Source organism: Cavia porcellus, unplaced genomic scaffold (genome assembly GCF_034190915.1).
Source record: "Cavia porcellus strain 051 isolate PalLab524CR breed Dunkin Hartley unplaced genomic scaffold, mCavPor4.1 scaffold_15, whole genome shotgun sequence".
NCBI classification, from domain to species: Eukaryota; Metazoa; Chordata; class Mammalia; order Rodentia; family Caviidae; genus Cavia; species Cavia porcellus.
This window is the reverse complement of record NW_026947498.1, coordinates 48,358,791-48,502,969: the sequence shown is the minus strand read 5'-3', so window position 1 is coordinate 48,502,969 and position 144,179 is coordinate 48,358,791. Positions and strand designations below refer to the sequence as shown.

Genomic DNA, 144,179 nt, shown 5'->3' with positions numbered 1-144,179 from the left:
GGAAGCATGGTCCATCACTTGTGGAGAGCTGCTGACTTGGAATCCTTGACACTTCTGAGGTGAAGAGAAGACCTGTCCTTCATGGAAGTCCTGACACTGCTCTCTGGGGGAGCTCTGAGGTACCACAGAGTTCATCCAGCTAACTTGGACTGTGTTCAGGGAAACTGAGCTACTTTCATTCTTAATGTTTATAATGTTCTGGAGCAGATCACCACTGCTGTCTGGTTTAGTTTCATTGTGATGAACATCTTCCATGCTCTCTCCAGGTGTCGGTGTTTGAGGTGGGGTCTGAAAAGAAATAAAATACAATTTGAATATTGACTTCCTTCTAAGATTATTCTAAGGACTATGGATGTGTAGCTCAGTGGTAGAGCACATGCTCTACTGGTTCAATCTCTAGCACCAAAATATAAATAAAATTTTAAAATACTAAGATTATTCCAGGAATGATATCTGAAGGGTATTCAGAAGGAAATAGTGAGATACTCACCAAAAACTGGGTATGTAATGGGGCTGGCCTTTTGCAAGTTGATCCATCAGACTGAAAATCGAGGCCTTTTCTTTTCCTACTGTATGATACTGTGTTCTTCAGTTCTGCATGCAAGAAAGGGATATGAAATCTAAGATCATTTTACTGTACAAATTGTATCAATAACACTAAATTATTTTACTCTAAAATGCCAATAAAATTTTGAATAGAAGTGACTCTTACCTGTGAACTGCTCAGTGTTCACACTTTGGGTCTAAAAGAAAAAAAATTTCCATTTAGTGTACATAAAATGCTTTTCTACTTAAAATACATCGATATTTATTCCACTACCCTTTATAGCACACTGTAAATCTCTGATTTAGTTATTCTACCAATATCTGTTTTCCATTTCACTTAGTACCTTTCAACACCTCCATTTTTATTTTCACCTCAGTTCAACTAGGTCAAGATGAAATTAGTAAGACCCATTTGCTCTATCCCTTTCAAGTTAAAATATTCCATTTTAATTGAGCCCTAATTATTTCCTTGCCCCTAAACTGTTTTCTCTCACTCATTCATTGTATTTTCTGCACACCTTCCAGATTCCTGGCACTGGGCTAAGTGACCAGAACACACAGAGAGCAAAACAAATACAGTCTCTCTCAGGCACATTGTCTTCTATGAAGAACTGCAAGAAACTTATTGGACCTGACAGACTTATCTCCCCCAAACCCAACTCAAAAACAAAACTAAATAAAAGTACCACCTTAAAATCATCCACAGCTTGGCCAGAAGCCTTCTGTTTGTGACTTCGGATGTGCAGCAAGAGTTCCTTCACCGAATTCTTCACTCGAACACCTTGAAAGGGTCCTCTCTGTTGCCTGCCAACCCCCATATAGGGCTCAACTGTTTAAGAGAAGACAAAACATATGCCAATCACATCTCTCCACAACACAATGCTTCCTAACTCCCAAAGCTGCCAAATGTTTACAGTCCCTAAGCAACAGACTGCACAGCCTTTACCACTTACTCTAGTTAACCGGCTGTGATAATACTCAGCTCTATTCAATCGCCTGAGAGCCTTTCCCACCAGGCACCCTCAGGAATTAAAGCTCATTCTGGTCAGATTCCCCAGGCCAACAGATAAACCCAAACTAACTGCCTAAGTCTTTCATACCTATCCACCCCGTAACACAGGATCAAAGATTTTGTCAATCAGAATCTTATACATTTATAAATTACTCATTTATAATTATTCTTGACTCTGAAAAAAGGGAGAAGGAAAAATGTGATTCATTTTACGCTAATTTAAAGTTCATTAATCCCACTCATCTAAGAAAACACAAAACAGCGTCCTCCAAAGATCTCAATGTACCAAAGCATAACAGATAACAGTATCTTACACATATTCTCAGTATTTTACTCAATTTTACTGTGCTACTTAAAGTCACTAATTTTAAACATATTCCTACATATATACAAAGGATTTCCCCTCATTCACTGTTTCTAGAATTGCTTCTAAAAGCCCTGTAAGTAAAAAAGGAAGTATGTCTGTTTCACATTTAAAGTTAACACACTTCTCAATTCAGTACACAAGTACACTCTACTGTTGTGACTATGACTATGTCACAATCCCTTGGGATGTGTTGAACGCCGAGATTCAAAAATGTCAAGCAATGAGTAATTTTGCCACTGTACCAAAAGCGGAAAAAATTAAACATGAGACAAGAAACAGTGCATAATTTGAACATCTGCATTACGAACTCATGAGATAAACAGCTCTGTGATGAGGGGAGAGAAATGATTTGTAGCTCTTAGCTTTAAGTTTAGGGATGTCTAGAATTATCTGAATTTTGAGGCTCAAACACGGTAGTGCTCTGGAATGACAGCAGTTGAAAATAAATTCACAGCGAAAAACAAAAATGCAGTTTCAGAAAACCCCTCATACGTATGTATAGTAAACTAAGATCTACCAAAATTTCTGCCAGATAAAGTCCAAAGACCCTAAAGGATCTCACAAAAACTCTTCAATTCACATACACACACTTTCGAGATTCACTATATTCCTAACACAATGTACTGTTAAGATCACTTTTTAGATGATTTTAAAATTTATAAATTTATTTAAAATAACTTTTAAAATGAAAGACAACCAAAACCCAAGTGGTTAGCACTGGGGAACATCGGAAGAGATCATCTGTAAGAACTATGCCAAGGAGACTGCCAACACTTGAGATTAGGCCTTACGTCTACCCAGAGCGGCATCCGGTTTTCGCCGTAATTATGCAACTCGGTTCATTAAAAAATTTACCAACTCGCGACTGAAAAAAGAAACCATTATACCTTTCTTTCCCAGATACAGTTCAGCCGTGCTAACACAATAAAATCGAGACTGCAAATTTATCTGGGCATAATTGAGAAACTCTCCACCATCCCACACTGCAAGCATAACAACAGGTTGTTTCTCCGACCAGCTTCTCTTTTGTACCCTTAAAGAGCAGTTTTTTTCTGTAAAGTTCTTTTACTTAAGATCTTCATGAATACTTTACAATAAATTAATCCTGGAGTTAAACACAACTCTTAAAGCTTTATCCTTTCCGCCACAGCTTTTCACTAAAAGAGCCACAAGAAGAAAATTCCGCCTACATTGAGCCCAGGACTCATCACAGTGCTTTATTCTCCCGCTTTAGTCAGAAAGGCAGAGCAAGCGATCGCCACCGAAGGCCGCGGTTCCCCGCCCAGGTGCGAGGCCCGCGGCCCCAGCGGACCTCCCGCGCCCGCACAGCGCCAGGCCCAGGGCCGCCTGCCCTCCCCCGGCCGGCGCGGGGCTCCCGCCAGGCCCTGCCCACCCTGCGCAGACCCAGTGGGCCTGGGCTACCTGGGGGACGCTCGGCACGGGCGCCGCCTCTGGGCCGGGACTCCACGGCCCCGCAGGAGGACGCGGAAGAGGCGGAAGAGAAGTCGGAGGAGTCGGAGCCGGGCGAGCCGGGCGCCGAGGGCCCCGAGGACGCGCAGCCGGAGTCGCAGGCGCCCGGGGCGGCGGCGACGGGCGGCGAGGCGCCGTAAAAGTAGGCGAGGTTGAGCGGGCTGGTCATGAGGCCACCGTCCCCAGTCCCGTCCAGCAGCCCCTCTCCGCCGCGGCCGTCGTCCAGCAGCCGGTCCACGATCATGCTCCTGGGCGCGGCGCTCGGGCCCGACGCTGCGTCGCCGGCTCGCGGCGCGGCTGCGTCCTTTGCGGCTGTGGCGGGCGCCGACCTGCGGGACTTGCGGGACCTGCGAGGCCTGCAGGACGTGACGTGACGCGGCGCGGCTCGGGCTCGGGCGCGACCCGGGGACGCCCGACTATTTAACCCGAGGCCGCGCCCCAAACCGCCCCCACGTCCCGCCGAGCCATTGGCGGGGCCCGGGCCGCCTCTCGGCCACTCCCCCGGATGCGCCCGTTTCCCGTAAAATGTCCAGGATGAAGCAATGCACCCTCCGCCCTCGCCCCGCCCGCTCGTCTCCGCCCGCCCGCCCGCCCGGCCGGTTGTTTTCCAGCCCTTCACCTGGAAACCCCGGCCGGCCGAGAGCGCCTCGCTTCCCGCCCAGGCCCTGCCGAGAGACGCAGGCCTGGCCGGGCCGGGTCGGGCCGCTCTTGCCGCGAGGACCCCGGCCGGCCTAGGCCCCGGGAAGTCGCCGTGGGAACGGGTCGGGTCGGCCTCGTCCTGCCCTGCCCGCCTGGCCCGGCCTTGCCCAGACGGTGGGAGGCCGGGGGACGCTCGGCCTGGGGCCTGGCGAGCTCCCCTTGCCTGACTCTAGTGTCCATCCGGAGCCTCGGAGCAGCTCCCCCCACAGAGGAAAAGCTGAGCATTTGCCAGCGTGTTTTTAGGAAAGGGGCCAAATTCAGAGATGGTGAAGCATCGAATTATCATCTGAGTCACAACCAATATTCTCTGTTTGATAGCTCCAGGAAAAAAAATTAAAAAACAGTGCCCACATTTTTGAACCCTTCAATAGTAGAATAAAGCCATCTTAGCAAAATGAGAAACATCCCCATATATATGTAAAATTTTGAAATTCTGTATAACTTTACATTGTGGTAACACATGACTGTTGGCATTTCGTGTTGAATACTTTTTTCCAATGACTTTATGCAACTAGTCAAGTCCAACTAGAAAAAAAAAATCTACTTTTAGGTCAAAAACATAAATGATTAAGTCTGTCCTTTCAAATACATTATAACTGGTAGGAATGATAATGTAAGCACACACTATATTGAGAAGCCAATGATGATTAATTATTACGAGGAATACAAGTTCAGGGAGTGGCTGACAGAGGTCTCACATGCCTGGTACAGAAGAGAGGTCAAGAGGAAAGTCTTGCTAAAGGAGGTGCTCTTTGAGACAGGCTTTGGAGTCTCCAGCTTTATTGGCAGAGGGCACATATGAGCAAAAAAGGTAAGAGATGATGACATTAATTGTAAAGGGTAACTTGGTGCCTCTAGGGTGCTAGAGCACTGGAATTTTACTTCATAAACATTCAGAGACCATGAGAGAATTTGAAGCGCAAGGTTAATCTGGAAGCAGTTTAGAGAAAGTAGGAATGAGGGGCCTGGAAACTGTAAGAACCACTGCAGTAGACCAGGAGAAAACTGACCTGACCTGAGTGGCAAAGGGAAAAGTGAGTGAAGGAAAGCAGCACTGGGCAGCCCTGCTAGAGCAGGGCCACAGTCGGGCCTGGCTGGCAAGTGGAAAGGGTCCGAAGCCCAGGCGCTGCGGTGAACAGAGCGCCAGCTTCAGAGCAAAAGGAGAATGTCTGAATCCCAGAAAGCAGAGGACACCATGGCCTTGGAGTTAGTAACAGGTATATGGATCAGGGATAAATTAGTTCCAAAGTAAGTATTTCCTGGATTCTCATAAATGTATCACCCTGAAACGTCTTGCTGCTTCTCTCTCTGCCCAATTTAGTAACATAAATAGGAAACAACAAACAAGGCTCCATTAATTGCAATTCTTCAGAAACCAAAATTACTTTACGGTGCTCCAAATGAGATGTCAGTATAATGCTTACTTTCCTGTGTCAGCTTGACGAGACTGCAGGATCCTCAGGGTGCGAGCAGAACATGGTTTTGTGATGTGCAGGTGAGGTTGTTTGTGGAAGAGATTAGCATCTGAGCCTAGACTGAGTAAAACAGATCTCATCAATGAAGGAGACATTAGTGCCTTCAGGGCTGGAAGGAAAGAAACAGGCAGAGATGCTCCTTTGGAGCTAAGTTACTGGTCTCCAACCATCAGACATCAGCTTTCATACTCCAACTAGGCTTGTGCCATCCGCTTCCCTGATTTTCAGGTTTGAACTAAAATTATAACCCTGGCTATTCTGGTTCTCCAGTCTGCACACTGCCGATGACAGGACTTCCTGGCCATCATAATTGTGGGAGCCAATCCTTCATAAAGCACATACAGAGGAACAGGTATTTGTTAACACTTCTATTTAAATATACTTCGCTCAATTTAAATGCTGAAATGTAAAATCTTGGTCTGTTAGGTTGAATGACATGATACTGCCATTGTTTTAATCAAATACAATCTACAATCACTGTGGGAAGCCATCAGATTATGAGGACACTATAGAGACAACTCAGCAGAGGTCAATGGCCAGCACCAGCCTGCCAGTCTTGTGAATGAGCTACTTTGAGAGCACATCCACCAGTCCCCTATCCAGTCTTCAAATGATTCAGCCCTGGCCAACATCTGGGCTGTTGCCTCATAAGAGACCTTGAGTCACAACACTCAAAGCCACTTCCAGGTTCCAAAAATCAACAGTTTGTGTAAAGTCACCAAAGGTGAAGAGAGACTAAAATTATCTGACACTAGATCTTTCACTTTAAAAGAGAAGATTAGAGATCATCATGGTGGCTGGTGCATATAATCCCAGCTACTGAAGACTGAGGCAGAAAGAATGTAAATTTGGGGCTAGCCTAGGCAACTTACCAAGACTATCTCAAAATTATTTAAGTTATTGTTTTTAAAAATAGCTTGGAGAAGAATGTAGCTCAAAGCAAGGCCCTGAGATCAATCCCAGCACTATAGGCAGATATAAAAGGGGAGACTGGAAGACTTGTTTCCTTCGGGCTCAAATGCACTCTTTATATCTCAAAACACAGGAAAAGACAAATGACATATCACAGGGTTCAGCAGTTCAAAGAAAGGAGAAATCTATTCTGAAATGCCTAGAAGAAAGTGTTGAAAAGAAAAAAATATATGGCAATGCTATCTTCCTCTTATCTTTCCTTAGCATTATAGATGTTAATAATTTACTTTATTGTGCTTTATACAATAGAACATTTGGAATAGTTTTATGATCCCAGTTAAGCTGTAACACCATTTTGAAACCAGTAATTCAGAGTTCTAAAAAAGATGGAATTTTTAAAATATAACTAATGAATTCTTGAAAACTGAAAAATTATAACACCTTTCATTTTGAAATGAAAATGACAGTATTTTACAAGGTGAATTATTCTACTACATTGGCTGAAGATGTGAACACCATATATGAGAATCCAATAAAGCCTCATAGCTTATTTTACTGAAAATCTTCTAGATGGAAAGTCAGCAAAAGAAATCTCAGCACTACCATTTTTCACCCAGGCAGAGTGGCTCACCCAGAAACACAGATTCACCCAGGCAGAGTGGCTCACCCAGAAACACAGATTCACCCAGGCAGAGTGGCTCACATTTGTAACCCCAGCACTCTGGGAGGCTGAAGTGAAAGGATCCTAAGAGGTTAGGGTGGCAATTCGCCAGCTTACTGAGACCTTCGCGAGACCCTGCCCGAAAATAAAGAATAAAAAAAGGGCTGGGAATGTAGCTCAGTGTGACAGCCCTGGGTTCAATCCTCAGTTTCACAAAAATAAATAAAATTAATTAAAGAATTCACTGTAAACGGATCCTGTCTGCAGAATTACACTTTTGCCTAAATCTACAGACTGTACAAACTCCGTTGACGTATTTCCCTGGTATCAGCACCAGCTAATTATCAAATATCTTGGTTATTAATGCTTAACGCAAACATAAGTGGTGTTGAAAGATTCAGAGTATACCCTAACTTAGTAAAATCTCATCATTTATCCTAGAATGATGCGTTGGCATTTGTGAAGAAAGAAACAAAAGCAATGGTCAGTCAAACTGCTAGCATCTTAAAATAAATCAAAGCAGGTAACAAGGAGCCAGGGATATAGCTCAGTGGCACAGTGCCCGCCTGGCATGTGTGAGGTTCTGAGTTTAATTCCCGGTACAAAAAAAAAGAGGGGGCAACAAAAGGCAGTAACAATCACTGTACTATTCAATACTACCCACTTGCAGACGTTTAAAAGTTAAAATAAAAGCCAGTGTTAATTAAGGAAGTCTTAGATGAGCCAGTAATATTTATTTCTTTTATCAAACCTTGACCCTTGATCTTTTTAATATTCTATTTAACAAAATGGGAAACACATGCAGAAGTCTGTCCTGTGTCCTCAGATATGATTGTCTTAAGGAAAAGCACTTATCTAATAGATTGGAAATATGAATTAGCCATTTGTTCTAAGCAAACACTACACTGTAAGCCCAACTAATCACTGATTGTCATCCAACACCAATTTTATTGGAGTGATAAGATGGATACTCAGACTTTGGCATTTGTTAAAAGTTTTTAATGAATAAAGTAAGCCTGTTGGGTCAAGGGATATAACTATTAAAATTCATTGTTGGAGCTGAATGAAAGCAGGAAAGTTGCTGAGTCCAAGGCCATATAAGTTCAAGGCTAGCCTGAACTATACACTGAGACCCTATTCTCCAAAAAGTAATTCATTCTCAATAACAAAAAGTTTTCAAATTAAAGAAAATTAAATTTTGGGAGACTTCTGTCAGATACTCAGAGCTTGATAGTTTCCCAGTACTTAAAGATCTCATTTTGTCTCATCACATAGGTACTGCATCGTTTAACATCATCACAAAAAGAGTGAATACAGTGCAGTAAGATATTATGAAACACTGACCATATTCATATAACTTCTATTCCATACAATAACTGTCCCTGTTTTACATGTTGTTAAGATCTTACTGTGCTTAATTATAAATGGAATGCTATTATAGGTAGGTGTGCATAGGAAAAACATAGTACATATAGGATTCTGTACCACCTTGTAGCTTCAGGGATCTACCTGGAAGGCATCCCCCATGGATGAGGGAGATTACTACAGTAATGTAAAGAAAAGTATCTAAATTATCTGAAAAGACTATTAAACTATTTCTTCCTTTTCCAACTACTTATCTGAATAAAGTAAGGTTATTTTCAGATACTTTACCAAAATAACATATTGCAACCAGTAAAATGTAGAAGGCAGATATGACTATCTTCTCTAAAGCCAGATGTTAAGAGAATTGCAAAAATACAAAATAATGCCATTTTTCTTACTAAATGGTTTGTTTTCTGGTTTTAGTTTTTTAAATAATAGTAAAAATTTAAATGGTTTTTAATGACAGAATTGAGGGAATGATGTTTTGTTCACCTCAATAGTTTCAGACTGGACTAATAATCTCTGGACACTTGATTCTGGAAGCTTTCTCTACCTTTTAAACCCAGGTAACACATGTCTATAAAACTAGATGAAGGATAAGAATATAATTTCATTCTTATATAGTAAGGTTATGAATACCTTACATGCCACATTTTTAAGGTAAATTTTAATTCTAGAACATTTTTATACAAGTAATCTATCTAAAAGTTTTCATTCAGAGTTTAAAACTTGAGATGTTTTGTTTTGTTTTTACATTCATCTACAAGGACTTATTTTAAATATCTATAGATAAGAAGAATAGAATGTACCAAATAAAAAGACTAATCATAAAATTGTCCAAGAGCTAAAAAAGAGAAATTAGCCTAGAACGTGTACAAAGCAAACATCATCATCAATAAAATAATAAAAACCTACAGATCCACAATATAACACATATTTTGGTCTACCGATAATATAAGTAACAATATCTACCACACTAATCAAAGTCTACCATATGCTGAATACTACATTAGGATATATACATTTCTAAAATAAGTAACCAATGGAAGAATGGTTAAAGACTGAAGTTATGAAATGTTGTCAACTATACTCAATACTAGAAAATAAAACAAATATTCATAATCATGAAAGGGGAAACCATGGCTGAAGGGATAATTTAATACAGAAATTAATTAATGAAATCTGAACTCATTACTAAATGACTATGCAAATTTAACTCAAACTTAGTGACAGTTCTTCACTTAAACAATCACCTCACCTCTCTGAAAACTGCTTCTGCTTATATATTCAGCATATCTTAGGCCAGGACGCTACTATATAACTTGTGGATCAAATCCAGCTTATTGCAAAACCAGTTGCCCAAGAACGGCTTCTACCTTTTCAAAGGGTTACATAAGGGCCCACATAATGTCCTCCAGCCTGTCTCTTGTCCCACTAAACCGAAATATTTACTATTTGGTCCACTACAGAAAATATTTGCCAGTCCTTGCATCAAGCAAGTCTTTAGGGGAAATTTAATATCATAACTTTGAAATCTGCAAACCCAATTCTGGCAATTACAAGCTATGTGAACTTGGGCAAGTCCCTTAATGTCTAAGCCTCAGTTTACTACCCAATAAATTGAGATACATAAAATCAAACTGCTAGGGTTACATACAATAATGTACAATGTGTACTTGCACTTGACACATTCTAGAAACATAATAAATATTAATTACTTTCTCCCATGAATTATTGCAACTGCTGAGTAACTCTTCCCTCTATTTGCGTGTATACAGCTGGGAGAAGCTGGAGATAACAGATCATTAGGCTGGGCAAAGGGTCAGATGTTGTCTCCCTAGCATTTTTCTCCAGAGCACTTTCACATTTGTACAATCAAACTAATCAGGAAAGTGTTTGATATATTTGAAAATATCATAATTGTTGAAATTATGTCAGGAAAATAATGAAAATTTTCTAAAGATGCACTAAACTGGCTATGAGGCTCAGTAAATAGGTTCTCCTGGCAACATCCTCCAATTTCCTCTATTTCTAATAACGTATTCAAAATTTCATGTCTTAATCTTATGCTGGATTTTACCACCATGCCCTGTTGCCTTACAATGTGCTCTCTTTTTGTCAGCCTATATCATCCTACACAGTATAAATCTTTGATCTTCCCAGGACACCTAACAAGAATACACCCATGACAGAAGTGCCCTGTGGCTACTATGACTCAAAATGATCTGTGACTCTTAATAAAAACCTCCCCAGTGATTCTGATGGGGCTTTAAAGAGAAATCCCCACCATTTGGAGAACCTGTTTAAGTTACTTTACCCAATAAACCACTCAGATGACTGAAAGAGAAGTTAGATATCATATGAACCTTTGCAAGTTTAAGGTAAACACAGATTTGCCTTTCATTATGACTCCTTAGAAAGTAGACTTCGTTTAAATGCCTACCCTACCTAAGGTTACGTCACACTATCTCATAACCAGCAGCCTCCTGAGGACAAGTACAGGGCAAGGTAATGAACAAACTTCCCGTGTTTGGATGGCTGACTGATACCCATTCAGGTTAGCAAAGTGCCTCCACTTTTCAAGAATCGTATCTACTTTCTGACACAGAAATGCTGAGCACAGGAAAGACTAGTGATCTTGATTGAGGGGAGGCAAAAGTTAAGAGAAACCACAAAAAGAAATAAAAGTAATTTTTAGGTAGCCATTTCAAGATTCTCTAGTCATGTGTCCACGTGTTCATTTATTAAGACTTTATTTGCCAAGCACAGTGGTATACAACTATACTCCCAGCTATTTAAAAGGCTGAGACAGGTGAGTCACATGATCAAGGCCACCGTGGGCAATTTAGCAGTATCCCCACTTCAAAATAAAAAGTAGCAGGCATGATGGCACAGGCCTGTAATCCCAGCACTTGGGAGGCTGAGGTGAGAGGACTGCGGAGAGTTCAAGGCCAGCCTGGGTTTTAAAGTGAGTGCAAGGCCTGCTGAACTGCATGGCAAGACTTTGTCTCAAAATAATAATAAGAAGAAGAAGAAACTGGAGATGTAACTCAGTGATAGGGGATCCCTGGGTTCCATCCTCAGTACTGCCAAGAAAAAGTATTTGTTAAAAAGATTTTTAAAGATTTTTAAACATCAATATCCATCAATCTAATTATAGTATCAATTTACAAATTCTACTGATCACAAAAAATTCACCTATTCACAGATTCATCCAATAATCGTTCACTGGACACCTACAATGCTCTGGACAGAAAGGCAGTTATTGCCCCTCTGGAACTTACATTTTATGGCAAGGACAGAAAGGAATCAAATAACCATCAAATACAATGCCAAGTATTGATAACAAGCTATAAAGAGAAAGAAAGCAAAATAAAGGGAGAAAGCCAGAGTTGTTATTTTAGATAAATCCTAGAAAGCCTACCCTACCACCTTCCAAACCTAAGTGACAATAACACAGTTTGACACCTGAAAATTCTTGTCCCCTACTCCTTAGGAATTCTAAGCAGTGTTACCTACTGCCAGGCTTAACTGTAATCTGGCTGAAGATTCCACATTCCCATCTCTACCTCCAGCCTTTACTGTAAGTTCCGATGCCATGTTGGCCAAAGTGTAACTGCCAGCTCTAAATCCAGACTTTCCATATTCCTTCTGTGCCCCTGAAACCCCATCAAACCTTACCTTCACTATTCAGAAATCTCTAAGGGACTTAATGATTTGGCTCTCTGTCCCTTCATTCCACTACAGAAAAGTCCTAAAAGTTCCTTCTCCACAGTGGTTTTATCCACCCTTCAGCATTCACTGTCATTATTAGTGCACTGAAGAGTAGTACAGTTAGAAAAAACATTTTTCCTGTCCCACCACCACTGGATCCTATGACTTCCCATATCACAACCAAATCCCCATGCCTGGTTTTTACACCATCTAAAATCCAGCCATGTCACACCTATTGGTTACAGACTAAATACCACCCCAAATCCTATGTTCAGCCATAACTCCCAATACTTCAGAATGTGACTACTGTTGGAAACAAGATCTTTAAGAGATAAGTTAAAACGAGGCTTAAAGTGAGCCCTAATCCAGTCTGGTTGGTGTCAAAGCAGGAGGGTACCAGAGATGCATATAAAGAAAAGGCCATAGGTGGGCTGAGGACGTAGTTCACTGGTGGAGCACTTGCCTAACATGTGAGGTTCAGCCCTCGTACCAGAAAAAAAAAAAGATCACATGCAGACTCAGCAGAAAGGTGGACATGTACAAGCCAAGGAGCAAGGCCTCATGAAAAATTAAACGTGTTAGCACCTTGATTTTGGGATTCCAGTCTCCCAAACTGTAAGAAAATAAGTTGCCGTTTAAATAAGTCGTTGTGCCATGGCTGCCCTAGCAACTAACACACACGTACACCATCTATTATCCCTCAACATGAAGTTCTTATAATTTTTGAAAACCACACATTAATTTTTAATGCATTTATTTTTATGGTACTAGGGATTAAACTCAGGGTTTTGGCACTGATTTTTTTCTTTTTTTATTGTGAGCTAAATTGCTCAGAGTAGGCTGCAATCCTCTCAGCTGCAATCCTAGGCTGCAATCCACCTCAGCTTCCCAAATTGCTGGGACAACCAGCATGTTCCATCATGCCCTACTGAAAACAGTACATCAATCCTTGCACAAATTTTTATCTAAGCCATTGGTCTTATCTATAATATTCTTCATCCCTTGCTTAAAAACAACTCTTCTGTGTTCTTTGCTTTTGTTCTGAGGTGCTGGGATGGAATCCGAGGGCCTTGCATAAGCTAAGCAAGTCCTCTAGCTACAACCCCAGCCATTCTATTGAGACAAAGTTTTATTCCATTGCCCAGGCTGGCCTTCAACTTGCATCTTCCTGCTTCAGCCTCCTGAGTAGGTGGGATTATAGGTGTGTATCACCAGCCCCAGCTACATATAGGGTTTTGCAGTCAAACAACCTTGGGTTCATATCCCAGCTCTCTCTTAATAATCATCTAGCTTTAATTTCTCTAAGATTATATTCTCATTCTTCAAAGGGGTGTTTTAATTGCATTATAGGTTAGGTTAGGGACCTATAACGGAAGATATAGTGAACATGATAAACCTAGCACAAATCCTGACATATATACAGTATACACTCAATGACTGTACCTATAATTACTATCCAATCTTCAAAGCTATGTTTAACACTTCACATTGAGGCCATCAACAGAACAGAACATAGGAGACCATGGAGTCAGGTTTGGAACCCTACCCCACAGGGCCTTGACATAACCTTAGAACACTGGAGAAAAGATATGATAAGCTAGGGAAGCCATTCAGAGTTTTTTAATAAGATCGAAACATGACAAGAGGGCCGGGGATACAGCACAGTAGCACAAAATCCTGAGTTCAATTCCCAGTACTCCCCCGCAAAAAAACAATCTCAATAAGAAGCACCAGTGTATATGCACATGATCAAGACATATACTCTGTAATAGTTGAGGTAAGAGGTCATGAACAACTGAAATATAGCTGTACCCACAGGAATAAAAGCACGGGATCATTTAGAGAAATAGTTTCAACATATATTTAAAGCAATGGTGACAAATCTATGGCACACGTGCCGCAGTGAGCTTTGTATCACTGTTTTGTTTTTGTGGTGCCAGGGATCAACTCACAACCTTGTGCTTGCCAGGCAGGCACTTATGCTACTGAGCTAAATCCCTGGCAGCTTTGTATCATTGAAACCTCTAAAAGGTTAACCATCACTGATCTATAGGATGAGCCACAGCCTGAAAACAGAAAGAGAGGGGAAAGCCAGATGTAACTCCAAGGCCTTGACAGTGACAGCGTGGTAGCACCATAAACAGGAAAAAGGAAGGTATGAGAAAGACTGACAAAGGCATAAGACTGACTTTAACTTTTACGTCTGATCCTCTGTTCTGTTCATTCTCCCACATTTCACCTTTTACCTGTAATCTGACTGAAGTAATCTCTGAGCCCTTCTCATCTAAAAAAACTTCAAGATAGGATTTAAAAATCAATTCCCACTGAGGCATAAATGGAAAGTTTTCCATGTTTACAGAAGCGCAATTTGTAATAGCTAAATCTTGGAAACAACCAAAATGTCCATAAACTGCAGAATGGATGAAAGATGTGGTATATTTATTCAATGGAATATTGCTCAGCTATTAAAAAGGATGGTCCAGAGGCTTTTATATAGGTAAATGGAAGCAACTTGAGACTATCCTCATAAGTGAAATGAATCAGACTCGCATTTGTAAATGTCATATTGTCTCTCTAGTATAAAAAATAAACTGAAAGAGTAATAAGATACAAAATGTATAATAGAAACTGTGATAATGAAAGGGAAAGAAGGTGCTCTAAAGAATATAACTATATGTGTGTTTAAGTGTGCAAGATAGACAAACATACTACAAAGTTTTTGTTAGTTCATCAAACAGAACAGTTTGCCCTGATGATGTTTGATTGTCCACCTCTTATGTTTTGATTTTGTGACTTGAGCAACTACTTCTAAGATAACAATATGTAATTTACAAACTAGTCACTTCTTACCACTTTTTTAATTCTATATTATTTCTACCCTTTTGTGTCTTGCTTTTTTTCTCTAAAAAATAATAATAAGTGGAACTTTTCATAAGGGTAAGGATTTTAAACAGAAGCTCTCAAAAAAATGAATTATTGTATCATGAAATCTGGAGAACTGACAGATAAAACAAGATGGGGTGAAGAGAACATATCCTTTATCATGATTATCATCATACATTCACCTCCTGCCTGTTACAACTGCTAGCTGCAATTTGTCACAGTGTCCTGGATTTTTAATGGCATTAAGAATCATACACTTATTCACTGCTCTCTCAAACTTTACACAAACTGAGTTTTTAAAAACAGTCATTGTACAGTCTCTGTGGAAAAGAGGATAGCAGTTCCTCAAAATATCAGACATAGAATTATTCTGTAATCCAGTAATTTTTTTTTTTTGGTCTTTTTCCTTTTTATCGGTACCGGGGATCGAACTCACAACTGCCTGCTTGCAAAGCAGGCACTTATGCCGCTGAGCTAAATCCCCAGCACCTGTAATTCAGTAATTTGACTTGTGGTTTTGTACCCTGAAAGCAAAATCTCAAACAGATCCTTGTACATATACATTCATAGCATTTTCATGACAGCCAAAATGTTGAAACAATTCAGGTATCCATCAATAAATGGATAAAATTAGGTAGATGTGAATATATACACACACAAACAGTGGAATATTATTTAGTCTTAAATAGAAAGGAAATGCTGAACTACGCTTACAATATTAATAAACCCTGAAAGTATTACACTACTGAAATAAACCAGTCACAAAAGGACAAATACATAATTCAACTTTTATGAAGAAGCTAGAGTCATAAAGTCATAAGACAAAAGTAAAATGACAGTCTCAGAGACTAGGGGAAAGATGAACAGGGAGTTAATACATAATAAATACAGTTTGAGAAGATAAAAAATTCTGGAGATGAAAAGTCCTAAGAGGGCTGGGGATTTAGCTCAGCAGCATAAGTACCTGACACTGTGGTCATAAATTCAATCCCTGGTACCAAATAATAATAGTAGCTTGAAAGGAACTAAGGACAGATTATCCAAACTGGAGGACAGTTTTGTAATGTCGGATTATGAAAGGAAAAACTTTTTTAAAATAACAAGGAAACCAGCAGTAACAATATAAACGCTAGAAGATGACAAGAAGATCTACAACTTGAGAATAAAGAATGTGAATGAAGAAGCAGGGGTACAAACAAAGGAACTACAAAGCTTAGTCATAGAAATAATTAAGGAAAACTTCCCAAACATAGGAAAAGAAAATGATATACTGATGTATGAGGCACACAGAACTCCAGCCACCTACAACCAAAATAGAGCTACACCCAGACATATAATAATCAAGATCCCAGAAATTCAGTGTAAGAACAGAACATTAATAGCTGTTAGAGACAAGAAACAGATAATCCAAAGAGGAAGGCCGATCAGAATAATGGCAGACTTCTCAATGCAAACCATCAAGTCAAGAAGAGCCTGGAGCGAAATATTCCAAGCTCTGAAAGAAAATAACCTCAAACCCAGATTGATATAACCGCTAAACTGTCTCTAGAAATTAATGGAGAAACAAGATGCTTCCAAGACAGAGGAACTTGGGAAATTCGCAACCACCAATCCAACTCTACAGAGAATATTGCAGGGCATTCTAGAGAGAGAGAAAATTACGAGGATTCCAGGAACAGTGGCAAAGAGGATGGAGCAGAAAACAGAATGAAGAAGACAAGCAGACAACTGATGGCAAAAAAAGAGCATAACAGAAATGAGGCAGAGAAGGTTGGTTATAAGCTCTAATATAGATGGCCTTGATACACTAAATTTAAAAAAATAAAATAAAATAAAAACCATACACAGAGTAGATCAAGAGGCAGGGTCCACCGAGATGTTATTTATAAGAAATATAATTAACATGAAAAAGAGTACATGGACTGAAAATCAAATATGAGAAAACAATGCTCTATGTGACAGAGAACCAGAGAGTAATAGGGGCAACTAGACCAGTATTTGTGGATAGGTTGGAAAGACAGGCTTTAATAGGTAAAGGAATACAATTAGAGATCAAGTCCAGGAAAGAGAAGGTTTGGAACCACTTAGGTAAATAGCAGGTTGTCTTCTATCCCTCCCCCAATTTAAAACCAAGGGTCTTGGTGAGACCCAAAAATGCAGTGTACCCTAGGGAAGGGAAAGGGGAGGGAGAGTCATAAAAAAGATGGCAGAAGACACCGTTAATAGTGTATCAGGGTTTAAAACCCACATTACTCGCACCACTCTGCTTAGACAGATTTTATTCTTTTTTTTATTTATTTAGATTTTATTCTGTCCCAGTTTGTCTACTTGCATTAGATTTGAGGGCACAGACAACTATCCCCAAAACATCATGATGTAGCACAGTAATCATCTTTAATTTCCTATTATCTTAATCTGGAGCCCTATATGACTTATACTGTTTTATCATGACTGATCTTAGTTAAATTGGGTTTGTTTGATTGCTGTTTGGTATCGACATTTTATTCAAAACTGGTATGATTGGTAGTATCAAGTCTGAGAGTATAGGCAACTACACTGAAGATGACAAGAGTCTACGATATACATTCTGGTTTGATAACTGCCTGCTTTTGAAGTTTCATACTATATACAAAGTTGTGTTTTTATTAATACTGTTACATACTGATATATTCAATTATACTATGTCTGATGATATAGCCAATTCTATTGAAGGTAACAAGAGACAACACAGGAACTATGGTAGAACTCCTTGAACAATGGTCTTATATGTCTTCTTCATTTCATGTGCTTATAGGAATATGTTTTGTTTTGCCTTGCTTTGTTTCATTTCTCCCTCTAACATAGGATAGAAATACATCTTAAGACTCATGCATGTGTAGAATCTATAAATAGTTTATGAGAACTGATCTTATGACACATGATGAAATGAACAGATACTTTGAAGAAAAAGAGACACTAAAGTAGCCAGTGCTGATCCTGGACTGTCATAATGTGACACCCAGTAATTATTTTTTGTTCAGAGTGATATTAGCCTGCTTCGGTTTGTTCAATCTCAACATAATTGAAGATATGGATGACTGCATGTATGTTTAAGTGTATAGAATTGATAACCATATTTCTAAGTTTCTGTTGGATATTTGAACAGAACTGGTTGCAGTCTCACTGTTTGAATCCCCACTTTATATGTTCCACTTTAGTATCTTGAATAACTGTTTTTAAGAGGACAATCTGTAATCATCAACTTGTGATTTCTTACTATTTTTTTCTTTGAAAGTTTGTATTATTTCTACCCGTTTTCCGTTTTGTTTAGTCTTTCTTTAAATAAAATTTAAAAAAAAAAAAAAAAGATCCCAGAGTGTCATGATGTAACATCCAGCAATACTATTATTCTTTGTTTAGAATGACTTTAGCTTGCTTTAGTTTTTCTAATCCCAACATAAATGAAGATATGGATAACTGCATGTATGTTTAAGTATATAGGATTGATAACCACATTCTTAGTTTTTGTTGAATAGTTGAACAGAACTGTTTCCAGTCTCACTGTTTGAATTCCCACTTTTGTATCTTGAACAACTATTTGTAAAAGGACTGTATGTAAACGTTAACTAGTGATTTCTTACTGTTCATTTTTTCCCTGAACGTATGTATTACCCATTTTCTCTTTTGTTTAGTCTTTCTTTAAATAAAATTAAAAAATAATAATAGTAATAATAATAAAAAGAAAAGTCACAATAGTTGTACAATAATAAGAGTTATACTAAAAAAACAAGAACTTAAAAATAGTTAAGATGGTAACTTTTACATTATGTATATTTTATTATAATTTCTAAAATATTTAAAATACTTTGGGATATACTAGAACTACAGAAATAAGAAATGGGGAGGGAAGACAGCATTAATGAAGGGCCTTGTGCACGCTATACAAGTGTGCTCTTCCATTACACTACACGGCCAGCCTTTTTCTTTTTAGACAAGGGTTTGCTAAATTGTGTGGGTTGGCCTTGAACTTGTGGTCCCCAGCTTCAGCCTCCAAATCACTGAGATTACAGGTGCACAATGCCATGCCTGGATATCCTTTTCTTCCCTCACTCCTCCATAAATCCTTTGATGAAAGCTTAATACCGCAGATATGCTGTATATCTGTTTATGGCCCTTTGCAAAGCCATAACCCGCTGTACAATCGGATACTCCAACCCCTAGAACCAATAGCTGTCCCTTGGTGGGTGACACCATCACTCTTTTTGAGAATCCATGATTTACAGTATTAGCCATTCTACAAAATGAGTTTCATTCAAATAACAAATCTGAAACAATCAGAGGACTAGGGTGCATGTATATGTTCTGAAGTCTTCAGTGCTCCCTGCAGCAGCACATACACTAATGTCTTATACAAGTATTGACATTTCTGAATACTGCTATACATTTAACAAAAATTGGGAATCATCATTATTTTGTCCAGTATCTGGTGGTGATATTATATATATATATATATATATATAAAATCTAGATGTGTAACAGAATTTTAATAAGTTTAATTCAGATATTTGGCATTGGGTAGAGATAGAGTAGCATCACCATCATTGTTTTATATAACTATCACAGAATTTATTTTCACATGTAGCAAAATGATGTACATAGGTTTTATAGAAAACCTACATAATTTTTCTCTTAACAGATATGTAAAGTGCCTTTCACTTTGCTACTCAGTCTGAACCTCTGGGCCAGTAACATTAGAATTCTATGAGCTGGTTAAAAAAGCCAGAAGCACAAGCTCCACATTGAACCTGCTGAAACAGAATCTGTCATTCAACAAGATCCCTAGACAACTCTTACACACAGAGAAAAACGGCCTCAAAGAACAAATATAAAAATTCTTCCCTAACTCATCAAACCCTTTTATTGTTAACCATCCAAGTAGATTTACTCATTAACCCACTATAGTGATAATACAGAGACTATCAAAATGCAAACTAGACAGAGATCATGTAAGATTTCTAAACACACACCAGACATGCAAAATGTGCAAATTTCTATCCTGGGGGTTATCTCTGAAAGAAATTTAGAAATTAACTCACTCTGTAACAGCCAGGATAGTAGGGCACAGGTGGACGGATGTGCCAGATGCCTGAGGCACCCTCTTCAGAGGCAGTAGCAGAGGCCCTTCACCAAAAGTATGACAATAACACTCTTCCATCAATAGAAGGAAAAGATCTGAAAGGAGCAACAAAATGGGTAACAAGATGCTCCCTTTCCTTTAAATTCCCAGCTACTGTTTCAAAAAATGGCTTAATCACTGAAAAGGCTCAGCAGGGTTTGGTGGCACATCCCAAACTCAGGAGGCTGAGGCAGAAGGATCGATGCAAGTTTGAGGCCAGCCTGGGCTACATTAGCAAGTATGAGGTCAGCCTGAACTACAAAGGTAAACCCTATCTCAAAACAAAGTAAACTGATGCCTCCAAAATAGCACTCTGAAATCCAGTGCATTTTCCTGTGGTCTTCTTAAGTTTATAGTAGCAATCAACTAAAACTGTATCAGTTATTTATAAACAGGGAGCAGGGCCAGGTCAAGAGTGAGCAGGGGAAGGGTCCCGGGGAATTCAGAGCCCTAGGCATAAGCTGACATCTCCTACTTGTACTCTGCTAATATCCTAGTGGCCTGGTGGCAAATCCAATTCACCACCTGGAGGACCTGAGCCAATTACTCAATTCTCCTGAGCCCAGTTTCCTCATCTATAAAAGCTAATTATATGTACCTCAAATGCTATCATAGAGCTAAATGAGCTCTGGCTGGTCAGCTCCTAAAAACAGTGTTATTTATTATAATTCCCAGTCCACCAATTGCTCCAGGAGCAGTCAAATATTTTTAAGCCACTAAGTGTTTAAGCAAAGTGTTTTATCTCAAAGATGGTTCCAAATCAAAGGAACAGGAAGTGCTTTAATCAGAAACTAAACATGCTAGTTCTACTGAGACTCTCCACCAAAACTGAGATGACATGATGCTGAATGCGTAACAGATTACATCACCTGACTGTCAGTCAGCAGAGAGCTGAATTCCCCCTTAGTTGCTTTCATGTGCTCTCCTCATGAAAAATGGAAAGTTTACAAATTGGTTTTTAAAATGCTAAAGCATCAAAAAACTTTATTCACAAGAAATCATAGGAACATCCCTATGAATAAAATTCATACTAGTTTTTAGGCAACTTCAAAAATGACTAATTTAAGAAATATAAGAATCTTAGCATTCTTAGAAAACACCCTACTCCATATTCTGAGGTCACACAAGGCCGAGGTAACATTCAGATCCCAGTTGGTTAGGAATATCTGCCCCTCTCACCCTTCAGAGTTCAGTATTAAGCCAAGAAAGTCAAAAGGTGAAGTTCAGCCTGGGCCTTCGTGATCTTCCAGTTAACCTAAGGGGGAGAAAATTCAAGAGGCCACCAGATGAGTGTCAGCAAAGAACCAAAAGGAAATGTTCTTAGGAGCAATTCATGGTTGGGCTCTGAGCAGTTAGAAAAATCTTTATTTAGGTCTCAGAAGAGATACAGGAGTCTGTAGGAGGAGTCTAAGGACTTCATAGCTTCTGGAAGGATTTCTTTTGCTTTTTGAGGGCAAGATCTATTTCAGAACAAAGCACACAGACTAGGTGCTACCTCCTTTTCCTCAGTAAGGAAGTCCACTGAGCATCTAAGTTAAGGCCATGACCTTCCCAATGAGAAAGGTGCTTGCAGGCACTTAACACAAGATGCGTGTGCGCTGACTCCACAGGCTAATTTATCCCAGACTGACTCTGCTGTCATCCGGTGCTTCCCATCCACACCCTGCCCAACTGGGTCTTCAGCCTAAGCAAAATGATTTTAGGCAGATGGTGGAGGGGGTGGTGAATCACATACAGTATTCTGAAGTAAAGACTTTCACATCATTTACATGTTTAGATTTCTACATAGCTGATCCCCTCCTCTGCCAGAGGGTGGTGAATTGAGTACTGAAATTTTTTCTCTTCTTTTATTGTCAGAACAACCTACATCTAACAGAAATTTTTTTAAAAATTTCCACTTAGCCAGATAATGTATTTCTTAAGATGCCAGATTCAAATTGAGGTTATATACATTACCCAGTGCTTAAGATTTACATAATAAATGTCATCTCCTTGGGACAATCCGTTCAGGCATTAAAAAGCTAGTTCCTGAATGCCTACAGAGGTAACAACTAATCCATCCTATCTAGAAGCATGGTTTTATCTAGGCAAAGTCCCTTAAAATACTTTATACAGATTATTATCAACCTGATGGTCCAGCCAAGTTACCAAGTTCCAGGTTTTCCTCATTCATTAAATGGTCATTCATAAATTTTAACTTTACAAATTCGACACGCTGGTGCAAACCTGTAATCTCAACACTTGAGAGGCTGAGGCAGGAGGATCACTGCAAATTGAAGGCCAGCCTGGGCTACATAATGAGTTCAAAACTAGCCTGAGTTACATAGACAGACCTGTCTCCAAAAAAATTAATAAATTTTAATTTTGCAAGGATAATAGGATTACTGAGAAATATATTCTCATAAAAACAGCGTTATACCCTTAGTGGGAGAGTAGACCTCTAAACTCACACACCCAACCTCCTGGGAGAGTGCTTCAGGATATCATAGGTCCACATCACTGAATTATTGCATTAGATTAACGCTGCCTTCATCGCCCATCCAGGCTACCACTTCCATCTTTCTTGCCTTTAAGGCAAAATAACACGATTCTTGCTACTGCCAAACTATAAAAACATCCTGTGTTTTCCTTCCCCAAAAACCTGACTCTCAATGTTGCTCCAAATGAAATATTATTACTTAAACGTAAGACAATCTCTCTAAAGGAAATACGAGGAAGGGAGAAAATAGCACATAAGATACTTTTTCATAGCAAATATCAAACAAGAAAAGTGTATACCTTTGTGTCTGAAGAGTCAAGTCACATAAATACTTAAAGCCAATCAGCTGTTCCCAGCTGCACTCCGCGGCAGTGAGCCGGAGCGTGCGCGCCTGGCGCTCGGCCGTCCTCCCGAGGCGCGGGCCCAGCTCTGCCGCCCGGACTCGCGGCGCGGCGGGAGGAGCCCACCCCGGGCCGCGCCCCCTTTATAGCGCGGCCCCGCAGCCGGGTGGGGGCGGGGAGAATGGAGGGGGGTGCCGCGCGCAGCGCGGTCATCCTCCCTGGAGCTGGGTGCGTGGGCACCGAGGAGGGCCGGAGGAGGCGGAGGGGGGCGCGGACTGCGGACTTTTTGCGCACCCTGGAAATTCCCGGGCCAAGAAGGTGCGGACCGAGCCCGGACATTCCCCGAGGGGGCCGGCTGCAAGACCCGGACTGGAACCACTCGGGGGAATCAGGGCCAGCAGCTAGAAAAGTGCTGGCTTAAGACGCTTTTTTAACTGGCCTGGGGAATCCATAGCAAGGATCAGTTTCCTCCACATTTTTCTTACTTTGCTTTTTCTAACCTTTTAAGTGTGTCAGAGGGAGAAGGAGGAGGCCCTTCCACAACACAGCTTTGTAGAAGCTGCAGTCAAAAAGCAGTGTCACTATTCCTTTCGTTGACAAAACTAAAGGCAGAGCAGTCTGCCTCAGAAAGCAGTGGTGACACATCGTGACACATTTTTCTTTTGAATGTTATGTATATCTAAAAATATACCAATAACATTTTTTAAAGAAGCAGTGGTCTTGTGACACAAAGATAACTGTATTTTCACAGGCCTTGGAGTCAGGGTGGATTTATACTGGGAATGAACCGTTGTGCAACACTGAAATGATTTTTTGTATGACATTTTCTCTGTCACTTATTTTCCTTTTGGAACCCTAGATACTGTGATCTCTAATGGGCTTCATCTTTTGTTTTTTTAAATTCTCCTCCCTAGGCAGTTACAGCCCAGTCTTGTAATTACATAGGAAATGACAGATGTCTGATTCTCCAATAGGAACAGGCATCTTCCAGAACCACGCAGTCGGGTTCTTAAAACTCAATAGGCCTGATTTCTTAATTCGAATATTAAAATTATATATAATGAATTTACTTTAAAAAGTTCATTTTCAAGAGAGATTAAAATTGGCAAAGTGTGTTTTGTGCTTCCAGCTTCTGTGTCCTATAAACTTCTGCCCCCGCAAAAGCTTCTTGCCACCACCTCCCTTTACCCCCAGGTTCCAGTAGCAGAGACTGTATCGCTTAAAAAACAAAACAAACAAACAACAACAACAAAAAAAAAAAAAACCACAGGGACCAGGATTTAGCTCAGTGGCACAGCACCTGCGTGACAAGCAAGAGGTCCTGAGTTCGATTCCCAGTACCAAAAACCAACAAAAAAACCTGAGGGTATCCTGAGTTCCCTGAAACTTTATTACAAAATAACTCCTTGGAATAATAATTCTTAAAGCATGAAGAAGGAATATACCTGAAAAGAGAAGCTTCTAGTATTTCTAAGGTTTAAGGGCTGAATTTTACCTAGAACCCACAAAAATAATGCCAAAAAACTGCTTTCCTGGAGGACTGGGCAGACCCATTTGTTCCCTTGGATGTTTATTTAGTTCCTTGCACCTGTCAGCGATCACCATTTCCTTTGAGTCTAGAAACAAGACACACTTCTGACAGGTAGCATATAAAAATAAAAATAGTGCCTTACCAAATTTGTTCTTCCCAAGTATTCTAATTATCAATCTGAAACTTAATACACAAAGTCAGGAAATGAGATGCATTATGGTTGTTCAGAACGGTAAAATGGATTATACTGGAACACCAAAGATCTATATTGTATCTACTAAAGAAAGGTTACTCTTAACAGGACAATGCCTCTAAAATACAATTTGTGTAGAAGATCCTTGATACAGTACTATCAAATCCATTATTTCGGTTCTGGAATATAAGATTCACTAAATTATATTGTTACTACCAAGCTAAAATAAAAACCCATATTGTAACCCATAGAAATATAAATGAACCAGTTTAAATATTTTATTATACTCCAATCATGTAATGACCAACTTATACACTAATAACATCATTAGAGAACTGAGGCAGACCTTATAATTACAGTATTAAGACTACTTAACATAGAAAAATATTTATACTGTATGTTAAATAAAAAGCAGAACCAATTTATATATGCTCTATAACTACAATATTTCCTTAGCACTTTGGTTCTAGGATCCTCTTCAAATAACAAAATTAGCAGATGTTCCAAGCCTCTTATATAAAAGGACATAGTATTTGTATATAACATATGCACATCCTCTGTATACTTTAATTCATCTCTACATTACTTATGCCTAATACAATGCAATGCTACGTAAATAGGTATTATGCTAGTGCATGACAAAATTCTGTACTAGAACAGATTTGTTTTTCCCAAATATTTTTATCTTAAGTTATACTAGCTGAATCCACAGATACAGATACCAGAGGGCTGATGGTAAGTGTTTAAAAAATTTACAAGAAAAATATCAAAAAATGCTAAAGTTCATTGCATTCATGATAGAATTACACAGTTTATCAACATACTGGGGGGGTTTTGTTGTTTTGAGACAGGGTCTCACTGTGTAGTTCAGACTGGCCTTAAACTTGTTTATGTAACTGAGGCTGGCCTTGAACTCAGTGATCTTCCTGCCTCAATCTCCTGAGTGTTGGGATTACAGATGTGTGCCACCACACCCAGCCTCTTCAAGGTTTTATGGTTTTTAAAATTTATAAAAACCTTTATAATGGGGAAAAAAGATTCAAAACAAACTTTTTTGGCGGTCATGCTAATATTCACAACTGTGTGATGCTAGTCTACAATAAATTTTCAGAAAAAAATTATTATACATGTTTCAGACTTTGGATTTTTTAAATTTTGGAGTATCTGCACATGAAGATTCTTGGTGATTGACCTAATCCTACATATGAAATTTTTTTCATAAAACCCTTATACATATAAGCTGAAGGTGATTTGATACAAATTTTTAGTGTGTCTGTGTTTTGACTGTGACTTGTCACATAAGGTCAGGGGTAGAATTTCCCACTGGTCATGTCAGATATGGAAAGAAGTTTTGGATACACAAGTTTCAATATCACACGGTTTCTCATAAAATAAATAAAAAATAACGCAAAAAATTAAAAACAAAATAAAAGATAAATAAGAAATAGACTGATCTTTTATAAAAGAGAAAGGGACCATGAGATGGAAGGAGGGAGAAAAGGATGAAAAAGAATTAAATTCTGTACCTGCACCAACTCCCCAAGGAATACAGTCATTATGTAGTACAAAATGTACCAGTCAAAATTTTTTTAAAAACACACTCTTCCCACAGGGTAGAAAAACAAGTTTTGGATTTTGAAGTATTTCAGATTTTTCAGATGAGAGATCCTCACTGTGTATCTAGTTTTTCTGAGAAAGATTTAGGGAGTATTTCAAACTCTATTAACATTTCCACACCAGAGTGTAGAAAGACAAAAGAGAGAAGAAAGTGATGGAAACTATCTCAAGGAACTACCATCATATCTTTAGAACTTTATGTAACCAAATCAGAAAAGTAACAGAAACTGGAGAACTCACAAAAAAATCAGTTACATAAACAAGCAGTACCCCTCCAGACCACTGGAGAGGCACTGACCTCTTCCTTCTTGAATTCCCCAAAGAAAAAGATTCCTCGGCCTTTTCCAGCAATATTTCTTAAGAAATGCCCAAAATTCTCAAAATATAAAACCTCTTTAAAAACCCTAACAAGTGACAGCTGCAAAGGGGTACAGATTCCCACATACCTTAGTTCAAATCCAAACTCAAGTTATTCATCTATGAAATGAAGCTAGTACCACTTATATTAATAGACTATAACCAAATTAAGGAAGACACATGTAAAGCTCTTGAAACAAAAGACAGTGTTACTTTCGTGTTTCTGTCCTTCCTCTCTGTCAGTGTTTCTCAAAGTATAGAATAGCTACATGATGTCAGTATCACTATTATAAAGGCTAACTAACTCCATACCTCCTGGAGGCACAGACCTTAAGTCTGCATTTTTCAAGTATTACAAGCTTAAATGTTTACATATGTACTACTTTTTCCCTCTTTAGATTCACAAAACAGTGTGAAAAACTTTTCTCCATAAAAATATTAGATGATCCTCAAGGATAAGAAAGAAAGATCTTAGGCACTCTGTTTAAAATTTTTTTTAAAAAATTCTTTGTCTAGTCCTCTTAGGGTACAAACTTTTCATACTTCAAATATCCATCTTCATCTCTACAGCCTCCTCAGTTTCCTCACATATCCAGTTAGGTACAACTAATATTAGACTGTAATTTATCATAGCTCAAAATGAAGAGTACTTAATAAATGATCTCAGATTAACTAAACTCACAATTGACAAAATCAAATAAAATTGGTGATTCAATTATCTTAGTAGGAAAAGCATCTTTTACTTCCAAGTACAAGAGAATGTATAAACCTTATATGCAAATCAAGAAATATCTGCTCCTTTTTTATCTAATTATATTAATTTTAATTAGGCCCTAATTTCTATTTTTAATATGCAGGTCAAAATAACCAAAAATCAAATACTTGAAATTAGTGGAAAGAAAGGTCTACAACTTTATAATAGTATTCTTTACATACAAGTCAATTCTTAAAACCCTCAAATTTTGAAACATAAAAATAAACTTTTATTTACAGATTCCCCTTTCAGTTCCAAAAGTGATTACTCTAGAATAAGTATTCATCACACAAAATTTAGCTGAATCAAGTAAGAAATAATCATTCAATCCAAATATCAATTCGAAACATAGATATTATACATAGTGCTTTCACATTTCCCTTCTGCTTCTTTCCTAGATAAAAGCAGAAAACTGTTAATGTCCTCACTATAAAACTCTTACCAAACACATAGTCTTTTCAAGTAATTCAGAAAAGGTAGAGCAAGAGAAACCCCTGAGACATAGTAGTCATCGCTGTGTTACAGGAGCCTCTGACCATAAGCCCTAATTCACTCCCCAAAGATGGACCACTTATGCTATTCATAAAGATGTGTTCAATTTCCTCTACCAGATAAGCTACAAACACTCTACTGTCAACCAAATCTGTCCCTTTTACATCAGAACATTCTTGTTACATTTTAGCACAGTAATTTCCACTCCCAAGAGAAGTTAGTAAAATACACTCCTTGGCATCTTTGGTTATAACGGGGAATACAGAAGAGTATTTTGTTAATACATTTCTACCATGGCTAAAATTGGAAAAAATCCTATAGGTAGATAAAAATGTAGCTCATACTGACTAAGCTCCTTATAGGTCATTATATAAAATACAGACGTTTTTGAAATTTTGTACATCTTAATAGTAGCCACTTCACAATAGGGCCGCCAACAAACTTTCAGTAATGTAGATCAGTTGGGAAGGTCACCTAATGTGATTCCTCTAGTCTCTCCCAGGACAGGCTAGGTCTCCAAGGGGCACACAAAAGACAAGAACATGTCTAGCTGGTTCTTCACAATTACTTCATCTGGATGCAGTTTGTGGGGTAAATAATGGGCCAGGGTCATCTCCCAGGCATCAACAAGATATACGCCGACCCCTGAGAACATCCTCCGAAGGATACTGTCCAGTTGAAAGGTGTACCAGTCACTGTTGAAGAGGCTCACCTCAGGCCCCAGCTCTTGGGCGTTGGCTGTTCGGATGACCACTATAGTCTGAGGGCTTCGATCCAAGAGCTGGACCACTGCTCTACGGATATTCCTGAGCCGCCGGATGTATACTTCCCAGGGGAAGGTGCTGAAGTGAGACCATACGGCTATAGCAACTACTGTGTTCTTTCCTCCCACAATCCCATTCAGTTCATTTGCCACATAATGGAGCTCACTGCTGAAGACAGTCGTGAAGCGGATAGGTGGACCATGGCAGCGGTATTTGAGCAGGATGTTATGCTTCTGGTCCACTGCAAGAAAGGGACCTACATTCTTGGGACTACCTAAGTCAAACTCTACCAAATCTGAAACAAGAAAAACACAATTTCATGAAGACATTCAAACTAAGCACATATGTTTTGAATATTTTTAAATGGCTCAAAGAATAGTGTTTAAAATTAAAGTACAACAAAATGTTATAATATAAATACAAAGGAAATACCTATTTCCCTGCTTCCATTATGATGATCTTATAAGTAAAACCATCAGTGAGAGATTCTATACTTACATCTCTGCCTCAGAAACAAAACAACTGTCTACTTAGCCAAAAAATCTTGGTGTTTGAGTATTTGATATTTTCAAAGCAAATTGGCATCTACACTTTGTTCTTCTATCAGGTATATCTTTCAGGATGACGACTATACCTTCTGTTTTATGAATACATACTAGTAACCAAATAGCTCTTTTTGGAAATTCAGTCATTTGCAACAACACTGATAAATCTGAAGGACAGTATGTGAAATGGAATAAGCCAAGAACAGACAGACAAAGACAGCATGATCTCACTTATATGTGAGGTCTAAAAAATGTATAACACTATAAAACTCACCAGAAGCTAGGAGCTTAGAGTGGGTTGAAAGGAGAATGGGGAGATGCTGATCAAAGGGTAGACAGCTTCAGTTAGGATTAAAGTTTTTGAGATCTACTGCACAACATGGTGACTATAGTTTATAATAATGTATTACATATTTACATATTTCAAAGCTGCTAAAAAAGTAATCCTAAATGTTCTAAATACAAACAAATACTTAAAGTAATATATTTGGTAGTTAGCTTGATATAATCATTCCACAAGGTACACATATATCAAAGTATTACACTGTACCTCATAAATATATATAATTAGCTATCAATTAAAATAAGCTTTTTAAAATAAAAACAACGAAATACAAATTACAATTCTAAAAGAAAAGCAAATTTTTCTTTTTGGAGTAAGTGAAACAAGCAATTCTGTTTCTTTTAACTTTAAATTTTACCCTATGGTTGGAAAATCATATTAATCCCTACATAACGTGTCGCTATCATGAGAAATAACAAAAGCAACAGCATAATTTAGAACTCCCTTCCTTTCCTCTCCCTTATTGCGTTTCAAGATCTAGGTCCTCCTGAATGTTCCAAAGAACCCAGGAATCAGTGGGACCTCTTTGTTATACCTAAAAAACTCTGTACAATTATCACTTGAAATATGCTCACAGGCAGGAAGAGGATCTGTCTCATAACCCTAAGTGTTCCCAAAAGTGCCTTAGAGAAAACAGAGTAAGTAAATGTTAGCAACACAACTCCTTTAGCATTTCTAAGCACCTATTCAGTGACTAATACTGTAGGTACCATAAAAAACAGGGAAGTCTTAGTCCCTGCCCTCAGAGAGCTTACTCACTCTGAAGAGGTTGGATCACACTCTGTCTTATATTTTTAATATAGGTTTCACTTTTTTCTCCATGTAATCCCAGACTTCTCTTTCAGATCTGCCTATCTAATTCATTACTACTTAGTATCCAACCCTACTTAAACTGCACAAAAGCTCAAGCTACCGTTTTCTTTCGATTAAAATCAAACACCCACACAAGGCTTTATCAGATGAAAACATTTCTGTAAAGGGTCTGGTGGAAAACAATCAAAGCGGTCAATGTGATCACTGCCTTTAGTGGAAATACCAAATTACATCATAAGAAATTAAGAAGCCAGCAACTGCAGTCACCTGAAAGCCCTGCCTACTCAGCATCAAACCACATCCAATACCATACCACACATTTTCCTTTTTGATTACTGCTTGTTTTATCAAACAGAACTCTACTATGTCCATTTCAATAAAAAACAAAACTTGGAATTGGATTTTCTTTTTAGGATAATATCTACTTCTTCCTTTCCTTCTAAAAATCAAATTTGAAAGTAAGTTTATACAGTAAGTAGGAGAGCTGATGAAAAACATCACAGTAATTCACAGCAAACCACAGGGATTTAATTTATGAAAAGCCCTGCCCATACATGATAATAAAAAAACCTGTCAGTTTCTTAGGATTCATCCCTCCTTCCCTCATCCACACCACTTCCAGAAAAAGCAAGCCTATTATGAACAGGTGGCGGGCTTCCAACCAGTGTGGTGTTGCTCTGCATCTGAACAGCAGCCCAGAGCCAAGCAGAGCAGTTAAGAAGCTAAGAACACTAGAACTTATTCAGATTCCCCCAATAGGAGCCAGCTCTAACTCAGAAGGCCTAACAGATGGATTTGCTACAAGGATGCGTTAAAATAAACCACAGTTAAGTTTGGCTACTTCCTTCCAGTTTAATCTACTATAATCTGGAATGGAACCAACCAGAACCTGAAGAGAAACAAATGGCAATGTCCACTTCTATTGTATAACACAGTATGTTAAAAGACACCTGCTCCAGCTGTCTTATCTCACAGAGGAAGAAATGATGTCCTGAGAAGCAAATGACTTATCCAAAATCACACAGTAAATCAGGGTTTCCACCAGAACAGTAGTCCCATTATTTATCAGAAATTGTCACACATCTCTCCCAGGTTAGGACACCCTACCAGTCCTACTTAGAAAATAACTGCTTTAGCCAGGGATTTAGCTCAGTGGCATAAGCGTCTGGCTGGCAAGTGCAAGGTCATGAGTTCAATCCGTGGTACCAAAGAAAGAAATTAACCGCTCCCTCATAAGATGCCTTTCTTCAGGCACCAGCATGATTCTACTTATTTCAGATCTGATTTCATGCACGTGTGACATAATTATGAAAACAGTAAAGTACCAACCTGGAACAAAGGCAGTGAGGTATTCAAACCACTGCCTGATTGTGGAGTCACCAAATAAATACACTATCTTTCTCTGCAAACATTCTGTAATGTTGTCAGGGTCATTAAACTGGCGCATCTTAAACTTTCTGGGCCTCCACTGGTCTTTGTAATAATACCCAGAAGGAAAAGTTCCTGAGCCTTGAGATACTTCTAAGTTGTAAGTTTCTGTAAAGAAGAGGGGAAAAATAATACATCATAAAATTTTCTTCCAATTAATAGGTGAAAAGCATTCCAAGAAATATAATTATGTCCACATATCTGTTAGCTTGCTGGCACATGGGCAACCTTTCCTGTGGTCATAGCTCAAAGAAATCACAGACATCCCCTTCCATACAAAAAGGTTCTTTGCCCCAAAATGGCAAGATGTGTGAAATAAGCATGGGGTATTGACAGACACAAGGAAAAAGGAGACTTGAGCATTCTGTCTAATTATATATGTTTTTTATCAAAGCCAAAAATAAAGAAAAGCAAAAACCAAGTAAACCAAGGATATAAACATTTGTTCAGCATTGCTCCAAAACAAAACTGCTTTAAGTCAATAACAAATTCCCACCTTGTACATACACAGTGATGTTTATCTAATGTTTTTTAGGTCATTAAAAGGAAAATTTTAATCTCTGGGTCCTAAATTCAATTTTTAACTCAGAAAAACCACCATTGAACTAGCTATGATAGTATAATCCCAAAACTCTGAGAGTGCTGAGGCAGGAAGATCACAAGTCCAAGCCCAACCTGGGCAATTCAGACCATGTTCACAATTTATTAAGAGCTGGGATGTAGCTCAGTGTGAAAGCCCAGGATTCAATCCCCAGTGAGAGAGAGACTGAGGGGAGAGGGAAAAAGAGGAGAGGGAGCAAAAGGGAGATCATTAAATACAGAGAACAAACTAATGCCATATGAAGGATTTTTGCACATTACAAAAAGGTTCAGAATTTATGTATAAGAAATGCTAAAAGAAAAAAAAACAGCAATATGTACTCATCATTGTAGCCTAGCTACACATGATGACACAAGCACCAATACACCTTTCAGAGGGAGAGTCAACATCCTTCTGCCCCAACACCTCCTTTCAAAACATGATACTACAGAAACAATTAATGCTTCAAAAAGATAGTGATAGCTAACATGTCTTGCAAGTTTATTCTGCACCAGACACTATTCTGAGCAACATATTATTATTATCTCATACAAAGCTCACAATAACTCTTTAAAGGTTATTTCTGGCTTTCAGAAAAATTAAACAGCTTGACAAAGGTCACAGAGCTGTCATGTGAAAAAGCCTGAACATGACAACAGGTGAGCCCTGAAGCCCAGGTTCTTAACCACTGTGCTATACACTACATCTCAAACAAAGATGTCACCCATTTCTTTTGACCTTTTCCTTGAAGGTGTATAATTAATCATTTCTAACAATTACTCAAATCTATAATCATTAAGAAATTTCTAATCATGTTATATCATTTACTTAAATACCACAAAGTTCAACCTTGACCACAATCCAGTCATGGTCAGCTGTTTAAGCATAATTTGAAATGCAAATGCTTATATAACTAAGAAATTTAAAGTGAATCCTCAATTTGTGACTATTTTCAATCTATTTGACTTCTTTAATTTACCATATTCAATCTATTTGACTTCTTTAATTTACCATATTACTCAAAATTATTTGGGATTTTTTTCATTCTTTTCAAAGAAAAAATGTCTGATTCAACTGTACATTTCTAATCTTTCTCTTTACTCAAGATTACATTGGATTCAGGAATCAAACTGCACGGGAAATACTTCCCAGAATCAACTACTAGAATCAGGTCTTATTAAAAAGTTTCTGCACATCAAAAGAAATCTCTAGCATAGTGAAATGAAAACCTACAAACTGGGAAACCATCTTAGTGAACTGTCCCTTGGACAAAGGACTTCTGTCTAAACATATAAGGAATTTTAAAAAATCAGACCCCCAAAATTCAAGAATCCAATCCAAAAATGGGCATCTGAGATGAATACACAATTCTCAGATGAAGAAATATAAATGGCAAATAAATACATGAAAAAATCTTCATCATCACTACTCATTAGAGAAATGCAAATTAAAACCACACTAAGATTCCATCTCACTCCTGAAAGAAGGGCCAGGATCAAGAAAACTACCAACAACAAATGCTGGAGAGGCTGTGGGGAAAAAGGAACTCTCCTGCACTGTTGGTGGGAATGTAGACTGGTACAGTCATTGTGGAGGTCAGTCTGGAGATTTTTCAGAAAGCTGGGATTGGAAGTCCCATTTGTTCCAGTTATTCCACTTCTAGGCATATTCCACAGACTTCATACCGCAGTGATATATGTGCACCCATGTTTATAGCAGCACAGTTTGTAATAGCCAGATCTTGGAAACAACCCAATTGTCCATCAACTGAGGAATGGATAAAAAAGTTGTGGTATTTTTATACAGTGGAGTACTACTCAGCTATAAAGAATGATCACATTGAGATATTTATAAATAAATGGGCACAGCTTGAAACCATACTCATAAGCGAAATAAATCAAACTCACATGTATAAATACCAAAAAGTCTCCCTAGTGTAAGAAATGGTAAGAATACATAAGAGTATGTGGTAATCATGATTCCCCATTATACTGTTTTGAAGCCTTATAATGTTTTCATTCATTAATTGGAATGATTTTATTCTGGGGTGTTTGATTTTATGGTCCGTGATGGTATGAACAATTATTTTGAAGAAACAAGACATTATAATAGCTAGCACTGATTTAATATCATCTTGTTTTGAAGTCCCATCAAGCTTTTGTTCTTCTGTCTCCCATCGAGTTTATCATGTTGTATCTTATTGGATTTTATTATATGTGATAGTATAAACAAAAATTTTTTATAGACAAGGAGATAATATAGAAACCATTATTCATTTTCTGTTAGCTGGTTCTAAATACCCTGTAATACTTTCATCCTCTTGAATGGTTTTACACTGTCCTATTACGTTTGATGCTATAGTATACGAAGTTATACTCAAATATTTCAAGGAAAGAGACACTATGATAACTACTGTTATGTCGGTTTATCTTGGGGTGAAACACTATGTTGTTTAAATTGTTTTGTTCTGACCTGTGTTGTTATGTCCCCTTTAATCTTAATCTCCTTTATTTTTTAAATAAAAAAGATTACATTGGATTATTTCATTCTTAAAGAAAAATGCCCTATTTAACTGACAGTACTGTATATGTTTAATTTTTCTTTTCCTAAGCATCTGCTAATTCTTTGTAGGTTCATGACTTAAGTGGAAAAGTCAGTGTTTTTTAAGCATTATTTTGGCAAATACAATCATAAAAAAAACACACACACACAAGGGGACAAAACATTTACTTGGCTTACTCAAAATCAATTTTTTGGGTAACCAGCCACATGGACACCAACCACCATCAGAGATGCTTCCCACAGGTATCCAATTCAGTCTGGAAAGCAGCAGCCACCCCTGACCATATGGGCACACCAGCCGCCATCTGGGATGCTTCCCACCAGTAGCCAGCACAAGCTGGGAAGAGCAACAGCCAGCCCACACCAGTGCACCCAATGGCCACCATCAGATACCTGTAGCCAGCACTGGCCAGGTATCTGCCAGCCAGTCGTGCTTCCAAGAAATTATAGCCAATGCACAAAGTGTCTGGAGCCCACTAGCCACCTGTCCAGAAGAACCCAGGAAAATGTCAAGATGAAGAAGCAACAAGCAGTCTCTGGCCTCCCAACTACGCAGAGCAAGTGCAAGAGAGGTAAACACAGAAGGGATTGGCAGTTACACTCTGAAGTTTCTGAAGTGATGGCAATTTAAGTAAAGAGACAACTTCATGAGGCTATAAAAGAAATTAGAACAGAAATACTATCTCAGGTAATAAAGAAATGAAAAACAATAAAAGAACTGCCAAGTATCTCTAAAGAAGACAGATTTTTAAAAAGTACACATCTGAAAATGAGGAAAACCTCAAATGAACAATGTAAGAAAGATTTCAAATGCATGAAACACATTCAAAGACATAGCCAAGATAAGAACTCCACTGAAAGATGGCAAAACTGCTTGAAAGAAACTGAAGATAAACTTGCAGACCTTGAAGATGGGTTTGCAGCTAGCAATCACAAAAGGAAAGATCTCTTAAAAATAACAAGCAATCAGGAAGTAACAATTCAAGGGCTGTAAGATGACACAGAGAAAAATAATTTAAAAATGATAGATGTCAGCAAAAAAAGCAGGGATCAACACAAATGACATTAAAAGTCTATTTCCACAAGTAATAGCAGAAAACTTCCCAAGCATGGGAAAAGGACCTGACATACAAGTAAGTGAGGCTATAGAACTCCAGTTAGTCATAACCAGAATAAATCTAAACCCAGACATACAATGATCAAGATCCCAGAAATTCAGCATAAGAACAGAGTATTAGAAGCTGTTGGAGAAAGGAAACCAATCACCTATAAAGGAAAACGCATCAGAATCATGACAACACTTTTTTTTTTTTTTTGGTACCGGGGATCAAACTCACCTCGCACTTGCCAGACAGGTACTTACACCACTGAGCTAAATCCCTGGCCCTCATGACAGACTTCTTAACATAAGCCATCAAGTCAAGAGCTTGAAGTGATGTTTTTGAAGTCCTGAAAGAAAACAACTTCCAAACCAGGTTGATGTACCCTGCAAAACTTGCTTTCAAAATTAATGGAGAAACAAGATGCTTTCATGACAAAGAACAACTTAAGGAATTCATGACCACCAAACTAACCCCACAAAGAATACTGAAGACATTCTAGAGAGAGATAAAAGTGACTACGGTTCCAGGACAGCAACAGAGGGGGATCACCAAGTGGGACAAGCAATTTAATGGAGGGGAAAAGTAGGCAGCCAACGACAGGAAAATAGCAAGGCAGAGACAAGCCAGTACACATTGGCCAGGACCATTAATGTAGATGGCCTCAATTCACCAATAAAAAGAAACATAGGCAGAGTGGATCAGGAGACAGGCTCCATCAATATGATTTATACATAAAGAAAAGAAACATATTTGACTCAAAAGAAAATTCATAGACTGAAAGTCAAAGGAAAAAAAAATGCTCTATGTGACAGGGAACCAGAAAAAAGTAGGGGTACCTGGCAGATCAGCTGCAGATAAAAAACATATGGCATTTTTATACAATGAAAAGCTATTCAGCTATAAAGAAAGATAACCTCGGGGCTGGGGATTTAGCTCAGTGGCATAAGCGCTTGCCTTGTAAGCAGGCAGTTGTGAGTTTGATCCCTGGTACTGATAGAAAGGAAAAAGACAAAAAAAAAAAAAAAAAAAGATAACCTCGAGGCTCTTGTAGGTAAACGAATAGAACTTGAGATCATGCTCATGGGTGAAATGGTTCAGAGTCCCATAGGTGAACATCGAGTTAGTGGCATTCAAAACACACTATATAGTATGAAACTGAAAGGGGAGAAAATGTCTAAAAAGGGAAAACATCAGCCACTGTTAATCTATTATTTTGTTTTGAAATCCCGTATTGTTTTCTTTTCTTTTTTTTTGATACTGGAGATCGAACTTGCGACCTCCCACTTATGCTACTGAGCTAAATTCCTGGCCCTTGTATAGTTTTCATTGTTCTATTTGGTTTTATTCTGTTTTGATTTTTAAATTTTATTATATTTGATGGCGTGAACAGTTGTTTCAAAGATAAAATATATTATGGTCACCACTACTGATTTCCTACAATCTTGTTTCAAAGCCCTGTATTGCTTTCATTAGTTTTGTTTTTATTTTATTCTATTTTGTTTTGTTTGATTTTATTATGTCTGATGGTATAGGCAGCTCCTTTGAAGATAACAAGAGGCATTATGGTAGCTATTGTTGATTTCACATTATCTTCTTTTGAAGTCTTTATTGCTTTGTTTTGTTTTGATTTGTTTTACTCTGTTCTGTTTTGTTTGATTTTATTATGTCTGATGCTATGGGCAGCTATTTTGAAGAGGCATTATGGTAGCCATTGTTGATTTCCTTTTATCATGTTTTGAACTCTTGTATCACATTCATTGTTTTTTTTTTATTTACTCTATTCTGTTTTATTTCACTTGGTTTTATTCTCTTCAAAATTAAAAAAAAAATTTTCTTGCCAAGTACAGTATCCTATAATATATTAGTCATTTAGGACACTAAGGTAGGGTGATTGCTTTAGTCCCAGAATTCAGTAACAGCTTGGGAACACTGCCAGAACCATCTCAAAAAAACAGAACAACAATTTCTCAACATGTTATCAGGTGCAGCTTTACTACCTATACCTTAGCCAAAGTGCACTAGTATTAATATATCAAAGCTGCATAGCTACAGCGATGCACTCAAGACACCTGGGCCCACAAAAAACATTGGCTAAGATGAGAATTAAACTTGATTTTGAAAATACAATATTATGATAGCCAACTTGGCAGTTGGCTATTCACTGTCAAGTACATGTTAAAAATAAAAGTATATACCACACAGAAACAATTACTATTTCCATTCAAACATTAATTATATTTACTACCAGAATAATATCATGCAAAGCAAAAACCTGACTTTGATTCTTTAAACCTGCCCTGTGCTCCTCTACAGTATTGTTAGCTGACACACATATAACTCTGCTGCCCCCTTATGCTCAGTCAGGACAACACTATTTCCTGACTTAAATGATTTCAAGCAATTTGAAGGTGTTTTAAAAGTCAGTGTTCCTTGGGGCTGGGGATTTACCTCAGCGGCATAAGCACCTGCCTTGCAAGCAGGCAGTTGTGAGTTCGATCCCTGGTACTGATAAAAAGGAAAAAGACAAAAAAAGAAAAAAGGGTTAAATAGCTGACCATATTAATGTTTTTGGTTGGATCATTGAACACAACTGTTTGCAGTCTCTCTGTTTGAATGTTCACTTTGTATGCTTTGATACTGTGACTTGGGCAACTATCTCTAAGATGATAATGTGTAATCTATTAACTGGTGATTTCTTACTGTTTTGTTTTTTGGTTTTTGGTTTTTTTTGGGTTTTTTGGGGTTTTTTGTTTTTTTGTTGTTGTTGTTGTTTTGGTTTTTTTTTTGTTTTTTTTTTTTGTAGTTCTGTATTACTTGTACCCTTACACCGCTTGGTTTTGTTTTGTTTTGTTTTTCCTTTTAAATAAAATTAAAAAAAAAAAAAAGGTCAGCGTTCCTTGGAACACAAAGCAAGACTCCATCTCAAAATAAGATGAGCGCTGTACCATTGAGCTATATCCTCAGCCCCAGGAAAGCTGTTCTTTATGAAAACAATTCCACCTAATAAACGCTGAAAGAGTGAGAGACACATTAAGTCATCATAATTCCACAGAAATTATTGCTGCAGACAAAAGCCAATCAATGCTAAAATTAGTAAGTGAGATTTTAAGCAAAAACAGTATTTGCATGAAGAACAAAACCTTATTTGGGAGTCTTGGAGTGCCCTCTTCTGGTTACTACAGAAAACTCCAATGAAGTTCTGCCAACTACGCTCCTTGGATATAACATAAATCAACTGCCCTTCTTTCCAATTTCCTACCTGCCGCAAGGTGGTTTTCCCATTCAAAGCTTAGCTATTCTGCTCCCCCTGATTCAAAGGTATTTCCTTCCTCTAAAAATCTAAATACCTCACTATTTACTGAATCTATCTCTGCTTTAACAGAATAGTACATCACAAACTCTAACCATTTCCTGGCTTATCTCTACAGTCCATCAGGTGCCAGTAAACCATGAAGGCTCCTCTCACTAACCATTCCACAGGACAGCCAGCAGAAGCTGGGCAAGCCAGGAAGGGCCATGAGGAAAAGCAAAGCTTCAGGGGAGGGCTAGGGCCTCCAACGGATGGGAAGCTATTCAGACTGCAGAGCTGAGTCTACTGACATCTAGGCCATGGGCCTAAGGCCCAGAAAGAAAAAGTATTTCCATTAATGATGTTTCATATTTGTAGCCTATGAAATTAGTGATCCATCTAATTTAGGTAAATCAACTACAGCGCTTCATCAGGAAAATACTGAGAATTTTTGGCATATGACAGTGGACCCCACAGATACAACTGGCTGAACCCTGCCTGCATCCAGACCACAGATAAATATTACTTATCCCATAGAATATTTCAAAGTTTTTAATTAGACACCAGTGTTTTATTTTTGTTTTTCTGACACAGGGTCTGCCCTACGTGACTGAGCTGGCCTTTAACTCACCAGGTAGCCTAGATTAGCCTCAAATTTATACCAGTCCTGCCTCAGCCTCCTAAGTGCTAGGATTACAAGTGTATGTCACCATATCCAGCTGAATGCCAATGTTCTAAACTCTGCAAATATCACATTTAAAAATTAAATGTTCTGGTCTTTCATGGAAGAATAAATGTAACAGATCTGGCTCACTGAGTTTGTTTCTATGCGGTAACAAAGTGACAGGAATTAAGGGAAAGTACTTGCCTTTAATTTCTTCCCCACAACTCACAAAAGGTACGGATACACCTCGCTTGCTTGTTTTACACACCTAGCCCCTGTGGAAAAGGGTTTGCAACATCTGCTGTATAGGATACTATCAATATGTCTTCAATGACTAAAGAATGGCCATTATCTACACAAGTCTCCTTAATATTCATCCTTTTACAAATCATTACAGCTGATTATATTAAAAAAAAAATAACATACTTACTCTTCTGAATTTTATTCTTTTATTACTAGTATCCTATATCAATAGATCAGAATCACTTCGGAAGTTTGTTAAAGCACAGACTATTGAGGGTCACCAGTCAGAATTTATGATGCAGTAGTCTGAGGTAGGACCTGAGAATGTGCAATTCTAGCAAATGCACCAGCAATGATGATGCTACTGATACACACTATTATGGCTGGTACTTAGGTGTCCCCCCAGAGCCTCATGCAGTCACAGGTGGGGCTTCTCAGAGCTGGCTGGGTCGAAGGTATGCAATGTTGGGATTAAGGGTGCCCCAACCTGGGCAAAATATAAGGGACAGAAAGAGGTCTGCTGCCACCACTTACTGCTGCTGCTGTTGCTTCTATTCCTGCTCCTTGTTGTCTGCTGCCTCCTGCCTGCTGTGCAATGCCGCTCTGCTATGTGTCATTTTGCCTTGAAGCCATCCAAATATGGACTGAAACTTCTACAAACTATGAACCCAAATCAATCTTTTCTTTCCTCCTTTAACTTTAAATGCTGGGCATTTTGTCTCAGCAACAAGAAAGGTAACTAAGACACACACTTTGAGAAGAGCTGTTATTCATCAACTCAGTGACGAGTGTATGTAGGTATGTATTTATTGTGTGCGTGTGTGTGTGTGGGCATGCACATGTGAACGCTGGGGATTAAAGCAAGGGCCTTGGGGGCATGTTAGGCAAGCACTCAACTGCTGAATTATATCTTCAATCCCTACTCGTTTTTTATTTGAAAATTTTGCATGATCCTTTTATGTACATTTCTGGAGTACTCCTAGAGCAGCAATGTTCAAGAATACTTTTTGCAATTATGGACAAGTACTGTCCAACATGAAGAAAAGCTGTTGAGAATTATGACTGAAGACCTGAATTTTTACTTTTAATTAATTTTAATTTAACCACATGAATGGTTCCCATACTGGACCAGCACAGCTCTAAAGACTCTTAAGAAGCCAACCCTGGGGCAGTAAGGAGGATGTGACAGGAAAAGACAACCCAGAATTAAGCATGTGAGCCCCAGCTAATTTTCAAACATCAGCTTTAAATATTTTGAGTTGTGACCAGAAGTAATTATACATGTCAAAAGTAAAAATGGATTCTGTAATGTCAGTGAAATGAAAGAACCTCAATCCACTTAGCAAAAAAACAACAAATCATCAATCTCATTCCTTTTTTTACCTTTTGTTCTGCTGGGAATCACAATCACCCAATCAGGTCCACTGGAGTTGATGGGCATTTTAATATTGACACCACTTAAAGAAGAATAAAAAGAGCATAGGCTTAGATTCAAGGTCATTTATTTTCAATTATGAATCTTTACCTGGGAGTGAAAAAAATGCATATGATTCCACAGAGCATTATTATGATAAAATATACTTTCTGTTGTTAGTCAACACAATCAATAATTAACAAACCAGGAGTTTTGTAGTAAGCAAGTTACATAGATATGTAAACTGAAAAATGAAATAGTCACTTAATAAGTTTTTACTTCACTGTATATTGCTTACCTGTTTAGAATATAAAATCCAAAGTGACTTAATTCTGCTTTGATTAGTCCTCTTGAACTTTGAGAACAGTTCACACTGAGAGGAATAACTGCTTTTCAGGCTGCAAGTCTGTGTAGCATGAAATCATGTGTCAGACTCCTTAGCTTTCTCCAGATCTGAGTCATACTGGGGATACTTTTCCCAGGTATGTACACAGGCAGTGCTTAGTTCATTACTATGACTCTTCAATGCCTGTTCCCCTAACTAAAACACTCAGTGTTCAACAACATGGATGGTGCTTCACTCACCTTTGTATCTTTTTCAGCATTTAGCACATGTGCTGGGACTACTGTCCATGCTCAGTAAAATTTTTTGAACAGCTGCATGAAAAACTGAGGGAAGCCAGGCATGGCTGGCTGTGTCATTGAAGACAATGTGGCACATGACACGGATTACACACCTGTAATCCCAGTACTCAGGAGGCTGAGGCAGGAGAATCACTGCAAGTTGGAGGCCAGCCTGGGCTGCAAAGTGAGTTCTAAGCCAGCCTGAACTGCACAGTGAAGCTGTCTCAAAAAGAAAAATTGAAAGAAAGTGAAGGTGAAATGGATACTAAAAACTCAGTACAACTATGCCAGAAACCAAGTCACAATAACTAGCCTTATATTTAGATCAAAATCTAACAGCTAGCAAAGGAGATTTTAAAATGGAAGATGTATTTTTATAAGTACCAACTCTACATGAGGAATGTACACATTATATACTGCAAATGTATTAATAAAAAAATTTAAACTAACCACATAGGATGACACACTCCTATAATCACAACTACTCAGGAAGCTGTGGTAGGAGGTCTGCAAGTTCAAGACAAGAGCAGACAATTTAGCAAGACACTGTCTCAAAAAAAAAATTAGGAGTGTAGCTCAGTGGTAGAGTGCTTGCCTAGCATGTCCAAGGCTCTAGGTTCAATCCCTAGTACTGAAACAATAACAAAACTAAATAAGAAAATTTTTAACTTTCTAAACTCTTGATACAGGAATGAACAGTCATGATTTTATTGTTTTATCAATTTCAGAAAAGATGTTCTCATTTCAAAAATATTTAAGCTTGTGTTATACCCCAGATACTGTACTAGATGCAAGACTATCACAGGAAACAGAACACACAGTATCTCCTCCCTCGTGGAACTAACATTCTAATGATGGAGACAGACAAAAAGCAAACAATGAAAGACAAGAGTTGACCACACTAGAGAATAACAGAATGGCCTATCTTCCATAAGTGACATTTAAAAAAGAATATTACTTTTAAGAGAACACACATAAAATACTTTCAGGAGTGTAATAATTTTCCTATAAAAATATTTGTAGGAAAATTTCCTATAGAATTTCACTACAAAAATATTTAATCTGGGGCCAGAGACTTAGTTCAGCGGTGTAAGCACCTGCCTTACAAGTGTGCAGCTGTGAGTTACATCCCTGGTACCAAAAGAAAACTTTTTTAATCTGAATCCAGTTATATGGAAAAATAATTATACAATAAAGCAATATTAAAATTGTTAATACCTGGCCAGAGATAAAGCTTATCGGCATAAGCACCTGCTTGGCAAGGGTGAGGTCATGAGTTTGATTTCCGGTACCAAAAAAAAAATTGTTCAGACTATTAAAACCAAAATATGCTTTTAAAAAACTTCTTGATTAAAGAAATAACTAAACATATAGTGTGAACTACTCTTACTGAGACAACTGGAAAATCTTGAAGATGAACTGAATATTAGCTAGTAGTATTGTATCAGTGTTAAGTGTCCCAAATGTGATCACTGTGGTATGACCATGATGGAGATGCATACTTACAAGGTGCAGTGCCATGATAATCACAACTTACTCTTAAATGGTCTAGACGGAAAACTTAAGACATAGTAACACATACAGACCCCCTGCTCGAGCCAGGAGAAGAACCAGTCAGCATCTCCTGAGATCTGGCCAGGTGGAACTTGGGCAGCTGAACAAGAAAGCAATTCGCTTCCCTTCCTGTCTCCTGTGTGCACATGACACGGAAGATCATCAGTATGCTTTGTCTCTTCCTTACTGGGTTGAGGTGTGAAATTCAAACTCTCCATGTACATCCCTACCTTCTCCGGAGTTAGCATGCTACTGGAGATTCATGGTTATAATTAAAGAATTGCTGGATGTGTTTTCCTGGATGAGGACACTCATTTTACATTAACAGAAGTGTCCCTCAAGATTTCTTCCTTTGTATAAATAGTATGAATTTAAAGACAGTCAATAACATTGAGAAATAACAAACTATTAGAGGATCATTGAAATTCAGGTCAATTTGAATGATATTTATTGCATGATTATTGCATTTAAAATAACAGAGAATAAAATATGAGTAAAAAGAACATCCCTGTCCACATTTCAGTGTGGCAAAGAGAATAAATGAATCGAAGATATTTAATGTCACTATGTCCATGTAAGTACTGTTCTCACTGCTGAATCATGTAGTATATAATATAACCAGGCTTCATTTATCAGTTATTTGGAGTTTATATTTTCTGCTTTTCTTAACTGTATAGTTCTTAATCTTGCTTATCTTTTTTTCATATATACTTTTTTTTAAGCCCCTAGCCAGGCATGGTGATGCATGCCTTATTGCTTGTCATTTTTTTTCCATATATACTTTGTTTAAAAAGAAATATCTTGGTCAACTATGATGGTGTGACCCTGCAATCCCAGCTCTTGGGAGGCTGAGATGGGAGGGCTGCTATGAGTTCAAGGCTAGCCTGGACTATACAACGAATTCAAGGACAAAATGAACTACATAAAAGTCTCAGAAATACAGAATTCCTTAAGTCATTTTTGTAAGAATTTAGAAGACAAAGACTATAAATGTATGTGATCTACACAGGAAGTAAGGTATAATAGCACAAGTCTATAATCCTAGCCATTTGGAAGACTGATTCAGGAGTATCTCTAATTAGAAGCCAACCTGGGTAACTTAGTCAGAATTCATATAAAATAGGGGGTGAGGGGATAGGAAAAACTCTGTAACACTTTTCTCTCCTTTTGGACACTGATTAAAAATTCCTTGCTTTGAGGTTGAATGAAATACATAATTAAAAGCAAGGTCTCTCTCTCTCTCTCTCTCTCTCTCTCTCTATAAAGAGAGAGAGACGGAAAACTAGAAGTTCAGCAGTGTAAGCAAGTGCCTTACAAGTGTGCAGCTGTGAGTTAGATCCCTGGTACCAAAAGAAAACTTTTTTAATCTGAATCCAGTTATATGGAAAAATAATTATACAATAAAGCAATATTAAAATTGTTCATACCTGGCCAGAGATAAAGCTTATCAGCATAAGCTTTATGTATATACATATACATATACTATGTATATACATATACATAACACATTTTGCCTGTTAAGAAACAAAAGGAAATGGAAGAGTAAAATTAGGAAAATGTGGCATCAAAGATCAGTATTATGGGGCTGGGGGTTTAGCTCAGTGGCATAAGCGCCTGCCTTGCAAGCAGGAAGTCATGAGTTCGATCCCTGGTACTAATAAAAACTTAAAAAAAAAATGAAAAAGACATAAAAAAAAAAGATCAGTATTATATCCTAGAAAATGTAAATCAATCTAATTATCAAATAAGCACACAGTTTTCATCATTCCTAGTACCTGCACTATTACTGTCTTTATAAAAGTTAAATTTAGGTTCATCAATATGAATGAATGGACATTTTAAAAATGTAAGTTTTATATCTAGATATATGTTACTATTTGATCAACTAGAAAACTGTATCTCTGAATAAAAATAATACTTGAAATTAAAAAACACATACACATTACAGAAAGATAATGCAAATTTTGCAAAATTTTAACAATGGTAACTCTAGGAAAAATGTTTTTGGGTGACAGTGTTACAGAGGGGGCTTTGTTTTTTGTTTTTTGCTTTCTCTTCTTTTGTTTCTGATGCTGGGGTTGAATGCAGGGCCTTCATGATGAATTACATCTTTGTTATTTTATTTTCTATTTTGAAACAATGTCTTATTAAGCTAAACTGCCCAATTAGGCTCAAATGTGTGAACTTCCTGCCTCAGCCTCCCAAAGAGCTAGGATTATAGAAGTATATTGCTTCATCCAACTGTGAAGTGTTTTCTTTTTTAATACAAAAGTAGAAAGACAAAAAGTATAATATGCTAAAATAAAAGTGAAGCCAGGTGTGATGGCATACTTCTGCATCTCAGCACTTAAGAGGCTAAGGCAGGAGGATTGCTGTGAGTTCAAAGTCAGCCTAGGTGATAGACTGAGACCCTGTCACAAAAACAAATAACTAAAAATAAAAGGGAAATTTTCAGGTGATAAGCCCATTCTTTTCAAAAGGCCTTTTCTTATACTAATATAGGATCTTTTAAGCAAAGTACTATACTGTTGTCCTTTCTATGCTAACCACTTTTTCCCCTTATGGATAAAGAACAAAAATTATACTACTTTAATTGTCCACCTGTCAGTTAGGAAACCAAATACTAGGTATATTTCTTAGTTTTGTCTAACTCGGGCAAGGCTATGATCCACCAAAGAAGAGAGATAAAAAATGGTTATCAGCTCAACATTCAGACCCTCAGCTTGAAACAGTACACCCATAGATTCCTCAAGAGATCAATTTTAACCTATCTCTTTTTCTTTTCAAAGAGGCTGGAATAATATTCTATAACTTAAGCAGAGTAAGAGAAAAGGATAATTAATTATTAGGATTGCATCAAATGTTTGGTTTCCAAAGATGTACACACCACCTCAAGCACTGCATTCCCAACAAACTTCCAAATTCTATAATGATTCTACTAGAATACTCCATCAATCAGTCACACCCATAAACTACAAGTAAGAGTAGAAGCAAAAGCCTTACAGAACCTTACTTTTGGGTTAACAGATGTATATTGCTTTTAATGGTCGATTTAGAATTGGAGACATTTTCAAATTTTTCACTAATTCAATTTCTAACCTTTCTTCAACTATTTTCTGAATGGAATTTGAATAAATTATAAACTATACTTCTTCCTTTTTGCTAGGGTATTAAATAAGGTGATAGACCTCTAAAAGGAAGTAATTAATCTTTACAACAGACCCCCCAAAAAATAAAATAAATTACATAGAAATGAAATAATCTGCTCATAGTCAATGACAACTACCATGTCTGAGAACTGAACCCAAAATCAAAGAAAAAAACTTTTGATTTTGTTTTTAAAGTCTTGTTTCTGTTTAACTTTCATTTTGTCGTTTGTTTGTTTGTTTGTTTGTTTGTTTGTACCAGGGATCCAACTCACAACCTCGCACTTGCCAAGCAGATACTTAGGCGGGTGAGCTACATTCCCAGCCCCTTTAGTTTTCATGTTGTACTGAACCATACAAAGTAACAAGACGACCACAGTAAACATAGAGTACAGCTTCCTCTGCTGGCATAATATGAGTCCCACTAGACATGTACATAAACTGATAGGAACAAAAACTGGTTTCAGAATTGGAAAATCACAGGGTTCTATTTCAGTAGTTCCTATAGACTGATTACTTTATGGTAGCAACTTTTCCTCTACCAAAGAGAATGGACCTAAAATGTAAAAAACTTTAGGATGCTCTGATATACCGCACAAAAATAGCTCCCCAACACAAAAGTGTTTAAAAAAGTGTGTTAGTTGAGGCTAGGCATGGTGGCATGTGTCTAATTCGACCTCTCAGGAGGCTGATGCAGAAAAATCACTGACAGTTCGAGGCTGTCCTAGACTTTTTAGCTGCAATTCTACAAATGACAAGAAAGTTAAACACTTTCAACACTCATTGGCACAAGACATTTCCATTCCAAAAGTTATAAACAGGGAGATAACAAGGAATAGGGACAAACTAAGTCCAAACTCCAGTAGGGCAAACATTACGTCATATAGTTTCACATGCAGCATCTGAGACAACCTGTGGCAAGATGTAAACTCCAAAGGGCTAAGGCAGCTCTGCTGCACTTCCTGTGATTATAGCTCCCATAGCTTCTCTCTTACACTGACTCTGTTCCCTCCTTGCAGTTTTCCTCAGACAATTCATATTCCTGGCTTCTCCAGACTTCTGCACCTTCAGCTTCACACACTGAACTCTCAGGGGCACACTGGCTGGCCTGCCAGGCCTTCTTCAAAATCTGGGTGGAAGCCCTCCTGACCCCACAACTCTTCCATTCTGCATATACTTAAAACCAGCACCACACAGATGATACCAAGGTCTGCCACAAGCAGGAGCAGGAGCCAGGCTTTCTTCTCTCTTTGCTACTGAGGTCCACAGCTTATGAACCAAATGCCAAGAACAACTTTCCTAGGTCACTGCATTCTGGAGCATTATACTCTGGAGTTGTCTTCTCAAAGCAAAGTCTTACCCTTTTGCAATTTTAAGGCTGCAAAGGGTACAGCCCTGCTGCTTCTGGTGATACCCTCAGGCCATCTTTTCAATTCTCCTCTTCCTTATCAGCAATCAAAATCTCCTCCGCTCTAGCTTTGCAGTCCACAGTTTTACTAGAGCTTCCTTTCTGGCCAAACTCAAAACATTTTAAAACATGCTGCTGGGCTCTTTGCTCTTGATTCCCAACATAGATCTGGCTAAAAGCACTCAACAGTAGCCATATCACTGCCTCAACATTCAACTGCCTTGAAATTTAATACTAATCTCAGGCAAAGTCTCTGCACACAAGCAAAATGCAGACAAACTTTCTGCCAAGGTATATTACACAATATATAGAGTTGAACAGCCAATGTAGTTCTTGCCAGCACAAACTTCAGAGCCTGGTCTTTACCAGAAGGATTTCTATCAGCCTTCTGGTCTTCTGAGATTTGACCAGGATCTCCCAGGATCAAGTAACACATAAAGCATTCCAGCTCTACTTTTTCAGCAGGCACCTCAAAATCTTTCCTAACTCTTCCCTTCCCACAGCCATTTCCAAAGGGTCTTAAGCCATAGGGTCAGGCACAGTCATAGCAACAATACCACTTCTTTAGTATCAAATTCTGTCTTAGCTACTTTCGCATTTCTGAGACAAAATATCCAACACCCACAAGTTAGAGGGGAAAGGTTTATTTAACTCACAGTTTGTAGAGGTTTTAGTCCTTAATTTTAAGGCTAGCTCCAAGGTATGGGGTGCTTTGCAGAAGAGAACAGTTCAGGGTGGGCAGAAGGTAGTAAAACAATAAGGGACCTTAAGTTCATCTTTCTAACCCTTTTATCATATTCAGACTATTTAAGGCATGTAGCACTCACACCTTTAATCCCAGTGCCCTTAAGGCTAGCACTGTACCGGGGCTGGGGATTTAGCTCAGCGGCATAAGCACCTGCCTTGCAAGCAGGCGGTTGTGAGTTCAATCCCTGGTACCAATAAAAATGAAAAAGACAAAAAAAAAAAAAAAAAAAAAAAACAAGACTAGCACTGTACCATGAATCAATCAGGATCATATACACTAGATCCACCCAGCTCTAAAAAAGCCCCACCTATGACTGCATGAGATTTTGGGAGGACATCTAGACACAAGCCATAACAATGCTGAAAATGTTTTATGCTTACATTCAAAATAGAAATTTGAATGCAACAAAGCAATTTCAACAAGTATTAACTTTAAAAATAAAATTTTCTATAATATAGTTGGCTTTCTCTGTTTAAGTCAACTCAGTTAATAAATGCCAAATTCAGTCTTTTATTTCTAACAATAATTGTGCATATGATTTAAAATTGATATATCACTTTTTTAAAAAATTTTTTTAAGTTTTGCACAAGCTATAGCACAAACCTATCAAAGCTGTTCTTAGATAAAGCTTTCATGTTTATTAGGGCATAGTCACTGTGCACAATGATTACAATCATCATGGGGTGTAAGTACATGTACATAGCACATCTTAATTCTTTTCATGTTTCCTTGCCATTTTCAGTTGTCTCTTTCCTTGAAATCTTTGAGTATCAGTTGGATGATTTTTTTAATCTGTTCTATGAATAAGTAATCTTACCTATAGTTATAAATATTGAGCATAGTTCTGAAGTAAAACAAGTATCAGGGTAAGAACATAAACTCAACAGTAAAGATCTTTAACTTGATCTTGGGTAAGCACTAAATTTCCCTTTTAAAACACTAACCCAAAACACAAATCTGGGTTTATTTTCTTACTTACCACCTCTTGATTTGGGTCATGTTGAAAGAGCTAAGGCATACATACTCAAAACAAGTTTCTCACATGGGATGAGGAGAGTGAAAGGGCTTTTGAATGATCCCTGAAACAAAGAGTACATACCTCTGGAAGAAAGCACTCTCTGATGCACTGAGGAGGCCCTTCAAGTATCCACCTTTGAAATGGTTAATTCTGCTGCTACAAGGGAGCTTCTTCGGCTTGAAGCAGAACCAGGGCTCTCCAGTGTACAGATCTGTGAAGTTACACAGAGGTAGACTTCCAGGAAGACACACGTTGCACTCAGTGGTTTCAGAAATCCTTCCTGAACGGAACAGACTCTTGAAATAGACCCTGTCTGGTCTCTCTTCCTGTAGGTGTTGAAGAACTCTGATGCCTTCACTGGGGTGAACCAGAGATATGGACACTTTAACTTTGCCTGGCCAGAGCAAAGTGAAAAACACCTTGTAAAACCCATTCTGATAGTCTACCACTCTGCCCACAGCCCCAGCTTGCAGCCTGGGAGAATGGATTCTGGCCTGCAGGTAGTCTCCACCATACTTCTTTGGCTTTCTTTGAAAATCCTGCACATGAACCAGAACTTCCAGCTGACTTCCCACCTCGAAGAAGGCTTCAGAGTTCAAGATGACAAAGTAACTAGAAGAAGGACTGGTGCTCTTCACAAAAGGAACTAGGCCCACATCAGGCACCTGCCACTGCAAGGCAGCCAGTAAGGAGTCCTCTTCCACACGCTCCTGACTGGACAGGGTCTGGAGCTCATAGCCACAGAAGGGATTCCGGCTGATGCCCGTAGCTTGGGAGAAAACAAACTGTCCACTGCTATCAATGAATGTAGCTGATACAGTCTCATGGTCCAAGTACTACAGAGAAAGACATAACCAATAGAAACCACAGCTACAATATATCTCTGAATATTCACATAGACAAATCTTCAGTTCAAATTTATATAAACAAACATAGTTCACAAGTTTTATAGGGCTATCTTATTATAATACAATAAAATTAATATGGTAAATTCATAGCACAATCTCTACACTTTTGCAACTTTTACCTCCAAGAGTTCTGCCATGGTTTTGTTTTTTGTTTGTTTTTTGTTGTTGTTGTTGTTTGTTTTTTGGTACCACGATCGAACTCACAACCTTGCACTTTCCAGGCAGGCACTTATGTCACTGAGCTAAACCTCCAAGCACTCTGCCAGGTTTTTACAGTGATTTATTGGAGAAAAAAATTCCCTGAGCAGTGTGCCCAGGTCTCAGGCACTCCCAGCCAGGGCTGCATGGAGGCACCTGGCAGGGATTAGGGCAGCCGGCAAGCTCCTCCCAGGCCAGCAGCTGTACTCATGTCCTCCAGGAAAAAGCTAAGCTTATCTGCACAGTACCTGCAGCTGTAGCATAAAAGGACAGATTTCATCTCTCTCAGGAATCAGACGCTCTACTTCAACACTCATGCCTTAGTATGTTTAGTGGAAAAAAATGGATTTACAACTCAACAAGCAGAAAGCATTGTGTCTGTCTTGTTCAAGATCATGGAGGCCATCGTCTACAAAAACATGATCACCAAGGTGTAGCAAGAGATGTCTCTTCAGTAAACAATGTCTAAGATTGCAAATATGAAAAAGGACACAATTATTTTGAAGAAGAGTAAATTTTAAGCCCTGAGAGCAGAAAATGAGAAAAAAGAGCTTAAACTTCATCAGTTAAAACAAAAGAAATGGATGAAGTGATCAAAGTCTGAACAGATACCAAGTTAGAATTCAATCTAGAAAAAAGCAGAGTAATTATATTCACTGAACAAAAGGAAGCTGCTGGAATTGAGGACAGAAATAACAGGATTGCATGCCCAGCAGGATCAGGCCCTCACACAAACTGACAGGAAGATTGAAACCGAAGTCGCTGGCCTCAAGCACATAAGCTTGACATGATCAGCTATCTAGCAGGGTCTGTATTTAGCTACCTAACAGTAGCTCTGGGATCTGGGGGGTATAATAAAATGTCTATTTCAAGAGACTTCTATCCCTTTTCTATAATAATGCTAAATTGTTGTTCCTTTTCTCTTGTCTCTAATTTTAATCCTGACTTTGGCTTACTGTACATTATTTATATTTTGGCTTAAAGCACATTATTTGTATTTTCATAAAACCAAAACAATGAAGTCACAAATTCCTTAATTGCTCCTCTCATCGCCTGTGTAACTGATTTTATAACTGAGTGGTGTGGACCAGGACATGGAAGATTCATTCTGCTGAATCAGTAAACTTGGCCAAACTAACAAGAAACATTGGTATAACTACAGTTTTAAATCTTCCACCACACTGGAAATTCGCAGTCTCCACCGAAAGAGCACAGCGACTTTAAGTGCCAAAGAATCCCTGAAACTCAGTCCAGTGCTCCGGCTCCTCTTTACCTGGGACACAGGCCTCTGCCAGCTGGCCTATGCCTGGTGTACTTTGGCTGCTGTTGGCTTACTAATAACACAACTTCTCCACCTCAGTGATTTCCACTATCTTAGTAAGTCATGTTAGTTATTTTTAATGTGCCTTCCAAAAAGGAAACCTTGCAGTCTCATAAAGCCTTGTAATTGTAAAAGGGAATCTTTTACCTCTTAAATGCCAGATTTCCTTTCTTCTTTCCTGCCCTCTTCTTTCTTTTCCCTTCCCTCATATCATCCTAGAAAACTTACTGATTTTCAGCATGGAACTCTCCTTGAGTTTATGGTTCAGTCTACATTTTTTTGGGCCTTCCTCGGCTGTGATATATGGAAAGCACTCTACTTCCCTTCTCTAAGCTGTCTAGATGAGGTGTACACTTTTTACGGTGAAACTCATGCTGTTAGTGAGTGTGCCTTTGCCTGTGACCAGCTGTGACTGTACGCTTTCCAGACAGAACAGCTGTGCCTCAGCTGTTCCACTAATTTCTCTTGTTGTTGAAGACATTCTCACACCTACCTTATCTCTTTAATTAAAACAAACCCTCAAAAAAAATTCCTCTGAGACTATTATACAAAGCCTCCTTTATTAAAATATTGGTGCTAATGCTGCTTAGCAAGAAACAACACAAGAACCAGCGGCTATCCAAGACCCAGCCATGTTGGGACTTACGCGGCTGCACAAGAAGGCAATCTGCCTGCCCTCTTGGTGAGTGTCCCTGGCGTGGGCCCAGAGAAGAACCAGTCAGTGAGCCTACAGGCATGTGGGCTGAGAACCAGACATCCCCCCTCAACCCCTGTCAGCATCTAGGGAAGAGGTCTGAACATCTCTTGGGAGGATGACCATACGCAATATATATAGCAAATATGGGGGATTTCCTTCTATGTTCTGTTTGAAGGCAAAGGTTATTTTCACTGTTAAGTTTTGTAGAAATTGTTTTGCTCGGGGCTGGGGATTTAGCTCAGCGGCATAAGCACCTGCCTTGTAAGCAGGCAGTCGTGAGTTCGATCCCTGGTACCGATAAAAAGGAAAAAAAAAAAATTGTTTTGCTCTATTCAGTACTCTCCTTCAATTGGTTTTACAATGTTCTGTTATTGATTTGATTTTGCTATATCTAACTACTGGACAACTATTTTGAAGATAACAAAATATACTAACTATAGTACCTATTACTACTATCCAGTATCCTGCTTTGAAGTTCTATACCAATGTCACTACATTGTCTCAATTGGCTTTGTTCTGCCTTGTTCTGTTATATTTTTACTACATTCAAAATAAAATTTTTAAAAAATTCCCCTGAGCTTCTAACAGGAGAAAAGGAAAAGAAATCATTTTTCTTATTAATTTAATTTTAAAGATAATAAAACAGAATAAAACAAACTGAAACAGTGATAAGACAGTAGAAAATCTACAGAAGTTACTATACTGCATATTGTTCTGCTCTAAACAGCTGTTCAGCTTTAGACTTGCAAAGTTAATCAAAGTTAATTCAGTTCCTCCAAATCAGCTGGTTGCTGGGGGGGAGGGGGGACACCTGTTATTCACTTGGCTGGTGTGCCAGTCAGCTCACAGGCTGGGGCTTAGCTTTCCTTCCTGTTCTCCCCATTCCATGCTCCACAGGAAGAAACCACTTTGAAATACTCCAGAATACTATGTTCTTAACAAAACCTATCCTCCAAAGAAACTTTTACCAAAACCTAAATTTCTGGATTTTCACTAGAGCCTAACCTACTTGAGAGAAGAAAAGTACCCAACTCCAGCCCCTGCAGAGGGGAAAATCAAGAATAACTAATAAAGTTCACAGCTAAGGGGCACATGGTTCCTGAAAGACTGAAGCCTAATGACAGGATAACAGTGATTCCTCTCCCCCACATTTCATTATCACATCACTTTATTATAAGCCTATTTACCATAGTTTCTTTTACCTAGTCATCATGGCCAGGTTTCAACAAAAAATTACAAGGCAACCAAAAAAAAAAAAAAAGGCTTGAAGACACAAAGCTGGCATCAGAATCAGATTCAGATATTTAAAATTCTGTAATTATCAAATTGGAGATTAGTGCTAAAGCACTTGTCTAGCATGTGTGAAGCCTTGGGGTTCAACCCTCAGCACTACAAATAATTTTAAGAATTTAAAAGTATTTTATCAGGGCAAGAAAGAAAATTATATAGGTGGGAAATCTGAATCTAAAGAAAGGAATAATACTTGAGATGGGATAAAGTGAAAGCAAAACAAAAGACCTTTTTGAAAGGTTTGCTTGCTTTTTTTGAGCTGAGTTCTCATGAAGTTTCACAAGTTGGTCTTGAACTCCTGGGCTCAAACAATCCTGCCTCTGCTTTAAGAGAAGCTGGAACTACCAGCACACACCACCACACTCAGCTATTTTTTTCTTATTCTTAGTTAATCTGAAGAACAGACTACTAAAAGTCAGATTGCTAAAAGTAATAACAGCAACAATTACGTGATTATGTACACCTACACAGACATATACACTTACATACAGTTACATACATGTAAAGCAGAAGACAGCAATAACTGAAGAGATAAAATGAACTAGGAATATTTTGTACAATGTACTTGTACTACTCATGAAATCATTCACTTATTTAAAGTGAATTTGACTAGTTGTAAATGTATATTGCAATAGTTGAAAATATACATTGCATACACAAGGTTAATCTCTAAAACTTTTTGAAAGGAAATATAATTGATATGTTAAGAAAGGGGAGATTCCTCAAAAAACTAAAACTAGAAATTCCATCCAACCCTTCTAGCTATCTTCCTAGAAGAGTTAAAGATATTATATTATAAGGATACATGCATACCCACATTTATAGTAGCACAATTCATAATAGCTAAATCTTGGAAGTGGCCTATATGTCTATCAACAGATGAATAAAGAAAATGTGTTTATACCCAATAAAATACTACTCTGCCATGAAGAAAATAATGCACCTTAAGACCATAGTGCCAAATGAAATAAAATACAGGAGCTTAAATACTGCATGGTTTCTTTTATAGGAGAAACCAAAATATAAATAAAAAGCAAAATAAAAGACAATAGGAAGTAGGGAGAAGGCCCTTTTTGCTAATGAGAAGAGAATGAAGAGACAGAGGGAGAGGGTGGAAAGGGGATGATAAAAGAATTGAGATGTGGGGGCTGGGGATTTGGCTCAGGGGCATAAGTGCCTGCCTGGCAAGCGCAAAGTCATGAGTTCAAATCCCTGATACCAAAAAAAAAAAAAAAAAAAAAAAAAAGAATTGAGATGTGTTTTGTACATGTACAAGGCCAGCCCAGCACTGCCAAAAAAGACAAAACACCTAAGTGCAATAGGCCGCCCTCACCTATGGTTTAACGGTCCACATTTCCAGTACCCATGATCAACTGTGATTTGAAAATATCAAATGAAAAATTCCAAAAATAAACAATCCATCAGTTATAAATTGCACATCATTTTTTGAGTAGCACAATGCAACTGACTCATCCTCTCAGGGCAAGAATCACTGCTTTGTCGTACATACCTACTTGTCAGTCAGTAACCTCCTCGGCTACAAGATCAACTGCCACAGAATCACAGTGTTGTAAAAAGGGTTGGATAGTATGGTCAATTTCAGGTACCCACCAAGGGGCTTGAAATATATGCCCCATGCATAAGAGGGCTGACCTACTCTATGCAATGTAATTAGTGCCTATATTCCCCATACTTGGGAGGTAGAGACAGGAGAATCACTGTGAGTTCGCGGCCAGCCTAGGGCCACCCAGTGAGACCTTATCTCAAAAAAAAGAAACCCTTAAAAAATAAAACAAAATGAAGACCTCTAATAAGAAGTAGGCAGGAGGGGCCAGCATTTAAGTCCAAAGGGAGCAGGTTGTACCCCAGCAGAAGGATAGGGCCAGGCTGCTTCACTGCCAAAAGCCCTGGAGTGGAATGAGGGAAGAGCTATTCAGTCTAGGGGAAGATGTGCTGGGAAGCAGGAGTTGGGATCACCCAGACTCTGCTCCAGTGGTTGGTAAAGCCACTCTTAGCCCTAAATACAAAAGACCAGAAAGGCCCTTCTGGTCTGCAACCAGCAGAGCTACTCTAACACAGCAGCATAACATGCAAGCTCCCTTGTCCTACTGCAGAACAAGGTCATTCTCCCCAACTAGTGGATAAGAGGAGGTAGTGGTATGGAACAGAAGCTGTGCAAGATCCAGAAGGAGACAACTATACACAGGTCTAGGCACAATCCCAGACTTGCCCTAACCCAAAGTATGACAACTGGAATAGAGGTTTAGACACAATCACAGTAAGAAGTAGACACCTAAAACACTGTCAGCTAAGACCAATACTAACCCCCACAACCAGAGGACAAGATCAGCCCCTCACCTAGCATATTCCATTGCAAAAGTTTGGCAGGATTTTACAGCACATCTCTGGGAAATGCCTTGGACACTACCACAGAATTGTGGACATCAGAGGAATTTTATTTTCTTTTTCTTAGCTTTTCCCTTCTCAGGCTAATTGGGACAAAGGGTTTTCTTCTTTTCTTTGTTTTGTTTTGTCTTTTATCTTAACTGTGTTTGGTTGCTTATTCTTGATTTCTTTTTATTTTTTTTTCTTTTGACTAATTGGATTTCTTACCTGTATTTTTCCTTTATTCTATTCATCTTTCTCTCTTTCCTCAACTATCCCTCTTAATTTTATACTTTCATGTGAATGAACACTGTCCCTTCTTTTTCTGATTTGTTTCAATATTCTTTTGCTTCCTCTTTCATTCATTCTTGTCTACACTGTTCCCCAACCTCCCAAAAATGGGGTGATTATCTATAGCCTTACAACATTGCTTCTACTATACTTCTCCCCATTCATCTCTCTGTTTTGTTCCCTATCCCTCTTAAATACTACCTAAACAGAGTGAAATCAATTTATAAAGGGGAAACCCACTGTATACAAATTCCTGGTATATGCTGACTTTTGTTATCTAACTACAGAGCCTGTCTCTAAGCTTAAAGGTATCAAATTAATAGTTACCACAGTTTGTCAGTTGTTAGGCTGTGCTTGATGATACTGTTATTGCTAACTGTACTACCTGAGCCAGGATGTCATATACACTGCAGCCAGTTTTTCACCCTCGTATGATAACACTGTCTGAAGTAATAACCATCACCTTGTATAGTGTCAAAGGATGGGGTCCTGAGTCAAAAAAATAAATAATAACTTCTCATCTTTAATCAATTGGGCAGGTATATTCTTGGGATAGATACAAAGACCACCTACACCCAGAAAAAAGATCTGGGGAAGACTTCCAAGGGAAGCAGCAATACTAGAGATAAAGCTATCTACCATATGAAGTCTACAAGCACAAACATAGACAATGAAACATAGAAAATAACAAGAAGCAGAGGCAAGATGAAACCCCAGACACCTAGTCCACCCAGGACAACTCCAGAGCACAATGATACAGAGGAAATTGGAAACCATACACTGGATCTTTCTGAAACGATAGCAAAAGAAGTGAAAAAAACAAATGGATATGACTATAGAAAAAAATAATTCCATGACTGATATGTTTTGAAATTTTGGCTTTAGTTTCTTTTTTCTCCCCCTTGAAATAAAATGGATTTGAAAAAGAAAAAAGAATCTCTCAAGAGAAGAAAGAAATGACAATCAAAATGAAAAACATGTTTAACAAATCTAGAGAAGACACATTAAAAAAAATAGAGGCACTTACAAAAATGATAGATATCATTAAGGTTCAACAAAGGAAAGCAATGGAAGCCATGAAACATCCAAAAGATATCCAAAAGGTTAAAAATTCCATTGAAAGTATATGCAATAGCCTTAATGAAGGCAAAGATAAGACTATCAGATCTAGAAGATAAGAGTTTAGTGACTACAAAAAAAACCAGTATCTTTTTAAAAAGCAAGGAACCATGAAAAATCAATCCAACAGCTGCAAGATGATACAAAGAAGAACAACATAAAACAAAATTAATGGAGAAATAAGATACTTCTATGACAAAGAACAATTAAAGAAATTCACCTCACCGCTTCTGGGAAAATGGCAGAGCAGTGAGCAGCAGAGAAAGAACCTCTCCAAGTTTTAATGTCTAGATCCTGGAACATGAGGAAGAGAAGGAGGAGAGAAGTGGATCCCATGGACACAGGAAGGATCTGAACTGAGACTTGAAGAGAGATAATTCAGGAATTCAGCAAAAATAAAAACACCAGGGATAGCAGACCTGCCGGACAAAGAGAAAGGATAAAGAAGCATTGCAGGCCCTACCCACCATGCACAGACAAAAGTCCTGCCCGGGGAGAATGGCAAAGAAAGAATGCAACACCTCCCCCCCCCCCCTCCACCAAGTGCACTGGCAAAGGTCCTCCCAGCCTCTGGGGAGAAGAGGCAAAGAAGCAATGCAAACTCCAACCCCTGTGCACTAGCCAAAGTCCTGCCAGCGACTGGGGAAAACAGCAAAGATGTAATGAAACCCCTACACCTATACCCCCACCCCCATGCGCTGGTTGAGGTCCTGTCAGTCGCTGGGGAGAAGTGGAAAACAGCAATGCAACCCCTGCCCCCTGTGTGCTAATAGAGGCGCAGCCGGCCGGCCAGAGAGAACCAGGAAGGAAGCAACAAAGCCCCCAAAGCCTTCATGCACCAGTGGAGGCCCTACTGGCCGGGTGAGGCAATAAGGAAGCATGCAGCCTCTCTAGGTGAAGGTCTTGCTGGCTGGGGAGAAGCAGCAAGGAAGCCAAGCATCCTCCCTATGTACTGGAAGAGACCCCATTGGCTAGGAAGAAACAGCAAAGAAGCTGTCTCCACCTCCTACCCCCTTCCCACTCCCCACCTGTATATAACAGGACGTGACACAGGCTGAGATGAGAATAACTAAAGTAACTGAAATAGGGAAGTAAGCTGACATTTATGTTGTTTGATTGACTTTGCAGGCCTGGGGCCAGCGGTCTGGGAAACTATGTAGAGGATAACAATATGTAATATAGTCACAATTGTGGATTTCCTACTGTCCAATAGGACAGTTGCTTGCTTTGTTATTTTACTGTTCTGTTTTACTCCCTTTAAAATAAAATAAAATAAAAAATAAAATTCATGACCACCAAACCAACACTCAAAAAATGCTCTGAAGGATACTTTAGAAAAAGATAAAGAAGGCCATAATTCCAAGAACACCAATAGAAAGAAGCATTCAGGCAGAGAAAGCAATTAAATGGAAAGGAAAGACAGCGTGCCGACAAAAGGAAAATAAGGATAAGCCAACATATAACAGTTATAACTATCAATGTAAATGGTCTCAATTCACCAATCAAAAGAAACAGACTGGCAGAATGGATCAAAAATCAAGATCCAACAATATGCTGCATGTAAGAAATACATTTAACTCAAAAAGAAATCTATAGAAGGATCAAACACAATACTCTATGCCACAGTAACCAAAAAAAACAGAAGTAATTATTATATTTGCACATCAACCCAAGACTGACCAAAAGAGACAAAGAAGGTCACTACATACTTGTTAAGGGAAAACTCCAAGAAAACATAACAATCATAAATATATATACACCAAATACCAGTGCAACCAATTCCATAAAACAAATATTAATGGACATAAAAATCAAGTAACACATCACAACTGTAATGAGGGATGTTAATAGCCCACTGTCACAAATAGATCAACTACACAGAAAATCAACAAAGAAATATCAAAATTTAATGGAACCTGTAAAGAAATGGACTGAATACATGTCCAGAGTATTCTACTCCACAACATCAGAATCCACATTTTTTTCAGCTGCACATGGAACATTCTTCAAATAGACCACATACTAACCCATAGAACATACCAAAGCCCAAATAAATGCCAAAGAATTAAAATCATCCCATGTATATTCCCTGACCATACTGCAATGATACTGGAAATCAATGGCAAAAGAAATTACAAAAGCTACATAAACACTTGGAAATTAAATAACCTCCTGAAAAATCAATAGGTCATAGATGAAATTAAAGAAGAAATTGGACAGTTTATGTAGTTAAATGATAATGCTGATGCAACATACAAGAAATGGGACATAATGAAAGCAGTCTTAAGACGGACATTTATAGCCCTAAACTCTCAGTTCAGGAAAATGTGAGCTCAAATAAAAAAACCTAATGTAGAAACTCAAACTTCCAGAAAAAGAAGAACAAATCAAACCCAAAGCTCTAAAGAGAGGAAATCATAAAGAACAGAGCAGAAATAAATGCAATCAAGACTAAGAAAATACAAAGAATCAATGAATCAGAGTTGGTTCTTTGAAAGACCAAATAAAATTGATAAGCCTTTAGCTAACATTATCAAAAAGAAGAAAAGACAAATCCATGCAATTAGGAATGAAAAAGGTAAACTCACAATGAATCCTGTGGAAATCTAGATTATCAATACTTATTTCAAGAACTTATACTCTAATAAGATGGAAAATCCAGAAGAAAGATTCCTAGATTCATATGAATTACCAAAACTGAATCAAGAAGATACAAAAATTCTGAATAATGCAAAATCAGTCAATAAAATTGAAAATGTAATTAAAACCTACAAACATGGGCTGGAGATTTAACTCAGTGGCATAAGCACCTGCCTGGCAAGTGTAAGCTTGTGAGTTCAATCCCCCTACCACAAAAAAAAAAAAAAGAAAGAAAGAAAAGCCAAGGTCCTTACATTCACTGCCAAATTCTACAAGAAATTCAGAGAAGATTTAATGCCAATATTCCTCAAATTCTTTAATGAGATCCAACTAAAAAACAGAACTACAGACTAATCTCCCTAATGAACATACATGCAAAAATCCTTAAAAAAGATACTGGCAAACAGAATGCAGCAAATCATCAAGAACATTATACACCATGACCAAGTAGGATACACCCCAGTCATGCAGGCACATTTCAATATATGCAAATCAATAAACATAATACACCATATCAACAAAGCCAAGGACAAAAATCATATGATCATCTCAACAGATGCAGAAAAAGCACTGGACAAAGTCCAACACCAGTTCATGATTAAAAAAAAAACCAGAAAATTGGAATAGATGACTTTTATCACAATCTGATAAAGGCCATCTATGACAATCAAACAGCCAACATCATGACTCAAATGGTCAAAACCTGAAAAGTTTCACTCTAAAATCAGGAACAAGACAAAGATGTCCACTATCACCACTCCTATTCAGTATACTTCTGGAAACATTAGACAGAACAATTAGACAAGAGAAAGAAATAAAGAGAATACAGATAGGAAAAAAAGAAGTTAAATTATCATTATTTTAGACGACACAATACTCTACATAGAAGATCTCAAAAGCCCCACTAATAAGACTGGCAGAGTTCATAACTAAATTCAGTAGTGAAGCTGGACACCAACTCAACAATCAAAAATCAATAGCATTTCTGTACACTAACAATAAACACACTGGGAAAGAAATTAGGGAAATCACATTTTCAAAATAGTATCAATAACAATGAAACACTTAGGAATCAATCTAACAAAGGAAGTAAAAGATCTATACATTGAAAACGACAGTGATCTCAAAAAGGAGATTGAAGAAGATATCAGAAAATAAAAATATATCCCTTGCTCATGGATAAAATCAGCACAGTGAAAAATTACCATACTCCCAAAACAGTTAATATAGATTTAATGCAATCTCAATTAAAATACCATTTGCATCCTCATAGAACTAGAGAAAACATTCTAAAATTCATTTGGAGCCAGAAGAGACCTAGAATAGCAAACGCTATCCTAGTAGGGCTGGGAGTATAGCTCAGAAGCACAACAAATCCCTGGCAAGCACAATGTCCTAGATTTGATTCTCTGTACCAAAAACAAACAAACAATTCTAGGCAACAAAAACAAGACAGGAGGCATCACTATCTCCAACCTGAAATTATACCACAAAGCTACTGTGATAAAAACAGCACAGTACTGGCAAAAAAATAAATAAATAAATTTTTTTTAAAAGACAAGGGATCAATAAAACAGGTTAGAAGATGCAGGAACAATACCACTCACCAACCTCATTTTTCTAAAAGAGGCCAAGCACATTCACTGGAAGATAGTGTCTTTAATAAATGGTACTAGAAAAACTGGTTTCCACATGCCAAAGACTAAAACTAAACCCATGTCTATCGCTATGCATTAAACTAAAATCAAAATGAGTAAAAGATCTAAATACTAAAACAAAAACACTCAGTCTGCTGGAAGAGAGAATGAAATGCTTGAAGACACAGGCGTAGGCAAAGATTTCATGAGTAAAACCCAGACTGCTTGGGAAATACTACAAGGAATCAACAACTGGGATCTCACCCTATTTAAAAGCTTTTGCACAGGAAAATAAATTACTATTAAAATGAAAAGACAACCCACTGAGTAGAAAAAAGAATCTTAGCCAGTTGTCCCCTAGACAAAGGACTAATACCTAGAACACATAAACAACTGAAAAAAGTTAGATAGCCCTCCTTCTAATTTAAAGACCCAATTCAAAAATAGGCATCTGCAATGACTTCCCACTTCTCAGAGGAAGAACTGCCAACAGCAAATAAATATATGAAAAAAATTCAGTATAACTGCTTATTCAATAGATGCAAATTAAGACAACACTGATGTTCCATCTCTCCTCCAAAAGAACGGCTATTCTCAAGAAATCAATCAATAACAAATGTTGGAGGGGCTGTGGGGAAAAGGAACACTTCTATACTGTTAGTAGACATACAGAATGATGCAACCACTGTGGAAGTCAGTGTGGAAGTTCCTCAAAAAACTAGGACTGGAGATTTCCAGGAGAACATGGCAGATAGATACCAGCAGCTACGGAGGCTCTCTGAGATACCCCACTTAAGAGTCCAGGAATGGTGCGGTGCGAGGAGTCCTCAGCAGGGGAAGATGTACCCTGCCGACCCAGGAACGAACTAAGCTAAGAGAAACCAACTGGAAACGCAACCCCAGTGCTATAACAGGAACAGATAAGGTCTCCGCGCAAAAGCTGGAGCCCTAGCCGCTGGAAGCCGTGATTTGAATTTCCTGCTGCCACTGCTGCATCTGAACCAGCACAGTAGCGAGAGAGACACGCAAAAACTCTGAGAGTGGGAACCAGCGAACGCAGTTGAGACAGGGACTGGCAGGGAGCCCTGCATCGACCTGTGGTGAGTGAATGGAACAGGGACCCTTTCATAGAGTAGGAAGCTTCAGCAAAGAAAAAAGTTAGACAGCCCTCCTTCTAATTTAAAGACCCAATTCAAAAATAGGCAACTGCAATGACTTCCCACTTCTCAGAGGAAGAACTGCCAACAGCAAATAAATATATGAAAAAAAATTCAGTATAATTGGTTATTCAATAGATGCAAATTAAGACAACACTGATGTTCCATCTCTCCCACATCTCGTCCCCACTGGGACGTGGCAGACTTGCTGGAACAGACGCTGCAGTGACTTTAGTCTCATATTCCCCTCTCAAGCGGGATTGGTGGGGAGTGCCTGGCCTGGGTGACGCCGCTGACTAAGACCCAGTAAGCTAGGGAGGGGTGGGCCCAGCAGAGGCTGCCCAGGTCTGTGTCTCCCTAATACGCTGCAGTGGGTGGGAATACCTAGCCGGTGCAATTCAAACAAACTGTAACAGACAAAGAGAAAAAAAACTGGGCCTCCTATACTCGCTTGTATGGAAGGAACAAAAAGTATGGGAAGAGGAAGGAACAAGAAAGGGTCCTCAGTCCCCAATCCTGAGAACACTGATCCAGGAAAGGTGAACACAAAGGAGAATGAGGAAAGAAAACATGCAATATCAGACACGGCACCAAAAGACATAAAGCAGTATCTCCGGAGCCTCATAGACAAGTTCAAAAGCGAAGTATTTAACGAAATAAAGTAACATATAAGTAGAATAGTTAGAGAAATGCTAAGCACAGCCCAAGAAAAAACAGATGGTGGAATGGAAGAACAGATAAAAAGGGGAGAATTGTTTGATGGAGAAAATAGAGAAAACACAGAATACGTGAAGCAGGTTCAAAGAGATTACCAAGAAACTAAAAACTCTATTGAAAGCTGCCATAACAGCTTGAAAGAAACTAAGGATAGATTATCTGAACTGGGGGGCAGATTTGTAATGTGGAAGCATGAGATGAAAAACTTCTTAAAAATAACAAGAAAACAAACAACAATAATACAAAGACTAGAAGACGATGAGGATCTATAACTTAAGAATTAAGAACATAAAAGAAGTAGGGACACAAACAAATGGACTACAAAAGCTATTCACAGAAATGATCCAAGAGAATTTCCCTAATTTAGCAAAAGGTAAAGATACTCAGATGTATGAGGCATACAGGACCCCAGCCACCTACAACCCAAACAGAGCTACACCCAGGCATATAATAATCAAAATTCCAGAAATCCAATATAAGAACAGAATATTAAAAGCTGTCAGAGACAAGAAAAAGATCACTTACAAGCAAACACCCATCAGAATTACAGCAGACTTCTCAGCACAAACCATCAAATCACGAAGAGTGTGGGGGGAAATAATTCAAGCTTTGAAAGATAATAACCTCCAGCCAAGATTGATATATCCTGCACAACTGTCCCTAGAAATTGACAGAAAAACAAGGTGCTTCCAGGATAAAGAGGAACTAAGGGAATTTGCAACCACCAATTCAACTCTACAGAGAATACTGCAGGATATTCTAAAAGAGGAAAATACCATGATCCCAGAAACAGTGGCAGAGAGGCCACAATGAATGGAGCAGAAAGCAAAATGAAGAAGACAAACTGACAACAAATAACAGAAAAAGATCTCAACAGAAATAAGGCACAGAAGATTGGATGGTAGGAACAGCTATTTTGGAGAAAACAAGACATCATAATATTATGCTATTATGCTAGTGCTGATTTAATATCATCTTGCTTTGAAGTCCCATCAAGCTTTTGTTCTTCTGTCTCCATCAGTCTTAACAGGTTGTATCTTATTGGATTTTATTATATGTGATAATATAAGCAAAAACTTTTATAGACAAGGAGATTATACAGAAACCATTGTTCATTTTCTGATAGTTGGTTCTAAATACCCTGAAATACTGTCATTCTCTTGAATGGTTTTACATTGTCTTGATATGTTTGGTGCTACAGTATACAAAGTTATACTCAAAGATTTCAAGGAAAGAGATACTATGGTAACTACTGTTATGTCAGGATAACTTGTGGTGAAACACTATTTTGCTTAAATGGTTATGCTTTGACCTGCGCTGTTTTGTTGTTATGCCCTCTTTTATCTCAATCTCCTTTTTTTAATTACTTTTTTATTTTTATCTTTTTAATTAAGGGAAAAATAAAAAACAGCAGGATACATTATAGTAACCCACTTTGATTTCCTATTAACTTGATTTGAAACCCTGTGATTGCCCTCATCATCTTGTTTTAACTGATTTTTCCCCTATTCTGCTTTGCTTGATAGTACCAAGATCGAAAGTATAGGCAACAACTGTGAAGACAATAAGATTCATTATGACGCCCATTCTGGTTGACTATTATCTTCTTTTAAAGTCCTGTAATGTCGGGGGCTGGAGATTTAGCTCAGCGGCATAAGCGCCTGCCTTGCAAGCAGGAAGTTGTAAGTTCAATCCCTGGTACCAAAAAAGACCAAAAAAAAAAAAGGTCCTGTAATGTCTCCAATGTTTTGGTTTTTATTCTTTACTGTTTTGTTCAATTTTATTATAACTGATGATATAGGCAATTCTTTTTAAGATAGCAAGAGGCAGTATGGTAACCATTGTTGATCACCTGGTATTTTGTTTTTATATTATCTATTATGTTCATCCTTTTGATTTGACTGACTCTGTTCTGTTGTGTCACATTTGGTTTTACTCTCTTCAAAAAAAAAAGTGTAAGAACTGTGACAGTAATAAAACCCAAAATGTGTAATTGTCATTGTACAAAAGAGAGGAAAAGAAAGTGCTCTAAAGGATATAACTGCATATATATTTAAGTGTGTAGGATAGATAACCATATTGCTGAGTTTTGTTGGATCATTGAGCAAAACTGTTTGCAGTCTCACTGTTTGAAAGTCCACTTTGTATGCTTTGATTTTGTAACTTGAACAACTGTTTCTAAGATAACAATATGTAATCTATTAACTAGTGATTCCCTTTCTTTCTGAAATTCTGTATAACTTGTACCCTTTTTCTGTTTTTTTTTCTTTTTCTCCTTAAATAAAATAAAAAAAAAAAAAAAAAAAAACTAGGACTGGAGGTTCCATTTTACCAAGCCATTCCCCTCCTAGGTATCTTTCCAGAAAAATTAAAAACATCATACCACAGCAGTGCACCCTCATATTTACCATAGCACAGTTTGTAATAGCTAAATCTTGGAAATAACCAAAATTCCCATCAACAAAGGAATCGATAAAGAAGATGTGGTATTTTTATATAATGGAGTACTATTCAGTTGTAAAGAAGGATAAATTTGAAACATTTCTAGGTAAACAGATGCACCTTGAGAACCTACTCATAAGTAATATAAATTGGACTCATACCCAGACTCATGTAAGTATCACATCATTTCTCTGGTATGAGATTCCAAATGTGTAAATAAGGAGCAAATTTTATAAAAGCCATTGTGAAATAGGAAAAAATGTTCAAAAGAACAGGGAACTAGGGAGCAGGATGGGCAAAGAAAGGAAGCAGGGAAAAAAGCATCCACTCTTAAATGAAATAAGTGGGACACGGGTGTTTAAATATCACATTGTTTCTCTAGTGGAAGAAACTGAAAGAGTAAATAAAGACCAAAATGTACAAAAGATACTGGGAAATAGGAAGAAAATACTGAAATGGGAAGGAAACAAGGATGGGGGTGCGAGAAAGGAAGGAAGGGGAAGAAAAAAGAATAAAGAAAATGGAAATCAAGCTTTTGTACGCAAAGAGGGGAGGAGGGGTTGAAGAGAGGAAGAAACATCAGGGAAGAAAGAAGATTTAAGAAATCATGTACAAGAAACATGTAAACTTTGACTAATGAAATGATCGTTGTATTTGAAATATACCAATAAAATTAATATGAAATAAAACGTAAATAACATGAATGTGCTGTTTTAGAAAATAACCATATATTCTAATAACATAGGGTCCAAAGTACAATACAGAAAAGCACCAAATTTCACAGACTTTTCTGTATCATACTAAGCTTCTTTATAAATTATTAACACAATAATAAATTGAACAGTTTAAAATTCATGACAGTAGTCTCACCCTGGACCAGATGAGGAAAAATGCTTTACTTCACTCCACCATTTATTACTTTCAATATCAGAACAGTCCTACATAATTTACAGCACTGCTGCCTCCCTTCTGTATTATTACTCAGGGCTGCATTCCTTCAGATAAGCAGAGCTTTTAATCACTATCCCTCTGAGATGTTTCTGACAATGAAGTATGATTAAAGGGAATTTTTCTCCTTTATTAGTGTATGCTAGATAGTTATACAGAATAATGGGTTTCACTGTAGTGTTTTCCTGTATGTATATAATAGGTTTTAATTGTGTACACCATAAAGGGCAATTTCCTAATATCTCTTCCCTACTGTAACAACATTCTTAATGTGGCACTGTGCCCTGCCCTTACTACTCATCTATCCTACTACTTCCTCGTCTTTTGAAGACAAACCATCTTTTTGCTTTACTCTTTTGCTGTCGTTGTTGTCTTGCTTTTGTTTTTTGCTAAGCACTCTACCACAGAGGTAGACCCGCAGCTCCAGGTCTTTACTCTTATGACTCAGGCTGTTAGATGTGGTAAAATAAGAATACAATGCATACAAAAAAACCAATGCCAGTGACTACCTGCACTCTTAAAGTTTGAAGTGTACTGCCTCTCTGCAGTCCTGCAGGATCAGCTCCATCTCCCTGCCCTTTTTTTCAAGCTCCTACACACAAACCTTCTAGGCTCTATTCTTTCCGTCATTCACCTGCTTCACGGGCAGGAATTCCTACAATGTCCTACTCTCCAGCAGCAAATATACCTGCAGTACCACCATCATGACATGTATCTCTCTTAGGTCAGTGGAAGGAACTTGGATCCTTATATAACTGGTAATAAAATAACAAAAACACTCCAACTTGCACCTTTGTCCTCCATAAAGTTATATACTTCATGCTGTTATAGATCCCATGCTTTTCTCTCTTCCAACTCGTGGATTAGTTCTGGCCCCTCCAAATGAAGTCCCTTAGATGTCTGCTTCCCACCAGAATATAAAAATCACCAGATTTACCATCACATCTGATTAGCTTTTAAAAACAAAAAAGCTATAGTATATGAAACAAAGGTTTTCTAAGCACCTAAGCACCATACCTAAGACAATAAAATACACTGATACTGAGAAACAGTAAAGAAACCTGATCAATCTTGTTTACAGCACAGTTTAAATCAAAAATGTCCCTCAAAATCATTATACGCTCACAGGCAAGATTTTGAAACTTGTGACTGGAACTCTGTGACTGGATCACAGAGTTGCTGTGCAGATTGGTGGCACCATCCACAGGTGAGCCCAGCCACTGATCACGGTGTTGGAAGGTGGGTCTACTGAAGGAGGTAGGTCTCTAGGGGAGGGCATAGCTCCGTCCCTGGCTCCTTCCCTCTTTTCTCTTCCCGTCTGCCATGACATGAGCAGATTTCTTCTATTATGCTCCTCTGTTATGCCATTTCTGCCAGACACCCACACAGCCAGACAGCCCAATAGCCAGCCAACCATGGACTATAATTCTCCAAATGCTGGGTCCCTGTGACAAGGAAAGTGACCAAAACACTATAGTTGCCTTTTGTGTACTACCTTGAGCATCTCTAAGCTGCAGCACAGGGCAAGGAACCCTGGTAGACCCTGCTGAACTATCTAAGCTGAAGAGATGGAACTGAGAGTCTTAACAGGATGAAGCTAATCAGAAATTATAGGACAAGCCAAGTGTGTAGAGCACTCCTGCAATCCCAGCACTCATGAGGCTGATGCAGGAGGATCACTGCAAGTCTGAGACCAGCCTGGGCTACAAAATGAGCTCAAGGTCAGCCTGAACTGCATAGCGAGACCCTGTCTCAAAAAGACAAAAAAAAAAGAAAGAAAAACAGAAATTATAGGACAGCGTAATAACTGCACAAAGAGTAAACTTGAGATCTAAAGGATATCCCACTTGCATATTCAGCAGAGCACGGACAAGCACACATAAGGAAGAGAATGAGAAAAGGGTCACCCAAAAGCATGAGGAAGGACAGTAACCTGAACTCACACAAAGCCAGGAATAGAACCTGTCCCACCAGCCAGACTGTAAAACCTCAGTATTAGGTTATGGGACAAAGTAGTCAGAAAAGTCTTAACTCGAGATAAATAACAACCCTGAACCCTGAATTGGGCGTGGCAAAGTATGCTGTAATCCTCGTACTCTGGAGGCTGAGGTATGACTGCCATGAGATCAAGGTCAGCCTGAGCTACACAGCAAAACTCTGTCTCAAAAAAGCAAAATAACAACAACAAAAAGCAAACCCTAAACACTGATCACGTACCAAGTAATAAATCCAAACATCAAGAGCCAAAAGGATCAAACGGTGACAAGAAATATAGTTCAGTGGTAGAGCATGTACTTAGCATTCACAAGGGCCTAGATTCGATCCCCAACACAACCAAAATAAGGAAAACAAAACAAAAAGAATTAAATTGTTTCCAGATAATTTATTATACCCCAAAATAAAGTTCAAGCTTATGTACAGAAACAGTAAAAATAGCCAGCATCAAACAAGGTCTAAAAACCAATAAAAATGCAAAGCGGCAAGAAAATACAAGTGATAAAACTCAAGTGATAAGAGAATGAGAAAATACTAAAATAGTTTCTATAGCTATATTCCACATGTTCAAAAAACAAGAAAAACTGAGTACTGACAGAGATATGGGAAATATTGAAAAGTGCATTAACCCTCAGAGGTAAAAAAAAAAACAGAGATCATGCTCATAGTAGATTAGACATTCCAGAAGAAAAGACAGCAATCTTAGTTGGACATCACTGCACATTCCTGTGATCCCAATGAGAGAGAGAGAGGGAGAGAAGAGAGAGGAAGAGAGAAAAAGGAAGGAAAAGAGGGGAAAGAAAGGGAAAAAAAGAACACCCAAGAAAAACTACTCAAAAGGAGGAAAACAGGCAAAAAAGAACTGAACGACAGAACAACTTCAACAGACCAGATATGTGTGTCATTTAAGCATTGGGGAAATAAGTCAGAATTATTTTTAAAAAAGCAAACAACAAACAAAAACTACTCAGAAGTAACAATGGCTAAAAGCTCTCACATCTCACCTGGATGACACTGTCTTTTAACCCTGCACGACGATCCCTGATACAACACCAAAATGCCTAGAGAAAACAGGGCAACCTGAATACTCTCCTAAGATCATTCAACTTTTAGATAGTTATCCAAAATGCTTCAGCGTTAGAACACACCACAGGGTTCTAGAAGATGCAGCACATTTGCGTCTCTCCATAGGAAGGCTGGGATGAGCAAGATCACCATGCTCAAGGCCAACCAAAGTACAGCTGGAAAACCATCCAACTCTAGAGAATCGGTTGCCTCAATATGACAGAATGGAGGTTTCGTTTCCCAAGAAGAACCTCACTAAAAAAAAAAACATGGTTCCAGTTGCTGCCTGTGTTGGAGCTACTCACCCTTACAATGTCATTGGGGTCCAAGAACAACACTGTCTTAGCATGGGCAGCTGAGCATAGCGGTATATGTCTATAATCCAACACTTGGGAGGCTGAGGCAGGAGGACTGCTCCAAGTTTAAGGACAGCCTGGGCTATGCAGTGATTTCAAGGAAATCTTGAGAAATGTCAAACAAAACCATAAATGATAAACCTAAATTTCAACAGAGGTTACCTGCATTTTTTATCAAACAGGCAGCTTAAATGTCAGTTACATACAAAGTAGTAAATTGCCTGTTCTGGGCCAATGGTGTTTCCCCTGATCTCTAAAATGTCTCTAAAATGACAGTCCTCTCAGATTTGAGATGTTATAAAATCCTGCTTCTTACAGAAGCCTAATTTAATATATCTAGACAGTGCGGCATCCCTTACATCAAAACTCATGCTGAGTAAAGAAACGGTTAAAATGAACAAGAATTATGGAATAGGATAATTTGAGAAAAGGAAGATTTGAAGTATGTAGCATCACTTGGTACAGTTTTGGTGAACCTACAGTTCATCTGACTTTGTTTTTTTTTTTTTTTTTTTTTTTTTTTGATATGGGGGTTCAAACTTACAACCTCACACTTGCCAAGCAGGCACTGTGCTGCTGAGCTATATCCCCAGACCGCATGCTGATTTCCTTTAAACCAAAAGATGTTTATGTATGCGTTGTTTGTTCCAAATGAACGCCTCACTATCCAGATTTAACTACAGTATTGGCACTCTGTGGTAAGTAAGTGGGTTGGGCACTTATGGGTGTAACTATGCCCCACCCCCACATTTATATGTTGATGCCCTTAGCCCTAACGATATGATGGTACTTAGAGATGGATATTTGGATTAGGCAAGATCATGAAAATGAACCCTCATAAGGTCATTAGTGACTTTATGAGAAGAGGACAAGAGAGCACTCTCTTTCTGTCCTGTCTGAGCACAGTGAAGTGGCCATCTGCAAGGTACAAAGGAAGCCCTCACCAGAAAATGAATCAGCTGGGACCTTGATCTCGGACTCCCTAACCTCCAGAACTGTGAGAAATAAACATCTGTTGTTTAAAAAAGAAAAAAGCTGGCATGGTGGTACACATCTATAATCCCAGCACTCTGTAAGGCTAGGGCAGATCACAAGTTAGAGCCAGCCTGAATAACTTAGAGAGGCCCTGTCTCCAAACTGAAAAGGAGGACAGGGATGCAGCTCAGTGCAAAAGCCCTGGGTTCAAGTCTTAATATTAAAAACAAAAACAATGGTTGCCTCGTGTCACTTCAGAGGAAAGGAAACAGAAACAAACAGATAAACTACAGGGCAAGTTTTTAGGTAAATAAAATTAATCTCTATGATCCTCTTATTGATGGATACATGACAAGCATTTATTAAAATCCACAGAATTAACACAAAGAACAAAACCCAGGGTAAGCTCTGGACACTAGTTAATAATAAAGCAATTTTAACAAACATACCACACTAATACACGATCTCAATAAAAGGAGAAACTTGGGGGCAGAAGGTAACTATATGAGAAATGTCTAATGTGTTTCTGTATAATTTTTGTGTATATCTAAGACTACTTGAAAAAAATAAAGTCTTTTAAACATTTTCAAAAAGTAAGCACTACATATTTTTTTCTCAAATCTGTCAAAAATAACAGGTTTCACTAACAACAAACTGCACCATAGGAAATGTAAAAGGCAGCCCAGAAAAAAAGAATATACTATCAGGTAGATATATGGATGCACAAACAGGTAACATTACCAGAAATGGTAACTACAAAGCAAAAAGAAATACTGAATTTTTATTATTTGAATTTCCTTAAAAATTAACTGTTAAAAACTTAAATATATAGAGTATAACATGTAGAAGCAAAATACATGATAATAGTAGCCAAGAAATCAGGAAAAGAAATGAACACATATTGTGACAAGGTTTATATACGAAGTAAGGTAGTATATCATCTTACAGTAAATGTAGGTATATCATCTTATAGTAAATGGTGATAAGTGTGTATACAATGCACCCTAATGAGCCACTAAAAGAACACAGTTATCACTAATCAGCCAACAAGAAAAAAAAATGGATTTTTAAAAACAGTATTTACATTTTTGAGGTGAAACAAAGGACAAATAACCTAGAATTGCCCCTTTTTCACTTTACAGAATTATGCAAATTTCTAACCAACTAAATGCCAAGTGTAAGATTAAGGAGACACTGGTAGATTCTCATAGATACAGAGCTCAGATCACAATTGCACCCTGTCTGACTGTGCCACGGGTGTGAGGATTCGACATCCAGATAGCCTCAGTGCCTCCAAATGACAGATGATACTGCAGAACCCATCTAACTTCCCACCCTACAAAGCTGGAAATTAGGATCAGTAAATGTTTTGTAAATAAAACTTTACTGAACACAGTTATGTTCATACGTACTGCTGCCATGTCCTTCACTGGTTTTTATCTTCAAATCTGTATACAACAGATTGTTGGTCATGAGGACCTCATTATTTTACTTTTCTTATGTGTAAAGCTCTGCAGTACTTTTGAAACTGAAGTTTATTTTCCTTTCATGTGCACTATATTCAGTGTGTTCCAGCTTTGTATAATTTGTATTAGAATCACAGCACTGAACACTGAAATGAGAAGTGCAGATGTGACCTCACTCAAATAAAACATCAGTGAGACTAAAAAAATCTCAGCCAGGTGTGATGGCACATTCTTATAAACCCAGTATTTTGGGAGCTTGAAACAAGATGATCAAAAGTATAAACCAAGTAGGTGCAACTAACCAAGTCAGTGAGACCGTGACTCAACATAAAAAAAAAAACCCTCTGTTAAATCAAAAGAAGAAAATAAAGTAAGATAAATGTAAACAAAACAGTATATGGTAGCTATAACCATAATCTTTCAATAACTATATTAAATATAGGGGGCCAGGGATTTAGCTCAGTGGTATAAGTATCTGCCTGCTAAGTGTGAGGTCATGAGTTTGAACTCCCAGTACAAAAAAAATATATATATATATTTTTTTATATATATATATTTTATATATATAATATATATTTTATATATATATTATATATATATGATTGATATATATATAATATATATATAAAATATATATATATGATCCCAGAACTCAAGAAACAGAGGTAGGATAATCACCATAAGTTCAAGGCCACCCTGGGCTATCTAGTAAGTTCAAGGCCTACTTGTACTACATGGTGAGACCTGTCTCAAAAAAAAAAAAAAAAAGTAAACAATCTAAGCATTCCAATTAAAAAAGCAGAGATTCTCATGTTGGATTTAAAAAACAAGACCATACTGGCTGTAACAAAGTTGCTTTAACTATAAAACCACAAACAGGTTTTAAAAAATTAAATTAAAAAGATGAAAAAAGATATACCTATTAACTCCAACAATGGGAAGTTAAAGTGGCTACATAATACCACACAGAGTACATTTCATAGCAAAAGACATGAAAATGATGAAGGCAATTTCATGATAATAAAGCACTAAATGCATCGGAAGAACACAATCATTCTAAATATTTACATACTCTCTTATAAAACTTCAAAATACATAAACTGAAAAACATCACAGTTGCACAGATAGACAAATACATAATTATAATCACAGATTTCAAAACTTCAATAACTGACACATGGTGACTGGAAACAGTAAAGAGAGTGAAGCCTTGACTGACCCTATGAACCATGCTGATCTGACACTGACCATTCATGCACTGACCATTCTTTTCTAGGACACATAAACTATGCACCAAGGCAGATTATATTCTAGGCCATAAAATAAACCTCAATAATTTTAAAAACAATTCACACAAAATATGTTCTCAGAGAATGACAAATAAAAGACATCTGTAAAATACTCAAATATTTGAAACTTAAATAATTCTAAATAACACATGCAGAGGCCAGGGATTTAGTTCAGCAGCTTAAGTGCCTGCCTGGCAAATGCAAGGTCATGAGTTTGATCCCCAGTACAAAAAAATAAAATAACACATGCATCAAGGAAGAAAAATCAAAGGGAAAATTAGAACGTATTTTGAACTGAATGAAAATAAAAACAAACTATATCAAAACCTGTGGTATGCCACAAAAGTAATATAGAAAAGGAAATCTATAGCACAAATATTTAATTTAAAAATAAAGTTCTCAAACAAATGACCTCATCTTCCTCCAAGAAAAAGTAAATAGAAATCATAAAATTTATTAGAATGGGACCCTCTCCAAAAATGGGCATCAGAGATAAACACACCTTTCTCAGAGGAAGATATACAAATGGCAAATAAATACATGAAGAAATGTTCACTATCACTGGTCATTTGAGAAATGCAACGTAAAGCAACACTGAGATATCATCTCACCCCGGAAAGAATGGCTGCCATCAAGAAATCAACCAAACGTTGGTGAGGCTGCAGAGGAAAAAGGAGCACTGCTCCACTGTTGGTGGCTGTGTAGACTGATGCAGCCACTGTGGAAATCAGTATGGAGATTCTTCAACAAACTAGGATTGGAAGTTCCATTCAATCCAGCTATTCCCCTCTAGGGTATTTTCCCAGAAAAACTGAAAAGGTCATGTCACAGTGATATATGTGCCCCCATGTTCAGAGCAGCACAATTTGTAAATCTTGAAAACAACCAAAATGCCCATCAACTGCAGAAACTGATGAAAAAGATGTGATATTTTTATACAATAGAATATTACTCAGCTATAAAAAAGGATGATCTTGAGGCCTTCGTAAGTCAATGGAGGCAACTTGGGGCTATCCTCGGTAAGTGAAATGAACAAGACTCGCATTAGTAAATATTTCACTGTCTCTCTAGTGTAAAAAATAATAAAAACTAAAAGAGTAATAAGATCCAAAATATATAACAGATATTATAAAAATGAAAGGGAAGGAAAGTGCTCTAAAGGATACAACTGTATGTATAAGTGTGTAAGATAGATGACCATATTACTAAATTTTTATTGGATCATTGAACAGAATGGTTTGCACTGTCAATGTTTGAGTGTCTATCCACTTCTTATGCTCTGATTTTATAACTTGAACAACTATTTCTAAGATAACAATACGTAATGTATCAACTAGCGATAACTTAGTGTTAATTTTTTTTAATTCTGTATTATTCTATACTTTTTCTAGTTTGTTTTTTCTTTCAATAAATAAATAAATAAATTCAGAGTGTAGCTAGACATGGTGGCACACACCTGTAATCCCACACTTTGAGAGGTTCAGGCAGGAGGATCACAAGTTTGAGCCCAGCCTGGGCAACTCAGCAAATTGCCAAGACTGTCCAAAATGAAAAATTAAAAGGGCTGAGGATGCAGATCAATGAGAAGGCCCCGGGTTCAATCTTCAGTAAAACTCAAAAAGAAAGACCTCAAAGTGAAAAAGCAGCAAAACCAAAAGTTCATTCTTAGAAAAGATCAATAAAACTGACAAACCTCTAGGTTGGCTGATAAAAAAGAAGACATAAACTATCAACATCAGAAATGACAGAATAAAGCCTGGTGTGGTGACACATGCCTGTAATCCCAGCATTCAGGAGGCTAAGGCAGGACGACTGCTGCAAATTCGAGACCACCCTGAGCTACAAAGTTAGCTCGAGGCAAGCCTGAACTATATATAGCAAGACCCTATCTCAAAAAGACCAAGAAAAAAGAAATGACAGAATAGACCAGGGCATGGTGGTGCATGCCTGAAATCCCAGCACAGGATCCTTCTGCTGAAGCAGAAGGATCACTATGAGTTCAAGCAAGGCCAGCCTGAGCTACATAAGCAAGTTCAAGGCCATCCTGGACTACAAAGCAAGATCCTGCCTCAAAAAACAAAACAAATAAGTAAAGTAAAATAAAATAAAATGACAAGATGACTATGGATATTAAAAGAGTAAGCAGAAGTCTGGAAAATGGCTAAGACAGTAAATTTTATGGTAGAACACACTTTTAATCCCAATAGTTTGGGAAGCTAAAGTTTAAGACTGACCTAGCTACAAAGTGAGACTATCTCAAACAAAAAAAGCGGGGGGGCAGAGAGTATGCTCCAAGTTTTTACAGCTTTGATGATTACTGAGAAAGATCTTTACTTGGGCTACAGTTGAACCTAATTCCCCATGACTGCCCTGGGAAACTGCCTTGGCCATTACTGCTCCATATGACTCAATCCCACAGCCACTCCTCGCCTCCACTCAGAAGGCAGCCACTGCAGATGTCCTCACCATGATCAGCAAGGAGCCAGCACAGGTAAGCTGCGGTCTGCACAGACAGGCACAACAGTGTAGTGACCAGACAAGAGACAGCACATTCGTGTGGACCTGCCTTTCTCATATATATAAGCAGCACCCCTCACTCTCATGGGGCCAGTCCATGCAACACCCTCATGCCACCACCCTCTTTTGCTGCACCATAAGCCTCAATGAGCCTTTTCTGATTTTATTGGTTTGTTTACTTGTTAATTCCATTTCAAGTAGACCAGGCTGAGCTAGTTGCACCAAGAACTGGTAACACAAGGGGCTACTTGTCCTCAAAACACATTGTAGTCAGAGAGCTGCTAAGACCTAGGACAGTGGTGGCAAACCTATGGCATGCACCTTATTTTTCTTTTAAGATAAACAATGTTAATATATGAGTGGTTTGGGCTGGGGATTTAGCTCAGTGGCATAAGCACCTGCCTTGCAAGTGCACGGCTGTGAGTTTGATCCCCAGTAACAAAAAAAAAAGAGTGATTTTTCTTTAAACTAAATCCATAATACTCAGGTTTAATTGCAATGCTGGCACTCTGTAATAAGTAAGTGGGTTTTGGGTTGTAGTTTGGGCACTCTTCTCCAAAAGGCTCACCATCACTGAACTAGGAACTGCTGGGAAAGCTGCAGAAGAGCTCTAGCTCCAGTACTGTGAACCGTTAAGAGAGCTACAAAGAGCTAAAAGAGTTGCTAACACCAAGAATTGAGAGCCACTGGCACTCAGAGCTCAGAGCTGTGACAGGCAGGGAAGAAGAAAGATATACTTTGCCTTTTCACAATTTCTTTCCAAACGGTCCCCACATACACACAAAATAAAGCCAGAGTAGACGGGTAACAATGAGGCTAAAGATGTGACTCAGTGGTAGAGTACTTGCTTAGTATACATGTAACATGTAAGGTTCTAGGTTTGATCCCCAGCATCAAAAAGTAGGGAGGGAGACTTAAACAAGCAATTCTCAAAAGAGGAAAAAAAAAAAAATATATATATATATATACACACAAACACACACACACACCCCTAAATGGCCAAGAAGAACACAGAAATGTGTTCAATATCATGAATCATTAGGGAAATACAATTAAAATAATGACTAAGAGACTGAGTCAGAAGGATCACAAGTTTAAGACCAACCTGTGTAGCTTAGCTAAAAATAAAAACAGGGCTAATGACGTAGCTCAGTGGTACTGCACTTACCTAAGATACACAAGGTCCTAGCCTACACACACATGCACACATGCACACACGCACATACACACCCTCGCAGTAAAACACGATCTCACGCCCATAGCAAAGATTATAATCAAAAAATATACATATAAATAAAGCCAGCTGAGGTCCCACACCTTTGTAATCCCAACATTTTGGTCAGCAGCCAGGCAAGTGGTGTACACCTGTGACCCTGGCCACTTGTAGGGCTGAAGCAGGAGGACTACCAAGAGTCCAGCCTGGGCTACACAGTGATTTCAGAGCCAGACTGAACTACACAGTGAGACCTTGGCTCAAAACACAAAACAAAACAAAATCCAACATTCTTATATGAAAGTTTAAGACCAGCTATATTGGCTGCATCATGAGTTTGAGGACAGCCTGGAACAGAGAGACTGCAACTCAAAAAACCAAATGATAATAAGGACTGGAAGCAAGTAGAAGAACTAGAACCATTGTGCACTGTTGGGGAGAATGAAAATAAGTGTAATTGTTACAGAAAATAGTATTGTGATTCTTAAAAGAATAGAATTACCACATGATCCAGAAGTTCTATTGTGGAAACACATCCCAAAGAACTGAAACAGAGTCTCAAAGAAGTATCTGTACATTCATCTTCATAGCAGCATTATCCACAAGAGCCAACAGGAAGCAAAGGGCTGGGGTTTAACTCAGTGGCCTAAGCGCCTGCCTAGCAACTGCAAGGTTGTGAGTTTGATTCCTGATACCAAAAAAAAAGAAAGCAAAACCCAGATGTTCAGCGATAGATGAATAAATTAATAAAATATGTTATGTACATATATATATTAAAGCATGGATAAAAACTTCATTTTTTTTTTTTTTTGAGACAGACTCTCACTATGCAGTTCAGGCTGGTCTCAAGCTCACTTTGTAGCCCAGGCTGGTCTCAAACTTGCAAGGATCCTCCTGCCTCAGCCTCTTGATTGCTGAGATTACAGGTGTATATCACCACTTCCAGTTTATTACTTCCTTTTTAAGGAATAAATAATATTTCTTTTTCTCTGTGTTTAGACAGAAGCATTACATAACCTTAAGGCCATTCTGCCGCATGCTACAACATGGATATACCTTGCAGGCATTATGCTAACATAAAAAGAGCTACAACAAAAAAGCCCAATGCCATAGGATTCCATTTCTATGCAGCACCTATAGTCATCAAATCCATAGAGATGGAAAATAGAACAGTAGGCACCAGTAACTAAATGTATGAAGCACTGGATGATTACTGTTTATTAGGTACAAAGTTTAAGTCTAGAAAAATAAAAAAATTCTGGGAGACAGAAGGTGGTAGTAGTTACACATAATGCAAATATACCACTTCATTAAATTGTATACTTACAAATGGTTAAAATGGTAAAGTATATGTTATGTCTATCTTAGAGAAACAAAGAATGATTCTATAACACCTGGATCCATTGCTCACAGCTTCCAGGCAGAATCCAACAGTGCAAACCAGCACCATCTTATCTGCAGCAACACGTGTAAGAGCAGGTTAAGCAAAGAAAAGAAGAACTCTTTTTAATACTTTAAAGCCATATGCAATAGGAAATCTTGAACAAAGCCACTTCACAGTCTTCAAGTATCTATCAATTTTTATTACAGATTGATAGAAATAAATCTGTAGGATTCTATGTGCTCTTTTCATAGTGAGATTAGATATTTCAGTAAAAAAAAAAAAAAAACACAAAGTGAATTCCCGTAGGAGAAATTTTTTTAAACCCTGTGGCTTAGCTTTTAGAGCAACTTGTGCTAATAAAATACAATATGCAAAGAAATGTCATCAAGTTAGACTTATAATCTAAGAAGCACCACAAACCAACAAACAAAAAGAACAGCAGAAACTACTCCAAAAATTTTTAAGATATACAAGTCATGGGAGAGCGTAGAAAGGGGAGAAACATTACTATGCATCTTGCTAGTGTCAAGCACTGAGAGATTCAGTAGTAAGGTTTCTGTCCGTGAGTGCAATACAGTCTTCCAGACTTATCAACTTCTTTGAAATACGCTAGCTTTTTGTCAGACGTCACCTAAAAGGTCTGCTCTTAAAGAAGCTTTTCTCTCCTCATTGTAACCCTAACTCCCTTCCTTTCTGTACAGCACTTTTCATAATTTCTTTTATCAGTATGCTATACTATATGATTGTGACTATTACTTATTAAGGGATAAGCATCCCTGAACTGAGATCCAACATGGTCTGAAATCTCAAACTTTTTGAATGTTTAGGTTTCAGAGTTCTTATTCTCAGATTTTCAGATTAGGGATGCCCAACTGGTAAAGTCTACACAAAATTCCAAAACCAAAAACCTTTAATGTCACAATCTAAATATGCCTCTTTTCTTTATAAAGTACAACAAAAACCTACAAAATCTGAAACACTTCTGGTCTGAGGTACTTCAGATAAGAGATACACAATTTGTATTTTTTCACCCATGCACACTCCAAATATGAACTCCATAAGTACAAAAATCGTATCTGTCTTCTTTGTCACCTGGATACCCAGTAATGAGCACAATATGTGAGCACTACGAACACTCAAATTCTTACTGAATAAATGAAAAGAAGAACTGTGCCAAGTGTGGTGATATGAACATATAATCCCTGCAATCTGGGAGGCTGAGGCAGGAGGGTCACAGGTTCAAGGCCAGCCTAAGCAACTGAGTAACTTAGCAACATCCAATCTCAAAACTTTTTTAAAAAAAAAAATTTTTAAAGGGCTGGGACATATCAGTGTGAAGAGCATAAGTTTAATCCCTAGTACTGGAAAAACACATATATATATATATATATCTCACTTCACAAACTTAATTTGTTCCATGATTTTGGAAAAGATAGCCACATTTATGTTTGTGCAGGAGAGATTGCTGCGGTTGTGTTTGTCACCCAATGTAGAGTCTGCAAACAAAAACAAATTTTATCAAGCACTTTTGTTTGTGAGCCAAACTATTCACAAATGGAATGTATTGAGCACTCACCTCTACCTGAGTCACATTGATGACAAGCACCACCACCATCAACACTGCAAGCAGACAGCAGAAAAGCCGTACTTTGAAGAAACTGATCCACATTGTCTGGCTGTGTCCTGACCACCCATGGCCGACATCATACTACCTTCACTCCTCAAAGCTCCATGTCTTTCTCTGAGATGCAGGTGAGCTTTCAGTTTCACTTGCTTCTGTCCTTCTAGCAGCCTTAAGAGTTCTTTGGGTAGAGGAGCAACTGTGGTTTATTGAAAAAGCAAATTCTTCTTTTACAAATTCCTTCAAAGAGGAAAAATAGGAGAACATCACCAACTGCAGCAGACAAGGGTATAGTAAAAGCAAAGGAAAAACACATATTCTCTTCCTGAGCTTTGTAACAGCTAAGTCACAGAGAAAGCAAACAGCCAGAACACAGTAATACTCCACTTCCCCACAATTAGCTTCCTTTCCCAGCCCCAGGCTATGTAAATAATGTTAACTTTTCGAGAACTAAGAAGAATATTTTCACACTCAAAAATTCCAAAATAAAAGTAAACTTCAACAGAAATCTAATTAAATAAAGTCACTTCCTTTTCCTTAAAATTCAAATTATATAACATTACTATATTAATTTTTTTTTTTTTTGTCTTTTTCCTTTTTATCGGTACCGGGGATCGAACTCACGATTGCCTGCTTGCAAGGCAGACGCTTATGCCGCTGAGCTAAATCCCCAGCCCCATTAATGATATTTTTAAAATATCAAGAGAAAACTTTGTACTGTATGTGGAGCTCTGGAATATTGTGCAAATCACCCCAACACTCTGGAAATAAAACAAGCACCACCTTACTCTTATGGCAGAAATAAAAAACACCCTTGTGTTCTTGGCTCTTCCATTACACATATGATTCTCAGTCTCCCACTAAGTAAATAAAAAGGATCAGGAAGAAATGATAGCTCTGCTGAAGATTTAGGAGACAAGAGTTATATTTGGGGAGTAGGCAACAGGATACCAACTCCTTTATCACACATGTTAAAGACAAAGGACTTCAGTGTCTGCCATTCCTAACTGTTCTCTTATGTAACAAATTGAAATACTTTCTCCACTGACACAAGCAGAGAAGTTATTAGTATTTTGCTCCCATGGAGAGTAGAGTGTAGAGGTAAAAGTGGAAAGGGTATGTAATCATGACACAGAGTATCTCAGCTGCTCCCTTCAGCTTTGTGTTTTGTGAACCAGCAGGCCTCCTATTCTCTCACTCCCTCTGTCTACCATTCTCTTCTTTTTTTTTTTTTTTTTGTCTTTTTCCTTTTTATTGGTACCGGGTATGAACTCGGGACTGCCTGCTTGCAAGGCAGGTGCTTATGCCACTGAGCTAAATCCCCAGCCCCTACCATTCTCTTCTTATAAGAATCCTTCCTTAACTCAAGATTCAGAAAGGAGATAAGATTGAGCTATTCACAAGTTCTCTAAACTCAAAATTCCCAGAGAACTATTTTCACTTCTTAACTGATCTCTATTTGTATTCCTTGTCTCCCAGGTAGGCTATAACAATTATGACTACATTTTTTTAAAAAAACAGAAAATAGGGGCTGGGGATTTAGCTCAGTGGCATAAGCACCTGCCTTGCAAGCAGGCGGTCGTGAGTTCAATCCCTGGTACCGATAAAAATGAAAAAGACAAAAAAAAAAAAAAAAAACAGAAAATATGTATCCAAAAGGAAAAAACGATAATACATCAGGCTTTTAATTTCCTCACAGTACTAAATAACTTGCATACATTACATGGCATACATTAGCTCAACAATCTATGTAACAAATAATTACAAAAGTTCTCTCTATAATATCATGTACTGTACCAAGAACCAGAAATTCCCTTGAGAAGTTTATACTCGCACTAGACAAAGGTTCCCTTCTTAAAGAGGAATAAAGGCTAGACATGTGGATCAGTGGAAAAGCAACATGCTAGAGGCCCCTACTTGATCCAGAGGGGAGGGAAGAGGCAGGGACAAATAGGGAGGGCAGAAAGGATGGATGTCACGCACTATGAAAAACACCTTATTACCCCCTCAACCATATCCCTCTCCAATAGCAAGGCACACACCCACCCTGAAATGATTAAATGCTAAGAAGGAAATCACTGTAAAATAGAGAATAACTCTGTCACCAGTATCCCAAATTTTCTGCTAAAAAAAAAATCCTCTCCAAGAATTGGCCATTAAAAATCACAGCTTTCCCTAATGGTCAGCGGTTTTTTTCACCAAAGATGATAAAACAGAGGAAGTTAGCTGCACCATGGACAGGTGTACATGGTCTGTGGGTTGTGTGGATGCCACCAATGTAGAGAGTGTCAGTGTGGTTCAGGAGGCCAGCAGCAGCACAGAGGTGGTCAGTGACACAGAAGGAGGACAAAGGGCAGCAGATTCACAACTAAAGGAACTATAGAGGGCTATAGCTGGCAATGCAAAAAGTCCCTCAGAGCTAGAGACTTTTTTTGCCCTTAATTATGCAAGGAAAAGCCCCGATCTCCTGCTTTAAGCAAGCAGAGCACTGACATTTGAGAGATCAACTTGTGTACCAAAGCAGACACCGTTTGAGGTATGCTAGATAGATCTTTTTAAAAGATATATTAAAAATAACGCTGAGAAGGTTCTATTTTCTTCTTTATCCATGTTTTAATTTTTTGCCAAAAAATAAAAATTTAAAGAAAAAAGGTAATTTCTATAAGTAAAAGCTAAACTTCAGCCATAAAGAAAAACAAGGCACTAAATATAAAGAAAAACAATTCAAGTTAAAATGAAAAATTTTAAGTTAAAAAAAAAAAACCTGTAGAGGTTTCTGTTTTTCCTGCAAATATAAAACCTAGACATTATCACATGAAAACTAGTTGAAAGGGGAGTAGGAAATTCACTTCACTTGGTATCTCAACTCACCTTAGAATCAAAGATACTAGTGCTGGACAGGAATTCTAGAAAAATATTTTCAGATCAAACAAAAACTAAAATATATACTTCAGTGTAATTTACCTTTTTCCAAAATTTCCCACGGAGAGATACTTATTGGAAAGAATGTAACAGTTTAAAATAACTTTTCTTCCAGCATTAAATTCTGAACTGAAGTGATCATGACCAGATCAACAGCCCATGATCTCTTCTTGCCATATCTGTACCACACACTGAAGCTTTTTGACTTTTATATCATTCTTCCTGCTGCAACAGAAATAAACACAGGATTAGAACGTTAACGATACTAAATATTATATAGAGGAAGTAAAGGAAAACCTATTAGAAAATAAGAATACAATTTTATAGGCAGAGTGTTATGCACACACTTAAGTACAATGTTGTGGAAGGGTAATGGAGACATTTATTTTTCTTACTAATACAAAACAGGATGGTTAACCAATACATTAACTTTGATCTGGGAAATCACTGCCAGACCTTTGCTGAAGGTAAAAACTTTATTGGCAATATGACATTTAACTGTAAAACAAAGCTAAAAGCTCCAAAAAATACATTTCTTAAAGATTACTTAATCATGTGGTGCAATGATCCATCCTCTCACTACTACAGAAAACAAGAAGTATCTGTATTACAATAAGTTTAAACAAAATACACAGTTCAAGGAAGCTAAGCTTGCACAGTCTTATTTTCAAGTCTTCTTTGACTTGGTGTCAGAATACCACTTACTCATGCCTTTTTAAGAACAAAGAGAAAGTAAAATTCATGGATGGTCTACAGGAGAAGCCCAGTTGTTGGGATTGTTCTGCCAAATTTTGATTAGGACTTCTTCCATGTCCAAGATACACAGAATCCAATGGCTTATAGCAACAACTCTTTACTTCATTAGGTACTTGATTACCTACTCTTATCTCACAAGAAGACTATAAAGTAGTTGCTTAGATTACCAGAAATTACAGATGTCAACATCACAAATGAAACATCTGAATTAACTGTAAAACAAAGACTCATTTGAGACCAGCTCCTTTATCAACCCCATTCACGATTAATACACCACAGGACACCTATACACCTTCCACTTCTGAGACTGCTTTCTAAATATTTTAACCTGTTATCCCCATAGTTGCAGTTGTACTCATCAGAGGAAGTATCTGAAATTTAACTCAAAATATGCACTCCCCTACATAAGAGTCAAAAATACAGATTTACATGGATGGAATGCAACCAAGCATAAATGATTGTGTTTCAAGCTTTTCAAAGAACAGATGTATTTCACAAAGTACTGAGTGAGATCTCCAGAATTAACAGAGTAAGATCTACACCTACACCCATCCAAGACCAGAACAAGAATGAGTCAAACACGTAAGAGTCAATCCTTGAAGGAAAATGAAGTTAAAAAAAGTAATATGCCAGACTCATTTCCAGATTCCACTTTCATGTATCCCACCTCAATGCCCAAAGTGCTGACTCACCTAGACCTTCTCTTGCCCTTCTTACACAGCAAGCCTCAATCACTGAAGGAGAGTACAGTAGCATTTGAAGAAATAATAAATTTACTTAAATACGTCATATATAGGACAAAGTGCTATAAGAAAAAATAGGGCATGTTGATGGATCACAGTTCTCAAACCTGCATGTACATTAACGACCACTGTAGAAGCATTTAAAAAATACCAGTGTTTAAGGGACCTCCTGACAAATTAAATCATGTGAGAATAGGCTTAAGAAACAATTTTTTTTTTTTTTTTTTTTTGGTCTTTTTGAGACAGGGTCTCTCTATGCAGTTCAGGCAGGCCTTAAGCTCACTTTGTAGCCCAGGCTGGTCTCGAACTCGCAACGCTCCTCCTGTCTTGGCCTCCCGAGTGCTGGGATTACAGGCATAAGCCACCATGCCCAGCAAGAAACAATTTTTTAAAGGTCACTAGGTAATTATAATATACCATCGAGTAGGCGAATCACTAGTTTACTATGGCCAAGAGTGTTGTTAATAAAGAATGGCCTTTCTGCAAAGAGTTTTGAATGTCATCTCAGGACAACCCAATTTTCGGGCAAGAGAGACATCACCCCCACTTCAGTAACCTATCCTCCCCCTTCCTTTCCCAGTAGTAAATAACAGCACTTTATCAACCTCAGAGAGACTGTGAGGATAACAGACACAGAAACAAGATACTAAACACAAAGGAAAGCACAACCCAAACACTGTAAAGCAATAGTATGATGCTGACTCCACAGACTGGAATCAATTAATTATTAGGGTCTGGGAGTCCTGCCAACTCAAAACCCACCCTGAAGTTCCAAAAGGTAGTTAGTAGCAGGGAGGGTGTGGGGCATCAGAGCAGTGTGATTCTTTATCTCCAGGTCATTAACAACAATATTTTAGAGTAAATAGTGAAAAGTGACATAAATAAAACTACAATTTCCTCTAGATGTTGCATAACTCGAGAACCCTCTTGGCACCACCATCCCACCAGTCTTCAGTGAAGGAGGATGCGCACCGAGCCAGCGTTTCCGCATCGTACCTTGCAAAGTCACACTCGTTTCTCCCCATACGACCTGAATCTGATGTGCCAAAACCGGCTAAGTAGATCCGTGCAGTCAAGAGGCGGCGGGCGCCCGGAGTAGCGCGGAGCCCGCAGACAGGGCTACACGGGCGGCACAACCAAGAGTCCCAAGACGGAGAAGGGGCGGCACGGCACAGGGGTCCCGAACAGCCCGGGGTCGCACGTCCCGGAAGCCGAGGCTGTAGATGCTCAGCCCAACCCCGCCCTCCCAGGGCCAGGGCTCGGGCTCCTTCTGTCCCAAGCTGCGGCACCAGGGGCTCCAGCACTGCCTGCCTCCGCCTTGGCGCGGCCCGGCCCAGGCAACACTGACGCCCTCAGCTCGGACCCCCGAAGCCGCAGGCCTCCTGCGTCCGGCCGGGGACTCGGGCCCAAGCTCGAAGGAGGGCTCCGCAGCCCACGCGCGCGCGAGGAGCCAGCCAGGGGTCGCTCTGGCGACGGGGCCAGCCGGGTGCCCTCACACAGCCCGTAGCTCCACACTCACCTTCACACCCCACCACCTGCCTTCTGCTCTCGGGCGGGATGCAAACACCCCGCCCGCGGCCGCAATGCCAGGCCGCCAGGCCACTGCTTCCCTAACCGCCGCGTCGCCTCACCCCCGACCCCCGACTACGATTGGCCGAGCTCCGGACGAGGCGGGTCGATGATTTTGATTGACAGCTGCGCGCCGAGCGCTGAGCCCAGCAGCCCAGACTCAGGGTAGGCGCTAGTCAGGCGTAGTGGGTGCGTCCCACCGCGCGGGGGACTTGCGGCTCCGGTCCTCCGCCGGCGGTTCCGCGCCTCTGCAGACCCTGTGCCTCGCGACCTTGGGACAGCAGCTTTTCCCTAGAGCATCCGCCTCAACCTTTTTTCTTTGCCAGGAAAGTGACCACAATCGGAGGTGATCCCGCTTTAATGCCCTTCACGGGCAGCAGCAGTGAAATTTATGGTTCCAGAGAAACACAATTTGCTAAACGCGAGCATGCAAATGATAGGTCCTTGATTCTTCCCTTGCTTTGAAATTACTCAACTTCCATCCACACTGGAAACAACTCTCATATGTTGTGACTCTCTTGGCAAAAATGATGAATCCTCCTCCTCCATAAAATTTTGTTACCCAGCTTTAAGTACCTCCGACAAAAAGCCAGGACCCCATATATGAAATTGAGGAACTGAAGACAGTCGGCAGCACTTTCTGGAGACATGAGCATTCACTGGCTGCTCTGTTTCTCAGAATTGTAGGAGCCCCCTGGGATTAAACATTTAATGGACCAAAAGAAGCCAGAGAGGTAGGCCTATTATCCCAAGGTTGAAGAAGAGTAATTAACATGAATTACAACTGACATTAATTATTTTCATATTTCTTGACCACAGTGGACTCTCTGTGTTCCTTCCTTCGGCTGTTTCACCGCAGGCCTGCATGCATGAGTAACCCACGGGCAAAGGGAGTCATGGGAAGCACTGCCCTGCCTGGTCTCCTCCATGAACCCTTTCATTCTTCCTGGAGGACAGAAAGCCTTCTGGGGGCTTTTATAGTCATAAAAGGGTTTTCATGCCTCTGTTCCTAAGGAAGCCCCCATTTGCTGAATCCCTGCTTCAATTATACTTCATGTTCCAAGTAGGTGGACCCATACTTGTCAGGTTGGCTAAAGAATGTTAAATATACAAGATATGATCTCTGGCTCATAGCTTTGACTTCATTAACCCCATTCACTCTCAAGCACTCTCACTTTTAATCCTGAGCCATCTGAGTGCTCTTCTCCACACAAACCATCAAGTCAAGAAGAGCCTGGAGCGAAATATTCCCAGCCCTGAAAAAAAAAATAACCTCCAGCCCAGATTGATATACCCTGAAAATCTGTCTCTAAAAATTAATGGAGAAACAAGATGCTTCCAAGACAAAGGAACTTGGGGAATTCGGAACCACAAATCCAACTCTACAGAGAATACTGCAGGGCATTCTAGAAAGAGAAAAAAGTACTAGGATTCCAGGAACAGTGGCAGAGAAGCTGCAATAAATGGAGCAGAAAACAAAGTGAAGAAGATAAGCAGACAACAGATGCCAAAAAAAGAGCAGAGAAGGTTGGTTATGACTTCTAATATAGATGGCCTTGATACACTAAATTTAAAAAAAAAAAAAAAGAACCACAGGTGGAGTAGATCAGGAGGCAGAGTCCACTGAGATGCTATTTATAGGAAATACAATTAACATGAAAAAGAGTACATGGACTGAAAATCAAATGTGAGAAAACAATGCTCTATGTGACAGAGAACCAGAGAGTAATAGGGGCAACTAGACTAGTATTTGTGGAGAGGTTGGAAAGACAAGCTTTAATAGGTAAAGGAATACAATTAGAGATCAAGTCCAGGAGAGAGAAGGTTTGGAACCACTTAGGTAAATAGCAGGTTGTCTTCCATCCCTCACCCAATTTAAAACCAAGGGTCTTGGTGAGACCCAAAAATGCACAGTGTACCCTAGGGAAGTGAAAGGGGAGGGAGAGTCATAAAAAAGATGGCAGAAGATATTGTTAATAGTGTATCAGGGTTTAAAACCCACATTACTCGCACCACTCTGCTTAGACAGATTTTATTCTTTTTTTTTTTAATTTAGATTTTATTCTGTCCCAGTTTGTCTACTTGCATTAGATTTGAGGGCACAGACAGCTATCCAAAAAGGATATAGCATAGTAATCATCTTTAATTTCCTGTTATCTTAATCTGGAGCCCTGTATAACTTATACTGTTTTATCATGACTGATCTTAGTTAAATTGGGTTTGTTTGAATGCTGTTTGGTATCGACAGATTTTATTCAAAACTGATATGATTGATAGTACCAAGTCTGAGAGTATAGGCAACTACATTGAAGATGACAAGTCTCTACACATTCTGGTTTGATAACTGCCTGCTTTTGAAGTTTTATACTATATATAAAGTTGTGTTTTTATTAACACTGTTATGTACTAATATATTCAATTATACTATGTCTGATGATATAGCCAATTCTATTGAAGGTAACAAGAAACAACACAGGAACTATGGTAGAACTCCTTGTACAATGGTCTTATATGTCTTTTTTGTTTGTGTTTATAGAAATATGTTTTGTTTTGTCTTGCTTTGTTTTGTTTCTCCCTCTAATATAGAAAGGATAGAAATACATGTTAAGACTCATGCATGTGTAGAATCTATAAACAGTTTATGAGAACTGATCTTATGACACATGATGAAATGAACAAATACTTTGAAGAAAAAGAGGTACTAAGGTACCCAGTGTTGATCCTGGAGTGTCGTAATATGAAACCCAGCAATGGTATTATTATTTGTTCAGAGTGATATTAGCCTGCTTGGGTTTGTTCAATCTCAACATAATTGAAGATATGGATAACTGCATGTATGTTTAAGTGTATAGGATTGATAACCATATTTCTAAGTTTTTGTTGGATAGTTGAACAGAACTGCTTGCAGTCTCACTGTTTGAATCCCCACTTTTTATGCTCCACGTTAGTATCTTGAATAACTATTTGTAAGAGAACGATCTGTAATCATCAACTAGTGATTTCTTACTGTTTATTTTTTTGTTTGAAATTATGTATTATTTCTACCCGTTTTCTGTTTTGTTTAGTCTTTCTTTAAATAAAATTTTTTTTAAAAAAGAGGCCATGCATGGTGGCACATGCCTGTAATTTCAGCACTTGGGAGGCTGAGACAAGAAGATCACTGCAAGTTCAAGGCCAGCCTGGGCTACAAAATAAGTTCTAGGCCAGCCTAAACTACATAGTGAAACCCTGTCTCAAAAAAGATCAAAACAAAAAAGAGAGAGCTGGATAGGTATTTCTGTGCAAGCTCTTGTTGCTATCCCCGGTACCACAATAAATAAATGAATAAATAAATTTAATTAATAAAAATTAAATTCTTATTTAAAAATTCTGCATCTAATGAATGCATCACTTCAATTTTTAGTTTCTTTAACATGTAGTGAGAACTTCAAGATATTTATGAAGCCTTATAAATGCAAAATAATTTTAAATTTTTATAATTTTTCTCTCTGACCTTTGATAATATTCTTGCTTTTCTAACTTAATAGCTCTTTGTTATTGTTATCGTTGTTGAACTCTTTTCTGTTTCTTTTTAGTGCATATGTATAGTATAGAATAGTGGTTTATTTGGGGTAATTGGCACATGCATATAACATATCTTGACCATTTGCAATCCCTTTACCCTTCCCTCCCCCAATCCCTACCCTGTCACCAAGAGTCTGCCTTCCAGTTTTCTATCAACTCTCCTTTATTTATTTATTTATTTATATTTTAGGTTTCTCATATAAGAGAAACATATGCAATATTTAGCTTTCTGAGTGCTTTATTTCACTCAGCATGATTTTCTCAAGTTGCATCAGTGTTCCTCTAAGTGACAAGATTTCATTGTTTCCTATGGCTGAATGATGCTCTGTTGTGCATGTATACCATATTTTCTTTACTTATGCATCTGCTCACAGGCATCCAGGTTGTTTTCTGAGCTTAGCTATTGTGAATTACACTCCTAGAAACACAGGTATGCATGTCTCACTACAGTATAGCATCTTTTGTTCTTTCAGGAATAGACCCAGCAGAGGTATGTCTGTGTTAAATGGAATCTCCATACTGATTTCCATAGCATTGTGCTACTTTACATTTCCACCAACAATGTAAATTCGTTCCTTTTCCTCTTCTCATTCTTACCAGTATTCATTGTTTTTCCTGTTTTCGTGACAGCCATTCTGACTGGGGTAAGAGAGACTCTCAAAATTGTTTTGATTTGATTTGCATAAAATCATTGTTTTAAATTTAGACATAATGCTCTAAATTTAAAACAATGGTTAAAGATGTTGAATGTGAATAACAGATTGATTTAAAGTACTTTAACCTTTGGTCACCCCAGAGACTTAGTGCTATCCTAGGCCATCTGATTGTTTGTTCTGGAGGAAGCCTTACAAATGCATTGTGTTTAAGGTAATCAATGCAGTACCTTGAGTCTCAGTGAAATGCCGCTGAGACAGCATGAGATGCCTTGTTAAAATGTGTCCAAAGAATAGTAAACATGAAGACTACACACAGCCAGAGACATCCCTGGGATAAACAATTAAGTTATCACTCATCTGGACTTTCCCTGTCGAACATCTGCTTCTGTTTAATCAGGGCTTCAGCCCTAGAGTTTGTTGGCCACCCCACCCCATCCCATAACTTTGTCTCTCTCGTTTTCTTTTCATCTGTTGCGCCTTGTTTTGGGAACCTGTCTTCTCACAAAAACCAATATTTTGGCACCTGAATAGTGACCTGAGAACAAAAGTAGTCTTCAAAATTTCAGGAAAGGATTTCAGTGGCTAGTGGAACCTGAGAAGAGTGAACAGGTAAGTAAGCCTGGTGTCTGGGATTTTTGCATCACATTTATAATAGGAAATTCTCTGTCTCAACAAGAATATATTTAGGTTCTAAAAACTTTGTTGAAGAACTTGGGAGTTTAAAGTGAAACCACAATCTTTCACTAAATTGTTTCCCTTAATAAGAAAACATTATTATTGGTTTGAACCTAAGGGACATAATGTTCTAAATTTAAAACAATGGAGATTGGTTATGAAAGCTTTGAAATGTGCTTATGAGCAAAGGAATTATATTCCTTTACATGGTTGGTCTTTGTGTAATTTAATAGCTTTGGCTTTAGTGTAGAGGATCATCTGGACAGCTCTCCTTAAATAAAGAGCAATTTCCTCCACTTTAGCTAAACCTGGTCCTGTCTCCATGTTCTGATATGAACAGAGCTGGCTAAACTATTTTCTTTTCCCTTCAATTGGCTCTATGCAATGTAAGTAGATCGAGCTGAGGTGCTATTGTGTAATCTTTGAACCAGGCAACAGTGACTTTTTCCCAGCCTTAGTGTTTCCCTCTAAGTGGTTAGGTGAGCAGGATGGCAGAGCCACACAGCCCCAGGGCTATTACTGGGTTTGAGACGTGTATGGTTTATGTCTGTGGCCCCCAGGCCTCATGAGTTTGCATTGTGCATTTGTGATGGTTCATTGTCTAGTGCTTGGATTAATGGTGTCAGTGCTCCACCTACAAAGGGCTGGAGCCAGGATGTGATGTAATGGCAGGAAGAAGGTGTGTCTTGCTCTTTCCTGGTTCCTGCTTGCTGTTTGTAACTGCTATGAACTGCGGCCCAGCCATGCCCACCTGCTTTGGAGCCAACTGAGTACGGATTGAAACCTCCAAAAACTGTAAGAAATAAACCTTTCCTTTCCCAACCTTGGGCTTCAGGTAATTTGTCTCTATGATGAGTAAAAAGTGACTACAACAGAATTTGGTACTGAGAGTGGGGTTGTTTGCTGTGACTATACCTATGTTTCTTGAGAGGCTTTAGAAATGGCTTGTGGGCAGAATTTGGAAAGGTTTGGACATGTCACCTGTCTGCATAGAGCTGGGGCAGCTTAGGCTGTTCTATAGAAGAGATACTGGTCAGAGCTCAGGAGACTAGAAGGCTGATAGCCTGATGGTAAAGATCAGGCTTGGGAGGTTTCTGCTGGGAAGAAGGACTGCATTGGTTGTTGGACTCCCCATGATGTATTTTATGGCTTGGCAGAAAGTTTGTCTGTATTTTGCTCCTGCCCAGAGACTTTGCCTGAGACTGAGACAAAGGGCAATGGACTGATTAATCTTGAAAAAGAAATTTAAAAGCAATTGAACCTTGAGGCTGTGGCATGGCTATTGTTGGGGGCTTTTAGCCAGCTTCACATTGCAAATCAAGAGCAAAGAGCCCAGCAGGATAATTTACAATGCTGTGAGTTTGGCCAGAAGGAAAATTCCAGGAAGGCTGTGGATTGTGAAGACAGAGTTGAGATTTTGATTGTTGAGGGGAAACAGAGAGATAAGAAAGATGGCCCTGGGGCATCCCAGGGAGCGGGTCCCCACTCTTTCCAGCCTCACTGCAAAGGTAAAAGAATTTGCTCAGAGGAGAAAACTGCAGAGCACCAGATTCCAGAATGGTGACAGAGGACACATGAGATTCCAGAATGGCAACAGAGGCCACATAAGGTTCCAGAATGGCAGCAACATAGAGAAGCTTTGCCTCACAATCAGGTAAACAGAGCCCTGTGATCCAGGCAACTGATCCCTACAGCCAAGAGAGAGAAAAGCCTGGCTACTGCTTCAGCTGGCAGCAGACCTTGGCAGCATCCACAAAGCACTGATTTTAGGTGCAAGGAAAATGCATGAATTCTGAGGGTAAAACGGTTTCCACCTCGATTGCAAAAGGCCTGGGAGGCCAAACAGTGTGCCCCTCAGAGGGCTATTTGTGAAAATGCAAGGGTGAAGCCAAAGGTGCAGTTCTGACCCCAGAAGTTTGGAAAAGCCAGGAAAGTAGATGATACAAGGAAAGCTGCAAAAAGCGAGCAGAGAGGATTTAAGAGAAAAGCTATGGGAGCTGAAATCCCTGGAAGTGCCATGCAAGTGGAATCACCCAAGCCTTTTGGAGCTTGCAACCAGATTGTTTCAGATGCTGAGCATGGCTCTAGGACTTAATGTTTGCCCTGCTGGATGTTGGACTTGCTTTGTTTCCAATGCTTTCTGTTCCCCTGTTTGTAATTTTTGGAATGGTAATGTTTATCTTGTGCCTTTGCATTTCAGAAATGTTTAACCTTGTTTCATTTGTATAGGGGTTACAATTAACAGTTTGCCATAGATCATATAGGAGACATGGGACTTGGACTTTTTAGCAATGATGAAACTGTTAGGACTTTGGCAACTCTTGGAGGTGGACTAAATGTCTTTTGGCAACTTTTGGAGATGGACTAAATGTACATGAGTCCTGGGGGACAGGGGTGGAATGTCATGGCTTATGTCTGTGGCCCCCAGGCCTCATGAGTTTACATTGTGCATTTGTGATGGTTTATTGTCTAGTGCTTGGATTGATGGTGTTGGTGTTACACCCACATAGGGGTGGAGCCAGGATGTGATGTAATGACAGGAAGAAGGTGTGTCTTGCTCTTTCCTGGTTCCTGCTTGCTGTTTGCAGCCGCCATGAACTGCAGCCCTGCCATGCCCACCTGCATTGGAGCCAACTGAGTACGTATTGAAACCTCCAAAAAGTGTAAGAAATAAACCTTTCCTTTCCCAACTTGGGCTTCAGGTATCTTGTCTCAGCAACAAGTAAAAAAGTAAGACAAGCCTTGAGATAAGTAGTTATGGCTTCCCAAGGCAAAAAAAGTTTATACATCAAACTGAGAAACCACCCCTTAAACATTAAATGCTACTTAATTGTGTTATACAGAGTAATCTTTCTGCAGACCCTCTCTACATATTGCAGAGGTGCTTTCTGGCCTCCTAATTAACTCAACTCACATAATTCCCACCATTCTTACAGTTTCTCATCCTCTTAACTACTCCCTTCTTCATGAATTAATGAAATCCTGGTTAGGCCCTGGATCGAGGCCTTTGTCCCATGAACCCTCATCTGTACTAGACTCAGGATCCCTTGGCTTCCCTTAACTATAAATATGTCTTAGTATCTTTATTCTCACTTGGGTTGCATTGGAGATTGTAGTCTAAAATTAATTCACCAGGATTCCAATAAGGTTTCCATGGGATTACAAATATAAACTTCCTGGACTATGACGAAGACAAAAACAAGGCCTCCATATTTAAAACCTATGCAGCTTGAATCAGAACAGATTTCACTGGATGGGAGAAATGCTAAGGGCAATGACAATTCCAATTCTGAATCGAATAATAGTTTTCCTGAGGAGACTTTACTACTTCAGGATCAGGGACCAATTACAGAGGATGAAGGGAGACATGATTCTTCTAGAAACCTTTCCACTACTTTGAAACCTACCTTACCACTGACAAGCCAGTAGAATCTGACTTTCCTCCAGCACTTCCTTTAGTGTCCTAGGCCTATCTTGTGGCACCATCAACCTCAATACATGATAAATTTAGACCTTTTCTAGATCCATCTCACATGACAGTTAAAATCTTTGCCAATGACCAAGGTAAATTAGATGCTTGTCAAGCTTTTGTTATGTATCCAGTCACTATTACCCAAGTGTCAGGAGATCAGCAAAATCCCCAAGGTTACATTAAATTTGAACATAATCCATTACCTTTTAAAACTATCAAGGAATTAAAACAAGTTTATGTATCTTATGGTATAAACTCTCCTTAAACTTTTGGGTTAGTTTTGGGATTGGCTCAGTCTGAATGTTTGATTCCCCGAGACTGGAAAATAATTGGGCAAATGGTTCTTGGTTCCCTTGAATTTCTTCAATGTAAAACTTTTTGGAAAGGTGTAGAATTGACTGCCTGATGCAACAAGCATGCTAACCCTCTAGTCTCTTTTTCTGATGATCAACTCACTGGTTCTGGGGATTAGTTTGGAATAAATCAGCAGCTATAATATGATGCTGCTATTGTTCAGACAAGGATATATTGTTTAAAGGCATGGGAAAAGATTGCCCTCACTGGTCACACAGTTCCATCAGAGGTCAACATAATTCTAAGTGCTAATGAAACTTATGTAGAATTTATAGTTACATTAAAAGAAGTACTCCAAAAAACAGTATTTCAACCAGATTAGAGGGACCTGCTATTGCAAATGTTGTTCTTTGACTGTGTTAATTCAGAATTCAGGGGCTAGGGATTTAGCTCAGTGGCATAAGCACCTGCCTTGTAAGTGTGCAGTCATGAGTTCAATCCCCGGTACCAATAAAAAAAGAAAAAGACAAAAAAATTCAGAATGCAAAAATGATCATAAGGCCATCAAAAACTCAAGGCACCACTTTAAATGAGCGTATAAAAAAGCCGGTTAGCATATTGAATCAGAAACTTTTAAGGACAAATTACTTGCAGCTGCATTAAAAGAGACTGGCCCATTTGCTCCAAAAACTAGTAAATGTTTTGGATGTGGAAAGATCAGCCATAGGAAAAAGGAATGTAGGGCAGGAAAATCAAAAACAGGGAATCAAGCCAAGCAGAAACCTGACCTTTCAGGCAAATCTTCACCTTCCAACGACTGTCCAAGATGCCAAAAAGGAAAACACTAGGCTAATAGGTGCTGATCAAAGTATCATAAGGAGAGCACTCTTTTGACTCCTCTAGGGAACTTCCAGTTGGGCCCATCCTGGGGCCCAATGACAGATAATACAGGGAATCATCAAACCTTTCCTGTCAGCAATGGTTACAACAATGCTGTAGCACAGTCAATGATTCCCTTGATGCCACCAGTGATAGAGCAACCTTAGATATTCCCTCTAAATAAAATGTTATGCTATCTACAGCTTTAGGAGTTCAAAAAGTTAAAATAGGAATTTATGGGCCATTGCCGTCAGGGACCGAAAGTCTGTTAATGGGAAGACATAGCTTCTAAAGCTATGTAAATTCTAAAGGAATAATAGTTCAAATAGGCATAACTGATTCTGATTATAAGGATGAAATTCAAGTAATGCTGCAAACATTGCAACCATTCCAAATAGAAGGCAGAGATCAGATAGCTCAGCTATTGCTCCTTCCTTACATTAAGGGCTGTGCTGCTCCAGGAAAAGGCAGGAGGTTTTGAAAGCATAGGGAACAAGATTTTTTGGCATACATATATATTGTAAACCCAAATATCAAATTCAGTCATCCAAGTATTGTAATCCTCTTTTTAGTTTTCCTCACAATCCAAAAAGTTATTGAGACGTTATTGGAATCTCAGCAAATTAATTCCAATCTAACACCACCAGTGCAACTCACAGCAAGAGTAAAAACACCAAGACGTATTCTAAGTTAAGGGCAGCCAAGGGGTCCTAAGTCCAATCCTCATGAGGATGTGAGGGACAAGGCCTTGATCCTAGGTCTCTCCCAGAATTTATTATCTTGTGAAGAAAGGGTGTGGCTCAGGGATGAATTATGGTGAGGATGGCAGGAATTACATGAGTAACTGGAGTTGGCTGGTCAGGTGCAAGATTGGCATCTCTGTAAATTGCAGAGATAAAGATATGCAGCAGGATCAATTTATATAATCCAATTAAGGTAGCAGTGGAATTGTTTTGGGGTCTATTGCTTAGGTTTCTGACATGCAAACTCTTGTACCCTGAGGAGTCATAGCCTCTTATCTTGAGGCTCCTATCCAGTTGACATTCATGGAGCTATTTGCTCTAACATCTAGCCAGCTCATATCTTTATTGTAAGGAGAACACTATGCAAGGAAACAGGGCTGTCTGTTGGCTATAGAGATTGCATATTTATACCTTGGCTAGCCTATTTGCAATGCTTAGAGCCAGCTGAAAAGAAAAGAAAATACTCTAGCCAGCTTTTTAACATATCAGAAAATGAGTCTCCAAATAATTAAAGTCACAGTAATTGTTTTGAATTCAAAGGGAGTCACTGGAGCTGTCTCTCACATTTATATAGAAGATAAGACCTCAATAACAATTGAAGAATGCAGAAAAAGTGTTTTATTGGATTGGTAAATATGGGAGTAGGTGTATCCATAATATTCTGACAACACTGACCTGAACATTGGTTTATAATGCAAGTACCTATGCTTTTCTCAGGGGTAGGGAAATGACAGATGTTCATCAGAGTGTGAAGTTTCTCCAAATTACTGCCCTGAAGGACAAATAGTTATTTTGAAGCTTTAGTGGCTGATCCAACAGTTAATTTATGGGGTAGGGATCTATTAATGCAATGGAGAGCCTATGTGAGCATCCTACATATATCATCTCAAGCAAAAAATAATAATGGCTAGTATGCATTATAACCCATGTACTGATAAGAATCATACATGGGCCTGGGTAATCTCAACAGAAAGACATGGTTTAGGGTTTCCAAAATTTAGAATAGAGGCCACTGAGGAAAAGGGCTTCACTTTACCTTTAAAACGGATTACAAGTTAGCCAATAGGGTGGAATAGTAGCCCCTTTCCAAAAGAAAAATTGGAAGCTCTAAGATCATTAGTACAAGAACAGTTGTCAGAAGGGCATATTGAAGAATCTACTAGCCCCTGGAATTTCCCTATATTTGTTACTAGAAAGAAATCAGGTAAATGGAGAATGCTTAGGGACCTTAGAAAAATAATGAAGTTATTTGAGCCATGGATCCATTACAGCCTGATTTACCCTCCCCTGTCATGATATCTAAGAATTGGAAGTTAACTGTTGTAGATCTTACTACAATTATTATTTTGGAAATAATACTGGAAAGTACTGGAAAGTACTGGAAAGTACTCCCCCAAGAAATGTTAAATAGTCCAACCCTCAGCCAATACTATGTCAGCCCTTAGCTTTAGTAAGAACAAGATTCCCCAATTCATTAATTATTCATTAAATGGATGATATTCTTTTCTCAGCCAGTACAGAAGAATATTTATAAAAGATTCTTAAAGCAGCTAAACAATTATTGATGGAGTTTGGTTTACAAATAACCACAGAAAAATACAAAACGAGTATCTTATTATTTATTTAGGTAATGTTCTTCAAAATCAATACATTATTCCTCAAAAGGTCAATATCCTTATCCGTATGGATCAACCCCATACCCTTAATGATTTTCAGAAGCTTTTAGAGGATTGTTAATTGGTGGGTGTCCTTCTTTAGGCATTCCTACCTATGCTCTACAACATCTTTTTAATACTTTTATAGGGGACTCAGCATTAGTAGCCCTCATCACCTTACACCAGAAGGGGAAAAGGAATTAGCTTGGTTAGAATAACGAATACATCAAGCTCAACTAACCTGTATAGTTCTATCCAAACCAGCTATACTCTATCATCTCATTCTCCTATGGCTGTATTATGGCAAGAAGAAGTGTTTTAGAATAGATTTTTCCTTCACACAAGAAACATAAGCAACTCACTACCTATGTAGATAAAATAGGTTCAAGTGTGTATAAGGGATGATCTTGCCTATGGCTTGCTTATGTCTTAAGGATTGCTCTGGCCCTCTCCTCTCCATACTCCATTTATCACTTAGATTGACCCTAAGGTAGTTGTGTAACAGACCATCCTGTCCTTCCCCAGCCCCTACACAAATGTCTGCACAGATGTCCTTCTTCTGTCCTTTGTCCTTCCTTCTTGGTTCTATCAATAAAAAGCCACACAAGCATCAGTTCAGGACTGTCTTTATCAGACTCTCTCACTGAGGGTCTTGATTAAGGACAGTACCCTTGTGTCTTCTCAGAGTTTGAATTGGACATCAATTCCAAGTAACCTCACATCCTTTCTACTGTGTATGGTCATGAACTTTAACACTACTCAGGTCATATGAGAAGTCTTCTACTCAACATTTTCAGTACTGATATCTTCACTAGCACCTGTCAGCTGTGCTCTTTGAGGGATATCTGCTCTTCTGTGTGCAGACAATTTCAGTGAGAATCCTAGAAACAATGAAATCTAACTGAATAAAACTAAGTTAGCATTCCTTTCTCTTCATATCCATTTTCTTTTTGTTGTTGTTGTTGTTGTTGTGGGGTCTAACTCACAACTGTGTGCTTGCAAGGTAGACGCTCATGCCGCTCAGCTAAACCCCCAGCCCCCATATCCATTTTTTGGGGGGCGGGTACTGAGGATCAAACTCATGACCTAGCTCTTGCCAGGCAGGTGCTTATGCCACTAAGCTAAATCCCCAGCCCCATATCCATTTTCATAAGGCCAAGACTGTTCACTTGTAAATTCATTTATATAATGATAGTATTCCAAACTTTCATTAGTAGTCTTATTTTCAGTCTATTCTGAACTTTATCCATTAATGGAAAACAACCCTAATGGAAAATAAGTAATAACCGTTACTACTGATCACCGAAATAAACAGATGCAGGCATTCAAATGTATAAACCTTTTATTTAAAATTAGATTCAAATACAAATTAAATAATTATAATATAAAATATTAAGCTTTCACAAAACAGAATATAACCACTTTTAATCACCACTATTTCTACAATAAAATTAAAATCTAAAAATAGTTCAAAATCAAATTATTTTAAGTCTAATATCAACACAAAAAGTATTATAAAACATGGTTCTAAGGATGTAAGTTAGAGGTATAGCATATGCCTAGCATGAGCCAAGGTCTAGGTTCCACCTCAATACCACAAAAAATAAAAATTTTGAATTAGTAAAGTACTCATAAAGTCACTACAGAGTAATTCCTGTTAGCTACTAAAATCAATAAAAACTAAAATGTGATTCCACTCGTTCATAGATTGAAAAGCAACTCATTTAAAAACAAAATCCATTTTTCTCCAAAGCTCTGAGGACTGCTTTACTCACCTGGGTTGCAATTTTAATATGGCACAACATGATTAATCAGTGAAAGTAATATCATTAAAAATGTTTAGATGCAAGCAAGGGATGGTGGTGCCTATCTGTAATCCCAGCACTGAGAGGCTGAGGCAAAAGGATGGCAAGTTTAAACCCAGGCTGGACTAATTAGTGAGACCTTGTCTCAAAATAAAAAATAAGTAAGAGTTTAGAGATGTAGCTCAGTGTAAATTCCCTGAGTCCCCAGTACCACCAAAATAAAAAAGGGTAGATGCCTACAGTTCCCGTTATTCTGGAGGCTAAGGAGGACTGCTTGAGCCCCAAAATTCAAGGCTGACTTGACACCACAACCAACACACAAAAAAAGTTTAGAATGTAGTTTAGTTTCTGCTTCACTTCAAAATGGGAGCATCATATATTTAAGTTTTAAGACATTACACTAAATAAATTTTAATAAGGGGTAAGGAAATAAGAATGTGGATTAAACAATGAAGTCTTTTTTTCTTTATAAATGGGACACTGATCAGACTCATTCTATATTTTTTGCTTTATTGTTTTAATTCACCATAAAAAAGCTTTTTCCTTTTTAATGTTATAAACCTAATTTTAGGACCATGAAAACAAAAGTACCCAGGGAGATAATGTAATATTTAAAGTTTGTATATTTCTGCAAAGATTCATAAAACATACAACTAGACTTGTCTTACATAGGTAACAGGAAACTACACTATTACAGTGTTTGTATATTTAAAATAATTCAAAACTAATAGAGAAAAAGCACATATTCAAGAATGGAATCTACATTATTAAAAAATAAAATTATTTATATATATACAAATACAACTATGTTGTTGCATAGACATTTTCCTAAAACATGCATATTAAGATTATCTTTTATAATAAGGTTTTGTTTGTTTGTTTTTGAAACAGAGGCTTGCTATGTGCTTTAAGCTGACCTTGAACTCACAATGTAACCCAGGCTGGCCTTAAACTTGCAACCATTCTCCTGTCTCAGCTTCCCAAATGATGGGGTTACAAGCATGTGCCACCATGCCCAGCATAGCTTTTATAATTAAACTTATAAAATCAAGCTAATTGAATATTATAAGTTGTCATGATTAAAGGCTTCCTGCATGCCAAGAGAATTAAAACTTTAACATCTATTGTTATATAAAATTGAAGATAAAATATAATCAAATTCAGCAATTCATGAGAAAATTTTATACAATATTTATACATATAACTGTTCTGTAAATCAAAAGTACTAATGTGAATTAAAATAGCTCAACTGTACAAAACTTCTCTAGTTTAAAAAAAGCTACCTGTCTCACATAAAGAAAAGGGAGAAAAAGAAAGTAGGCAGGCAGGCAAGCAAGCTTAACTTTAAAGCTTAATTTGTCCAAAACTTATCAGACCAGTTCTCTCTTTGGCCAAACTAATAAACAGCCCAGAGTTAAAAGCAAACATCTTGGGGCTGGGGATTTAGCTCAGTGGCATAAGCACCTGCCTTGCAAGCAGGCGGTCGTGAGTTCGATCCCCAGTACCGATAAAAATGAAAAAGACAAAAAAAAAAAAAAAAAGCAAACATCTTAGTTACATGAATTACTTTTAAATTACACTACAAACCCACCAAAATATATTAAGTCTATGCCTCAGTTTTTTTACATTCTAATTTATATTACTTTCATTCTATCTACATTCAAGATCCTCTGCCCACCCCTAAGAAAGATACTTTATCCTTGTATTTCTAAATACTAGTAATAAAAGGAAGCTGAAAAGCATTTATGGACTAAAAAAACAAACCAAAGGTAAAAAAGGAAACCCTGCTGACATGCTGATAATCAAATGCGTTTAGTTGTATTTGCCATTACTTTAAAAAAGAGGAAGATGTTAACAGAAACCTACTTAAGCAATACTGAACCATGACATTCAGCATCTTCGCTGAAAAATTAATGTACCATGAAGCAGTATTTAGGTATTAGTTAGTGCAAATTAGTTTCTTTTTGTCTAACCATGGGCAGCAAAGGAGGCACTTAACTGTAAGATAGAAAAATAGGGTATATTTAAAAGATTCAAATCACTCACAAAAGATAATTATTATTCAAAACATTAAAAATTTTAACTTTTTATAAGCATGCAGGTAATGTCACACATGCTTCACTAAGGAGAATTCTTTTGAAGGTAAGACTGCTACTTTGTTTATAACAGAAAACATTTCCTCTTTAAGGGATTCTGGACTTCTGGGGAAGAAACCCACATCTTTTCTACCTGAGTGCTACATATTTATAAACAGAAAAATATAACAGACCATATTGGAGAAACATGTCTAACTATTAAAGTATACCATGTGAGCTTCAAATCTTGAAAGATCAGTTTTTATTTTATATAATTTCAAGAAAGGAGAACTAGTGATTCTTAACAGAATAATTAAGAAACATTTAGCACCGACACTGAGAGAACACTAAGTAATGCCAAAGGTTTTTTTGTTACTGTTTACTTATTTATTTATTGGTACCAGGAATCAAACTCTGGACCTTGCGCTTGCCAAACAGGTGCTTGTGCCACTGAACTATATCCCTGGCCCCATTGCCGTAGTTTTAAATAGATGCATGTCCATAGTTAGGGGAAAATCAAATATGGTATCCATCCATATTAGAACATCCTAAAAGATTAAAATACTAAGCTTCCAAACATTGCTGTTGAATGCTGTATCTCCTATGGCATTCAAACACAATCAGATTTCTTTCTCAAGTTATAGGTATATGTTCTTTCCAAGAAATAAAATGAGATTTACTTTTTCTTAATTACTATTAAAATGTTTTTCAAGGGTGACATCTTCCAAATATTAGATAGAAAATATTTCTTTAAAAAAATCATATTCTACCTCTATTATTTTAACAATAATAGAGGTATTAATCTATTATTTTAAATGTTCTTATGTGGCAGAGATCAAAAATGAGGTGAATGGCCTTGAACCACCTGCTGACATATATTGAACTATAAACACTGAATATGAACATATATTAATTTCTGGCAATACACTCACACACATTTGCTTATCCATAAGGTAAGAACACTTACCATGGCAATATTCCAAGTGAATGAAGCCTAGCATCTTCTTTTATCATATCAAAGAGAAAGGTTCTTTGTTGCCCCCCCCAAGGAGCTTGATTTTAATCTTAAATGGAATATCTAATTTTGTATGTTAAGATTGATTCATGACATTGACTAATATCTTTCATGAGACAATTTGATCACTAAGAATGCTATCATTTAGGGTCTAGGTAAAGAGCTTAGGGGGAAAGTATATGGCTTTGGGTTCAATCTTCAGCATCCAAAAGAAAAATTTTATAAAGGTGTCTCACATTTTTTTCTTTCTTAATTTGCTTATAAGGCTTTCCTTGGCTCAGAGGAAGGCTTAAGAAAATGCATTCTTACTCCAATGAGACTGGCAAATTTCAACAGTTGAGAATCTTCATATTTTCATTTATATTTGTTTTTAAACTTGCATTCCTTAATATATAATTAATTTTATCAGAAGAACCAAGATTCTATTTATACAGTTAAGGTAATTTTTCTATTTTCTTTAACAAATTCTAGTTCAGTGATGGCGAACCTCTCAGAGACAACTGCCTGAACTGCAAACCAAAGCCACTGATTTATCACAGAGAGCCAACACTGCAGTTAAACCTGAATACTGAGGTTTTAGTTTAGCAAAACAACTCAAAAATTAACATTTTTTTTTGTCTTTGAAGAAAAACAAATAACGTGTCATAGGTTCGCTACCACTGTTCTAGTTTATTTTTTAAAAGAAATAAATCATTATTGATGCAATTGTTGATACAATTGAGAATCATTAATACAATTGTTAAGAAATAAAATACATATAACTTTCAACATAAATAGTACATTATAACTAAAAAGTTGATTATGTAGTCTGAAAAATAAGAAACAAGTTTTTTTTATTGTTGTTTTTTGTTTTTGTACAGGGATCAAATTTACAACCGTGCATTTGCCAGGCAGGCGCTTAGGTCACTGAGCTAAATCCGCAGCCCTAAGAATACAAATTTTATATAAATAGTAATGAAGTGAAAGCAGTTTGCACCCTTTTGAAAAAAAGGCAACAAAAAACAACTTAAGAAAATTTAAGTCAACTGCTTCTCCCCTGGAAACCAGACATGCTACACAGTAACACCAACATGCAATACCTCAAATGCAGAATCACAGTCTGGCTGTTGCCCTTGAACATCTTCATTTAATTTACAATTCTCTGGTGTTAGTCTGATTTCATCTAGTGAAGCAGAAGATGTGCCATGAGTCTTATCTATAGAAGCCCTGTCAGACAGAGTATCTAACTTTTCTGAGGAACAAGCTAAGTAAAGCTTACTATCTCCTGTCACTTGATCAAAATTTGTCCGCTCGTCAGCATCGTCTAGCTGCTGAACCGAAGTTAAGTACTGTTCAAGCAGATTGTTATCCTGCTCGTTGGCTGAGCTTTCCTTACTCTCCTCACCACTGTGTTCTTCACTGGCATCCCCCACATCTGGCTCTCTGCCATATTTAACTGTGTCAATGGAATTTCCCATTATGGAGCCTTCACTGCCTTCTGTGGAACTTTTCTCAAAATCCAAGGAATCCTTCAAACAATGAACTTGTTCTGATAAGGAGGAATGAAAACCAGAGTCTGGAAATTCTGGTAAGGCTTTCTCTTCAAGAGCTTCATCATAACCAATGAACCAATTAGAATTCTGATCAGAAGAGGGCTCCTGACTTTGAGTGAATAAAGGAGGGTCAGCAGTCACCAGAGTACTTGATACAGGAGCCTCAGTGTGCCAGGAACTTAGATGCTGGTCCACTGTTTGTTGCCAAGCTTGTAGAGATCTTACCTATAAGCCAGAGGATATCATTTTATTGTAAGATAAAAAGCATGCCTGTCCTTTAAGCTTTTTTCCAGCAGACATGAAGTTGGTAAGCATAGAACTAGAGTTAAAAACTACCTGATTCATGGTTTCTCTCAAATAAAAAACATTAAATAAAGAGCAAAACAAAAGATAGATAATAGGAAGTTGGGAGGTCTTTTGCAAAAGGAAAGAGAACCAAGAGATAGATGGGGGAGAAAGGGAGAAGGGAAGGACTGAAAAAAAGAATTAAGATGTGTTTTACATACACGCTAACTCTCTGCAAGCACTATAATTATTATTTACTGCAAATGTAATAATAAAAATAAAAATTTAATTAAAAAGAAACTGCCTGACTCCCTAATTTTTTCCGTAGCACCCCTAGCCTAAATCAGATTGGCACAAGTAACCCCTGTTCTTTTTAACAAAAGGCTCTCACCAAGACACTGGGACCGGTCTAAAGCAGCTCTCTTTCAGCTGCTAGAATAATGAGAAGTTTGAGAGCACATGTCTACTACTGGGTCAAAATGTACAAGATATACACTGACGAGTTAATCTTACTTACTAAGACCAGTTAGAGCCTATTAGTACACGCAGGTCCTCTAAGTCTCACTTTAGAGATCCATGTTAAAGTTTAAAATTTTTACCTAAAATACAGTATATGCAGCTTTCTAAAATGCCTACAAAGATCCCAAGATCCCAAAGATCTTGATACTGTTTTATATTTTAAAAGTGTAAATGTCAAAATTACTGTAAAAATTGCACGTAAGAAAGCAATATAGAGCGCAAGGTCATGAATTCAATCCCCAGTACTTAAAAAAAAAAAAAAAAGCAATACAGAGAATTTTTTGTTTTTCTGTGACTATCTTCTATAGCAATCACTCTAGTAGCTTAATATTTATCCTTCCAGACCTTTTTCTATGTATTTGCAAATACATAGAGAGCCTTTAAAAACAAAAAGAACTTTAAGCTTTCATCTTGTTTTTGTTCCCTAAAAGTATTATTTTGGAGATTTTTTTTCAAGTTGGTCTATGTTGTTGCTATATTTTTTTAACTCTTCCATAATATTTTACAGTCTTTCTTTCTTTCTTTTTTTTTTGATCTTTTTGAGACAGAGTCTCAATATGCAGTTCAGGCTGGCCTTGAGCTCACTTTGTAGCCCAGGCTGGTCTCACACGTGCAAAAATCCTTCCGCCTCAGTCCCGAGTGCTGGGATTACAGGACTGCACCACCATGCCCAGCTGTTTTACAGTATTTCTATGCCATACTTTATTTAGCTATTCTCTTACACACACAAAACTTTAAAAACAAAAATTTGGGCTGGGGATTTAGCTCAGTGGCATTAGCACCTGCCTGGCAAGTGCAAAGTCATGAGTTTGATCCCCACCACCAAAAAAAAAAAAAATTTTTGATTTTATAGGACAAATCTTTTTATAGGTCAAAATTATTAACAAATTATTTTATAAAATTATTTTCAAGAGAATTATCATCAAGAAGTATTTATGCAATATATATCCATAAAATCAATTGCCTAAACTATCTCTAAAGTGCAATCTTACTGGATTTAAATCTTCTCTTTTGTCCCTTTTCATTCAGATACTCTTTATACAAATAGCTATATAAAACTTCCAATTGGGTTTAATATCGCTCAAGCCACTTTCCTTTGGCTTTGTATTATGTTTTCTTGTCAAAATAATGAAAACATTTTTCCCCAGATTAAACAAAATGTAACAAAATTTACTGTCCTGATGGAAAGTTAGTAGGAAAGAACACAAACTGCACCAGTGCTACAATGCATTCCTACCATGGGGAAGGCCCAGTTAAACTCAGTCAGAGAGAGAGAGAGGCAAAGAGAGAGACAGAGACACAGAGAGAAAGAGATTAATCGGCCTGACTACTCTGAATTATCCCAATGAATCTAAAGGTTTCCTTCATCCACGTATTAGTGAAATAAGCAGGAAGAGGTTTACCTGGTTCCAAAGAAATTTGACAGCCTCTTCTTGTACAACTTTTTTAGCACGTTCTTCATCTCTTTCTTTTCTTAATCTATAATAATTCAAAATATGTTACAGATACAAAGCTGTTTTGACTTGTATTTCTTGTTATTATTAAGCACATGCACTGCAAAGAGATTAATAATCTAATAATAGCCTTTCCCACTTTTAGAATACCTAAGCTGAAACTTTAGTTTTAAACTATGACTTGAAGTTACAGCCAAATGAGAAGTGACTGAAAGTCCAGATGTTGATCCTACAAAATACTGTCATCACAGACATCCTCTACCCATCATGCTCTCTCATTTCCTTAAAGTTTTAACTTGGATCATTGCTACCATCTGCATATCTAAGCCTGTTACAAACCCAAATTACCCTCAGATTATCATTCGGACTGTCACCACTATCATTATCTTGTTCTGATTTTTTTTGCAGTGCTGGGAATGGAACCCAGGACACTGTGTGACAGGCAAGCACTCTACACTAGGCTACACTCGTAGTCCTCTCCTGAACATCCTACCTAATTCTCCATCTTCTCTAGCCTCTCAAGACATTCTCTTGTGTCATCTGGTGTTCCTAAATTATAGTCAGCAAAGTCTCTTATATATCTAATCTCTCTCTGGACGATTCCTTGACCAGAGACTCAGTCCTGAGAGCAGTGAAAACCTTTTTTTTGGTACAACAAATTGAACTCATGACCTTGTGCTTGCCAGGCAGGCACTTGTGCCACTGAGCTAAATCCCAGCTCTTTTTTGTCATGCACCAGGGTCAGAAATTGCTTCTCACTAATTGTTTCTTATACCTTCCTCTTGTATGGAACTGCTATTCTGTTAAATTCCTTGTAACATCTATCAAGTATTGATACCCCACTACCCATCCCATTCACTGATGTCTCAATACCAGACTTCCTCTCTGCCCCATTCATGTCATTATTTTCAGAGATCTCAACACTCACATAAATCAGTGATGCCACCTTTTAGAGATGAGTGTCCAAATTACAACTCAAACCCCACTATTTATCGCAAAGTGCCAACATTGCAGTTAAACTTCAATACTGAGGTTTTAGTTTAGAAAAAAACAAGTCAGACATCAACATCTTTTTTCTTAAAATAAAAACACTTCTCTCTGCAAAATCTTAGATATTAAATTTCAATTTTTTATAAGAAAACTCATAGCCAAAATCTTGTTAATAAAAAAAAATGTATTAAAACTCACAACCAGGCCAATCATATATATATATCCTTGTCACACCCTTGTCAGCACACTGACTAGCCATACCAAAGCTTGAAACAGTTGTGGCTAATGAGTCCCAGCTTATAACATCATCACCTTTCCAAGTATGTGCATGGATCCTATGTGTGCTGTTACCAGATGCTCAGTGCCATGTAAGCAATGTTCACCACCACTGACACAGATGCTGTAACAACAATCCACCCTATGTCAGTCACCCATTCATAGACCAAATCATTCTGGCTACCCCACTTTCAAAATGATTCCAATTACCCAAGACGAGTTACCTCTGATCTTCCTATTTCACTAGTTCATTTGCTCTGATACCCACTATAACTGTCTAGACCTCCAATCTTCTAGACCTCAAATCCAATAACCTTTTCCCCTGCCTTCACTTCCTTTTTTCTTCATTTAAATTCCAAGATCCATTATTACTACCATTATTACTATCCATTATTACTACTTGAATACCTTCAGCTCTCTTACCTTTCCCTCCATCTCTCTATCCTATTTAGCTGGGAAAAAATCCATTCCTGGCCGAACCAAATCTAACCATTAGTAGCCTAAATTAGAAATGAATAGCTATGAATTAGTAATGAAAATCTACAACCCGACCTATTGTATGAATTTTGCTTTGTTTTTTTAGATGAGGTCTATGTTGCGTAGGCTGGTCTTGAATTCCTGGGCACAAGTAATTCTCCTGGTCAGTCCCGTAAGTAGCTAGGACTACAGACTTGCGCCACTATGCCAGAATCCGTTAGTTCACACTTAAGTTGTTGACCTCACATTTTACACTTTTATCTCCTCCCTCTTCTCATTTTCATGTACTGGCCACATTTGATACATTAATGAAAAAGATGACACATCAGACAAGATTTTTTCACCCTCCCAACATCTAACACATCACCTCACCTGTTCCCTCTTCTACCTCAGGTGACTTCTACTTGTGCAATGGATCCATCCTCTCACCTTCTCAATAACTTCAATTGTGTTCCTCTTTAGCATCAGGTTTTCTTCTTCTTTCTTTTTTTTTTTTTTTTTTTTTTGGTACCAGGGATTGAACTTAAGACCTTGCACTTGCCAGGCAGGCACTTCTGCCAACTGAGCTAAATCCCTGACCCAGGTTTTCCTCCTTTATTGAACCAAGCCTTTTCATCAACACATGAATATACTCTTTTCCTTAAAAGAGAATCTTCCTTAACTCCAGATTCTCCTCCAGCATTCACCTCCTCTCCTTTCCCCCTCTAAGCACCGCTCCCTAAGAACCGGTATGCTTCTTTAAACTCTTTACCTTCCATTCACTGGCCAACCTGTCCAAACTGGCTTTTCATTGCCCCACATCACTGAAGCTGCTCTGAGCAAAGTCACTGTGCAGGAAAGAGTTAATCTGGCAAGCCTGGGATGCTCTGGCTCTGCGCGTTCCAAAGACAGGACCAACCTTCAATGAGCTCCTGGGAAATAACTCCCATGTCCTTGTAATATATTGCTGAAAGACTATCTTTGTACACTTGAGGTCTTGGGTCATACAGATACTTTTTTTTTTTTTTTTTTTTTGTCTTTTTCATTTTTATCGGTACCGGGGATCGAACTCACGACCGCCTGCTTGCAAGGCAGGTGCTTACGCCGCTGAGCTAAATCCCCAGCCCCAGATACTTTAGACTAAAATCTGACTTCTACTAAATGCCTGTTTTGTTCACCTGCAACCCTGGGCCATGGCGTTATCAGTTTGTACTCTAGAAAGCTCAAGATCTGAGTAGTTAAAGTCACACAGGTATCCAAAGAAAACCTGGAAACTGACATTCAGGCAACTTTATCATCACAAATCATTTCTGTGAGAATTAAGCCCTGTCTACACAATTCATCTGGGATAGGACAAGTGGAAGCTTGTACCTAGTTGTTCCTAGATTCTGCCCTCAAGTAGTACATGTAATTTTTTGATGATTTTAATCTGATTGGTTGTGCTGTGGTAATTAGTAATCAGGAACACAACAATGTTCTTTAGTTCTATATGGACATTTAGCAAATCATGGAACCTGAGGACAGTCTTGAGGATCACCATCAAGTCACCACCAACTTCCTATTGGAACTCTAATGTATGTTGGAAATCTCTTGTGCTTCCTATTACACATGTGATCTCTTCTGAAACATTCTGCCCTGATAGGACTGAATATATATTCTCCTATATCGCTCTTGCTTTCTCTGTTTCCACCTAATAACATTCATAAATACTGCTAGTTTCAATACTAACGAAATCCTAATTTTCCTGGTTTGACAGTCAGTAAAACATGTGAGCCATGGAATTAAGGAAAAATTCCTATGGTATTCCCAGAATTTTAGTCCCTTTGAATTCCTTGCATTTTTCTCTATTTTGTATGTGACTTACTGGATTCTATGTACACTTCGTTAAATCATTTTTATTTATCCAGTTTTTCTACACCGTCTGTACCTCTCTATGAACAGAATTATACAATGCCCATAGACCTCACATTCAGTCAACATTTTTCGAGACATTGTGTGTATATGTGTGTGTGTATATATATATATATTATTGTGCAGGGGATGCAGATGCATATGACATATATATGTGTTAAGATATTCAGTACACTGTAGGAGACAAAAGGTAAAACAACAGTGGGCACATCATATGAAAAGTTGTGCACACAGTAGCATACTGTTCTAAAACAATTCAAGAAGCTGATATCCCCAAGGACTTAGCCGCCAGTGGTAGAGGGCTTGCCTAGCAAGCACAGGGTCCTGGGTTTGGTCCTTAACACCAAGAAAAAAAATTTACACTGGAAACCAACAAAACAGCACAAAACAGGATTTTTAACCCACCTCCTCACTTCATCAGTTAAGCAAACAATGTGCTCCTGCATTCTGCGTAGCCGGATTTCATAACGCACTTCTTTAGCTTGAGGGTTGTAGTTCCTAGTGCAAAAGCCCCGCCAACATGCCTGAAGTTTGGTCACTGCTTCATTCAATTTCTGAAGAGAAACTTTATCTGGCTCTGTATGAGAGACGTGGTGTCCAGCTGACTCAGGAAAACATGTGAGACTGTGGTTGTTATCCTTTGAGATAGCACTAATTATCATTGGCTCAGGACAAGGTAATAGCTTACCTTTCTCATCTACCTCTGTACTGATCTTGCTTTTCAATAGCTCACCAGAATTCTCATTTGTTCCCCATAAAGCATTTTCCTTTTCTTTATCCAAGTCCTGGTTTTCCAGCCCTTTCATAGATTCATCCATAACACCATCATCTTCTAGGCCCAAGTTAATGCCCTGAAGCCTCAGTTCAACTGTAGGTGATACTGGAGACAGTCCTGATGCAACTGGCATAAAAGTAGATTCTGAAGAGAGGAGACTACAGTTTAACTTGTCCTCATCTGTCTGTATGTCTTCCAGGTGCAGGTCATTTCGAGAATATCTTGCAGTGTGTGCAGAGGCTGGAAAGTTATTCTTAGCAGTATATAACTGGTCATCATTATTGTTTATGCCAACCCAAGAATTAATCTGGACGACAGGTTCTACAAGAATCAACAGAGAATTGTTTAACTCATTAAATATTTTTTTTTTTAGTCTTTTTTTTTTGTTTTTTATCGGTACCAGGGATCGAACTCACGACTGCCTGCTTGCAAGGCAGGCGCTTACGCCGCTGAGCTAAATCCCCAGCCCCAACTCATTAAATAAAGAGCTTTCTTAGTTGCATCCTTTTAATGAAATCTAATTCCTGAAATACAGTAAAATAAAATAAATGCCTTTACTGATTTCCTACAATGTATATAAAACATCAAACATTTTGAAGAACACAAACTGTTACAGTAATAAAAGCCTCTGGTTCATGTAAAATATAGCAGCTCTTTTTTTTTTGAGACAGGTCTCCCTATGTTCTTCAGGCTGGCCTTGAACTCACTATGTGGCCCATGCTGGCCTCAGACCTGTGGTATTCCTTCTGCTTCAGACTCCCAAGTTCAGGGATTACAGGTATGAACCACCACTCCTGGCAGTTCTTAACAATTTTTTTAAAAATTAGAAATACAATAATTACAATGTGGGCTGGGGATTTAGCTCAGCGGCATAAACATCTGCCTTGCAAGTAGGCGGTCACGAGTTCGATCCCCGGTACTGATAAAAAAAAAAAATTACAATGTATATGATATATACATATAACAAATGTATGCATACATACATAAAGTATCACAGCCAAAGGATTACTAAAATTATACTAATAAAGTTATAAGACTATATAATTTTTTCTGTTATGGTACTCAACAAATCAAATGACTTGAAAAGCGATTAAAGGTGAGTTAACTTCTTACCACTTTCCTGGACTATGAGGCAATCTTGAACAGGGCTCGAATGCTCAGGTACAAGGGGAACCCTTGTTTCAACAGGAATAAGAGAAGACAACTCTTCATTTTGGCTTTGGTTCATCAACTGCCTCTGATGAAACCTAAAAATCAGTAATATCCAATGTCATCTAACAAAAACAAAAATGAACAAAAGAAACAAACCAATGACGACAACAAAAAACCAGTTCTTTTGTTTCCTAGGTAACAATGTCAACAAGGTAGAAGTTAACAACTTTACAAAGTGGGTATCTTTAATTTCTGGCAAATTATAGTCTCATTTGAAAGCACTGGGTAAAAAAAAGTAAAATTTACTTTTAATTGTACAGACATATACCCTCATATGCCCAGTTATACATATGCACCAATATTTAAAGACAGGATCTCAGAGAAAAGAAATGACTATTAAATGCTTCAGTATTTAAAAACCTATAGGAAACAACTATATTACAAAGCCAAATATATTTTTTGAGATGCTTAGGATCATACCCAGGGCACTGGAGACAAGCAGTTTATCACTGGTCTGTGTCCCCAACCCCTAATAAATATGTACAATTTTAAAATCTCATTTCTTCATGATACATTGCTTAGCTCTCCCTGCTCAAAAAATGATTACCAATCCAGCCGCTGTGCACCAAACTGCACTGTGTGGCTCAACTTCCTGCAGGACGGCTACAGTGACAAGAGGCCTAAATGCCCAGAAATTTGGGTCAAACCACTGGCCTCCAACCTATCAATTAAGATTTCTTAACTGATGGTGTTACTTTCACTTGTGAAGCTACAAACAAATGGGCTTACCTCTGTTTGCTCAGAATCTTCTCTAGTTTGGCATCTTCTGCAGTTTGAAGACCCAGTATAGAAGTCAGAGGACAAACTGTGGTCAGATACTGGACAAGCTGGATGTGTTGGCCAGGTCGATATGCTCTCCCCTTGCCTTGACTATAGAGCCACTCAGCTTTCAAACTGGAATTCAGGAAAATAAAGAAGAGGGGCTGGTAACAGGGCAGCCAAAAGACTCTGTTAAGCAATAGTGACACTCTTTCTTAATTTACCTTATTAAAACCATTAGATGTTTTCCATAAATACAACTCACCCAAGTCTCTATCAAAATCCACTCTTCTGACTCACTTCTTTCACTCTAAACTTCCTAAACCTCCTTTCACTCCTAAACCTCTTTTCATACTTAAGGGCACCTCCATAAAGTTGTACTAGTGATTTGAAATTTTTTAAACTATTTTGAAAGAAGCAATGAGTATTCTCTCCATTCATTTTGACAAGCTTCAGTACCTAAATACACTAGAGTAGTACCTCAGCTCATGATCTTAATTCTTCCTATGATTCTGGATGCAACCAGACTGTACCACTCTAATTTCATGTAAAATCAATACCTCATAAAAAAAAGTTAATTGGTCACATAGGATGCTAGTGAACCACCAACTCATTTTTGAAAACTGGTAAATAATAAGAATTTAAAAAGAAAAAAGGCAAACAAAGGTGATAAAAGAGATGAGTAACTGATAGATTCAGAGACCTAAGGGAGTCATCTTAGACATCGAGACAAACCAAGCCATTAGAGGACTCTAGCCTCCTTTGTGTTATGAGGGTAAGCACTTAAGATCTCAAAGCAGCACAGGCAATCTATGAAGCATGTGACAGTAATAAATTAATGTCTTAACTCACTTAAAAAAAGAGAGAAAGAAATAAGAAATGTAAAAGAGATATCAACCAACTGCAATGTATGGCCTTTTTTGAACCTTATTTTAAGAATGCACTGGAAAAAAATGCACTAAAAATGAAAAAAATGCACATGATGGTACTTGTTTATAATCCAGGCATTTTGGGAAGCTGAAGCAAGACAATTACAAGTTCAAGCCCAGCCTGGGTAATTTAGCAAGGCTTTTTCTCAACATAAAAAGATTTTTAAAAAGATTGGGTATCAATTTGAGAAGTTTTTAAGTTTAACCAAGACACTCAGCCAGGAGTCAGGGTTCTAACTGTAAATATCCTCAGCCTATGCAAGAGTAGGGCAAAGAGATTTTGTGGGTGCTACACCAGCCCTGGGGGGTAGGGATGGCCTGCACACAATATAAGGGAGAAGAAGCAACTTGCTCTCCCCGTTTTTTGGTTCTGGCTGCTTTTGCTGGCTACTGCCTTAAAGTGTTGCCCCAGTGCCATGCTCCTCTGTCTTGGAGCCCATTGATTATGGACTGAAACTTCCACAAACAGTAACTAAATAAACCTTTCCTTCCTTTTTTGGGTGTTGGATATTTTGTCCCGGCAACAAGAGAAAAGTAACTGAGACACTGGGGTTGTGGCTCAGTAAGATAAAGACTCCTGCTCAATATCCAGTACCACAAAGAAATATTTTTTTTTTGTCTTTTTTTTTTCCTTTTTATCGGTGCCGGGAATTGAATTTACGACTGCCTGCTTGCAAGGCAGGTGCTTATGCCGCTGAGGTAAATCCCCAGCCCCAATATTTTTTTTAATAAAAAAAATCATTTAAAAACTGGACATAATGGTGCACATAAGTAGCTGCAGCACTTAGAAGGCTGAAGCAGGAAAGGATCTCAAATTTAAGATCAGCCTGGACTGTACAGCGAGACCATGTGTCAAAAACAAACAAAAAATGCATTTAAGAACTGAGGATGGTGCATGGTGGCACACACCTATAATTGTAGCACTCAGGCAACTGAGGCAGGAGGATCACTGTGAGTCCCAGGCCAGCCTGGGCTACACAGTGAGTTCAAGGCAGCCTGAATTGCATAGTGAAACCCTGTTTCAAAAAACCAAAAAGAAAAAAATAATTGAGGATATAACTCTGAGATAATAATGCTTGCCTAACCTGACATGCATAATCCCCATGCATCCATGTATAAAATCTATTAGAATTGTAAGTTTTGACCAAATATCTAATGTTTTTAAGGCATTACAGTATTCTTAATTTTTCTGAGATATAATAGCTTGTGGTTATGTCTGAGAACACTTCCCTTTTAGAGATATATAAGGAAATACAGATGACATGTAATCTGAGATTTGCTTCAAAATAATACAAGATAAGAGGCAATGAAGGTATATAATGAAACAAGGTTGGGCACGCAGGTTGGCCAAATTGAAGTTAGGTTATCATCATATTGTCTGTCAATATGAAAATGCTGTCAGTAGTATGGAAAATTCTAATTTTCTCTCTCTTATAGAAAGATCAGAGAAGCCAGGGATTTAGCTCAGCAACATAAACGCCTGCCTGGCAAGCGCAAGGTCATGAATTTAAAAGAAAAGAGATCAGAGAAGATAATTTAAGTATACCCAATTCTATTTTTAAGACTAGTCAGTTTAAAACAAAATAAGACTTCTACTCAGAACAACCTTTTGCAGGATAAAGGAGAAGCTACTCATTTTTTGTGGGCAAAGCAGACCAGACATATGTACCTCACTGTACATGAGCACCACTCCTATCTAGCTCCCAGTCGCTATTCCTCCTGCTTTCTGCTCTACTCAGCAATTACATGGAACTGCAGGAGAAGGAAACAGATAATGCTACAGTCTATCACTCTTTACCATCAAGAAGCCCTTGACTCCTTTTTTAATTTTGAGATAAATTCCTGCTAAATTGCCCAGGCTGGGCTTGAATTTGTAATATTCTTGCTTCAGCCTCTCCAAGTGCTGAGATTAAAAGGCGGAAGTCAGGCCTGGTGGCATATACCTATAATCCTCACTACTTGGGAGGCCAGGCCAGGAGGACAGAAACTTCCAGGCCAGCATAGGCAATTGAGCAAGATACCAGCTCAGAATACAATGTAAAGAGCTGAGGATATAGCTCATTGGAAGAGTGCTTACCTAACATGCACTAGGCTCTAACCTTAATCCCCACCATCAAAAGAATAAAGTAAATGAAGAAAATATTGTTAAAGTTATAATAAGTTTAAAAAATTACAGATAATATACACGTTGAATCAATGAATGCATGTATTATATGCACCCAGAGTAGAAAGTGACATGAGGCACAGTAAAGAGGATAAACTCATTATCACACATATCTCCACTTTGTCACATTCCCATCCTAGCTCCTTATCTTCCCTACAGTTCTGATTCTACTGATCACATGCCAGTGACCCAAAGACCTGACCCTATGGGTGTGCCAGCTTTAGACCAGAGAAACTGAGAAATGGGGAAGCTTCTATTTGCATAGGTTCTGATCAGTAGGCTTACATTTTCCCAGACTCATTATTATAAAAGGTTCTAAGAAACTTTTATTTCCCATACATATATGATGCTATACACTTGTATGGGGTTAATCCACAGTCCTACACAATATCCATAAGATGGTTTCTATGTAAAAGTATTCCATGTTCAAAACAAATGAGTAACGAACTTTTCAAAATCCAACTATTCTAAATTAAGGATTAAAGTACACTTACTAGTCCTAATCTCTACAGCTATTTTTTGTCCATTTTTAAAAAGAAGAGACAATTCTAAATGATTAGTATGTAGGCTATCATACACTGCACTAATGCTCTTTAATTTCCAAGTATGTATTTTAAGTAACATTCAAGTTAATCTACAGTGAATTAGAAATGGCCTTTTCAGTAATTTTCATGATTAATATATTAAAGAGGTCATGTTCACCTTTCCTTCTGAGAAATAACATATCCGTCTAGGACTCTGAGATTTAAGCACCAGCTGACGATATATGGCCGATAGTCGAACCCTGGGATGGATGGGGTCGCCATCACACAAGGATTGTTCATGATTGATAACTGCTCCAATTCAGTTAAGGATGCCAAAAAAGAGACCTGGAACAAAGGATGTCTATGTTGAGCAAAATAGACTATTCAGTGTCAAGCACAGGGCTTCCGATGACTACACATCTTTGGCAGCACTGAGAATGCATCAATTTCCCTCTTGTTCTGAAAAGCAACAAGTAATACTCTTCTATTAGCCACTGACTTCCAAAATTCCAACAATGAGGTTATTTGTCCTTGCTACAAAAAGTCCCTTAGAAAGTACAAGGTCTACTTCCTAGCAGAGAGAACCCCATTTTGAAAACACAAAAACAGCCAGGGAAAGGCAGACAGGGTATCTTATTAACCCCAGTAATGTAGATGTCCCTCTACCAAACGACACCTTCCAGAATGATAACTGCAGCATTACAAATGAAAACGGGCTGTAATGACATGTGAACCACTGATACTAAGAAAAAATAGAAAAATAATGATCGCCTACAGCTAGCTATTTTATCTTGATAGCATTTTCTTCCAACATGTTCAGGGTCTAAAAGTGAACCCACAAACCTCTGCTATGTCTCCCCTGGATTTTCTAGCTTGTAGAACCCATAAATGTCATATAGAGTTTTACCTCATTTAAGTCCCGAATTTCGTTTTCTGCCAAAGAAAGAATAGCAAGACTTCTAGGTAGATAAGCAGGTACCACTCTAAGAGAAGTAATGATGTTTCCATGTAAAAGCAGGGTCTTGAAAGTAAAAACAGTATGAATTACAAATGAATAGATTACAAATAAATTGATCTATTTTGACATCAAAATGTTATACATAGGAATAAAGGAATCTATTGTTATCCTTCTCATTATATACAAATCAAAGATTATTAATACTTAGAAAGACCCTATTTGGTTTACTTGTTAACTTTCTCTTTTCACATCAACATCTTCAACTCAAAAAATTAAAGATTTGTCAAGAGAAATGGCCTGGTGGTGCACACCTGTAGTCCCAGCCCTGAGGAGGCTGAGGCAGGAGGATCACTGCGAATTTGAGGCCAGTCTGGACTACAAAGTGAGTTCAAGGCCAGTCTGAAACTGCATAGTGAAACCCTGTCTCCAAAAGACAAAAGAGTGAACATATGCTTGATATAGCACCTAGCATGCTGCAAGATATAAGTTACTACACTCAGAGCTATTTCCAACACACTGTGTGCATTTCCTTTTAAACCAAAACACCCACGCATGGTGGCACACACCTATAATCCCAGCATTTGGGAAATTAAAGTAAGAGGATCACTGTGAGTTTGAAGCCAGTGTGAACTACGCAGTGAAAACATGTCCACCCTGTTCTAAATAGTGAGGTCAAGGCTGCCTAAACTATAAAACGAGACCTTGCCCCAAAATACATACAAACATACCCACCAAAATAGAGGATCATAAAAAGTGAAACAGAAGTCATTAAAACAATCATATATAAAGCCAATTTTCCAAAAAAAGGTAAGAGATAAGCTATAACTCATATATTACAAGTATATTCTTTTGGTAACTAAAAACTTAGAAAAGTAGAATATTCTACTTGTAGATGAAGCTGACTCATATTAAGTCAGAAACAAGAAACTCATGAATAAACAAGACTGAACACCCAGGATTGTGATCAGATAATCATGTCTCTATTCCAAGAAAAAAAAAAAAAACAGTTCAATCTTTAGTTCATTTCAGTTCTCTCAGCATCTATCAGGACTGCATCTGGCTATATTAGATTATTCAGAATAATTGTTACTAAAAAGATTTCTGTTCATGATGTAGTGAAAACAAAGCTAAAATACTGTTCTAAGGTTTTGAGTCCACCTCATGCTGATCATACTCGATGAAGCAAAATAACAGAAAAAGCCCTACAAGTTTTTAAAGCCATGATTTTATTATTTCCTTGCAAGACACATCTCCTTCATAAAAAGATTGTGTTTTATGTTCCCTTTCTAAATTAAAATGAAATTAAGTTTTTAAATAATATTCTACAAATCAAAAAGTGTTTCCCACCCCTCAAAAAAAAAAAAATTTAGACATGGTGGCATGTGACTCTAATTCCAGGAACACTGCATTCCCTGCTATTTGAGAGGCTGAAGAGGGAAGATCACCTAAGCTCAGGAGTGTGACACTCATTTAAAAAAAAAAAAAAAACCCAACCAACAAACAAAAAAAACCCTCAACATCAAGAGTGGTTATACTCAAATATGTTATGGACTACACAATCAAAGCCAAAGGAATTCCATCAAATTTAGAAGGTGGTAAATAAGAATTGACCTTAACTATAATGACCAGTTTTACAAAAAACAGATCAGTTATAGAAACAAAAAGCCAGGCATGATGGATGGCACATGCTTGTAATTCCAGCATTCAGGAGGCTGACACATGATGATCATTTGAGCCCAAGAGTTCAAGATCAGCAACATACCAAGACTCAGTTTATTTAAGAAAGAAGGAAAGACAGACAGACTAATAACAAGAAGTTCTATACTTAATTTCTGCTACTCACAGAGAATTTTTATATAACAAAAAATCCCACACTTAATTCCTAGAGAATTCTTATATATAAAACAATCTGTTCTTCAAACACAGTAGGTAGATTTTAGGTCAATTAGATGACTCTCTTAGTATCTTGAAATAAAATTTCATAAATGACAGAAAACATGCTTACCTTCAAGGATATCAATTTAGATAGATCACCTATCTGGTGTATGCTATTATCCGATAAATCCAGGTGCTGTAGAGCTGTGCAGCTGTTGATTTGTTCCATTGCCTGCCACAAGAAAATTATAAATAAAATAAAAAATAAAATTCTTCTCTCGTTTTTTACTTAAAAGGTCTCCTGCCTCCTCTTTTTATACCTAGAAGCAGAGCTGAACAAGAGAAAGGGAACGCGATGCTAGTAAACTACTGTGTCTTAAACCTCCACAACCATCATCCTTCTAAGAGTACAGGGCTACCAAACAGTTCATACCTTCCCAGATGCTGACAGCCCAAAGAACTTTAGTGACACGGCAGCTGGGACAGAAGACAGTTTACAAGTTGAGAATGAAGCCAAAGAGCTGGGATCTAAATCCTGACTCCACAACTTCCTAGATGTGTGACTTTGGGCAAATTACTTAACTTCTCTGTGCCTCAGTTTCCTCCTGTATATATAATGGGCAAAATACGTTTTGGTGTACCTACCACCTAGACTGTCACGTCAGAAAATGAGTTTATATAATATAGACTAGGTGCTTAAAAGGGTACCTAGCATAAATTAATTGTTCAATAAAAAGCAGCTATGACTATCATTTAATCTAGTGTACTCATTCATATCAAAAACTCAGACACAGAGATAACTTATTAATTTACCCACAATAATCTAGTTACTAAGTTATGAAAGCAGGACTAGGATTCGGACCTGCTTCTCCATCATGCTATTAAATATTTACTTAAACTTTAATTCAGAAAGATACTGTTTTTCTCCTCACCATTTTATTGTTTGACCTACTTTTCTTTTTTTACCTGTACCAGGGATCAAACTCACAACCACATGCTTGCAAGGCAGGCACTTATGCCACTGAGCTAAATCCCCAGCCCCCTACTTTTTTCCTAAGTATAATACAGATTCTTTGTTCATGTTTAAAAGAATACAGTACTATATTAGTTTCAAAAAGGGATTTTAAAAATTTATAGATTATCTCTGGGTAGTGGACATGGATACTTCCATTTTTTAATTCTACTTATTTTATTTATTTATTCTTTTTTTTTGGTCTTTCTGAGCCAGGGGTTCTCAATGCAGTTCAGGCTGTCCTCGAACTCACAGCAATCCTCCTGCCTCAGCCTTCTGAGTCCTGGAATTACAGCTGTGCTCCACCATGTCCAGTAACTCTGTTATTTCTATACTGCTTGAATTTCTTTTTAGCTGAAAAAAACTTTGTAACTTTTTCAATTAAAAAAAAAAAAAAACTTACCTTAAGATTATTTCCTGCCAAATTCAGCCATTCCAAATGTACTAATTCCTTTAACCCTTCCACATAGCCAATGCTATTATGAGGCAAATTTAATACACGGAGCTGGGTAAGTTTGGCCACACCCATCATCCGCACCAGCCGATTATTGGCCACTGACAACTGAAAAGGAAACATATATTCCTAGGAACAATGTACTATTTTCACATTATGATGGATACAAGAATTTAAAAAGCCAAACATTTTTAAACAAGCAAACAATTTTTACCCTTCAATTTATTACTTAAATTCATCCATAGTATAACTATTAGTTTTTTGTTGTTCTAAGCAACAGAGCTGACTGATCAGACCTCCAGCCACCAGGTGCTAAAATCCCTTTTAACATAGCAATAAGAGAAAATACAAGCACCACAAAAATGGAGTCCTTGTAATGTCTCAGTCAAAATCTTAGACTGATGCCAGGCATATAAAAAAGAACTAATATACATTTCTTAAATAAATGAACTCTTTACTACTAACATGAGGTAAAAAGTTAGCAGCACAATATCTTTTCAGCATTAAATGTCTTCTCTCTTTTAACAATCCTTCTTTTTCTAGTCTACTCCAAATGCAACACCTGTGTTTATCTTCAAGAGAAATTGTCATCCAGAAGTTTAAGGCAACATTTACTGCTTTCCCGGTCAAACAGTTACTTTTTATCAGGACACTTTATTGCTTTAATAATGCACTAAGCCTATGTAACTATTCCCTAGATAGCAACACTCACCTGTATTAATTGTTTGCATTTTTCCAGATTTTCCAGTTTAATAATCTGATTTTTATCCAGAATCAAGGTGTGAATATCAGCTTCACATGGTAAGTTTGGACCTAATTTCTGTAGTCCTTGCCCTGACCAATTGACCACTGATCCTTGACAAGACAAGATGATGTTAGAAAACACAAATATAAAAGCCAAGCATAAAAATGGAATTATACTAATGAAATCTCTATATAAATTATAAAACACTTCAGCACTTAACCTGAATCTTGGCACACAAGAACTTACAAAGTTCTTCAGGACAACATTCATAGCCGTTCAATCCCAGTACTAATATTTAATCACTGCAGATTCTTGGTCAAGTTACTGTTCTCTTTTGAACTCAGTCTTCTATTTTGTACAACCGGGATGATGATAATACTTGCCTTATACTCTACATGTTCTAAACAGAAAAATAAGCTAATGTAAAACGAGGAAAAAATACTCAAAACGTCATCATTTGGATCACAAAAAGTGGTTCTCTAAATGTTAACGTTGTTAAATTGCCTGGGTAGGTTAGAAAGGTGGGGTTTAAGAAAAGCAGTTATCAGAAAGGGGCAGGGCCAGAAGCCCTGCCAATTTCAAATTTATACACCGATCAGAACTGCTGCGTGAAGTACTTAAGCAGGATGGCTCTCCGGGTGGTTTTCAACGTTTTTCCATTTTTTAATAGCACTTAGCATGTGAGGAGTCGGGAGCGCCTCTAAAATCTGAAGAAACTGTGTGGTAACCCAGAAAAGTGCACCCTGCTTTCTAACACGTACAAAAGGTCGACAGATCTCATGTAACTACCGACCCACTCCTCTCAAGAATTAAAGGCTCCTACGTAAGGAGCCTCTGATTCAGGGGGAGGGCAGCCTCGACTCCTGCCCTGTCCCCTGTCCAGATGGCAGCTACCGAGCCTCGGAGCCGTAACCAAAACAAAAGGAGGTCCCGTCCAGCGCCCCGTAGAGATGTCTCCGGGCCACAAAAGCACCCACGCCTCTTGCTAAGCTACGCACGGTCAAACATATTTGCGGGACCAGGAAGAAACCCGTGGGCTCTAGTTCATCCCGGGTTGAATTTTATCACGGCCACTTAGCCACTGCAAGGAAGAGTTGGGTCAATGGAGTGGAGTCTGTGATAATGTTTCCTGAATGTTCTAGGAACTGAAGTGGAAGGGGGACACCTGAAGAGCACGGGATAGGCTGCCGATCTCCCCTGGTCATTCCTCAAAGCAAACGTCCAAAAAGGTCACCAAAACCAACCGCCCGGACCGGCTAGTGAGCGCGGGACTGAGGGGCGCAGGGCGTCGCGAGGGCTTCTGGGAGTTGAAGTCCTCAGGCCAGCGGCCTCGGTACCACTGCGGAGCTGGACAGCGCGCGGAGACTACAACTCCCGGAAGGAAGTGCGCTTCTACGATGCCCACAGCTCCGCATCAAAAGAACTGGTCCAGAACTGCCCTTCCAAGTCTAGGCTTCTTTGCTCCGCCAGGCAACTATTTAATTTGGTTCCGTAGCATAAACCTTGGTACTCAAGGGTGGGTACTGCCTTACCTTCTCCGGGAGGCAAAGCCGAATCGGCGCGCGCCACCGCCATACTTGCCGCTTGGTAAGAACACCAAGCAACCGTCCTCCTGTGCTTGGTAGAGCTTGGAGTCTGCAGGAGGAGCCGGAAACTACGACTCCCAGGATGCACCGCAGCGGACGTCCCAATTGGCTGCTTAATGATGTGAACCCCGCCTAGCGTCTGAGGCTGCGGTGAACTCGGGAGCTTAGTCAGCTAACTTAGTTGATGGATAAGCAGCTACATTGTCAAATGATTACTTCACTCCCTGTTCAGATGTTTGTGAAATTTGATACATTTATCACTGGACCGCTTATAAGGATGTTCCTTAACTGCAGATCAAATTTGATAGCTCATTACTAGAAGTCACTAGAGACTGCCCCTTCTTTTGACAATTCTAGCTAGGTATATTGAAAGGTTTATATTCTGCTATAGGAAGGACTGAACAATCTTGTTGAGACAATCAAAATGGGTATGACTTATTTGAAATTGTTAGCTAATTAAAAGAATTTAAAGAATGCTGAAGTAAAAACTTGTAGCATATTTTTAAGTGTTTGTTCTTCCACAGTTAACAAATGTTGATCTGGGAAAACGTTTAATAAATATGAATTCAGAGTCTTCTCCAGAGCATTCAAAAGAAGACTAAAAAGTCACATCTCCAAACTCAGGAGTTACGTTACCCAGTTGAAGGAATGTAGGATCACCCTTTCGAAGTAACCATTATAGTCTAAATGCTCTGAATGTAACTATAAACCCAGTAAGATTGCAGGAAACAGAGAAGAAAATGAAAACTATATTGTCAGGAAGACTTAATAGACCCAATTGTGAGCTTTTTACAGTGTCCAGATGCACTCTAAATGACCTGAAGATTCTAAAACAGGTCAGGTGTGAGTGAAAGAAAAGATAATAGCACCACTGCTGGCAAAGGCCCACGTTACTGAAACTGTGCTCACAGGAAGTGAGCAACAAATCTGCCAGTATCACTGAACGTACAAAAAGATCTTCCACTTTCTACTATCAACTCCCCCACTTCTCATCTTTCCGAAAGGCAATTTCCAAAGTCTGATAATTTGAGGAAATCCAGTAACTCAAGCTTCTAGATTTTCAGGCACATTATTATGTGAAGATCCTCTCTTGATCTCTCTCTCCCTTCTTCCCTGCCTCCTATTCTGTTTCCCACTAGTTTAGTGTGAAGGCAATTCCCTATTTCTAAAGAGAAAATAAAGATTATTTCACTGTTTGCCAGAAGACCTACTGAACACAGTCTCACATATGCAAGAACAAATCAAGCCTATTGCCTCCTACTAATCCGTGTTTTGTAACCAAGTCTTTGACGTTTCTGTTTTACACTTACAGTCTTCAGTGTGGACTGACCACATTTCAATGTTCATCAGTCACGTGTTATAACAGACACCTTGATGGGGGACCCAAAGGGCCAGTGCGTAACTAAAAGCAAGACAAGGTTCAGCATCTCTGCCTTCATCTTTTGTTGTAAAACTCTCAGTCAGGTCCCAGCTGAGCTCTGTATGTAGGCATTTTAATCACCTAAGGAGAGTTTGTATTACAAGACTTATTAGCCCCAAACCTACCTAGTATCTCCCGAAGACTGAAATGCCAAGAGTAACTAATTTTCAGAATTTACAAGAAGAGCCAATTGTGAGCTTTTTACAGTGTCCAGATGCACTCTAAAGTTATGCCAAAAGTCTCCAAACCTGCAATCACCTTGGGGCCCCGGAAAAGGAGAGTCCTGTGAACTAACCCATGAAGAGCTCACCTCCCCCAAGCAGGAACAATTATCCTACTTCAGGAACTGAAATAGCCCCCATTCCAAGCAAAAAAATCGCCTCTTGAGAACCAAATTGTGCCTCGAGCCCAAAGAATTGCTTTGGAACTACAAAACCAGAACCAAGATAACAATCAGTTAGACCCTGGCCTACCTCAGTTAATTCCAAAAAGCTTCCTGTGTGTAGGCCAGTCTGAATCTTCTCATTACTGTACCTTTCAGGTAACTAAAGCTGAAGTCCCCTATCTCTCTCTCTCTCTCTCTCTCTCTCTCTCTCTCTCTCTCTCTCACTCTCTCTGTCTCTGTCTCTGTCTCTGTCTCTCTCTCTCTGTCTCTGTCTCTCTCTCTCTCTCTCTCTGTCTCTCTCTCTCTGAGACAGGGTTTCACTATGTAGTTTAGGGTGGTCTTGAACTCACAGCAATTCTCCTGCCTTGGACTCCTGTGTGCCAGGTCTCCCTTACTTTCTAACTTTGCCTTATAAATCTGCCTTTGCCACACAATGACTCATCCTGGAACTGTTTTTCCATGGTGAGAATCAAGAACTTACTCTTCCAGGTGTGGTGGCACCTGTAAGGTTGATGAGGCAGGAGAATCATAAATTCCAGTGCCAGACTGTGTAACTTAGTGATTTAGGAAGACCCTGTATACAAAAAGAAAAATAAGGGCTGGGGGATGTAGCTCAGTTTGAAGACCCTGGGTTCAATCCCTAGTATTTTTTTTTCTTTTCTTTAGGAGAAAAAAAAAACAGAAATAGGGTACAAGTTATACAGAATTTCTGAAAAAAAATAAACAATAGGAAACACTAGTTAATAGATTACATATGGTTATCTTAGAAATAGTTGTTCAAGTTACAAAATTAAAGCATATAAAGTGGACTTTCAAACAGTGAGACTGGAAACAGTTTTGTTCAATGATTCAACAAAACTCAGTAATATGGTTATCTATCTTATACACTTAAATATATATGCAGTTATATTCTTTAGAGAACTTTCTTTTCCTCTATTTGTATAATGACAATTACACATTTTGGGTTTTATTACTCGCAAAGTTCTTATTACTTTTATTTTTTTGAAGAGAGTAAAACCAAATGTGACATAATAGAACACAGTCAGTCAAATCAAAAGGATGAACATAATAGATAATGTAAAAACAAAATACCAGGTGATCAACAATGTTTACCGTACTGACTCTTGCTATCTTAAAAAGAATTGCCTATATCAGTCAACCGGAATGGGTGTCATAATGACTCTTATTGTCTTCACAGTTGTTGCCTATACTTTCGAACTTGGTACTATCAGGCAAAGCAGAATAGAGGAAAATCAGTCAAAGCAAGATGGTGAGGGCTATACAGGATTTCAAATCAAGTTAATAGGAAATCAAAGTGGGTTACTATAATAATATATCCTGCTTTTTTATTTTTACCTTAATTAAAAAGAAAAAAATTAAAAAGTAATTAAAAAAAGGACAGATACAAGAGGGCATAACAACAAAACAGTGCAGGTAAAGCATAACCATTTAAGTAAAATAGTGTTTCACCACAAGACATCCCGACATAAAAGTAGTTACCATGATGTCTCTTTCCTTGAAATCTTTGAGTATAACTTCATATACTGTAGCACCAAACATCAAGACAATGTAAAACGATTCAAGAGAATGACAGTATTACAGGGTATTTAGAACCAACTACCAGAAAATGAACAACGGTTTCTGTATAATCTCCTTGTCTATAAAAGTTTTTGCTTATATTATCTCATATAATAAAATTCAATAAGATACAACCTGTTAAGACCGATGGAGACAGAAGAATAAAAGCTTATGGGACTTCAAAGCAAGATGATATTAAACTAGCACTAGCTATTATGATGTCTTGTCTTCTCCAAAATAGCTGTTCCTACCATCCAATCTTCTCTGCCTCATTTCTGTTGAGCTCTTTTTCTGTTATTTGTTGTCAGTTTGTCTTCTTCATTTCGCTTTCTGCTCCATTCACTGTGGCCTCTCTGCCACTGTTTCTGGGACCATGGTATTTTCCTTTTTTAGAATATCCTGCAGTATTCTCTGTAGAGTTGAATTGGTGGATGCAAATTCCCTTAGTTCCTCTTTATCCTGGAAACACCTTGTTTTTCTGTCAATTTCTAGGGACAGTTGTGCAGGATATATCAATCTTGGCTGGAGGTTATTATCTTTCAAAGCTTGAATTATTTCCCCCCACACTCTTCGTGATTTGATGGTTTGTGCCGAGAAGTCTGCTGTAATTCTGATGGGTGTTTGCTTGTAAGTGATCTTTTTCTTGTCTCTGACAGCTTTTAATATTCTGTTCTTATATTGGATTTCTGAAATTTTCATTATTATATGCCTGGGTGAAGCTCTGTTTGGGTTGTAGGTGGCTGGGGTCCTGTATGCCTCATACATCTGAGTATCTTTACCTTTTGCTAAATTAGGAAAATTCTCCTGTATTATTTCTGTGAGTAGCTTTTGTAGTCCACTTGTTTGTGTCCCTACTTCTTTTATGTTCTTAATTCTTAAGTTATAGATCCTCTTATCATCTTCTAGTCTTTGTATTATTGTTGTTTGTTTTCTTGTTATTTTTAAGAAGTTTTTCATTTCATGCTCCCATATTACAAGTCTGCCCTCCAATTCAGATAATCTATCCTTAGTTTCTTTCAAGCTGTTATGGCAGCTTTCAATAGAGTTTTTAGTTTCCTGGTAATCTCTTTGAACCTGCTTCATGTATTCTGTTTTCTCTATTTTCTCCATCAAGCAATTCTCCCCTTTTTTTCTGTTCTTCCATTCCACCATCTGTTTTTTCTTGGGCAGTGCTTAGCATTTCTCTAACTATTCTACTTATCTCTTGCTTTATTTCGTTAAATACTTCATTTTTAAACTCATCTTTGAGGCTCTGGAGATATTGCTTTATGTCTATTGGTGCCGTGTCTGATATTGCATGTTTTCTGTCTTCCTTTGCATTTCCCTTTCCTGGATCAGTGTTCTCAGGATTGGGGACTGAGGACCCTTTCTTGTTCCTTCCTCTTCCCATACTTTTTGTTCCTTCCATATAAGCGAATGTAGGAGGCCCAATTTTTTTTCTCTTTTTCAGTTATAGTTTGTTTGAATTGCACCGGCGAGGTGTTCCCACACACTGCAGTATACTAGGGAGACACAGACCTGGGCAGCCTCTGCAGGGCCTGCCCCTCCAGGTCAACCTACTGAAGGCTTCACCGCTAGGGTGCACCTCTAGGCGCTGGGACCTGTGTTGGGTTGGCCTACTGGGTCTAAGTCAGTGGCATCATGCAGGCCAAGCACTCCCCACCAATCCTGCTTAAGAGGGGAATATGTGACTGAAGTCACTGCAGCGCCCTGTTCAAGTAAGTCTGCCCGGCGCCAGTATGTCCTTTGCTGGAGCCTCCTACTCTATGAAAGGGTCCCCATTCCCCTCACTCACCACAAGTCGATGTAGGGCTCCTTGCTAGTTCCGCTCTCAACTCTGTTCGCAGATTCCCGCTCTCAGAGCTTTCGTGCATCTCTCTCCCTGCCCTGCAGATTTGGACACAGCAGTGGCAGCAGGAAATTCAGATTTCGGCTTCCAGTGGCACGGGATCTAGCTTCGCGCTGAGATTTTATCTGTTCCTGTTATAGAACCAGGATTGGATTTCCCATTGGTTTCTCTTAGCTTAGTTCATTCCTGGGTCAGCAGGGTGTATTTCCCCTTGCTTAGGACTCCTCGTACCGCAGCATTCCTGGATTCTAAGCGGGGTATCTCAGAGAGCCTCCGTAGCTGCTGCTATCTATCCACCATGTTCTTCCAGTCTCCCCCAATCCCTAGTATTGAAAAAAAAAAAGACAAATCTACTGAGTTGAGGTCCCCATATCCTCTATGGGGGCCTTCTCCAACTTCACCCAGTAGCAATGTGGCTAGTGGCTTACCAAAGTAGACCTACAGCTCTTAAATTTCACTTTTTATTTTATACATTATTTGTTTTCTTGGATATTTAAACGAATCAACCATGATGAATATATTTATTGTGTACTGTAAGTATGTACTACAAAGAAAAAAACTTTTTTGAGCCCTGTGCGGCTCAGTCTGGCCTTGGACTCATTTATGTAGCACACTCATGGTGATCCTCCTGCCTCAGCCTCAAATGCTGAGATTACAGGCATGTGACACCATACCTGGCCACTACAAAATTTTTAAAACTCATGTATCAAGCTTCAAATGTGGCTCAGTGGTAGAGTGCTTGTCCAGCATGTGTAATGCTCTAAATTTGATCCTCATAATTTTAAACAAGAAATAAAGTTTTCCTGAAGTCAGAAGTATGTTGTTATTTTAATAGATGTCACACATGTGATAGTAAACAACAAACAGTAGAAGAGTTTACACACTTACAGTTTTGAGCATGTTGTCTGTAAGCTTGGCCTCTCCTAAGCAAGAGGAGATTCTGCGGCTGAGGGCCATGGAACTGATGCACATCATTAGCTCTTGTCCATATCTCTAACCCACCAACCCACCCTGAAGATTTTATCTCGCCAGCCTCCTAACTATGGGAGCTAACTCTTAAAAGAAGGGTCATAGTGCTTTCAGATGATGGTCTTTTGGAATTAATTTATATGAGTTCTATCCCTGATAACTCCCTCCAAAAAAAGAAGTTTTCAACAGAATTAGTTTGTAAACTAAAAAGAAATGGAGAAACAAAGTTGAAGAATTTCAACAACAAAATCTAGCTGAGCATGGTGATGTACACCTGTAATCCCAGCACTCAGGAGGCTGAGGAAGGAGGATCATTGCAAATTCAAGTCTAACCTGGGCTACAAAGTGAGCTCCAGGCCAGCCTGAACTGTGTAGTGAGACCTCAAAAAAGTACAAAAAAAAAAAAAACTCCAATAAAATCTATAACAGTTTTTGAACAGAGGAGCTGATTCCTCTGCCTTATTGAATGGGTTTCTGGTCAGAGATTGATTGGTGCTGGAAGTGTAAGAAGCTCTGTCAGTGAAAGGAAAACTAAAGTTAAGGCCCAGTGAATATTGCCTATACCACTCCTCTAGGGGGGACCTGCTAGCCCACCATCCCCCATGAGATTGCATGGCAATGAACACAGAACCTGGAACTTAATCCTAAGAACACTGAGAGAGCCAAACGATGAATATAAGAATTAGGCATCTCAGGGGCTGGAGATTTAGTGCTGGTAAGGGCGAAGTTGAAAAGAAAAAGTTATAAGTTTAAATACCTGGGAGATTTTGAGTAATTTGAAAGCTCAGAAGAGTGGCAGGTTTTCCCTCTATCTCCCATCTTGACATTTTTTTTTCTTTTTGTGCTAAGGATGGAACCCAAGCCATTTTGTGCTTTACCCCTGATGTTTACCCTTTGCCCCTTGATTCATTTTTCAAAATGAGACTATTAAATGGTTAATTTATTTTTACTCATCAGCGTAGCTAGGCTGCAATGTCTAGATGTGTGGTCTAACATTATTCTGGAGGTTTCTGCAGAGTATTTTTAGATGAGATTGGCATATAAATCCATGAACTTTGGCGAAAGCAGATTGCTCTCATGGTGTGGGTAGGCTTCAGTCAATTAAATGAGAGCCTGAATAGGAGAAAACCTTGGTTCATCATCACTGCCTTATAGTTTCCTGTTCTCTTGCTTGTTTTTCGACTGTATGTCCTCTAGATCATAAGAATTATTCAGGTCCATTATACTTTTAAAGGACCATGTCATGTATGTGGTCTATGAATGACTGGAACATCAAGATATAGTACACAACTGTACAAATATATTCATGTATACACATCCAATTGGAGAGCCCAATACAGTAGGACAGAGGGATAACTTCCAAATCATGTTAAAATACTGAAATCTTTTCTGCCTTACTGGGCATCCATACCATCAATCAGATATAAAGATTTGTTTAATTTCCTTATACAGTTCCTCTGAAGACAAAGTTAAAGTTCAGATTATGAATTATGTATTTCCTTTATAATAAGAATTGGTCAGGTATAGCAGATATCAAATATCAGTGTAGTTAATATATTTGCTTTAACTACAATGATACTTTTCATAGAGCTGCTTAATGTCACATATTTTCATACCTAATTCAATTTTAAACTCATTTCTATTTAAAGAAAAAATAAACAAAACAGAAAAAGTGTAGAAATAATACATAATTTCAAAGAAAAAATAAACAGTAAGAAATCACTAGTTGATAATTACATATTGTCCAAATAGTTGTTACAAAAGTGAAGCATACAAAGTGGACATTCAAACAGCAAGACTATAAACAGTTCTGTTCAACTATCCAACAAAAACTTAGTATTATGGTTAACAATCCTATATGCTAAAACATACATGCAGTTATCCATATCTTCATGTATGTTAAGATTAAACAAACCAAAGCAGGCTAACATCACTCTGAACAAAGAATAATAGTGTTATAACCTAAGGCCCCCTAACTATCACGCAGTAAGGTCTGTTCTGTATAAGCCCACCTGCTGCTTCCTCTCCCCTTCTCCCTTCAAATCTAACTAGGTTAAGTTTTAACTTCCTAAAGGCCATAAAACAAAGGCCTGAGATAATAGCTCCTGAGGACCTGGGTCTTCCCTACCCGGTAGCCCGTCACAAATTGTGTTAATTGCATTAGATTGTATTAGATTGTACATTCTTTACAAAAATAGCTTCGTTTGTATCATAGCAATACCTGTAACTTGGCCTTACTGTAAATGTGTGTTTTCCTTTCCCTCTGGGCAAAGGATGGATATGTTAATCAATGCTCTCCTCTGTAAAGAATTGTAAAATCTTACCTAATTGATATGTTAACCATTGTTGCCCTCTACAAATAGAACAGTTGTGGTGCTAAAGTAAGGTAACTAAGGTTGTTAATTGCTGTTAGACTTCTCTATTCTTTGCTAAGAAAAACAAGATTTCTTATCTAAACTTGCTAGTATGCAGGGAGACTTGCAATTGCCCCATTTCTGCTTTGTAGTGCGTCACACCCCCAGCCCCCTCCTTACATTGTGTGACCAGCAGCTGATTGTGGATTTACAAGATAAAAAGTCCTGACTTTTAGCTGTCAGGTGCGCAGTCTCCAAATTGGCTCCCGGAGACTCGTCACCAGGCCTGGATTTTACCTAATAAAGCCCTTGCTTCCCAAATTTTAATTTCTTGCTTCCTTGAATTTCATACCGGGGTCCGAGTTATCACATAGTGTTGCTGGATTTCACCTCATGACACTACAGGATCAACACCGCGTACTGTGGTGTCTTTTTCTTCAAAGTAGCTGTTCATTTCCATCATGGGTTATAAGATCATTTCGCATAAACTATTTATAGGTTCTACACATCAAGCTCACCACTTCATACTTTAGACTGTTTTGGCAGGGCGTGGCATTGTGGGGCTGGACTGGAAATCAAAATCAGGACCTTGCACTTGCCAGGCAGGTGCTCATGCCACTGAGCTACATCCCTGGCCCTTATTTGTTTTAAAAATATTTTTTCTTTTTAAAAATAATACATCATGTATTAGGTTTTGTTATTGTTTATGGTTACCCTAACACTGAGCTACATTTAGACCATTTTTTTATTTTGAGACAGGATCTCATCAAATTGTCCAAGCTTGCTATCCTCCTACCTCAGCCTCCCAAATAGCTGGAACTATGGATTTGTGCCATGATGCCCAACTGTATTGTTTTCTTCCTTTTTTTAAAGTGTTATTTAGAAAAAGCAGGCACAAAAAATAAAAATAAAAAGGCCCCATAAATTCTCTACCCAGAGACAGTCAGGAGGTGTTTCCTTGTGGGTTTTTACTAGCAGTAATATATTTAGACCCTGAAGCCTCTCTGCCACATATGATGAAGAGTAAGGTAAAATTATTAAAAGGGTATGAAATGACTAAAAACAGGTCACAGGAAAATAATTATATTACTTTAAAATAATAGTATCACCTGGGGGTTTATCTCAGCCTTATAAGCATGCAGATATGAGTTTGATCCCCTGTACCTAAATAAATAAAATAATAGTATCAAATCTGTTATGCTCTATGCTTATCACCCTAGGAACCATGTAGTGGAGCACCGGCCACATTGTTATAAATTTGTTATAAATTAACTGACCACATTGTTATAAATTTGTTATAAATTAACTGACCAAGTACTCATGCTGTTCTGTATACATTGTTCCACCCCCACCTTAGTAACCTGTTTGCTGTGTCAACTTTTGTTCCCCTGGTAAGAGACAAATAATTCTGTGTCAACCATTGTTTCCTTTATGAGAGACAAATGTTCCTGAAATTGGCAGACCAAGAGCTATGAGTTGGCTAACCACCCACTGTGAAATGCCTCTGACCTCAAGCAAAGGGGAACAAAGGCCCACCTTGTTTCTGTTTCTCATCGCTATGTACTTAATGATCAATGAGCTAATCATAAAGGAACTATAAAAATCAGTCAAAATTCTCACTCAGCAGCACAGCTTTGCAAATTCTATCTGCACTGTGTCTCTGGGCCAGCTAAAATAAAAGCGCTTCTTTTAAAAAAGACGTTGTCTTGCCTCATTTATCATCTCAGGGGTCTTGCCCCGTTTTTCATCATGGGGCCTTGTTTTTTGGGGTGTTACAACTATCGACAATATGTATTCCTTTTTGCTTAGAAATATATCTCAAACACAAAAATATATAAAGTATATATATACTAATGAATGCAATGTGTTAGCTTTTCTGAAATTAGAGTTTTAAAACTTTAAAAATCACTGAGATCTTTATATTTAACTACAATACAAATTCTATAACAGGAGGAATGTGCATAACAATAGCTTTTCAAATACTAGTGTTACCTGGTGTGTGCTATAATCCTATAATTCCAGCACTCAGGAGGTTGAGGCAGGGAGATCTCAAGTTTGAGGACAGCCTGGACAGTTAGTGAGATACAGTCTCAAAAAATAAAAAGGTCCTGGGGATATAACCTTGGGTTCAATCCTCAGTACTACAAAAATTAAAAACAAAACAAAAGAACTAATTAATTACCTTCCATGCGTTCAAGTGAAAAGATAGCTTCAAAACACCACCACCACCGCCACCATAGCTGGGTGTGGTAGTCCCAGCTGCTCTGAAAGCTGAGGTGGCCCGATCCCTTGAGCGCAGGAGTTGGGGGCTGCAATGCGCTCTGCCCTTCCGTGTCTGCACCAAGTCCAGCACCAATATGGTGACCCCCTGGGAGCAGGGGACCCCTGGGTTGCCTGAGGAGTAGGGAACTGGTCCAGGTTGGGAGCAGAGCAGGTCAAAACTCCCTTGCTCATCAAAAGGCTGCTTTACACAGATTTAATTTTGCAGGGGCAAAAACAAACATGGCCTGAGGGCCAAGTCCAGCCTACCTCCTGCTATTGTACAGCTCATACCTAATTGTTTTTTTCTACTTTATAGAAGTTGCTCTTACAGATGAATGGGCTTCATTTTGGCAGAGTCATAAATGCACATAACAAAGTTTGATCGTTTCACATCCCATTTGAGGGAGGGTTTCAATGTATGTATTTTGCTCATATCCATTTCCCTTATGACCTGCCTTTATATCCCCTCCCCTTCTTATCATTCCTTTTTTTCTCTAATAACAGTCTCCCTTCCACTTTCTTGTCATCTTTTTTAGATTCCACATACTAGGGAGAACATGAAATACTTGTCTTCTGAGTCTGGTCTAGTTCACTCAACGTGATGGCTCCCATATCCATCTATTTTTCTGTGAGTGACAGAATTCATTTTTTGTATAGCTGAATAATTCTCCATTGTGTATATACACCATGCTTTCTTTATCCATTTATCTATTGAGGGCACCTTGGTTATTATTAACGGTGTCATAATAAACATGGAAATGCAAGTATTCCTATAGTATGCTGGCTTTAACTGCTTTAGCATGGTATCACCGAATCAAAATGATAGCTTTATTTTTAATTTTATTGAGGAACCTCCATACCACTTTCCATAATGGCAACACTAAATTACATTCCTGCTGGCAGTGTAGAAGAGCTACCCTCACTCAACCCCCACATCCTCACCGTTTATTGTTGTTTTTTTAATTTTGGGAAATAGTCATATAATTTTGCTTAATAAATTCCTTTCTACACAAGATGAAATTAAAAATCTCTATAACATCTTCAATTACAGTAACATCAATAAATTATAAATTAACAAAATTTTTATATTTCCTTTAAAAAATCATTTATCAAATGCTAACTTCCAGATTATCTGGAAAATTAAAGATGCACATTGCTATAAAATCTGGCATCCTAGTTAAATTCTAACTTTTAAAAGTATATAAACTGTCCCTCTAATTATTCCAAATTCCATTCCAGAAATTTTTATTTGACCCTTTTCATAAGTTATTAAGTTTACAATCTGCTAAACATTTTTTTTGTCTTTTTCGTTTTTATCGGTACCAGGGATCGAACTCACGACTGCCTGCTTGCAAGGCAGGCGCTTATGCCGCTGAGCTAAACCCCCAGCCCCTCTGCTAAACATTTTACCCAAATGTGGGAACTGAAAATGCAAAGCTCAACAATATAATTATGTATATGAAAAGAACAAACAAAAAATGCCCATTAAGAGAAAGTTATTGTAGCTGGCACCACATAAAGCTGGTAATCATATTTAAAAGTTGCATAGCTGTAAAATGATTTGCTGCTAACTAGGGAGCAGTTTCAGTTAGAAGAAAAACAATGTATTTCATAAACTGCAATTCTATAATTCCTTAAAATGTAATTATGTAACTTGATTTGCTCTTTGGACAGCATTCTGGTAATACTAAACCTTCAATTTAAAAGTATTAACATATTTTAGCTTTCCTTATGTAGATATCTATTTTCCACACTTGGTAAAAAGAAAAATGGAAGAACTTGAGATCATAGTCTATATTCAGAGAATGTTCTACTGCTTGATTACATTTCTTGGTTTTCACATTTAAGACTTGAGTTTATAAAGAAGTAAATTATGTTGTTTTTAATTTAAGAACAGGTGAATGTTGGGAGAAATAGACCCAAAACTAAAAAAAAAAAAAATCAAAACATAGCTAATTGCACAGCTCTAGAAAACTGACTAAAAAGTAAGTAAACTTTTTCATCAGTTAACTTTGGCGTCTGAATACAAAATGTTGATCAGTATTAACTATGGAGGTGACTACTGAGGCATGTGAAGCATTTTCAGAATCCCTGTGTGTTCCTTATATGCAAGTTTGGTTACTGTCCTCTCTTCAGCAGGACTATTTTCTTGAGATTTTTTTTAAAAGAGGGTAAGATTAAACATAACAAAACAGAACCAAAACAGACCATAAGGAAACAATTTTAAGAAACACGGATTTCAAAGCAAGTCCACTGGAGATCTTCACTGTCTATCTTATTGTCTCTACTTTTCTTCCAAATAAGTGTCCAGCAGGGCTATTTTCTTTTATGATTGTCCATCGCTGTATTACCAAGTCTCATAGAACTCAGATTTCTGGCTGAGTAAGCCCATATTTTTATTTTTCAGACAGATCCTCAAGTCCTCTTAGATTTTTCAAGCATATTGAAAAGACAAGAAAACCTATAGAGCAGACATGTGATGCTTAATCTGAAGGGTGCTCATTGCAAGATCCATTTCCTTCAAACCATTCATCTATGCAGCCTTTATGATACATACACAAGCAAGTAGTCATACTATAGAATTTGCCTGCTGCAATTCTTCAAGGCATATTGCAGATTCCCCAGCACCTTTACTCAGCACATCCACAGTATAGATTATTCTTGGCTTTGTTAAACACATCACAAGATGTAAATCCATTTCAAATGAGGGTACAAATTTTGAGCACACAGGGCACTTAAATCCTTCAAACATGTGAGGCGAGAGGTGTGCCGGGAGAGAGCCGATCACCAAACCGTGGCCCGCTGCCCAGTCCCTGCCTCTGTCCTCGGGCTGTTGTGCACCTTCTGTCTTACGAGCCTTATAGGCTGCTGCTGCTGTTGGGGATGCTGATGCCACGTGGCCCATGGCCTAGCCGAGGCCCGCTGGGCGGGTACAGCCGCTCTGCTTGGCGCCCATGTCCCGTTTATTGTTGTTTGCATTCTTTATAACTTTCCTGATGGAAGGGGTGAGATAGAATCTCAGTGTAATTTTGACATGCATTTCCTTAATGACTGAAGATGTTGGATATTTTTTCATATACTTGTGTACCATCTGTACTTCTTGGAGAAGGGCCTATGCAAATCTCTTGGCCATTTATTGATTCAGTTGAAGAGTAGCTGGTGAAGATTTTTCTCTCATTCTGTGGGCTGTCTCTCCACTCTTGTTTCCCTTGGTCTTAGCTGCTTTGTCATTGCTGGGGAAAAAATATCTGACATTCACAAGATATAGGAGGACAGATTTATTTTAGCTTACAGTCTGTAGAGGTTTCAGTCCACAGTCAGCTGATTCCAAGGCAGGGCAACATGGGAGAAGAGAAACAGTTCACAGCATGACAGCAAGACTTCCTTCTTTTTTCCCTTTTTATTCCATCCGGGCTACCAGCCTATTTGTTGGTGCCACCCACGCCCAGGGTAGGTGTTCTCTCCTCCCTTAAATCCATACCCAGAATTATGCTGACCTAATGGACTAATCCAGAATCACACACCCATGATTCAGTCACCTCCCAAAAGTCCCACCTATAAATACATGAGGCTTTAGGGGGACATCTAGACATAAGCCATAACACTCTTGCAGAGCAGAGACTTTTTAAATTTGATGTTGTCCGGTTTGTTGATTCTATTATTTCCTGTGCTATTTGACTCCTATTCAGGAAGTCTTTGCTTCTTCTATGTTTTCTTTTTAGCAAGCCCTTGTTCCACTTCTAATTTATTTGTATAGAGGGTGGAGAGAGAGGGCTGTACTTACAGTCTTCTACAAGTAGGTAATCAGCATTCCCAGCCCCATTTATTAAAGAGGCTATCTTTTCTCCTATGTGTATTCTTGGTTCTTTGGTCCAGAATCAGACAGTAGCAGTTGCAAGGGTTTGTTTCTGTGTCCACTTGTCCATGTGTGTATTATGTGTCAGTATCATGTTATTTTTGTTACTATGGCTTTGCAGTGTCATTTGAGATAGGTGTTGCAATGCTTTTAGCTTTGCTTTTTTGCTTAGGATTACTTTTGTCTATTCTGGTTTGTTTTGTTTTTTGTTTTTATATTCCCTTCTGAATTTTATAATTGCTTTTGTATCTGTAAAGGATGTTGCTAGTATTTTGATGGGGACTGCATTGAATCTGTGGATTTCTTTAGGGAACATAGCCATTTTGATGGTATTAATTCTGTCAATACATGAACATAGAGTATTTCCATCTTCCAGTGCTTTTAAAAATTTCTGTCTTCAGAGAGAACATGATGGCAGAAAGTGATAAGTGACTCACAGCTAAGAGAAAAAAAGCACAGGGTCAGAGAGGAATCTGAAAGACAGAAACAGGATTCATTAAGAGACAGATGGCAGTGTCCATGACCCAAGAAAATGATGAGCATGAAGAGCAATGGAAGCAACACTGGCCGAGAAGAGGAGAGTTCTGGAGTTTGAAAGAGTGTATCTTGACATTCTGACAGTGTATACATGTATGTGTGCAATTATGTGCATAGGGATGTTATCAGCCATGTGCTGTGTACCAAGACAGTCTTTATTATTACTTTGTCATGATGGACGTGGTAAGTTCTGAAAAAAGATACAAGGAATTGAATTTGTCAAACATCTCTGTAGTCATTTGGGGATTACTGAAGGCTTTGATGTTTGTTCTGAGGAAGCATTGTTTTGTTCTGTGGGTGATCATAAGGCAATGAAGATGTTTGATGTAGAGAGCTTTGACATGATCAATATGCTGAAGCTTGGCTATTTTTCAGGATAACATGGGTGGATTTATTGTCCTGGGGATGATATACCTCTAGTTGCTGCTTCTGAGAAGAGTAAAAGGAAAAACTTTTGTTTGTCATGCTCGAGAAGATATCCAGCCCCTTCATATTTTTGACAAATTCCATACATCACCTCTTGCTCAGATATGACTGAACTGACTTTACAAAGCAGTTATATCTTCTGACAAATTTGTAATAGCTAAATCTGAAACAATCCAAATGCCCACCAACTGAAGAATGGATAAAAAAAGATGTGGTATTTTTATGCAACAGAGTACTTCTAAGCCATAAAGAATGATAAACTGGAGACTTTTATAGATAAATGGATGCAACTTATAACCATACTCATAAGTGAAATAATCAGACTCACATGGGTAAACATCATATTGTCTCCCTGGTGTGAGATAATGAAAGAGTAAATGTGGTCAGCTATTGTGAGATGGGAAGAAATTGTTCAAAAGGAAAAAGGAACTAGGATGGGAGGAAGGGGAAAGCATAGAAGGGAAAAGTAAAAAAAATACAAGAGAGTTATACTACTAATTTCTCTTAGTTCATTGAAAAGAAAGGTTTGTGCTAATATCTGGACAATTAAATGCTGATATATATTTATATATACATATATCTTACACTTATGATGTTTACACGTGTGAGTCTGATTTATTTCCTTTTTGAGTATGGCCTCAAGTTGTATCCATTTGCCTATAAAAGTCTCCAGTTTATCATTCTTTATGGCTGAGCAGTACTCCATTGTATAAAAAAATCACATCTTTTTTCATCCATTCTTTGGTTAATGGGCATTTGGATTGTTTCCAAGATTTAACTATTACAAATTGTGCTGCCATAAACATGAATGCACACATATTTCTGTGGTATAATGTTTTTAATGCTTTTGGGAAGATACCCAGAAGATTGACTGGGTCAAATGGGACCTCCAATCTTAGTTTTTTGAGGACTCTCCACACTGATTTCCACAGTGGCTGCACCAGTCCACACTCCCACTAATAGTGGAGAAGGGTTCCTTTTTCCCCACAGCCCCTCCACCACTTGTTATTGCTTGATTTCTTTATAATAGCCATTCTTTCTGGGCTGAGGTGAAATCTCAGTGTTGTTTTAATTAGCATCTTTCGAATGGTCAGTGATGTTGAACATTTCATATGTTTATTGGCTGTTTGTATGTCTTCATCTGAGAACAGTATATTCATCTCAGATGCCCATTTTTGGATTGGGTATTTAAATCTAGGAGGACTGATTTTTTTTAAGTCTTTATATATTCTTGATAGTAATCCTTTGTCTGAGGAACACCTAGAAAACATTCTTCCCACATTGTGAGCTGTCTCTTTGCTCTGTTGGTGGTTTCTCTGGTTTTGCAAAAACTTTTTAATAAGATGAGATCCCAATTGTTGATTCTTTGTGATAGTTCCTGTGCGATCAGGCTTTTATTCATACATTCATACATTTTATTGGTCTTTCCTACACCAATGTCTTCAAGAGTTTTACCTATTCTTCTCTCCCAGCAGATTTAATGTTTGTTTTAATATTTAGATTTTTGATCTATTTTGAATTTTGTTTAGTGCATGGTGAAAGATATGAGTCATTTTAATCTTTAGCATGTACAGAGCCAGTTTTTGCAGCACCATTTATTAAAGAGGCTTTCTTCCAGGGAATGTGTTTGGCACCTTTGTCAAAGATAAGGTGGCTTATTATGTGTGAAGCTGTTTCTGCATCTTCTAATCTGTTCCATTGACCTTCAAATCCATTTTTTGCCAGTATCATACTGTTTTTTTTAAATCACAGTAGTTTTATATTATAATTTCAAGCCAGGGATTGTGATGCCCCCTGACTTGCCTTTGTTGCCCAGAATTGCCTTTCTCGTTCTAGGTCTCTTCTGGTTCCACATGAATTTTAGGGTTGTTTTCTCTAATTCTGTGAGGCAAATTACTGGAATTTTGATTGGGATTGCATTGACTCTGTCTAGCAGTTTTGGGAGTTTGGCCATTTTCACTATATTGGTTCTTCTTACCCAAGAGCAAGGGATGTCTTTCCATTTTCTGATATCTTCTTCATTCTCCTTTTTCAGAGTACTGTAGGTTTTAATGTAGAGTTCTTTTACATCTTTCATTAGATGAATCACTGGGGATTTCATTTTTTTTGGATGCTATTGTGAAAGGTACTGTTTCCCTAATTTCTCTCTCAGTGAGTTTGTTATTCATGTACAGGGAGGCTATTGATTTTTTTGTACCAGGATCAAACTCATGATATGGCACTTTCCAGGCAGGTACTTGTGCAGTTGAGCTAAATCCCCAGCCCAGGCCACTGAGTTTTGAGTGTTAGCTTTGTATCCAGCTATACTACTGAATTTGCTTATTAAATTTAGCAGGGTTTTTTTTTTAAGACAGCATCTCAGTATACTGTTCAGTCTGGACTTGAGCTCACTTTGTAGTCCAGGCTCCTCATGAACCCTCAACAATCCTCCTGGCTCACCTCCTAAGTGTTGGGATTACAGGTGAGCACCACCGCATGTGGCTTAAATCTAGCAGTTTTTTAGTGAGTTTTTGAAGTCATCTATGTAGAGTATCATGTCTTCTACAATAATGATAATTTAATTTCTTCCTTTCTTATAAAGATAATAAAGCCTCTTTTTATTTCTTTCTCTTGTCTAATTGCTCCAGCTAAAGTTTTTAGGACTATGTTGAATAAGAGCGGAGACACTGGACAACCTTGTCTTGTTCCTGATTTTAAAGGGAACGCTTTGAGTTTTTGTCCATTTATATGATGTTAGCTGTTGGTTTGTCATAGATGACTTTTATCAGATTGAGATAAAAGCTCTCTCTTCCAATTTTTTTTTTTTTTTGAACTGGGGATCGAACTCACGACCTCGTGCTTGCCAGTCAGGCGCTTATGCCACTGAGCTAAATCCCTGGCTCTTTCAATTTTCTTTAGGGTTTTTTTTTTTATCAAGAATTGGTGAAAAGTAATAAGAACTGTGGGAGTAATAAAACCCAAAATGTGTAAATGTTACTGTAAAAAAGAGAGGAAAAGAAAGAGCTCTAAAGGACAGAACTGCAAGTGTGTTTAGGTGTGTAAGATAGATGACCATATTAAGTTTTTGTTGGATCACAACTGTTTGCAGTCTCACTGTTTAAATGTCCACTTTGTATGCTTAATTTTGTAACTTGAACAACTATTTCTAAGATGACAATATGTAATCTATTAACTAGTGATTTCTTACTGTTTTTTTTTGAAATTCTGTATTACTTGTACCCTTTTACTGTTTTGTTTTGTTTTTATTTCTTTAAATAAAATTAAAAAAAAAGAATTGGTGTTGGACTATGTCAAAGCTTTTTCTGCATCTATTGAAATAATCATGTGATTATTGTTCTTGGCTCTGTTAATATGGTATATTTCATTTATGGATTTACATATGTTGAACCATTTCTGTATCCCTG

At 38.1% G+C, this 144,179-nt stretch overlaps 3 protein-coding genes and 1 pseudogene across 10 annotated transcripts in view; 1 reads left to right on the top strand and 3 right to left on the bottom strand.

Moving 5' to 3' along the window:
• Window positions 1–3,791, bottom strand: part of Nfkbiz (NFKB inhibitor zeta) — a 10,642-nt gene extending 6,851 nt beyond the window's left edge. The window contains exons 1-5 of the mRNA XM_003469287.5: window positions 3,348–3,791; window positions 1,236–1,375; window positions 713–743; window positions 491–594; window positions 1–288 (exon numbers count right to left, since the gene is read on the bottom strand). The exon at window positions 1–288 is cut by the window's left edge and continues 488 nt beyond it. Coding sequence (XP_003469335.1) covers window positions 1–288; window positions 491–594; window positions 713–743; window positions 1,236–1,375; window positions 3,348–3,639 — 855 coding nt within the window. The 5' untranslated portion in view covers window positions 3,640–3,791. The remainder of the gene's footprint in view (window positions 289–490; window positions 595–712; window positions 744–1,235; window positions 1,376–3,347) is intronic.
• Window positions 3,792–25,057: 21,266 nt separating this feature from the next.
• Nxpe3 (neurexophilin and PC-esterase domain family member 3) lies at window positions 25,058–87,997 on the bottom strand. 4 transcript variants are annotated; one of them, XM_003469284.5, is made up of 7 exons: window positions 87,841–87,997; window positions 84,865–85,047; window positions 81,856–82,140; window positions 50,351–51,105; window positions 41,741–41,814; window positions 31,818–32,024; window positions 25,058–29,082 (listed from the first exon to the last, which is right to left on the bottom strand). In XM_003469284.5, the coding sequence occupies exons 3-7, from the start codon at window positions 81,946–81,948 to the stop codon at window positions 28,532–28,534; spliced, it is 1,680 nt and encodes a 559-aa protein (XP_003469332.1). In that variant the 5' UTR covers window positions 81,949–82,140; window positions 84,865–85,047; window positions 87,841–87,997; the 3' UTR covers window positions 25,058–28,531. The 4 variants fall into 4 exon arrangements, with proteins under 4 accessions (XP_003469332.1, XP_063080958.1, XP_023420626.1 ...); XM_063224888.1 differs by having other exon boundaries at window positions 84,865–85,044; window positions 87,841–87,976; XM_023564858.2 differs by lacking the exon at window positions 87,841–87,997 and adding an exon at window positions 87,318–87,476.
• On the top strand, window positions 51,585–52,357 carry LOC106027557 (mitochondrial calcium uniporter regulator 1-like; annotated as a pseudogene).
• Window positions 87,998–101,152: 13,155 nt separating the features above from the next.
• On the bottom strand, window positions 101,153–125,225 carry Cep97 (centrosomal protein 97). 5 transcript variants are annotated; one of them, XM_003469281.5, is made up of 11 exons: window positions 125,086–125,225; window positions 123,521–123,663; window positions 122,758–122,916; window positions 121,473–121,574; window positions 119,417–119,530; window positions 118,688–118,854; window positions 114,863–115,027; window positions 114,035–114,168; window positions 112,552–113,242; window positions 108,463–108,538; window positions 101,153–106,480 (listed from the first exon to the last, which is right to left on the bottom strand). In XM_003469281.5, exons 1-11 carry the CDS (start codon window positions 125,126–125,128, stop codon window positions 105,776–105,778), a joined length of 2,499 nt encoding a protein of 832 aa, XP_003469329.1. In that variant the 5' UTR covers window positions 125,129–125,225; the 3' UTR covers window positions 101,153–105,775. The 5 variants fall into 5 exon arrangements, with proteins under 5 accessions (XP_003469329.1, XP_063080957.1, XP_013007278.1 ...); XM_063224887.1 differs by having other exon boundaries at window positions 112,552–112,747; window positions 112,835–113,242; window positions 123,521–125,200; XM_013151824.3 differs by having other exon boundaries at window positions 123,800–125,199.
• Window positions 125,226–144,179: the final 18,954 nt, after the last annotated feature.

Bases quoted from the DNA above. Each gene is read 5' to 3' on its own strand.
- Nxpe3 (XM_003469284.5), bottom strand. From the start codon at position 81,948: ATGTGGATCAGTTTCTTCAAAGTACGGCTTTTCTGCTGTCTGCTTGCA. The intron at 41,815-50,350 runs GTATGTACTCTT...TTCTTCTTTAAG, and splicing joins GAGAGTGCTTTCTTCCAGAG to TGGTGTCAATATTAAAATGC. The intron at 29,083-31,817 runs GTTGGTACTTTA...TTCTTGTTTCAG, and splicing joins CCTCACTGCCTTTGTTCCAG to ATTTGGTAGAGTTTGACTTA.
- Cep97 (XM_063224885.1), bottom strand. From the start codon at position 123,823: ATGAATGTTGTCCTGAAGAACTTTGTAAGTTCTTGTGTGCCAAGATTC. The intron at 122,917-123,520 runs GTGAGTGTTGCT...TTTCCTTTTCAG, and splicing joins AATGCAAACAATTAATACAG to TTGTCAGTGGCCAATAATCG. The intron at 115,028-118,687 runs GTGAACATGACC...CCTGAATTCCAG, and splicing joins GTTATTTCTCAGAAGGAAAG to TTTGAAAGCTGAGTGGCTCT.